General features: G+C 44.1%; 2 protein-coding genes and 1 non-coding gene across 3 annotated transcripts; 2 read left to right on the forward strand and 1 right to left on the reverse strand.

Moving 5' to 3' along the window:
- Positions 1–5,198: 5,198 nt before the first annotated feature.
- Positions 5,199–10,768, reverse strand: GDF7 (growth differentiation factor 7). The gene is made up of 2 exons (XM_032770047.2): positions 10,345–10,768; positions 5,199–6,121 (listed from the first exon to the last, which is right to left on the reverse strand). Exons 1-2 carry the CDS (start codon positions 10,766–10,768, stop codon positions 5,199–5,201), a joined length of 1,347 nt encoding a protein of 448 aa, XP_032625938.2.
- Positions 10,769–43,069: 32,301 nt separating this feature from the next.
- On the forward strand, positions 43,070–43,151 carry TRNAS-AGA (transfer RNA serine (anticodon AGA)). Its single transcript has one exon. It is a non-coding gene; the product is annotated as a tRNA-Ser (tRNA).
- Positions 43,152–43,215: 64 nt separating this feature from the next.
- Positions 43,216–121,098, forward strand: HS1BP3 (HCLS1 binding protein 3). Its single transcript, XM_032770046.2, has 7 exons — positions 43,216–43,357; positions 52,735–52,900; positions 68,052–68,259; positions 70,237–70,438; positions 100,548–100,705; positions 101,181–101,316; positions 119,533–121,098. Exons 1-7 carry the CDS (start codon positions 43,317–43,319, stop codon positions 119,762–119,764), a joined length of 1,143 nt encoding a protein of 380 aa, XP_032625937.1. The 5' UTR covers positions 43,216–43,316; the 3' UTR covers positions 119,765–121,098.
- The last annotated feature ends 16,996 nt before the right edge of the window (positions 121,099–138,094 follow it).

Consider the following 138,094-nt stretch of genomic DNA (forward strand, 5'->3'; position numbering starts at 1 on the left):
TTTAAATCCTGCATCTATAAAGCAGGCTTATGGAGAACAGTCACAAGGATCTGTGGCCTCATGTACTTGCAGATCTTACTGTAATTTGCAAGAATATGTATTTCACTCTCTCTTTACACCTCTATGTTGCAATAAGAGATATTCCTGTTGAGAATAGAAATAATTACCCTGTGCAAAATAGTCAGGTGCCAATCTAGATTAATGCCATTACCTGCGGTGAGATCACTCAGGCTTCACTCTGGTACAACAGAGAACCACCTCTAACCTGTTGAACAAAAAGATTAACTCTTTTCTTGCTCCATGCTTAGAACATGAGCATTTTTGCAGATCTCATCTTAATGAACAGATCAAGTCCTGGCATTCAGTGAGGAATACAACAATAAATTTCTTGTTACTAAAACACACTAAAAGCTCTTCTGACGCTGCAGAAAGTCAAGGGGAATTGGATTCTTTCTGAGCAGCAACACTTTCAATTAAAAAGATAAATGTGTTTTTGTTCCCCACTTTTTCTTGCCCAGTGATTGCTATTCCAGTGAACTTCTCCTTTTTGCAGGCAAAAAAGAGGGCAGAAAAGCTTCTTTTCTGAAGGATGTGCAGCTGTAGTTTTCTCTGTCTAAAACCAAATGCACCTACCTAACAGGCAGCCACAGACAGCAGATTGGAGACTGGTTCTAATATAAATGAACAAGGGATATCATCACAGCCTCTCTCACTGTGCCTTAAACTCACCCCCATTTCTTTAAATGTCGTGATCATGAAAGATGCCAGACATCTACAGACTAGGCAAAGTATTCACTACGGGCAAAACAATGCAGGTTTTCACTACACTGTCCTGCCAATGCATGTCAGTCTATTTTAGGGTATGTCTACACTGCACAGTAAGCCTGGGCTTTGATTCAGGTTTGAGCCCAAGCCTTCCTTTTGTTCATACCCAAATCAGTCCAGCTTGGGTCAGCAGAGCCCAAGTCCTACTGTGACTCAAGTCCAAGTCCTACCATTTTGCAGTGTGGACACAGGTCAAGCCACAGACCCGAGTCAGAGGGTCTGAGTAGTTCAGTACGGCTGTGAGACCTAAGTCCAGCAACTGTGAACTCAGGTTTATAATACAGTGTGGATGCTCAAGCATGGGCTTGGAAATACTAAGTCCTCAAGCCCAAGCCCCACAGACCCAGCCTTAGTGTGCAGTGTAGCCATATCCTTAGATTTTTCTACACTTGTTGCATACTTGTCTAACCTTGTTCTGGAGAGACCATCTCTAGTATTGAGAAGTGAGTTCAGGGCTTATTCCTTCCTTGCCAACAGGAAATGTCAATTAATGTCACTTGTGGCAGTGGCCTTTGGCAATACAGACCCTTGTCTGTTTAGAAATTGGTTAGAGGCTACCGACTTCTTTGACAAGGTAGCCATCAGCTGGCAATTACTTCCTGCATCTGTATATAGAGCTCAGCTAGGTTTGAACCAGCTTTGAACTGCCACCACTAATATTTTTGGAAAATAGAGAACTGGGAGTGGATGGGTTGGGGGGAGTGTTTGAGCAGTGGGAAAAAATATGGAGCAGCCAGTAGTGTTTGAAAAATTAGGCACCTAAAAGTCTCAGCAACATTGTAAATTACATAATATTTCCAGGACAAATTGCTTCAGAGAAGTTCATGTCAGCCTCCTTGTTTTTAATAACTTCTTCTAACTTTTATCGTTAATAACACTGAAACTGGAAACAAACCCCTGAACTCTCCAGCTGACCTTTACTGAAGCACTTGCTATGGCTTATCCTCATGAAATTCATGTCACCTGGCTAGCGTTATTTACAAGCCTCAAACCACCGAGAGACAGGTCCAGCTGAAAAAATCATGAAATCCAAAATAGAAAACACATACCACACACGACTGGCAAGGAGTCAAGTCTTCCTTTACACTGTTAACCTCTGTGTCTTGAAGTAATCCCAGTGTAAGAATATGCCAGATTTAGCACTTGTTTACATTTATTCTGATGTACAGAGCTGGTGTAAATCCAGAGTAGCCCCACTGAAGTCAATGGAGTTAAACTAGATTTACATGGAGCAGAATTTGCCCCCACTGAATCTTAGCTTTACAGACTTAAAGGCCCAGATCCTCAGGTGATGTAATGACAGATCTGTGCAAACTTATACCAGCTGAGGATCTAGCCTAGAGTCTGTTTTGTTATTATTAATAAAATATTGCCTGGTTTATTCTCTATAACTTAATTGTTTTCTAAGGACATTTGTTATAATTAGAACTGACCCCAAACCAACCTTGTAGATCCAAACTCTTCTGAACTTTGAAATAGTTTGGATCCCAACCTAGTTCTTTCAGGTTACTCCCTCTCTCTACAATAGCACAAATCAAATTGGATCCAAGCACCCCTGAGCTTTGGGAAAATTTGGCTTCAGATCTAGACCCAAACTTTGCCACTTAAACCCATACATAGTTACAAAATTGATTAACTCCTACTGCAAACTACTGTAGCTACTAGGCATTGCTATTAATTTGGCAATATTTTAACTAGTACTAGAAAACATATTGTATTTTCTCAAAAACCTATTAAATTGCCACCAAGATGTGCAAATAAGATTCTAATCTCAGCTAACAGATCTAAGAAATCCAGAATTTGTGGCCAACTGCTGCCCTCTTTTGCATAGATGTAATAGAGGCCAACCTCAGGTCCATGGTGTCAATTTCTGCCCTTTCATTGAGGCATGAGTATCTCAGACTTAAGACCATAAGTGCTATTCAGGTCCGGGTTGCTTACATTACTTTGGGGTAGTACAAAGTGCTTCTATTTAACTAGAGAGAGAGAGAGAGTAAGGGGGTGGAGAGGGGATTAGGCTGTGGTTTAGTCTTCTACAAACCTATATGTAGCCACAAGCAAACTGCTCACCTTTTATGGTCAGAGTGTAAATATTAGTGAATGTTTCACTCAAGTACTTTTTAGCCCCTGAGTGAGTATGTAAAAATGGGACTCAAACTGTTTATAAATCATTATAAAGGCATTGGCTGGGGGTGGGAGAGCCTAATTAAATGGTTGAATTTTCTCTGAAGAACTCCAGACTTTGTTTTAATTCTGTCAAAAAAATTAAAAACAGGTATTTTAAGTCTTTGGCCCTGATTGTGCACTCATGTTGGTGTCAATTAGAAGCAACTCATTAAAGTCAATGGAGTTTCATAGATTCATATATGTTAAGGAACCATTATGATAATCTAGTCAGAATTCCTGTATAAGAGACCAGAGAACATCGTGCACTAATATCTCCATCTAGCCCATACCTTGTGAGTTATAGCAGCTTTTTAGAAAGATATTCAGTCTTGATTTAAATACTTCAACCAATGTAGAAACCATCACTTCACTAGGTATTGTTCCAATGGTTAATTACGGTAAATTACCTTTACTATTAAAAATGTGCACCTTCTTTCTAGTCTGCATTTATCTAGCTTCAGCTTCCAAGCATTGGATCTCATTGTGCCTTTTTCTGCTAGTTTAAAGAGCCTTCTCCTTTGGGAAATCTCTTCCCCCAGCAGGTACTTGTAGCCCATGATGAAGTTACATCTTAACTTTCTCTTGAATGAACTATATAGATTGAGCTCTTACAGTGACAGACTTAAGGGAGGCTTTCCAAACCTTGAATCATTCTTGTAGCTTTTTTCTGAATCCTCTCCAATTTTTTCAACAAGTGTAATTTACACAAATGTAAAACCAGACTCAAACCCTGGGAATTTATCCTTAGCCCTACCATTGCCCTATAAAGTCAAGATGTGATTGAAGTTTAATGGGAGCTTTGCCTGCGAAAGGGCAGCAGGATGAGACCTGATGTCTAGTTTCTATCCCCTTAACCCAACAAGCAGGTTCTCAATAGTTAAAATTCTTCAGGGGCTCCTTGGCAATTTGTCATTTCTGTTCCTGATTATGCGTCCACTATTCATCACTTAATTGAGAATGAATAGTATAATGACAAAAAGGTGCTTACTGATGTGAGTATCTCCATTTAAACTGAAGAGACTGTGTAAATTTTGTCCCATTGCGGACAAATCATTTGCAAAGTTACATAGTTTGGAAATTGTTGCAATTTTAAGAGCTTATAGAAAGCATCTCAAGGCAGTCAATGTATATTTCTTTTACGTTGGTAACACTTGTGTCAGTTTCACCTCACCTGCACCATTGTTTGAATAGGTCCCTAAGAGGCATGGGCATGATTCACTTATCACTTACATCAACTTTACACCAGTTTAACTCCATTAAGTTACTCCTGATGTACACTGGAGTGAGAGCAAAGTACTACAAGCCTTTCCCCATTCTATAGCATCATATGACAGATACTTGGGACCAAAATCTGCTCTCATTTAAATGGGTGAAAATCCGGAGGAACTCCATCCACTTCCATGGAGTGACTCCTTATTATCATTTGTACAAGAGGCATTGTACATTGGTGGTCATACACTGCAGTGTGGGGGTTAAAATGATTGAAACCTAATAACAGAGTATATAGAAAAATGTTTCAAGGGTAAGAACTGGCGCTCCTTTTTCCCAAGGTAAATTTGTACAGCCATGGGACAAAATCTTAAAGAACGAGTTTAAATTCACACTGACTAATCAAAGCGGATCTTAGGGGGGCCCTGGCCCTAGAATTTTGGTACAATCTAGGGGAGGTAGGGGGGGCAAAACCTGTAGTTTGTGTCAACAGAGAAGTGTCAAAACCTAATGTCAACAAGCTACGTGAACAGACGCTGGGGCAGTTTTAAGACGGAAGGAAGAGAGCCAGTGAGCCTGTATTAATACCATAAAGGATTCTCCTCAGCTGACCTTCTAGACTGGGCGGGACAGCAAATATTTGGGTAAATATATTACAGCTTGATTGTAATTCCAGGAAAAACAGTCACGGATTTTTTTCCCCTTTTAAAGTGCCCATTTGTGTGATGTTTCAGCACAATATTTAGGATCAAGTTGGGATGCAACTATACTGTGTCTGGGGACAGCCAGCAGCACCCAGGCAATGATCCTGCTTCCAATGTCCCATCTTTTCCATGCACTTTAGATATTGTATGCAGAGTGTTAAGTAGCAGACCCAGGCTGCTTAGACACAGCAGACCGTGAGTCTCCAGGACTGTAATTCATCCTCCGTTACAGGTACACACACATATATATATATAATAGGACTGACTGCTGGGATAATGGGGCTGCAGAAATTGCTACCTGCAGCCACATGTTTCGACCACCATGTCCTCGTATTGTTTGTAAACCACGTTGTTTCCGGAGTCTATGTAGAGGATGCTGATGGGGCTGAGTTTGGAAGGCACGCAGCAGCTGGGAGGAGTGGACTCGGGGTCCATGGAGTTCATCAGCGTCTGGATGATGGCGTGGTTGGTAGGCTCCAGGTGGGACCTCAAGGGGAAATCGCAGATCCCCTCGCAGTGGTACGCCTCGTAATCCAGAGGGGCGATTATCCAGTCATCCCAGCCCAGCTCCTTGAAATTAACATGCAGGGTCTTCCTGCTGCACCGTGTCTTTGCCTTCTTGCCCTGCCCTCTCCCCCCAGCCCGGGCGGCGATTGTGGTCCTGCGCCTCCTCCTGAGTTTAGAGGGCGTTTCTTGGCCAGGATCGGGGGGCTCCAAGAACGGGGGGCTGCCCAGGGCTTTCACCTGATCCCTGATCTCCTTGAAGAGATTCTCTTTCCTCTTGCTGTGCGAAAAAGCCACCAGGAGGGCTCTCTCATGGGGCTGGGGCTGGGGCTTGCTGAAGCCCAGCTGCCCAGGGGGCAGAGGTCTCCCAGACTGATCCGACACGATCCTCAGCACGAAGCACAGCCGCTGGTCCGAGCCGAGTTTCTCTCTCCAGTCCCTCATGGCTTCCCACACGTCAAACACCTCCCAGCGGGGCGAGCCCGAGTCCAGAATGTCCGCAGCCCGGGAGTCCCACAGCCGGGGCGACAGGTCTGCGCCGGGGCAGGCGGAGAGCAGCAGATGGTGAAGGGCTCCCTCTCGGGACAGGGCTAAACTCCGGTTCGCGGGGGGCTTCCGGAGGATGCGGAGCTCAGCGCCCACCACCTCGTCCGTGTCCGGCAGGCTGGAGACATCGAAGAGGTACATCTGGCCGGCCTCTGCCGGGGAGTCATCTGGAAGAGAGAAAGCAAAGGCAAACTGAGGCAGGGCTAGGGAGGGAGAGAGATCCCGGATTACAGAGGCAGCGGGCGTTAGCTCCATCAAGGGCCTGCCAGGGAAATGGGGCAGGCAAACGACCCCTCGCTGCTGCAATAACCATCCTGGCTGGGCACGGGGTGGATGGAGCCGCCTGCTTTCAAAGAGGAGTTTGTATGTTCCTTCCTCGCGGCTCCTTTCCAGCGCGTCCGCGGTCGCGGAGTCCTTGCGCGAGGGTGGATTTTTTGAGAACGTGCTTAACAATCCACCGGGCTTCTCGGGTGCTGCAGTGCCCCCGGGGAGCCCCCGGCAGCCTTGCCTCGGGAGTGGGACACTGGCTGTGAAACGAGCAGGCTCTGCAATCCCATAAAAAGCCTGGAGCGAAAGCCACAATCTGTAATTCGATGCCCATTTAGCAGGTTCTCAAGGATTTAGTTTCTCTCTCCTCCCCCCCCCCATGCCAAGTTAAACATTTTGAAATCTGTCAGGGCAATTTAACTCATATCTAGCTAGCTAGAAAAAAAGGATATAACTTCAATTTTGTATGTGTGTGTGAATGGAATCCCTTGTGAGTCAGACTGAAACCCAAAGTCCTGTTCTGAGCCATAATTGATTATTTACTGGGAGTAATTAAAGGAGCTAGATGTGAAGAAAACAAAATTAAAAGGAAGGGAGAGAAAAAGGAGATGGTTGTGAACCCCTAAAACTTTCCCCCTCTCCCTCCAGATATCTGATCCTCACATGTTGCAACTTCTGAACCTCGCCTCACACAGCACAGCAGCCACTTGCTGGGGAAGTGAATATTGTCCCAGCAACGAGGCTAATTGTGTGAAGTATTTGCACATTTATATCTTCTCATAAACTGAGGACGACTGAGTCGAAAGCCATTGTCCGTGGTAGCGGACAGAAAATCTGAGTGTTGCTTTGATTCGCCATTGAAGAGGAGGAGAATCCCTGGTTCTTTACTCCAAAGAGGGAAATTAACCCATTTTGGTGCGTTCTCTGATATAGTATTTTTTTTCCTCATCGTCATTTTTAAAACAGATTTAAAATTCCTGCCAGAGGCAGATAAAGAGATCTCTTTGAAGAGTTCATCTGGTTTCGTTTTGCTCTGAAACTCCCAGATACTGTGCAGACTTTCCTCAGCATTAAGCGATTTGCGCTCACACAACTGCTGAGCTGCAGAAAAGTTTGCTCAATAAATATCAGATCGGAGGCTTAAGGGGTCTTTTGTTGCGAGTGATACGGGGACAGATTGTTCATTTAAGCACGATCGCTGAGTGTTTCAAAAGGTTGAGACAGCGGGTTTTAAGTAGAAATCCTGATTTCCGTTTAAAAGCTGATAGCGCGGAATAACCTATTGACATACGTATTTCAATAATAGTAATAACTGATTAATAATTAAGAACAGAACGGTGACATTTATTTTTAAGCAAAACCTCCCAATGAGTTAATCGAAACAGATACAAAACCAGGGATGTCTATTTATGCTTATTCAAGCGTCTTCTGGTCCTGTAGCTAGGGGAGCCTAAAATGCGTATTTTAGTTCATGTTAAATAATATTCAAGATCATATTAATATTATTATATTTTATTTATATAATAAATCAGATTGTGTCTTTTTTTTTCAAGCAGAACTCACGACAATAGCAACGGGAAATCAATGACACTATCTTGTCCAGTAATAAATCATAATAGATACACATCCTAATTACTATTTAACAGAAGCTAATGTGTACGTTTTAGGCTCCCTAAGGAGACTTGGCCACCTCAGAATATAGAGTTGTACAGTTTTGTGTCTGTATGTCAGAATATAACGTAAATAAAATAACCTGTATGTCAGAATAAAACAAGGCGTTTTAATTTGGCCATTGACTCTCCTCTTTTGGACAGATCCAGACTAACACGGCTATCCCTCTGATACTCTTTTGGACTGTAATTCGAGAGATTTAGTTGCTTTAATTTGACAGTTTTCATTTGACAGTCACCCTCCAGCAGATCTGTCTTCATTAGGGAAAATTACATGTGCTAGATACCAACTAAGTCCAGGCAGCAATTCCGGAGCTATCTTTAGAGGGTTTTTTTGTGTTGAGCGTTTTAACTTGCCACGATTTTTAATCTAATCTATCTAGTTAGCTAGCTATCCACAAACTTTCATCCCGATCTCAATCTATTTTTACAGCCCAGTTTGTCCGTTTCAAACTTCCCAGACCAGTCAAAACCGTAATTTCGTTACATCATAAATAAAAATTAAAGCGCGCTCATTTTTATTGGCAGGGGAAGGCGTTTAGCTGCCCGGCTCCGTGTTTATGGAGCCCACCCCAGAGCAATAGATTCGCGCGTAATATTCCGGGAGAAAAACTGTACAGCCGTTTGGGGCGAACAGAGATCATTTGACAACGCAGTCTAAGGCATTTAGCGACCAAATCTTCGGTGCAAACAGGGGGCTGCTCATTCGAGCCCGAAGCATCACCGATTGCAATCGGTTGTGACTTGTCGGTTTCAGTCCCCAGCCATGCTGGTGCTCTGCTAAGGAGGACCCAGGTTCTGCCCCGGCACCACCCCGACGCCACTGCCCAGGGCACGACGATCCAAACGGCTTGCCTTTCCAGCTTCAGTGAGTTACATTTGTCTCCATCTCAGCTGCGATGGCCGCAGCGGATATTAACACAAACCAGATGACAAATGCGCCAAACCCAGCAACCCAAAGGTCTGCTGAGGTCCCCGCCTTTCCGAGCTCGCCCCTGGAATCAGAGATGCCGGTAAGAATAAGAATAATTAATAATCAAGGGGAAAGAGCAAAAACCGGCCAGATACTCACCCACGGGCCAACTGGGCGCCCGCTGGAGAGAAAGGTGGCCAGACACCAGCACACTGGGGCTGCCTGAGCGCTAGCCCCAAGCGATGGCAAAGCGGGGCGAGTCGCTGCGGAAGGCGCTGAGAGGTCTGTGGCTGTGCACGGTGCTGGAGGAGGTGTCTCACCAGGGAAGGCCGTGGCTGGAGCTGGGTAGCAGGTCAGTCTTGGGGTGGGCTGGGAGGGGGGCAGCGTGCGCCTCCCTAGTTTCCTCCTTGGCTAACCACGGGCGAGTCTGGGAGACCCTGGGCACTTTTCCCGCACAGCCCGGAGGAGAGGAGACTGTGCCCTCTTTTACTCCCGTCCTCCCGCGGCCCCTCGCCTTCCTTCCAGAAGGGGAGCAGCAGGACAGACCCCCCCCCCCCGGGATCTTTGACGCCTCTCCTTTCTGCCTCCGCCTCTTTCTCCGACACACCTGCCTTCTCCAGCCCAGGAGCCGGCCATCCTGCAGCTTTCCCCCTCTCCTTCCCAGGCTGGCAGCTCGTCAGCGGCCCTCCAGTGTGCCCACCCCGCCACACCGCAGGGCCCCTTCCCTCTAGAAGCCATGTCCACTCGCCGGTTTACACTGATGATCTGGGAAAGTGGGGCAGTGGGTGGATGGGGGGAGAGGAGGGAGGATTGATTTTCTTTACACCCCCCACTGGTCCAGAGTATGCGGGTGGAGTGGAGGGCAATCGGTAGGACACAGGAAACCTTGAAAAAATCTTTTCATTTCAATAGCTGTTAAAATAGCCATACTGGTTATTCTGGGGGTTGTGTTTGAAACACCTTGCCCTGGAAATAAAGCATGAAAGGAAACAGATCTAGGCAGGCAGATACAGCTGTTAGACTAGGATGAGATAGATTGGGTTAGGATTAGGGTTACATAAAATCTATTAGATTAGGGTAAAGTAAATCATGATGCCATTAGATCGCTCGTATTAGGAGCATATATTTTGGGATTAGCGCGCGCTATTAGACTAGGATGAGAGATCTCAGGATTCGCTCGATCTGTTAGATTAAGAGCAGACAGCTCAGGAGAAGCTCCATCTATTAGATTAGGAACGGAGAGCTCGAGATTAGCTCCAGGTGTTAGATTAGGACTACAAGGTTCCGGATTAAATGATATGCGGATTAACCCGTTTCGCGGCCTGACACAGCCACGTCCCTTGCCCTCCCCTCTCCTGTGAGACCCCAGCTGTCCCACTGCGCACACCCCGAGTTTCATTCGCTTGCTTGGTGAGCAGAGGAGCGGCGCCGGGCCAGGGGAGCCCGCCCTGCTCCCTCCCTTCCCCAGGGACCCTGCCTCTCCCCGGGCCAAGCGCACAGGTGTCTGCGCGCCTGCTCCAGCTGTTCCTCCACGACTCACCTCCGGCCGCCAGGTCCGCGAAGCCCGTGACCGTATCGGCGCGGCTCCCGCCGCTGCTGGCGGCCGCCCCCGGCGGCTCGGGGGCGGCCAGGCTCCGGTAGAGGGACACCATGTACTGGTGGGGCACCACCGTGCCGTTCCGCAGAGCCCCTCCGCCGCGGCGTCCAGCCTCCTCCTGCCTCGGGAGCCTCCCCTGCGAGGCGGAGGCAGAGGCGGCTGCGAGTGGCCCTGGGCTGTCGGCTCCTGGCGAGCCCCTCACCGCAGCCGCCTCCAACCCGTCCCGGGGGCAGCAGGCGCTCAGCACCCACAGGCAAAGGGCCGCAGCCGCCCTCAGATCCATGCTGTCAGCGGGCTCCGCTCGGCGAGGAGAGCGTTGTGCAGGGGCTTTGATGGCTTTGGAAACTCCCCGGTTGCTTTTTAACATTGTGTTAATCAGCGAGTGAGAGCCTTAGCCCCTGCACAGCGCCCCCTGCCGAGCTCTCTGGGGTTAGCGCCCCCCCTCACACACACACCTTCCAGCTCTCCTACCGCCCACCCTGCTGCTCCACAGTATATTGGCAAACGCCAGAAGAGAGACCCAAACATTTAATCATTTATTTTTCTTTTCAAATTTCTTCCCTTCCCCCCCTCCTTTTCCTTTGGAATCCGTCGGAAATACCGCTACTCTGTTATGCCCCGGGCTAATGCCTTGTTTCCAGGTAGGCAATTTTTTTTTCACAGTTGGCATTAATCCTTAAAACTAGTCAGATACCGAAAATTCAGGAGAGAGGACTGTGAAATGAACAGAAATGTGAAGAAGGGGTTTCACCCAGGATCTGGAGAAAACCGTGTTACCCCAAAGGGTGACACGCATTAACCAAGGGTGGGAGAAAAATAGCATGTATTTGATTTATAAATAGTGGAGGAATTAATTTTAATCTGCTTTTAAAGTGGTTCTTATTTTTTCTTTTCTACTTTAAACCTGATTTTGGAAAAGACTATTTCTTTTAAAATAAGACAATATAACTGGAGATAGAACTGTTATAATAGCAGCAAACAGGCTGGGTGTTTAGAAGAGAGGTAGAAATGTCCTATTTAAAAACCCAGCCTATGAAAGAATAGGAAAGAAAGTGGCAGAAACTCTTGACAATAATGTTTTTTACAAATCGAAAAGTAGAGCAATGCGGTGTTCTAAATACAGAATTGCAACGCGGTGTAATTAATTTACGTTTATTTTTACTAATATTGGAGATCGTGTAGTTAAACAACAGGAAAAGGGGGTCATTAAAGAAGAATCTTGCCGTTTTCATTTAGCCTGAGACTTGAAACTATCCCAAATGCAAAGGAGAGGTTGTGATTATTTAAAGTAGAGATAGTTTATCTTCGTTCATAATTCTTTCTTGAAAGACAAAAATAAAGCAAAACAAAACTTAAGTCTGCCTGAGTGTGAATGTTTTCCCTTGTACCGAGGGTTTCCTTGGTAAAATTCAGATGTTTCCTTGGATCCTGATTAAAATAACAAACTGCGATATTTACTAGGATGTTATTTCAAGTTTTCTTCAGCAGCTTTCTGGTTATGTCTGTTGCGATTTCTCAACAAATACAAAAACAAGCGCTGCGATGATTTATTTAAGGAATGTAGGTGTTTAGCCAAACCAAACATTTTTCTCCCCCCAAACAATCATTTATCAAGAGCATTTGTCACTAAAGTATTTAGGAAAAAAATTACAGGTGGTTTGTCACTATATTAAAAGCAAATTTTTATGTCAGGCAGCTAGATTTGTTCTGTACTTACAAGTAGCATGATGCAACAGAAACAGTTCCAGTGACAACCTCCTGATGAAATTATAGTCCATGCTAAATAAAGTACAAAATCTCCTGAAAATGGGACTATTTATACACTACTCTGGTTCTGCATTGCTCTCTACATCGCTCGCTGTGTAATTCAGCAGCCACCGAGAATAATAGTCCAAAAGGGGGGAGGGGGGAGAGAGACTTGGTTAACTGTTTTTCTTCTCTGAGATACTTATAACGGGACTGCAGCCGTTTCAGAAGCGAAAGGTCACTTTAAAAAGCATCTGTCAACCTCTTTCATTGGTTGGCATAATCTCTCTGGGATTTGGGTCGAAAGCTTTGTGTCTTCCCCTCCCCCTGGGTTTGTCACACTTTGTCTGACTGTACTTTACAAAGTCAGGATAAACGGTTGATTTGGAAGTCAGGGGAAAGTCCCCCTCCCATCTCTCTCAAGGTCTCCAGCTCTGCGGACTTCTGTGGGGATGTGCCCGCCTGTTGCAATGCCAGGGTGCGCTTTGTCCAGACCAACAGAACAGAAATGCCTTAGAGCCGTACATAGTTTTGGTTCAGTGTTTCTGGGTCTGCCAAGAGAATTAACAGGGCTCTTCTATAACGTCAAGAGGATTGTGTGTCGGTGAGGGGAGAAGGTTATTTGTGGGGGGGAGGGCTCACAGCTAAAATATTGAGATGTATTAAAATCCTCCTAGCTCAGCTCGGGAAGGTGGCGCCGACATTTGCGGGCATTCACTGCGGTAGAACAATGTGCACATCATACACACCCGGGGGAACCCGTAGTTAAGTCACTGAGTAACTTCGGCGCATGTACTGTCCCCCCAGCATTAGGTTAGAGGCTGAGCTGAGCGATAGGTGTTTTGGACGACCCGGGGTGCCAGGGGAAGCTCGTTCATATCCAACCCCTCCTCGAAGTGCAACCCCCGGGTGCCTGCCGGCACCTAGCTTCGCACATGCTTTCCGCCTCCCAAGGTGTTTCATTATCCCAGCGCTTCTGGCTTTCGGTGAGACCCTCCCCCGCACCCCCGATTCCCGTGAGCTCGCTCGCCCGCCCGCCTTGCCTTGGCTGGGCAGCGGGGGGCGCAGCTCAGCCCCTCCGGCGTGCGGATCACACGCCTAACCCTCGCACAGAGAGAGCCTAGACGCCGAGGTCAGAGGGCCACGCAGGCAAATCGCGCTGTGTCGGAGTTTGGGGACCGGTGGTGGGGAGGTGAGACCCCCTAGGACGCCTTTCTAATACAAGGAAAGTAGGGATCACAGCTCCAGTCATTTAGTCTAAGGGATCTCCTGGGTCCAGAGACAATGCCTCTCCTCCAGGAGGCGGGGTCCTCCTCTCGCCTTCTGCCCCCTGGGCAGTCCTATGGGACCTACTTCCGGGGGGAGAAAGCTGCTCCTCGTCCTTTCAGCCCCACGGTGAGGGAGCGGGACTTACCACGTGTGGGAATTTAACGCTTTTGCTCCATTCATGCCAGTAACACCCCACCCACCTGCCCATTCAAGAGTTCCCACCGGCCGCCTGATGTAGCAAAGTTCTAAGGATCCACGTCAGAGGCTGTCTAATTGCTGGAAGGATTCACGTGAGAACTGCATGAGAACCCACCGTTTTTCGGAAAAGAGCCGCAGTATAAAACTCACACTCAGCCAAACCCAGTTACTGATGTTTCTAATCCGTTTGAAGTCTCAGGGTTAAAACAGAAACAATATTAACTTCACTCACTGCCATTGAGTAACTTGCCCTGGCAAGGTTTATTGAGAGATTTCACTGTTTATATTTGCCTAAGTTCATCATCTGCCTTGTTGTGTTGCTGCCACACTATTGTAACCAAAAAGCCCCAGACTTTAACCATCATAGTAAATAAAAACAACGGAAGCCAGATTTGTTCTTGGGGGAGGGAGCGATCTGAGCAACAGACAGATAGGGTTAGTTCCCCAGATGGCATAAATCTGCATAGCTGCAGAAGGGACCTATGTTGATACGCACCCGGCTGGAGATCTGACCCGAGAGTTTAATTCTCCACTCGCAACTGCAGTGCAAATCTGGAGTGGCTCCACTGCGTTCGACGGAACTGTACTGCTATAAAGCCAGTGAAAATAAGAATCAACACCCCCCCTCACACACACACACAAACACACAAATCCTGACTGCCCAAAGCTAAGGGATGCACATTATAAATTCAACATTCTGTTCCTCTCTATCAATTTGCATCTAGCAGAGGAGCAAAAGTGCAAAGTTTCCCATCTGTTCTGCATTGCAGAGTTGGCTAAATCCTTTTGGGCTTTCTTGAATTTCCATCAGCCCAGCCCAGTCCAGCTGCAGAACCTTCCAGAGCTGCAGTGGCCCAGAGGTTCCTGAAGCGCAGCCTCTCACCCTCTAGCTCTTTCCTGCTTCTTGGACAGATCTGCTTTCCTTCCTTTACTAGGAGTGCAAAAATTTTGCGCATAACTTCGTGCTGGCAGGTGGCCACCCCCACCAACCCCCTTCCAAAGCCCAAATTAACACACGGCAGCAGCAGAAATTGGAGAGGAAAGGCCACGGTTTTATTTTACAACTCAATTAGCGAGTTTATACAGAGAAAACACCCTTACAACCAGGAGAGATTTTATATCCATTGGCCCTTGCCAGCAAACAGATCTGTTCCAATAAAGAATAACATCCCTTTCCACTTGAGGGCACTCTCAGTTGCCAATCATACAAAGATCTGTCCCTTTCCTTACCCTTCACAGATGGAAGTTAAAGATAATGGGCCAAATCCTACCCTGATGCAAGCTAGAATGATTGCATCATTATTTAGCTTCAATATATGGCCACAATCTGGAGGGCGTAAACCAAGATGTTCTGAGGTATTGCCTCATGCTTAACAGGGTAACCCCTCCTCTCTTCATCAAGCTACCAAATGATTTAGCTGGAGTGAGGGTAAGGAATTCTTGTCCAGCCTGGATTTATTTTTATAAACATTATATGCAATTGATTCTCTTTCCTCTAACTGTCCTTGTTTCCCATAGATTTGGCCAATCTGCAGCCTCTCCCACCCAAACCCACGACCATTCCTCAGAGGAAACATCTCCTGTTCTGACCTCACTCTCACCTGTGCTGGCAACTCTCCAACTGATTGAACATGGGCTCCACCACTCCATTACAATCTCAGTGCACTCTCTAGCACCTCCACCTCACTTGATTGATTTGTTCTACTGAGCCTTCCTTTGCTGACTCAGCTCCCACAACCCTGTGTCTTGAGCCCCAAAATGCTACTCTGGTCCTTGCCTTTAATCAATTTGCCCCTATCAACACACATATTGCAGTGAAGCAGATGTTTGAGGCTGGAGCAGATGGCTGCTCCATTACTTAGTGCCTTAGGACTGGAGCCCAGAGGATGGAAAAGGCATCATCTCCCCTGTACAGGGTGGACAGGGCCGGTGCAACCATTTAGGCAAACTAGGCGGTTGCCTAGGGCGCCAAGATTTGGGGGCGCCAAAAAGTGGCGCCCTCAAAAAATTTTTTAAATGGTTGCAGCCGCTGCTGCTGGAGGGGCTGAGCTTCCAGCAGCAGCAGCTGCCTGCCGCCAACAGCCCAAAGTGTCCCCCGGGTCAGGTCACTGCCGGTCAGCGCCCCCCTGAGGTCAGTGCCACGCCGCCGCAGCCTGGCAGCCCAGGGCATCCCCCGCCCCCCCGGGGTCAGCGAGCCGCCGCCGTGACCAGCACCCAGGAGGGCGGCCCCCCCCACCTCCCGGGGGTGAGGGATCATGCCGCCTATGGCAGCCCGGCAAGCCCAGGGCGCCTCCCCCCCCCCGAGTCAGTAGAAGCGCGGCTCCAGTGGACCTGCCACAGGCATGCCTGCGGAAGCTCCGCCGGAGCCGCGAGACCCGCACGCGGGGCAGTGAAATGTCCCGGCGCCTAGGGCGCCAGAAACCCTAGCACCAGTCCTGAGGGTGGAGTATTATTTGCAGATCCCAGTAGGAGGGCTGCACTGATGGAAGAGCTGTCTCTAGAGGCTCTGTCCCAAGGGGAGAAAGCTTGGCTTTTGGTTAACCCCAGAAAAAGAGGTTTTTTGATGTGCCAACAGAGCCAAATAATAAAATCACCCTACCAGCCCAAGAAAGACCATCTCCCAAGGAGAGAAATTGAGGCACCAAGGCAATGCTGCAAGGCAGCAGCTGCACATCTGTCATTGGAGTGGTAAGCCACGTCCTCACAGCTCTATATCTCCCTCCATGCTGGAATTTCCTGCCCTTAGCAGCTATTAATGCAATAAACATAAACAGAATTGACACTACCCTTCAAACCTCATAAGCCAAGATGATTACCACCAGCTAAGCATCTACTTCCAAATTACTGCATGGACAGCCCTGCTGGCAGTGGAGCAGTGTCATCATTTTGTGCCTAAAATCTGCTAGTGCCTCTTTTCATCACTTGTTTCAACTAAAAGCTGAGCTGAGCTGCTCTCTTAGAAAAAAATGGACCTTCCAATTAGCTACTGATTACTAGATAAAAATAGGCTGGGGGCTGAACACCTTACTAGATTGCACAAGGCACCCTATTCCCTCTGTGAGCATGTTGAACTGATGAATAAGCACCAATAAAACATCACAAGTAAACTTCTTGGTGAAGGCTGCCAATTTACATATCCTTCGTTCACAGAACAATCAGAGTAAAGGCGTGTCTTCATGGGGAAAAAAATATTTTTACATCAAGATGGTGAACTCAAGGTAGCTGTCTCCCTAAGGCAGTGTCATTTGTACCTTGACGCAGCTAGTCAAGGTAACCTCAGGTTGGGGTTCAGCGTAAATTACACTGCCTCATCTCCATTGGGATTTTACAAAGATAGCTACTTTGAGTTCTCCATCTTGATATAAAGACTCATCTATTTTTTGCAATAAAGACCCTACGCTCCCCTGAGTTCACATCTCATATGTTACTGCAATGAGGTTTACATTAATATGCCTTGTCTCAAGGTATCCTTTGAAAACTAATAGGCCATTGGTCCTTAATATAATTGTAAAATACACGCGTTAACCTTATAAGTGATGTTATGAATTCTCTTTATACAATGAGAACACTTGTAAGGAGACAGTCTAGCCTATAGAGGTGATAAACTGGTCTCTCTTAGATAAAGGAATGTGGGTTTACCTCAATTTACAAATTAGTCATAAACAAAGCTATCAAGCAAACAAGCAGAGGATGTCTTGAGCCTGAACTCAAGAGACAGAACATTTACCTGGCTTCTGCACCCTAGAGAGACAAAGGAGGCCAAGGAAGCCTTCCTAACTTTGAGAACAAAGACAATTCTATGGGACTATAAGGGACAGAGAGAGGCTCCATCTTTATCTGTCACCTAAGAAAACAAGAGAGACCAGCACCTTGTACATCTGTGGAAGGTCCTGACTGAGCCAGCCAGCCATGCTGGACAAAGAATAATTGGTGAGATAAACCATCTTAAACAAAGACTGTATCTTGCTAGATTACGTTTTAGACGTGTGTTTTCACTTGTATTTCCTTGTAACCATCCCTACCTTTATTTGTTGTACAGTAACTCCTCACTTGAAGTCATCCCGGTTAAAGTTTTGTTACTACATTGCTGATCAATTAGGGAACATGCCCGTTTAAAGTTGTGCAGTGCTCCCTTATAATGTTGTTTGGCAGCCACTTGCTTTGTTCACTGCTTGCAGAAAGAGCAGCCCACTGGAGCTAGTGGAAAGGGTTGGAACTAGGGTAGACTGTCAGCTCCCACTATCAGTTCCCTGTGTGGCAGCGGCCCAGCAGGCTATCAATTGCCGGGCAGTTCAGCTGTCCCTCCCCACACTGCCGTGTGCTGCTCCTGCCCTCTGCCTTGGAGCTAATCCTGGGTGCCTCCTGCTTGCTGTACAGGAGGGTGCGGGAAAGGGTTGCTAATAGCAGGGTGTCCCCTTTCCCCCTCTCCTGTACCTTATCTCCACAGATAAGTGCTGAGGGGGATGACACAACAGGGCTCAGGACAGAGGGAGTGTGCCGGCAGCAGCTGCTGTCTCAACTTGCAGATCTACTTAAAAAGGCAGTGTACTTAGAGTGGGGTCAGCGCACGTAAAGGGGCAATGTGCTTCTCCCTCTTTCTCACACACACACAGTGTGTGTCTCTGTCTCTCTCTCTCTGCCATGTTGTCTCCTCTCCCTCCATTCGTGCTGCCTTGTAGAGTGTGAGTCTACATTAACAGCAATGTGTTACTCCTTGAGGGCTCAGCCAAGCTACTTCATCATTTAGCAGTAAGGCATTCCCTGGGAAATATCCCACACTCTTCCACCCTCTAACTTCACCACCTCAACCAAGCTTTCCAATCATCATTGCTGTGTACAGTATTAAATTGTTTGTTTAAAACTTATACTGTATGTATGTGTGTATATATATATATATATAAAATATAGTCTTTTGTCTGGTGAACAAAAATTCCCTGGAACCTAACTTCCTCTGTTTACATTAATTCTTGTGGGGAAATTGGATTCACTTAACAAGTAGCATTTTTCAGGAACATAACTGCAACATTAGGGGAGGAGTTACTGTGCTTACCACCATTTAACTCATGTCCTTTTGCTAATAAACTTGTTTCACTTTGAATCTAAACCAACTCAGTGCTGTGTTTGAGTGGAAGTAATCGTTAACTCCAGTTAATGTGGCAAGCTGCTGGACACGGGCTCTTTAAAGGAGTGAACAAACATTATTATTTATCTGAGTGGTCCAGGAGAGGGCTGGACACTTCAAGGAACACAGCTCTGGGGAAATTCGGGGCTGGGCGTGTGTTGGGGTCACTTGGCTAGTAGTAAGCAAGGCTTGAGGAGACCAGAACATGGCTGAGGTGTGACAAGCAGGTTGTTGGAGGCAGAATTGCTTATCACACAGACACTCAGTGTGTGCTTGTACATTGATAGTGAGCTACAGCAGCACAGCATCTCAAGGGACTTCAGGGTTACAGGAGTAGGGCTGACACAACCTCTCACTGGGCTGGGTTGTGCCCTCAAATGTGACAATAGACAGCAGAAAAAAATTTCAAAGGATTGCTATACCTCCTTCTAGAACATCTAAACATTACCCTACATCTTGCTCTGTTCTCCAGCCATCGTAGCTGGTTCTTGCAAACTTTCAACACTTTTCTGACTCAGGGGTTTGGTTGGGTTCTACCCCATTTAACTTGACAAAGAATGGCACTTATACTAACTGTGAAAAATAGCCACTAAAAAGGTGTGAGTAGTACCCCTAAGCTACTGTAGCTATAGAACAAAAGACTCATGGTTGTGGTTTGTTGGGATAGTACAAACCTTGTGAAAACCTATAAATCAAAAGAAATTGTAGAAGGTCCTTGGAATAAACTTTCTTTGTCTTAAGGACAACCTGGACCTGAGTCAGGACCATTATTCAGAGGCTGTTCTTCAACATCTGGCACCAGCAGCCTGAAGCAAGGTGAGTGGAAATAATGAGAGTTCATAATTTGACTGAGTGCCCATCTCATTTTAAAAGAAACACCTTCAGCTGATTGTTCTTTCACTAAACTGCCACCAAGCTGTCTGAACAGAAGATGCCCTGTCAGCATTTCACCTGTTTCTGTCCAAAATCACTATTTCCAAAACTATCAGAAATGACTCAAGGAACACGATATTATGAGGTTTGTCTAGACTACAATTTCTAGTCAGATCATAAGTAACACGATTGCAAATGTTAATATAGACCCTTGCAAATCTTTATTCACAAACATTTTTTTCCTTTTCATGGCTCACCCTAGGACTCAGCTATGGTAAGGTACAGATGTTGGGGAGTGTCTACATTATAATCATGTTAGTTAACTTGGGTTAACTAGAAATCAGATAACTCAAGTTATCATCCCCAAAAATCCTCCTTTCCTTAACAATTGTTGTTATACTTCAGCTCACTGTGCACTGTGGAAATGAGCACCAAAACATTAACACATGGATCTAAGGGAGGGAACAATCATTCTGCGTTGGCCAGAAGAAGCCGCTACTGTACTTTGCTGCAGCCCTCTAAACTGATTGGCAGCATCTGCCTTTCAAGGTATTGGCAAAATGATTTGTTCTAACATACAATGAAGCACAGAGGCACCATCAGAAAACTCACTCTAAGTTTAGCTCACGTATTGATGACTGCAGTCATTTCAAATATATCTTATTGGCCTTACATCCTTTTATAGGCAACTTAACCTTTTGAAGATTATTAACAAGAAACAAAGATAGAGCTCACCATTTCGAATGTAATTAAGTGTTCTGTAATGAAGTTCTAGCAGTTCTGAGGAATATATGAACCACCACCTGTGAAGCAGACCTATGCCTCTCCCAGCTTGGGAAAGCCAGGAAAGAATAACTGTGCCCACTCCTAATGGAAATTATCAACCCCTCTTCCAGGGAGGTTACCCTGACAACTCCATTGACAGCACAATAGTCTGCTCTATCCTCTAAAAGCTAATGTAACACAGAAAACTTATTCAGCTATCCTCCCATCTTCAACCTCTTGTTCCTAGACATAATCATTGGGAATGCAATGCAAACAAGCTCCAGCATGTGACACCTGCTGATGTCCTGGGTCCCTCACCAGCATCCTTCAGGCTGGGATAGAATTAACTCCTCATGGCAACTGACAGAGCACATAACTCAATGCTCATATTGGTTGGCCCCTTTGACACAGTCAGCCACAAGCTATTGCCGACTCATTTACGTTACTTAGCTGTAGCAGACAGCACAGCACTGCTCTGGCTCCACTAATTCCTTCTCTGGTATTTCAAAATCTGAGTTCCCATCCTCCAACCACCAATTTATCTCTTTCAGATACCCTAGCTCTCTGTCACAGAGGGGCTGGCCCCTTTATGAGGAGTTAAGACCCCATCTTCTTTTTCTTCTTGTGTTTTATGATGAAGCAGATTCACTTGCTGAGTGTACGATGCAGGCACTGGACACTGTAGATAATTCAAGTCTTTCACCTTTCCCAGTATTCTTAAAAAATTGTAAGTTGATTTTTTTATCGGGCCCCATTTACCTGGGACTTTTACTAGGTATTGCAGTGAAAATGTTTAAACTTTATTTTTTTCATATATACCCCCTTTCGATGGTATACATTGGCACCTCCCAGGAGATAATCTGCTGTTTCTTGGACTCTGCACATCTCATGTAATCCATCTTTATGTTTGTTTATTAGAAACAAATTACTATTTAAACCACACTGGCCAGCTAAAATTTTCAATACAGACACTTCATTCTTTCTGTCGGGGCCTTGCAGTGTATCAGCATTTTCAACTCAGGCATATTTCACTGAATCTTTCTCCTGTTGTTTCTTTTGCCCCTATTTCCTGCCATTCCTCTCTTAACTAATTTTTAATTAGATTTTAAAACTCCACTTTACTTAAAGGGATCTCTACATCAACGTGCTCATGTTTGACAGCATTTTTGCCATTTTGTCTGCCAGCTCATTGCCTGCCACCCCTCCATATGCTTGGATCCATGCTGTTCCGATGATTACACCCAATTGAGTTAATTCCGTTGGTAACAGTAATATTTCTTTCAGTGTATCATTGCTGCTTGCTGAAATGCAAGGCCTTATCTGCCTCCAATCAGCTTTTTTAAGGCGAATGAGCCCATTTCAGCCCACCGGTAAGTGACTAACTGCCTAGGTAGCTGGTTGGCAACCAATTGCTTAACAAGACCATGGACCTCCCAAAAGGCTACCAGAGTGCACTTGGAGAAATGTGTGCTGAGGGAGCAGAGCTCCCAGGGAAAGGGGCTTAGGGAGGGACCTTGCAGCAGGAGCCCCAGTCAGAGAGGAGCTGTGTAGTGCTACGGGAAGAGCTGAAGTCAATAGAAAGGCCCTGAAGAAGGCCTGGCTCTAGGGAAGGAATCAAGGCTGAGTGTGTGAGGCGGGTAAGGGCCTGGGCATGGGATTGATAGACTCAGGTGGGACTGATAAACACAGATGGAGCCTGCTTCCCTGCTAAGATGCCAGGACTGTCTTGTGTTTCTGGTGAACTTTATTAATAAGTCAGCTGCTCAGAAGGGGGTTCTGTTCAATACAAGAAAGCCTTGGTGAACTAACTGATGACCCACTTGGGCAAACTAAGGGAGTGCACAGCTGCAGCACCACAAGGGGGCACATAGGGATGAAATGTGCCTTTTAAACTCCTCTGCCATCCCGCCTTCTCATGGTCTCCAGTCCATCCACATCTGTGACTTCTCTGTAACTCTCAGTTCTCTCCTCCCAGCCTTCTCCATAGTCACCTCTGCTAAGCTAGTTGATGAATCCCTCCATTCCACTATCAAGCCCTTTTCCCCCTGCCTCAATGCAAAAACTGTCCCACTAACCCCCATCTCTGGCTCACTCCTAACATCCAGTTCCTATGCTCTTGCACTGCGTATCCCCTCCATTGGCCCTGCTGTGTTCCTTGCCAAAGAGCAGTGCTTTTCTGTTCTCATTCACTTCTATGCTCCCTGATCAGCAGTTTTCAGCCTCTAGGCTAGCAGTTCTCAGTCCCATTGTAATGGGGTCACCAGGGCTGGTGTTAGACTTGCTGGGGCCCAGGGCCAAAGCCCAAGCCCCAGCCTCACTGCCTGAGGCTGAAGCCCAAGCCTGAGGACTCTAGGCCTTGGTGGTGGGCTCAGGGTTACAGGCCCCCTGCCTGAGGCTGAAGCCTTTGGGCTATGGCTTTGCCCTCCCCCACTCAGGGTTGTGGGGCTTTGACTCTGACCCCCCTGCCCAGGGTGGTGGAGTTGGGTTGACACAGGCTTCGGTTCCCCCATCTTGGGATCATGTAGTAATTTTTGTTGTCAGAAAGGGGTCACGGTGCAATGAAGTTTGAGAACCCCTGAACTAGACAGATAATGTCATCACTTAGCTAGGCAAGTTTTTTCCATTGCTAAAGAAACTCTAACATCCCTGTCAACTTTCCCAAAGACCATTAACAAATAATTCCCACATTTGAGAGAGTTTTAATGGCAGCCACACAAAAAAAGAAAATCCTTTGATAAAGGGATTATTCTACTCATCATCTATATCATCATCCCACGCATGAAATGTAGCCAGTCTCAAAGAAAGACCAAGTCTCCATGCAACCTAGGGACTTGCCCTTAACTGTGAAAAATGAGTGATATTGACTTGAATGAAGCTATGAAAAGCTCACAGAACAAACAGAAAAGGACTGAGTGAAGTAGCAAACTTCCTTCTTTCTCAATGGGACATCTTTTGGGATTCCCTACAGGTCAGTATTTTAATATGGAGGGTCACTTTTTGGGGACTTTTGTTTTCCTGTGTTCTTTTCTGTCCTGACCTCTCATTTCCCTTTCCTAGTATCTTTATCCATGGGCAAACTCCATATTATCTATCTCATGTCCTGGGCCTCTGTCTGTTTCAAAGGGTGAGTTACAGGAGGGGATAAGGAAAGGGAAAAGATCGCTTCTTCACATAGGATGAGGAAATATCTCCCCTCAGCCCCCAAAGAAATAGCATCTGGAATATAATTAGACGAATGTTTGCCATTGCTGTAGGTTTCCTTTAGTGTAGCATAACCTTAGCTCATGCACAGGAAAATAGCACTGCCTGCTGGTCAATGAATTTATAGTGGTTAAATTCTTAAGGACAGGTATCAGAGGAGTAGAGGTGTTAATCTGGATCTGTAAAAGCAGCAGAGTCCTGTGGCACCTTATAGACCTGGGGTTGGCAACCTTTCAAAAGTGGTGTGCTGAATCTTCATTTATTCACTTTAATTTAAGGTTTTGCATGCCAGTAATAGATTTTAGCATTTTTAGAAGGTCTCTTTCTATAAGTCTATAATATATAACTAAACTATTGTTGTATGTAAAGTAAATAAGGTTTTTAAAATGTTTAAGAAGCTTCACTTAAAATTAAATTAAAATGCAGAGCCCCCCAGACAGGTGGCCAGGACCCGGGCAGCGTGAGTGCCGCTGAAAATTAGCTTATGTGCCGACTTTGGCATGCATACCATGGGTTGCCTACCCCTGTTATAGACTAACAGACCTATTGGAGCATGAGCTTTCGTAGGTGAATACCCACTTCGTCGGATGCATGTCACAAAGTGGGTATTCACCCAGGAAAGCTCATGCTCCAATGTGTCTGTTAGTCTATAAAGTGCCACAGGACTCTTTGCTGCTTTTAAGGACAGGTTATCTTCCTTCAGCGGCTTTGCAGATTCATGAATATGGAAGGTCCAAGAAGGATGCAAAGTATACTCTTGTTTACTGGCCTTATTTGTATTGTGAAACTGCTTAACCAGCCCTGTGGTATGTGCGAGAGATCGATCAGTGATTGGGTCATGAAATGATTATGCAGCAAAGATTGATCTTTAATGTGTCATGTTGGTACATTTTTTGCATTCTTGTCAGACTGTCAATAGGAGTTTTGAGTGTGCAAGGAATGAAGACCCAGGCCAATTTGATATAGCCAGTCTATATAGATATGGAGATAGAAAATGGGTCTGATCCTGCATTACACTCTATGGCAATGTAAAGGCTTCCTAAAGTGGATATAAATATAATTTACACCCACTTCAAGGCTCCGTTGCATTGTCAGAACCGTATAAAGTCACCTTAGTGTAAACCAGAATCAGGCTCTTTATCTCTCTTTCTGTCTCTATCTGGAGACGTAGCGTGTGTGAAATATTGATATGTAAAACAAGCCCAGTTCTGCATTCCTTGCATGTGCAGAGCTCCCATGCACAAGCCAATGGCTGATATATCTGGAGAGACAGATATATACTCATACATAGAGACATGTATTTCAGTATGTGATGCTTTATTAACAAAGACTGATCTCTCTCCTTTTAGAAATATATCCACTCACATACAAACACTTCTGGATATGGGATGCCACTGGGAGTGGCTGCAAGCTGAGGAGGTTGCCTGGCCAACAGTATGTAGAGGACACAGTTCCCACCTCTCGTGCCTGTGTGACACAAGTGGTGTATTTACTTTGCCCTCCCAGTATTTACCCACCTTACTCACAGGAATAGTCCCACTGGAGTCAATAGGATTACTTGTGTGGGTAAGGTCAGAAGCATTTGGCTCACAGTTACAAACTGGGAATTGCTAAGGTAATGAGGAGGGGAAACGAATACTCTAAACTGAACATTGGTCTATGCTAAAAAAGCACTTGCATTCTTTGGAAAAAAAATCTGATTGATAGCTCTTCAAGTCTGCAGTGTGTTGTGAGTTATTGTGGTTCCACTAATGCAAAGATCTAACAAACTAGGCGGGAAATAAAATAGTGCATTTAAAGTTCCACGCTCCATGCATGTTAGCCAAGTGAAACACCGAGAATAACTGATCTGATCAGTCCGTATATAAAACTCAATGATCTACTGGAAATTAGTTGCCACTGGAGGTCCCTTCCATCCCTACATTTCTATGATTTTAATTTGTTAACAAGTGCTTTACACTTCTTGGAGAAGGGATGTATACTGCCTCTATTAATGGTTCAGGCCCTAACACTGCAGTCCGGATTTAGACTCTCCTGTCTCTGGGTTTCCAGTTTTAATAATAACAACTGAAAGGAATAGTCGGACACCAAAGCCAATTAAAACTCTGACTGCAGGCCAGATTCAGCCCTGCTGGTTTAGGGAGGTGCAAACTGCAAGTGAATCTGACTCTGTGTCTCCTGGACTCTGCAGTAGGCAGTGTTTCCTTAAGAAAAGACCCCTTTACTCTATTCCTGTACAGTAACTCTCCACCTGGTATGAATTCAATCCAAACCAAAGTATTTTAATGCCATTTGCCAACACAAATGCTATAGTGTTGACCTAAAACAGGCCTTAGATTTCCAACATTCATCCATGCAAGTAAAATGGTATTCCATCCGTTCCTTTAGAAACTTATTCTAAAGGTTGAGCTTGAGTCTGAGATGCCCAGTGAGCAAGGGCGTGCGTCTTGGGGGAGAAAACCAGCTTGTGTGGCTGGATGCACATGGGTGAGGTTCAGAGAGTACTTTTCAGGATGCAGCGGTGATGTGTGCTGCTCCCAGGAGCTCAGTATTTGGCCCAACATGTTGAATACGAAACAAGGTACAAGAAGAGAGTTTTCCAGTAAATAATGTGACTTTTAGGAAAAGCAGCAAAGCCAAATATTTCACATTCGTAATGGCTCAGTCCAAAAATCTGTTCTGAAAAACAGTGGATCAGGCTTTGTTGCTTTCAAATCAGGACAGTTCTACATTAGTGAATAATTCAGTGGGACATCAGGGTTACTTATCAATAGGCTCCCTAGTTCTGAGCAGGGGTGGAAAGGAGGAGACATATCCCACTCTGGGACATTGGTTCAGTACTGATGTAAGGCTCAACTAGAGCTTTGCCAAGAGGCTTAAGCGAGGGACAGTGTATAACTGTGCTGCCTCAGGGCTGACTGGGAACTCTGAGAGTCATAGAGTTGCCCTCGTTGCTCCAGGAGAGAGTGGGGAACCTAGAAGTAATCAATCAACCTAGTATCTGCTACTGATTTCTTCCTCTCATGACCAGGGCTGGCTCGTGCATGGGCAGAGGCCTGTCTACCCTGCACCCACAGGAGTCACTACTGTTGCTCTCCCCCATGCTTCTCCCCACAGTAAAGGTGTAAGGGACTGTCTTATACAGCCCTTGTACAGGTGCATAAGCTGATTCACTGTTGCATTCTTACAGGGAAGATCACTTTCTGAACCACCAATTTCTCTCTGGGTCTTTCTTCGAGATCTCTCATCTAAAAGCAGATGAGGACCAATCCACCTTAATGTGCAAGATGGAGGTAGCCACCATGATTTTGTTTTCTATATACCTACACCTATAACAGCCTAGAAGGCTGCTGTCATTGTGGGGTGGGGGCAGAACAGTCCCAGCCTATTAGAGACCCAGGACAAACAATGTGCTGCCTTGTGAAGACTTGTTTTTGTTCTTTCTTCTTTTGTTGTTTCCGTAACCTCAAATAACATTGAGAATGAAGGTGTAAGTTTGCTCTTTGTGCGGGAAAAGCTTGCCACAACCTGACGAGATCAATGCCCAAGGGTGTCTGTGATGCCATATACATTTTATTGTCTTTGGTTGATCTCTTTCCCTCTAGAGAGACATGCACGGATGGATCTGTATTTGTTTCTGGGGATGCCACTGTGGGAGACCACAGTATGATGTGGGGTGCGTTGCCATTGGTACGTAGATGATATGTATTTCTACCTTTCCTCTCACAGTCCTGTATAATTGATGGGTAATTCTAGCCCTGGCTGGCAGGCTCTGTGAAATGAGATGATGATTGTGATCTAGTTCAAGTATCCACCCAGCACCACTATAATTAGAACACTTCAGAAAAGTAAGGCAAAATATTTTCCATTTTTGAAAATTTCCCCTCCCCTGCCTTCAAAATTTTGGGTTTTTTTCAGATTTCAATTTCAGTCAGCTCAAGAGTCAGTTAAAAGACAGAGGAGGAGGGGAGGATTCCTCCAAAATGTCATTGAAAATGTTCCTGATTTAAAAAAAAACCCCTCAACAAGTGAAAACTGGGGGTGAATTGCAACCCCAATCAGCATTAAATCACTCTTTGTTGGGTGGCGCAGCAGAGAAGTCCAGTGTTTGGTGGGCTCGGACTGTGCCTCTCACTCCTAGAGGTGCTCTCCCTGGAGCAGGCTAGGAGTGCACTTGTGTCATAACTATAAAGGGAAGGGAACAGCCCTCCTGTGTACAGTACTATAAAATCCCTCCTGGCCAGAGACACCAAAAGGTTAAGAAGCTCAGGTAACCTGGCTGACACCTGACCCAAAGGACCAATAAAGGATAAGATACTTTCAAATCTTGGTGAGGGGAAGGCTTTTGTTTGTGTGCTTTTTGTTTTGGAGTTGTTCGCTCTTGAGACTAAGAGAGACCGGACATCAATCCATGCTCTCCAAATCTTTCTGAACAAGTCTCTCATATTTCGAACTTGTAAGTAACAGCCAGGCAAGGCATGTTAGTTTTATCTTTGTTTCCTCAACTTGTAAATGTTCCTTTTGCTAGAAGATTTACCTGTTTGCTGTAATTTTGAACTTAAGGCTAGAGGGGGTTCCTCTGGGCTCTTTGAATCTGATTACCGTGTAAAGTTATTTCACATCCTGATTTTACAGAGATGATTTTTACCTTTCTTTAATTAAAAGCCTTCTTTTTAAGAATCTGATTGATTTTTCCTTGTTTTAAGATCCAAGGGGGTTGGATCTGGACTCACCAGGAATTGGTGGGGGGAAAGGAAGGGGAATGGTTAATTTATCCTTGTTTTAAGATCCAAGGGTTTGGATCGGTGTTCTCCAGGAAATTGGTGGAGAAGTCTCTCAAGGCTACCCAGGGAAGGGTTATAGTACTTGGGAGGGAGATATTCTGTGGGGGAGCTAAACAAAGTTTCCCAAATGACTCATGAATAATTTGGGTGGTAGCAGCAAAACCAGATCTAAGCTGGTAGTTAAGCTTAGAGGATCTCATGCAGGTCCCCACATCTGTACCCTAGAGTTCAGAGTGGGGAAGGAACCTTAACAACTTGTGGAGCTTCCACAGCTGCTGACTGTTCTTTCACCTTTCATTGAATTGAGGAATTCACCTTTCACTGCATTAGTTTAAAGAATTAATCACCTCAGGCCCATCGACTAGCCTTTTTCTTCACCTTTTATTTTTTCACAAAAAAAGTTCCATCAAACACAGCTGCTGTTGAAAGTAATATAAATAATTTGCTGCATTGTAAGAGCTGGCTTTATTAAACTAGGGCAAACCATGAAATGTGATATCTTCTACTTTGCTGGATACTATGAAATTTGTCCATGATTTACATAGGACCCCAAAGCTTAGCAGAGACATGGAGTTTTAATTCCAGAACTATAGCAGGGCAAGTGGCAGGTTTATCTTTCAACAGGGATTACTTAGGGTTTCCCCATGATTGTTCCTGACATGTCACTCATCATATTACAAGCTAATTGTCTGAAAGGGAAAAAATACCAGGGATAATGGAGAACGTGATATAATTCTCCTCTCTTCTCCCCTGAATAAATCTATCCTACGTTTAGAAGGTGTGTAGGTTAAAAGGCTGCCTTGACAGGCTATCAACAGCCTTACCACATCATATAACAACAGTGAACTCTAAATCTGCCAATTCAGCTACCTTTGAAACTCACAGAGAACCCCAATCCTAATATAAAATCTCCGACAGGTTCACATCTGGGTTCTGTAATTGTCATCTGAAAACAAACAGAGGTATAAATGATAGAGTGACTGGTCATCTCATTGGAATCCTATTACCCCAGCACAGCCTTTTCCAATAATTAAATAATATTGTATTTCTCTCAATATGATCTAGGCCTAAAAAATGTTTATGTTCAGCTTTTAAATTGTATTTTCATAGCCAATTTATTTTGTTTTTAAATATGCTCCTGTGTTCTTGGTTTTTTCGATTTTATTTACTATACCCTGAGTAGGGCTCTGATTTCTCCACATCCCACCATGATTATGAGCAGAGCTGTTTGCCAGGGATTTGAAATTTGGCGGACTATTCCCTCTGGGCTTATGAACTCACTGTTGTTCGCCTGTTAGTTTGGGGGAGATTAAAAGCAAACTTGAAAGCTGCCAAGAATCACACCCAGCTGCTGACGAACTCTGGAATTCCAACTGCTGTGAGCATGGTAACTAAGCAGAGCTATTCCCTGCATTGCAGAAGAGAGAGAAATGTAATGCTCGGAATGAGATCACCAGGTCAAAATCGTGCTCTGATGGCGTTTCTCCCCCTGCTGCCCCACACTGTCCGTCTGAGGAACAGAGGAGGATTAAGCAGTGGGGCTGCAGTCGTTTATACTGAACTGAGCAAACAGAATCGGCTGCAAATCACTGAATGCTTTTAAGGGACTTGGAGAGAGGTTTTTTTTCTCTTTTTACACACTTGCGTGGATTCAGTGCTTGTGTATGGCAGCAGGTTGACAGGCCTGGAGATTGCTGGCTGCTGGCAGGAATGGCAATAGCAGTTTCCATACAAGCTTCCCCCTTATGTACCTCAACTATCTGTTGAGGCAGGGATAATCACCACAGTCTATTTGGCCCTTGCTCCTCTGTGCTGGGTGCCACCAATGTGCTAATTATGATGCTTGGTGGCTTTTGTAATGCAGACACTGGCTCACCAAGCAGGCATCTGATGGTGACAGCTTCTGGCCTTGCTGGATTAGGACTGCAAAGTTTATAATTTACTGCCACTCCTTGGAGCCATCTGATACCCCACCCCCCAAGCTCTGTCACAATTTGAAAAGCTTTTCAAGTGTCCTTAGACAACCTGAATCTTGAGTTCAAGTAGAAAGGGAAAGACTAAGTGGGATCCTAGCCTGTTTGTGCCATTGTGGAAGGCAGAAGGCGTGTTATCCACGATTCCTCCATTGACTTCCTTCTCTTTGTGGTGACCTTTGCTGTGCCTCAGATTGGATGTTACTCTGTAGCTTGTGAACCTAGCTTCAAGTGCTGCTTGGAGAGTGGTGATGGTGAGGACGGCGATTATGTTAAATGCACCTTTAGATCTGGCTGCTGCTATTTCTGCAACGTGGGAGCTAGTGAGAGAGGAAGATCCCTCCCCACCAAACACCCTGGTCCACCTTCTTGTTTGTGAGGAGGGATGGTGAGAGAACTTGGCTGGGTTGCATTACATTTAAATGATTTTAGGTTAACTGCTCAGGGATAGATTGTAAACGTCAAGCAAGCACATAGTTCACTCCGCAGGCCAAACACAGCCAAATTGCTGTGTGATTTCTGCAGTGCAGAAAAACCAGAATCAGTCTTTGAATGTTAACTAAGGATGAGACTGAAGTCAGTGGAATTACTTCTGTGAGTAAATGCTCACTGACATGAGGGAGGGTTGCTCAACCTACTCCAAAAAGGTTAGCTGCAAGGATGACATTGAAATATCTTCAGTTCCTTCTAGAGTATGTGTCCCTCATATAGGCTGTATTTGGGTGCTCTCTAGTGGACAGTAAAAGTAATCAAGTGGAAAGCTCTGTTAATGTCCATTTTCTCTAAGCCAACTGATCCACTATCTTAGCTGCATTTTTAATGTCTGTACTGTTTACGTGCTGTTTAGGATGGCTAAATTCCAGCTGACCTGCATACAGCACATGGGGAGGATGACAGAGGGGCATAAAATTGCCTTTCATGTGAGCTTGACCTTCTTATACAATCTCCCTTCCCCCACCTCAAAAAAATCATTTCTCCTCTCCCAAATGAAATCAACCAACCAGTTTGTTTGTTTTTCTCTCTCTTGTCCCTATTGATGCCCTCCTGCAACGCCGACTGCTGCTTCTCTGAAACGGACCAGGCCGCCTCCTTCCACTCTGCTCCCTGTCTCCCTCTGGCCTGAAAAATGCCAGGTGCTCCCTCTGATCTGTCCTTCCCACTTCCTGCCAGGTGGGAGGTGGAGAGAAAGATGGGGGGAAATTGTAGAGCCCCCACCCCATTTTCCCTTTTGTCCCTTTTCAGAAGGTCCCAGGGTAAAATATTGTAACAGGTGAGTCAAAGTTTGTAAGTCCAAAATGTTGACAGAGTTGTAGTAATCGCCTAGATTTCCAAAAGTTCCTTGGTGTTACCTGGGGTAATTCTGGAGATCGCTGTCTGTCCAGTAGTCCACCCTGTTAGAATCCAAAACAGTTCAGAGATACAGGATCAATCCTTGGATCCATTTGTATAGATTCTTATACCATCTTTCCATGGAAATCAATCTGGCAGGTGTTTTTATTCACAGCATAGGCTCTTCCTTTGTTGATTAAATGCAAAGAGTCTGTGAATTTCCATTGTCAAAGACAGTGACCCATGCTTTGAAGTTAACATTCTTGTACATTTCCAAGGCTCCAATCTCCTGTGATGGGTAAACATAATGTAAACACAATGTGATGGCCAGAAACAATCTTTCTTTAGTTTTCATGAAGTTTACACATCCAGTACATTCACATCTTGACACTAACACACACTTTAATCTAGGGATATCTAAAAACCGGGTATACAAAATGTAATGCGATAGTAAACAACAGGTTATAGATAAGTGAAGACAATACCATTATTTCTTTGATATCCACACATAAATGAATTGGTCCACAGATACAGAACACTTAACATTTCTTTGATATTGATCCACAAGTGAATTAGTCTATGACTTTGATCTGAGCTGGCCTGTAAGCATTACACCTATGTCTCAGCTGGAAACTGACAGATACATAGCTGGAATTTCTCTGGCTCAGTTGCAGATTAATATTGATAAAATAGATGTTAGCATTTTAAAAAGTGTTTAGTTTCCACTGAGTGCCTGTGAGATGGTGCCTGCATTAATCTTGTCATATCTGTGTTTTTCAGTGTAATGTAGTGTTTGAGCAGTTGTTTTGTGAGCCTCTGCATGGCTGGTTTTACCATGAGGTGAACTGAGGTGACTGCCTCTGGTGCCAGACTGGGGGCAGGGGGGTGCCACGAATACCCAGAGTGTAGAAAATTGTGTCTGTTGCTGCTGCATATGTATTCTCTCTGCTCTAGATGCACGGAGATGGTGGAGTGCTATGCTGGAGGAAGGAGAGCAGAAGAGACATAACAAGCAGGCAGAAGAAAAGGTGAGGGAGTAATAGAAAGCAGCAGGAGCTGCAGGGAGAGAGAGGAGAAGGAACCTCTTGTGTACCTCTCTAGCACCCCTAGGAGCCTGGACTGATTAACACCAGCTTCTCAGGGAGCTTCCTGTTTCTTGCTGCTTCCCTGAACTCACTTGAGGAGAACAGGCAGTCAATGAAGTAGTAGGAGCTAGATATCTTCCCTCACTCAGGCCCTGCTATCAGCCTGCTTATTTGTCCCCTTCAATTGAGTGTTGAGAGCCACTATAGCTGGCACAGAACAACAGTCATGAGTGAAAGAAGAAAACGTCCCTCTGGGGCAGCATTCAGAAAAAGCAAGAAAGCAAAGGAAGCTTTTCTATCTAAGCAGGAAGGAGCTCTCCTGAGATACACAGACACAAAATGTTCACAGGACCTTCTGTCCCCAGTGGGAATGTGTAGTGGTCGAGGAGATGCCGTAATCCTTACCATTAGTCAGAGTGAAGGTGACCTGGCAGCATACTGCGGCATCCATATTCATCTCAAATGGATGTAACCAATGCACATTCCGAAAGAAAAGTGTAGATCAGAGAAGAGTGTGTGGAGGCCGCAACGAACACAGCTGCTGCTGAATTGTGTCCTTAAGTCTAGATCATCCAGGACGTGGACCACTTTGAAGCAGTGCCTGAGGGACTTCCTGTGTACTGCAATGGGCCCAGCAAAGTGAAAACTTCATGTCCCCTAAAACAAGAAAAAGATTTACCTAATATCCCAACATATTAACTGGCATAAAATCCCTAATGGTGCACAAGTAGAGGGCCATCTGGCCTTGATGTTACTCAAAAACCCAGATGCTGCAGTATGTTTTGTTGCAACTCTCCAGTCATAATGTTCCAAGCCACATTGGGTCTACAGGAACAATAGAGCTAGAAAATTCTGGCTAGAAATTCTGGCAATGCCAATGAGATGCGGCAGCAACATCCACCAGAGAGCATTCCCAATACGGAGAAAGAGCTTGAGATGAGACCTAAGGCTTAAGAGGTCACCAATAGATGATCCAGGCACAGAAGAAGATTGATCAGAGCTCTTTACTGCAAAATGTTCTGAAAAGGGCATTGCATTGTGAGAATGCTTGCTACCCAACCTAGTACTGTGTGGCCTTCCAGATCAGTGCATCGTGCCAGACAATGACACCATCCTAATACTGTGGAGCTTGATGGCTGAGTTTGATGCTGTACTCCAGAGCATCTAAAGAAGAGTCACCACCCAAGAAATGTACACACACTGCTACCTGGGAAAAAACATCAAATATGAGATCATAAGAGTTACGGCTAAGGAAGTCAAAACAGAAAGATTGTGGCCGATCTGAAGTCAGCAAAGATATTACTCCTGTATCTGGACATGCCACCTGACATCAGCCATACGGAACAAATGACTTTAATGGTGCATTTTGTAATCAACAACAAAACCTAGTGGAAAATATCTCTGCAATAGTGACTGTCAGTAGAGCATTTTCTAAAATATTGACATTGATGATACTACAGGAGTGGTATTACCATGTGCTTCTTAAAAAGCTGGAAGATACAGGAACTGCGATAGCTGACATGAGAGGTCAGGGCCTAACCAATAATGGTGGCAACATGAGAGAAAGAACAAAACAGATGAGTGCAGACAACGATCCAAGAGTTTAAACCCTCAAGCTTTTTTGTCCATGCAAAGTTCTCAATTCATGTGAACTTGGTGTCATGAGGCAGCATCAGCTCTGGGAGGCTGCCTGAATTTTTTAATGTAATTCAAAGATCCTATGTATTTTTCTTTGCATCAATTCATTTGATGCAAATTTTTGGAAGCAACATCAGAAACATCCTCTCTGACACTGAAACTAACTGAGTGTCACACGATTGGAAAGTCGAGTGATGCGATAAAGCCTATCAAAACACACAGAAAAAAAATAATTGGGAAGAATAGAATGATGCCATAGTTGCCATTACGGAGATAATGCTATGACAGGCAACTGTGCATGGATAACAGTGGCAGTAGGGAAATGGAATCACCAGAAACATACATAAATTCAATTTCTGTGTGGCTTAGTGTTGTGGCCTGACTTACTGTTTGAAACTAAATGTTGTATAGTCAAAGAGACTCCAAGGTGTTGACCTGGAAATATCTGGAACAATGGAACAATGGAACAAAGCAAGTCATACGCTATAGTCTTACCCGGTCCGATATGGATTTCCAATGTTTTGAAAGAGTGCACGAAGTGGCAGATGAACTTCACATGAAGCCATTTTCCTACCGCATGAGGAATACAAGAGTCACCGAAGAATAAGACATTTTGATTACGAGCATCGGGATAATCCGTAAGGGCCAAACCAACAATTCAAATTGAATTCTTAACGAGTGCTAGATTGTGCAAATACAGTCAGGCTGAAGAACATTTCTTGCAGCTCAAGGAACCCAGGAGCAGTATATTTGGGATGTTGTTGATATTCCAAAACTCCTCACTATACGCTGAAGAAGACCACAACCAGCAAATGCAGGGCAACTTAGAGACAGTGTGTTTGACACACTTGGATGACAATGCCTGATATTGATCGATGAATTTAGGTGATGAACTGAAAGCCCTTTCAAGATACAATTTCAGCAAGATCAACCTCCAAAGGCCTGTTCTGGATATATGTGCACAAATAAGATGACCACCCTCTTGCCAATGCTTTTGTTGCTCTGCGCATACTTCTAACACTTCCTGTAAACAGTTTGCAGTGGAGAATCAGCTCTCGAGCTGAAGTTAATAAACAACATCTACCTACAATGACACAGAGAGGCTGGTCGGCTGCCACCATCTCAATAGCTGGTGAATGGCATAAGGAAAGGCCAGTACTGCATGTGATTAAGAATGTAATTATTTTTGTTTTTTAAAGAAGCTCAGGCCAAACCTAAGGCCTACTAGCCCTGTTAAATAAACCAATGTGAAATGTTAATCTCTGGAGTGGGATTGATTATCCAAACGCCTCAATCAGGGGGAGAAACACTGAGCCCTGATATGAAAAAGATGTGTTGTCACGCTGCTTTATTGGAGTTCTAGTGTATTTGGTTTAGTTAATCAGGTGGGTATAAGAAAAACAAGCAGGAGAAGCAAAAAGAAATGGCTTGAAGGTTAGCATATCCCCGCAAACACTTAAGGGACATAAGAGACAACGCCAGGAAGGAAAGTCCTGGGAATGCCAGAACAACAAAAAGGACTAATTACAGTAACTCCTTGCTTAATCGTTGTGTTAGTGTTCCTAGGAACAAATGTGACTTTAAGTGAAACGTATGTTCCGACTCAAATTTCTCCATCAAGATTAATGTAAACAGAGGGGTTAGGTTCCAGTGGAAATTTTTTTCACCAAAACAAAGAAAACTATCACAGTAAAGCTTTAAACAAACAATTTAATACCGTTCACAGCTGTGAATAATTGTGAAGCTTAGGTTGAGAGATGATGAACGTTAGAGGAGGTGGAAGAAGTGGGATAATTTCCCAGGAATGCCTTGCTGCTAAATGATGAACTAGCACTCGGCTGAGCCCTCAAAGGTTAACATATTGTTGTTAATGTAGCCTCTCACACAAGGCAGCACAAACGCAAGGGAGGGGAGACAGCATAGCAGACAGAGACAGACACACACCTTGTATGTGTGGGAGAGAGAGAGATGCACACTGCCCCTTTAAGTAAGCTGACCCACTCTTAAGTGCATTGTCTTTTTAAGTGGATCAGGAAGTTGAGAGAGCAGCTGCTGCCCCAAGCTCTCTCTGTCTCTATTCATCCGTGTCCCCACCCTGCTCTATATGGAGAAGGGGTAAGCAGGGTGTAGGAGCAGGGGGAGGGTGACACCCTGACATTAGCTCCTCCCTCCCCCCCCCCAGGAGGCTCAGGGAGCAGCTCCAAGGCAGAGGGCAGGAGCAGCACATGGCAGTGGGGGGAGGGACAGCTGAACTGCCTGGCAATTGATAGCCTGCTGGGCAGCTGCTGCACAGTGAACTTAGGGAAGTGGGAGCTGATGGGGGAGCTTCTATTCCACCCTGGTAACAAGCCCCCACCAGCTAGCTCCAATAGGCTGCTCTTCCTGCAAGCAGTGGACAAAGCAGGTGGCTGCCAAACGACTTAGAAGAGAGCATTGCACAACTTTAAACGAGCATGTTCCCTATTGATCAGCAATGTAACAATGAAACAACGTTAACTAGGATGACTTTAAGTGAGGCGTTACTGTCGTTTCAAAAGGAACACTGTCTCTCTCAATGGGGGTAGTTGTTTAGGGACCAGACTAAGATGCAAGCACCTGCTGGGGTATATGAAGTGAGGCCTGTTTAGGTTACTACCAGGAAGACTGTAGGTAACGTGTAATACTGTTGTGCAAAAAGAAAAAAAAGGCAAATATCATTCTGGAATGTTTGTAAGCAAGACATGAGAAGTAATTCTTCCACTCTTCTCAGCACTGATAAGGCCTCAGATGGAGTACTGTGACCAGTTCTGAGCACTGCACTTTGAGAAAGATGCGGAGAAACTGGAGAATGTCCGAAGAAGAGCAACAAAAATGATCATAGGTCTGGAAAACATGACCTATGAGGAAAGATTGAAAAAATTGGTTTTGTTTAATCTGGAGAAGAGAAGACTGATGTGGGACAGGATAACATTATTCAGATATGTAAAAGGGTGCTATAAACAGGAGGATACTATGGGGTGCTGGAACAATTTTTATAGTGGGGGCACTGAGAGCGATTGAACCAAACTATAAACCTTGTATATAATGGAAACCACTTCAAGCCAGGCGGTGTGGCAGCACCCATACCTCCAGCACCAATAGGATGACACTTGGTTTTCTTTAACAACTGTGGATAGGACAAGAAGAAATTAGCTTAAATTGTGGCAAGGGAGATTTAGGTTAGACATGAGGAAAAACGTCTTAGCTATAAAGGTAGTAAAGCACTAGAACAAATTACCTGGAATCTCTGTCACTGGATGTTTTAAAGAACTGGTTAGTCAAACATCTGTCAGGGATGGTCTTGATAATATATATAGTTACCTCAGTGCAGGAGACTGGACTAGATGACCTATCAAGGTCCCTTCCAGTCCTACATTTCTAAAGCCATGTGTGTGGACTTGTTTTACAATTCTTGTTTCTCTAGATGCTTTACACTGATAAACAAACAATACCTGGTTTAAGAAGACGGTTTGGTTATTATATGCACCACTGGTCACAGACTCCCAAAGTGAAGAATCACAGTCAGACCTGCTGGGTAAGAACAGTTCATAACACAGGGTATTGTAACCCAGGGTCCAATTCAGGAGTGGGTGAAGCGCAGAATTCCACCTCAGAGAGGTAAAGGCACAAAGCCAAGAGGGGGTGCACCCACAAAGGTGCAACTACCCTGTACCCATGATGCTAATCTTCATATTTGTATAGAATCATAAACCTCAATTTAAAAAAACAGAAGCTGTGGGTGGATTTAGTGCTGGTGAAAGGTGTCAGATTGACAGGCAGTGGGAGGGAACAATGTCACTTGCAGGACAGCAGCCTGCTAACCTTTCCACATACATTGCTCTACCAGTATGTTTCCAACCTGACTGGTAGGGACTCAGCCTCTTGGGGCAGCAGGGAGATTTCAAGGCAGATCCACACTAAAAATGCTGCACTGGTACAGCTGCATGGATGCAGATGTGCTGCTGTAGGCTTAAATTAAGTCGCTCCTATGCTGACAGGAAAGCTTCTACCATTGAGGTGGTTAATCCACCTTCAGGAGAGCTGGTAGCTATGCTGACAGGAGAAGATCTCCTGTCAACATAGCATTATCTACACAGGATGTTAGGTCAGTATAACTATATTGTTCATGTGTGTGGATTTTTCACACCCCTGAGCAGGAGAGAGGTTTGGGGTGAGGTGGGGAATAGGAGGTGGGCACGGAGTTTGGGGTGTGCAGGGCTGAAATGGTGGGGAGAGGTGCCTCTCCCCTGGCCCCAGACCTGGAGCGGATGCGCTGGTGAGAGATGCTCTTCCCCAGCCCCAGGGCTGCTGCGGGGAGAGAGGGCTGGGGGGAGTCCTCTCTCCCCACCGCAGCCCCGGGGCAGCTACACCCTAAACACCTCATCTCCAGCCCCACCTCAGAGCCCACACCCCCAGATGGAGCCCTCACCCCGCCACACCCCAACCCTCTGCTCCAGTTCTGAGCCTCCTTCTGCACCCTCATCCCTGGCCCTACCCCAAGACCGCACCCCCATCTGGAGCCCTCACCCCTTAACTCCAACCCTCTGCCCCAGCCCTGAGCCTCCTCCCTCTCGCTAAACCCCTTGGCCCACCCTCATAACACATCACCTCCATACTGGTGCACATAACAAAATTCATTCTGCAGATGGATGGAAAAAAATAGAGGGAACATTGCCTGGGAACAGGGGCCGCTCTAGCTTTTTTGCAACCCCAAGCATGGACAGGGCCATCCTTAGGATTTATGGTGCCCTAGGCGGGATTATTATACTGGTGCCCCCGTGCCTGTCTTGCTCTTAGCAACACAAACATAAGCTTACAGTATTGGAAAACTTGCCACATGCATGTTATTAAAACCAGTTTAACTTAATTAAGCACGCTGTAATGCTGATGGACTAGCACTAAGAAGTAGCACTATAGAAAAAATTCTGATTTGACAGAATGATGCAAATAAATATAATTTTTTAAAATTTGTCAACATTTTATTGGAAATTATATGAAGAGGTATTGAAACAAGGATTTGTTTTTAATTAAAAGCAATCTTTCTGGCTTTTTTGGCTGCAAAATCAGTAATAATGTCATCGTATGACAAAGACAAAGTGATGTCTTGTTCAGATTGCAAGAATAGCAAGACCAGTCAAGTGTTCCTGACTCATTGTAGAGCGGAGATAGTTTTTAAAGAGCTTTAGTTTTGAGAAACTCCGTTCTCCTGATGCTACTGTTACAGGAATTGTCAGTAGAATACGAGTGGCAATGTACACATTAGGATATATGTCAACAAGTTTTCTGGTATGAATAAACTGTACAATGTCCATCATCTGATTTTGCATGTGGCAAACAACTTAATTCTTGTACAGTTCAAGTCCATTTAAATCAAAACATCAACGGGTGCTTCCAACAGGGTGCCAGCGGGGGCCTCTCAGTGCACCCGCGTTGAATTTAGTCCCCGTCAGCCCTGGCCAGTTGATGAGCATCTGCTGACAATGGGTGCTGAAATTCGGCAGCATTTTGGTGCTGCCTGCGTCCCCACTACCGCTCTGGATGACAACCGTTTGTGTCGCCAGCTGCAGCAGCGTCATCCAGGAGATGTTGCAACCAAAATGCCGCCATCAAATTTTCGGCAATTTCAGTGGATGCTTGGTCTGCCACCAGTGGTCCTTTAGTCTGGCACTCGCCATACAAAAAAAAGTTGGGGACAAACAGGTCCTCCAACATGGCGCCTGCAGGGGCCTCATGAAGTGCACGAAACCTGCCGTACTGGCCAGATGATGAGCATCTGCTGAAATGCCCGCTGAAATTCGGCAGCATTTTGGTGCTGAGCCTCTGGATGGACACCGTTTGCCAGCCAAAAGCAGCGTCATCCAGAGATTTGCACCATGCTGCCCAAATTTCGGCAGCATTTCAGTGATGCTTCAGTCCGCCACCAGGGTCCTTTGTCTGGCACTCCGCCAGGCGAAAAAGTTGGGGGACCACAGGCTAGGTTCTTGCACTTTGTCATTAGTTGCTCTTGTTTTCCTATTTCATTGAATTTAGTCCTGCTCAGCCCGCTATCGGCTGAGTGAATGGAAACCCCAGGCTGACAGCGGGTTGAGTGGCTCAGCTGGGGTCTCAGATACCCAGTCTGCTCAGGCCCACTGCCAGCCTGGGTTTCTTAGGGGTCTCCCAGGCCAGCAGTGGGTGCTGAGTGGGGCTGGCAGCCAGGACCCCAGGTGGCAATGAGGCAGCAGCCGGAACCCCAGAGCAGTGGCGGACTGAGCCGCTCAGCCCGCCACTGCTGCATGCCATCAAAAATCAGCTTGCGTGCCACCTTTGGCACATGTGCTGTAGGTTGCTGACCCCTGCTCTATACACTAGTAAGGAGATGAGCATATTACAGTTGTTGGAGGGCTCTATTTAGCAGTAACAGGGCTATAGGAAAGTCAGTCAACATTTTTTGTTTCTCTGATGAAAACTGGCCCACTCCCTTCCCCATACCAAAACTTGTCACAAATATTGTCAACAACTTAATTTTCTCTGTTTTGGCTAAGATATTGATTTTTTTAAAAAAAATTGAAATTGAATTCAGGATTGTTAGCAAGCATTTTTGGCAAACAAATTTGTTAAATGACAATCTAAATGGCAACACAGCACTGCTTTCATGCTTGGCTCACCCCCTAGCCTGCTGGTCCAACAGCTGCAGTAGAGGAGGAGATAGGTGGAAAACTGCAGGACCCCAAAATCCACCTCTTGGGGTGCAGAGTGGCAACAGCAGCAGCAAACCCTCAGGTCTGATCACACGCCAATGGCACCACTGCCAGCCCAACGGACCATGGTGAAGTTAGCACAGCATCTGACCTCAGGGACGGGGCACCCATGGAGCCACAGCAGCTCATCCTGCCCTGTGCAGCTCCCCCGGATGAGATGGATCACTACCAGCCTGGGGAGAGACACGCTCCCCAGCTAGGGTGACCAGATCCAGATGTCCTGATTTTATAGGGCCAGTCCCGATATTTGGGGCTTTGTCTTATATAGGCACCAATTACCCTCACCAAGGGTGAACAGACACCAAGTGTGAAAAATCAGGACGGGAGGTGGGGGGTGGGGGATAGGAACCTATATAAGAAAAAGGCCCCAAAATTGGGGCTGTCCCTATAAAAGTGGGACATCTGCTCACGCTACCCCAACCCCCTGTTCTGATTTTTCACATATGCTATCCCCAGCCCAGCCCTGTGCGACCATTCCAATCCTGGCTGCCTGCCAGGAAGTGAGTTACTTTCACTTTCATTCCTCAGCAGACAGCCAGACAACCCCCTCCCAGCACCTCATTCAACCCATCCCTGACAGAGGGGAGGGGGGAGAGAAGGGTGCTCCATGTGGGGGAGGGAGAAAAGGGGATGATCCGTGGGGCAGAGGGGAGAAGAATGGACGTTATGGTGGACAACAAAGGATAATGGTGCCAGAGCCACCAAGCCTGCCTCACTTCACGCAGGGGGAAAGAGTCACGCTCACAGGTGAGTTCCTTCCCCCACCCCTTGCCAGAGACCTCAGCAGCCAATCCCCTCCCTCAGACTGTGCTGCATTTGGCTCTCTCTAGGACCCAGCAGCCCTGCTCTTACATGCTCCACTGCTTCCCGTGATCATGGTATCTCCCCTGCCAGGTATGTCTGTCCGGGCTCCCGGCAGAGTGGTGCCCCCAGACCTAGTGGTGCCCTAAGCGGCTGCCTGTTCTGCTATGGCTAAGGACGGTCCTGAGCATGGAAGTCAGGCAGCCTTCAGCGGCTTGCCTGCAGGAGGTCCCAGGTCCCGCGGCTTCAGCTTACCCCCCGCCGAATTGCCCCTGAATCCATGGGACCGGTGGCCCTCCTGCAGGCGGACCGCTAAAGGCTGCCTGACTGCTGGCCTTGCAGGAACAAGCAGGACACCCCCTCCTCCGTGGCTTGCCACCCAGGCACGTGCTTGGATCGCTGGTGCCTGGAGCTGCCGCTGCCTGGGAATAGTTGCTTATATGTATAATAAGTGTGACTCCCATTTTTTTTTTTTTTTGGAGGGAGTGGGGAAGGATGTATGTGTGGTTGGTGTGTTTCTTTGAAAGTGAGACAGTAACTGCTTGATCCTGAAAACATTGACATCCATTACTAACTTTATTGCCTTGCCAGTACGTATGAGTTTGCAAAATCAGGCCTCAAGTTTTAATAACATATTTTTGGGTTTATTTCATTTCTACAGAAGAACAAAGACTCACGGTACAGTTTGTGTTTTCTGGAGTTCAGCTACTACTGGTGCCAAACAAAAGTGCATCTAGGTCAGGATCAAAGTGCTCCTTTTGTGCTGAACTGCAAATAGTTTCAACAGGGCTGAATCATCTGTGCTGGCAATACTCTGTAGCTCATCAGAGGGCAAAGGTGGGGGCATGAATCCTTAGGTGACAAATCTACTGAGAACAATTCTGATACATTTTAGTTAGTGGAGTCTTTTATTAAAGGTAATGACACTGAGTTACTAAGTTTTGTAAAGACATGCCGAGGCAACTAGTTAAAGTACAAAGCGAACAGATGAGCAGCCTAGTTCAGCTCGTGACATAGGACTACTGATAGTTATCCTATTGTCCACTAAATACTTCCAATATACCAAGAACAAACACACGAGAGAGGAATTTGTAGAGTAACCCTTTGCAAAGCCTTACGAGAAGCTGTAGTCGTGGCCGAGTGGTTAAGGCGATGGACTAGAAATCCATTGGGGTCTCCCCGCGCAGGTTCGAATCCTGCCGACTACGAGTTTCTTTTGGCTCGTTTATCCCGCCTGTAATTTAAGCGAACGCCCCGTGGGGCAGAGCAGCCGGAAAACAGGCCGGGGGAGCGGGGCCAGCCCCGCGCGGAGTCTCTGCGCCGCAGCCGGCTCCTAGCAGGGGAGCGGTCTCGGGGCGCTGCAGGGTGGCAGGATGCAGCAGGGCGCGGCGCCGGCCGTGCTGGTCACCAGCAGGTGAGGGGCCCGCGGGGCGGGGCACTGTCCCCGGGCCCCCAGCGGCTCAGGGCTTGGGGCAGCTGCCACTTCCTCTGCCGGGGCGCCTCGCTCCTACGGCCGCAGCCCCCGGTGGGACACCGCCCCGGTGGGCTGCGGCCTGCGCGGGTTGTGCTCCGGCCGCCTGGCTCCCACCCTGCCGGGGGCTGCAGCGCCCTCAGGCTGGAGCCTCCCCCAGGGCACCCTCAGCCGGGCGCCCCGCCGGAGCGCTGCCTGCAGCCACCTCCGGGTCAGGAGCTGCGGCCGCGGCGGAGCCTGGTGCCGCCTCTGTGCTGCCGCGATGGGGCCTCGGCCGGGCCTGGCTGCCGGCGCCTCTGGGCTTTGCGGGGAGCGGGGGCTGGGTTAGGCAGCCCTAGCAGGAATCGGCTGGAGCCCTTTCCACAGCCGCAAAGGGGGGAAGGAGAGCTGACCGCCTAGCAGGGCTGAATTACCTTCCTCCCCCTGAAAATCTACCAGGCCAGCTCCCTGCTCTTGAGGCTTTGTCTTTCCCAGAGAGAAGGGAGTGTTGTTAGGCCCTTTACTGGTGTCCAAAGTTATGGGACTGGCGACAAACTCTTGAGCATCAGAGGTTTCCGCGCTGAGACTTGGGTTTTGGGCTCTGCAAATGGGAAACCCAGAACTGTGGCAACAATCCATCATTTTCTGCACAGCAGGAGGGACTCTCTTTCATTAGCCTGCCTCTGAATAGCCGTACAGCCAGACGAAACTTTCTGCAAAAGTCTGTTATGATGCGGGATGGCAATGCCAGCGCTGCCTTCTTAATCAGTGTAAATTAATCCATTTTAATTTCTGTCCTGCTAGAAATTCTGGATGTGAGATTACAAGTGAAAAATGTGTGGTTTCTCTTCAAATGTTTGAGGTTCTCTGCTGCTGTAGAGTACTGTATAAATTCATCAACATTATTTATTTGTAAGCGTGGAGCTGGGAAGGGCACAGGCTGCTTTATGGTCGTCTTTGTGGCCCTAGGTAATGCACCTAAAACCATTCTACAAATGTGTGATTAGACAAATAATATTCTGAAAGTGAACATTGCTCACTCTTCAGTAAGAGCCTAATCCTGCCAGGTGCTGAGGGCATTTGGCTGCTTCTCAGTCAAGAGGATAATAATAATAATGAATAATATAAATCTAATTTCTTTTTATAAGAAAAGTTTAGAATTTGTAGAATGCAGCAAAAATTGCTGAGTCCCTAAAATTGTGGGATTGGCATGTTTGTTTGCATGCTTGTTGGAGAATGAGTATGTTTCAAGGTATGAGTATGTACAAAGTACAGTAGAAATACCATCTTTTTGTTCTGCGTTTGGACAGCACCTCCCACAATGTGATCCTGATCCATGGGCAGGTATCCTTGTTGCAATCATACAAATAATAAATAAATCTTGAAAATTATGTATAGGAAAAAATCTGCATGTGCTTTTGATAGTATCCATTATCAGATGTGCATAGACCAGCCTTCATCTTTATTTTTGTTTATATTCTACTGTAAGCTTGGTGATATTTAACTAGCCTGCATGCCTAGCAGCTTGAGCACTGGTCTGGGGGGAGGCCAGAGTTGTGTCAGTATGGAGAACATTATATGTGGTTATATCATATCCTACAAAGTCTGGGCAGGATAAAGTGGACGATATATTGGCGCATATAGACCCCTGATAAGTCTGTGTGGGGGACCAAGGTCTGGTGGCAGGCAGCTGCATCCTTTGTCCCATAACAAATGATGCCCCTGTTTACTGCTATGAGTAGTCCCACTGACGTCAATGGAATGACTCATGGTAAAGTTTGAGCATTTCTCTAATGTTGCAGGTTCAAGGCCTCGGATTGTAAACTCTTCTGGGCAGGGATCGTCTCTTACTCAGTGTAATCATAGAAGGATGATCATGGTGGGGCCCCTGGGTGCCACCAAAATTCAATTAATAGCAATACTGATAGATCCAAAATGTCCTACGGACATTCATTTTGAACGTAGGCAATTCAAAATCTCTAAAGTCGCTCCAGATAGTGCATCTTCCTGAATTTCCCTGCCAGTTTTTGTGGTTTTAGGACCATGATTTCCTAATTAAAAATAAACAAATAAATAAAATTCCCTCTCCTGTTACTGTGGGAGAGGTTTGCCCAAATAACAGGGAAACTGCAAGTGGGAAACAATGATGATGACACTGACCACATGCATAGTGCTGTCAAAGGCACAGAGTTAAAAACTGCAAACAAAAATACCATTTCCCTCTCTAAACTCTTTCAGTTGTAGTAATCCTAGCTGTTAAAAAGCCCAAAAATCAGTGTGAATTATTTTTTTTTTGAGTGGATAGCCCTTTAATTTCATAGCCTCTGGTTCAGTAACCCTTGTAGTTAAACTAGTGTTTTGAACCCAATACATCTGAAGTCAGTTGCTATCTTAATATACTAGAGTGTTGACAAGCTGCTAGATTTCATTCTAGATAAAAAAGTCGTTCCATGGACTGAGAAAGCTGGAATAATAGTGGATGGTTTGTTAGCACATTTTCCTTTTCTTATTGTTGGGGGTGGGGAGAGGGAGAACAGATTGCTTTATTAATCTGCAATATAGAGATGTGTCTAAGGATTTGTTACCAGAAACAGAACTTAGTCCAAACCACCAGCCTGCTGAAGTGTTGACTAATTCTTACTACTGCAATCTGAGTGAGTAAGCATTTGGGGAGAGTTATTTCTAACATAAATCTATATTTAAAACAAAACAGATTTTACTGTCAGGTGTCCCTTACTCAACATTGTTGGCTGCCGCTGCTGGAGAAGACACTCCAAATAACAGCCATAATTTATATGTGAGCGAAGCAATCTTTTGTGCAAACATCTAAGCAGTATGGGTAAAATTCTGTTTTCTGACATCAGGACAATCCTGGTTAAGTCAGTGCACCAGTGTAACTGAGAAGAGAATTTGGCTTGATTTTAAAATGAGTCTCTACCAGTGTTCAGAGAAAGAAAAGGGATTTTGGACAAGACAGAATACCACATAAAGCATATAACATTAGTTACCTAGGGTGAAATCCTGGCCTCAATGAAGTCAGTGGGGCTAGGATCATGTTTTTTCAACACAATCTGCAAAGACGGGAGGGTGAGAAATTGGGCTAGTGTGCTTGTTTGTTTTTTTATGATTTATAAAGAAACCTCTTTTTTTGTTTAAAAAAAATTCAACTTGTTTTTTACATTAGAAAATATGACTCGTCTTCTCAGGTAAACTCATCAGTATCTAAAGAACTAGTTCTATTATGACATCACATAAAAGCACACAGGGAAACCTGACAAGTTGAGAGGGGGAGGGATTTATGGTTAGATTATTTAAAACGATTTCCTTTCTGGGATTTTTTAAAGCACATTTAAAACTCTAATACCTAATGAACACTTGGCAGAAAGGTGGTCTTTGCTGAAGATTCCACGGCCTGCCTGTAACAATTGTGGCGTGAGAACATATAATAAACACCTCTGAGCCTCAAGAAATTCTGAAACAAATCCAGAGAAGACCAGATTTGTCATTCCTGTTATTTTTTAAAGGTAAAAACAAGCAGAAAAAAATTTAATTCAAAAGAAACTCAAATTTTTAACAACCCCCCCTCCCCTTTCATTTCACTTTTAAAAAACAGGCAGGGAAGGAAACACAGAGAGATGCATGTTCAAATAATATTTAATGCTATTGATTACAAAAATGCCACTTGATGACCAAATTCCTTTTTGGTAATAATGTAAAGCTAGAGTTACACCAACAGTTTCAGTGGAATTAGTGTAGATGTACACTGGTGAAACAGGAAAACATCACCATATCTGTGCATAGTGTTTTATTTTCCAGCCAGTGATAATACACTATCTGTTTTGTTGAACACAAAATTCTCTTTGGCCCTTATTCAATGTCTTGCTTTCTACCAGTGAACAAGGGATATAATGAGATGCAGGCATTCCCTCTTCAAAAATATGGTAGATAATTTGGGGTGGCTTCTTAGATATGGAACCAGATGGGAGATAATACTGTGGATCCTAAAATGGCAGAAAAAGAAAACAAGTTGGAGTGAGACTAAATGAGCATATTGATTGTGTTCTTGTCTAACTTTTTAAGCATTTTGGAAAATGTGTGTATGCTGAAGCATCTGCTAAATCATTTTAATTTCCTCTTGTGTGAAACATTACATTTGATCTTACTAAGTCAGGTGTCACTGCTCAGTAACGTTTGCTTGCTCTGTTGGAATTTACCATTTGCAAACAGTTTCATCTTTGTCTCTTTTAACAAATATAGTTATAGGTGCATTATCTGAGTCCTGTACACAACCTTAAATTAAGAACATTTTGACACTAAAATGTTAATTTTTTTATATTAAACTTTCTTAATTTATTTTGGCAAACTGAGATAAAGCTGTTCATGGTCTCATTAAGGTAGCTTTCTTTTGCCTATGACATGATCCCTTGTTCATTAACTTTTAGGACAGTGGGTAATCTTTCACTGTACGCTCTTATCTGAAATATCATTACTGCTGCCATCTGGGTCTTTGCCTGCTTAGCATTTACTTGGTAAAATACTTCTCTGTATAATATCTGTGCTTTCCTTTCTTTTTTTAAAGTTGCATTGGAAACTAATCATGCATTTCTAGCATCAACTTTGGATGGTATTGCTGGTTTCTGTACAGCACTTTGGTATAACTGAAAAGTGTTATCGAAATGTATTTCAAATGTAGGGCCAGATCCTCAGCTGATGTAAATTGGAATATCTCTATGGCAGTCAAGTTTGCTACAGCAATTTACACCAGCTGAGGATGTGCTCCATGTATTTTTTTTATGCATTGTGCATACACTTAGTGATACAGCACATACACATCTAGCCATTCTTTTTCTCCCTTCTGAATTACAGTGACTTACTTAGGGCTTGTTTAGATTTAAAAAACTACAGTAGCACAGCTTAAGCACTTCAGTGTAGACACTCACTGAAGCAGTGGTCCTCACACTTTTTCCATTGTGCCCCCCCATACACACACCTATAACGGAACCTGTCGGCCCCCATTCTCCCAAGCTGCAGCTGGGAGCAGGGCTAGAGCCGCAGCCAGGGCCGGAGCTGTGGCTGGGGCCGGAGCTTAGGGCAGAGCGGGACTGAGTGGTTCTCCCTCCCTGGCCTTTGTGGAGGCTGGCCCAGGCCCCGCTGTCCTCCCCCCCCACCCAATGTTTCTCTGCACCCTGCTAGGGAGGTGCATGCCCCACAATTCGGGGACCACTGCACTATAGCGATGGGAGGGATTCTCCCATTGACATAGTTAAGCCACCTCGCCAAGAGGCGGCAGCTAGGTCAACAGAAGAATTCTTCCATCGACCTAGCACTGTCTACACTAGGGGTTAGGCTGGCTTAACTGTGTCGCTTGGGCTTTGTGGATTTTTCACACTTCTGAGCAACGTAGCTGGGTTGACTTAACTTTTGAGTGTAACCTGGCCTTAGAATTATTGCATGTTGACCTACATGTAGGTCCAGCTTTTCTGGGGCTATCCAAGCAGCCGGAACATAGCGCCCTGGTGTATACTCTGGAATTTGTAATGTTTAGGAAAATACAGTACTGTACTGCACTATTTAGTATACTACTTTTCCCCCCAAACCTCCCTCCATAAATCCTTAACCATACTCCACAACAAAACAATAAAGAAGGATCTCGAGAGCACTATCATATTCACATTAGAGAAAGGAAGCTCTTTGGGTAGGGCACTTATCTAGGGCTCAGGACATCCAAATTCAATTCCCTTCGCTGCCACAGACTTCATGTGTGACCTGGGCATGTCACTTAGTCTCTCTGTGCCCCCCTAAGGATAAAATGGGGAGAATACCTCCTAGGGGTGTTGGGAGGGTATAGACTGAGAGGCATGCAGATACTACGTTAATGGGGCCATATAAGTACCTAAAGTAAATAACTGTCTGTTACTTAATCTGTCTAAAATATCTTACACTTGCCTTTCATCCTAATGGCTAGGAGATCAAAGTACAAATTGGTATTGACCTACGACTGAAAGGTAGACAAATCTGAGGTAGCAACTGTTTAACTAAGCATGGCAACAATGTACAATGATTAGAACAGGAAGATGAACAATAGTCTTACTGGAAAGTGAATTGGAACATCTTTATGTCAGGTGCATGCCTGGTATCCTCACTGCTCCTATTTGCATTTGAAATGGTGCCGTGGTATCTCAAGATGGTCACTGTGGTTCCATTTGGAAGGCGAGTTTCTTTTACCTGGGAATAAACAACTTATATTAATAATATCTAGCATCAGCCCAGCTGAAGTTTGAATCAGTTTCTGATTAGCTGGTAGTTCTCAATGCTCTTCTTCATCTCAACTGCCTAGTTCACTTCATGAGCTACTGCACGATTCCAGTGATCTCAAGAAACCTCTGAAGCACGTAAATCGATCAGTGTAATAAGAGGGAGGGGGACACTTGGAAAGAAGCAAAAAGAACTATGAAATGTGACCTGTTTCCAAACATGTGGCTGTACTGGATAGCAATACTTAAAACAGAGGCCAAGTTTGCAAATCTCAGGCACAGCTGTTGTTTTAAAACCTACCAAGCAATGTGTAATCCAGTTCTTCTGCAGGCCCAAGCTTGATCAAAACACTAACTTGTCAGTAGGTCTGGCTTTATGATTTGTGGACCCCATGTAAAGACAGGGCCCCAAGCTGTCAGAAAGGGAATGGGCTGGCTGACGAACTGCACAGTTGAGGCTTTGTCTTCATTGCCAAAAGGGAGGTGTGTGTGTGTGTGTCTGGTCTACACTAGAAAATTAAATCAGCTCAGTGTGAAGAATCCACGTAACCACATCCAAGCCAACCTAACCCTTGATGTAGACAGTGCTAGGCTGATGGAAGAATTTTTCTGTTGACCTAATTACTGCCTTTTAGAGAGTGAATGAAATACAGTGAGGGGAAAATCCTTCCCATCACTGGAGTGAGTGTCTACACTGAAGTGGTACCATGGTGCAGCTGCACAGTTTAAAGTGTAGACATAGCCCGTATGTGTGTTTTTACAGTGAGATAGCTATTGTGCAATAGTTATGTCACTGAAAAATCTTAGTAGAGACAAGGCACAAGTTTGACTGCCAGGCAGCTAGGTGAGGTCAGCGCTGTACTCCCCACCCATGGTTGACCTTCCCTAGTTGCCATGGTAAAACTACAGTGGTTTGCCTCCATAGCTGATGCACGTTAGTTATCCCATGATAATAACACACCTTTTTTTATCTGTAAAGACAAAACCTTAGAATCTGATTCTCTCTTTGGCTCTCAAGCACATGTTCACATTGTGTCTCAGGCTGTCCCTCCTTTCAGGCAGATGCCTGTTTTTCCTGTCCATGTTCCTTATTCCCTCCTTACTCAGGCAGAACTCTCAGGTGAAATCCTGGTCCCTTGAAGTTAGTGGTAAAGCTCCCATCGACTTCAGTGAGGCCAGGATTTAACTTGCAGCTGTTACTGTGGACTTTGCCTGAGTACAGAGTGTTGCACAGGTCTTGTGAATTTGAGCCAGATGCAGCTCTGCTTATACCTCGAGGTGTAAAATCCAGGGCTCCTATTCTTCTGCCCCAGAATATGAGTAACTTTCAGTGTAGTTGTAGAATAAATATAAAATTAGAGAATGAAAGTTAGCTCAAGTTTGGTTAAAGGAATATGCGTTATAAAGAAAGGCCGTGAAAGTAATGAGTTATAAGGCAAGAAGGAATGAAGTAGGGAGGATGTCTGGTTCAAAGAATCAATAATGAAAAAAGGGGAAATTTCTAAAAAGAAGGGCTCTGACTGATAGGGGTCACTGCAGTGGCTTTAAATAAGACAAAGAGAATTTGTTGTAAAAAGAGCCAACCTGGGCTTTCCCACCCCACATACCAGTGTTATCTAAGAACTGTTGGTGAGCAAGAATGAGGGGAAGAGAGAAGGAGGGAAGGGCTAAGGGAGAAACACTGTTGTAAATCTTACCTGGATTCAGACCGGAAATAAAAGTGAACTGTCTCAAATTGGTTTTTAGCTGAAGTCAGTAATTGGCAATGACATCACCTGTTTGTTAAGGGGTATAAAAAGTAAACTCTTAAAGGGTTAATTACTACCACCTGCTTGACCGTGCTGGGTCTAAATACCGCTGGGCTTAGCCCTTTTGCAAGTATCTTGATCAAATTCTTATAAATGTTTTGCTACTGTTTGGATGCAGTAAATTGCATATTATTTTTTGCTTATTATTTGGGCATTTTAGGCATGTTTAGAGCAATTGGCCTTTGGATTCAATAAAGGAATTTATGGTTAAATTAGTGTCATGATAATATCCTGCATAAATAATAAATAATTTCAACAGTAATCAATGAAAGTTATGTGTATACCAGAGAGGAGGATCAGGCCTGTAGATCCACTCCTGTAATTCACCGTGGCAACAACCTTTGCAGCAATAATAATTTTGGTTGCTTTGGCCCCCGTGGTGTTTGTAAAGAAAAAGTGTTCTAAGATATCTGAGGGTTCAAAACCGGCAATGATACTTTAGCCAAAGAGGCTGAGGCTGATGGTCCTTTCTCCATCTCATCTGTGGTTGGGGCATGCAAAAGATGAGCAAATGGCAGGTAGTTCATTTGTGCACATTTAGGCAATGTGGCCGTGAAAATCAGTAGACCTGTTTGTAGTGATTTGAATGCTATGCAAAGTGGTTTTGCTTTGGTTAATAGGAGTTGCTGTTCCTTGCAAAGGGTGCATACATTTTAAATAAGAAACAGAGCAATACAGGGTACAATAGAAGGAATTTCTCAGCAGAATAGAGGATGATTAACCTTTTTACAGATAACCTCAAATAGTATAAAATGGTAATTTACATTTAATATATATTTAAATGGGACTTAGGTTTTTCTGAAATGGGAGTTAGGTGCTGACCTGCATCTTTACGCACCTAAATACCTTTGAAAATATGACCCTTAGGCTAAAATCCTGTGGACGTTCGCAACATATTGGAGAAGTTTATTTTGGCTGCAGCAAATTTAAAGTTTGCGATTAAAAATGAATGCAAAATACTTTTCAGTCTTGATGCTGAGTTGTATAGGTTTTGCAGTGTATCTTGTTAAGCATAGTATAATCAGTGCTACTTTAAATACTTATACATCACATAAGCAACATTTGTTATTTCTTTCATAGCATAGTTGATGGTGTTATATTTTCACTAAATAGCAATGATTTAAAGACCAAATTTATTTTCAGCTCCAAAGCCTATTAAAATGGGAGTCTTTTCATTGAATTCAGTGGACCTTTGATCAAGTGTTCTTTGAGGCAGTCAGTAAAGGTGTTTGTGTCAGTGCTGTCTATATTTGAACCGACTTTTTGTTTTTGTTCATAGGCAAGTTCAGAATGCTCACACAGGGATAGATTTGTCAGTGCCAAGGTACCAGGAAATCCGTGGGAAGATGATGTCCGGCCATGTGGAATATCACATTGTAGCTGTTACCCGACTGGCTGCATTCAAATCAGCAAAGCACAAACCTGAAGATGTAGTTCAGTTTATGGTAAGTAGTTAATCAATGCTGTGTTTGATAAAGAAATCTTTTGTTTTTTTTCCCTCTCTACTAGTGTTCATTATTCTTATATTGTAACATTACATGTTTGATCATATTCATAATCTTCAATATGACAGTACAGTCTAGGCTGTTACAGAAGTAGCAAAACTTTGCAATACTTTACTAGATACACTGAAGGGTAGGGATAGGATACAGAGGGACCTAGACAAATTAGAGGATTGGGCCAAACAAAATCTAATGAGATTCAACAAGGACAAGTGCAGAATCCTGCACTTAAGACAGAAGAATCCCATGCACTGCTACAGACTAGGGACCGAATGAGTAGGCAGCAGTTCTGCAGAAAAGGACCTAGGGGTTACAGTGGACAAGAAGCTGAATATGAGTCAACAGTGTGCCCTTGTATTCAGAGGCTAACAGCATTCTTGGGCTTATAAGTATGGGCATTGCCAGCAGTTTAGGATGTGATTATTCCCCTCTATTTGGCATTGGTGAGGCCTTATCTGAGTACGGTGTCCAGTTTTGGGCCCCACACTACAAAAAGAACGTGGAAAAATTGGAGAGTCCAGTGGAGGCAACAAAAATGATTAGGGGGGCTGGACACACCTGACTTAATTGAGGAGAGCTGAGGACTGGGATTTGTAGTCTGCAGAAGAGAGAATGAGGGGGGATTTGATAGCTGCTTTCAGCTACTTGAAAGGGGGTTCCAAGGAGGATGGATCTAGACTGTTCTCAGTGGTAGCAGATGACAGAACAAGAAGTAATGGTCTCAAGTTGCAGTGGGGAAGGTTTAGGTTGGATATTAGGAAAAGCTTTTTCACTAGGAAAGTGGTAAAGAACTGGAATGGGTTACCTGGGGAGGTGGTGGACTATCCTTCCTTAGAGGTTTTAAAGGTCAGGCTTGACAAAACCCTGGCTGGCATGATTTAGTTGGGGACTGGTCCTGCTTTGAGCAGGGGGTTGGACTAGATGACCTCCTGAGGTCCCTTCCAACACCTGATAGTCTATGATTCTATGATCTATAGTTGTGCTTTTCAGCCAAACATTTCAAAGCACTTTACAAAAGTAGATGAATATTATCTCCACATAAGTCATGGAGCACAGAGATTTCCTATCCTATCTTCAACATCTTCTGAGGCTACCTGTGCTCCTCAAGCTGTTCTTGCTAAGTAATAATGTGATTTCTTGAATTTAATATGTACTCTACAGTGAGATTGGTCTAATTACCTGTTTATTGTTAGTCATCCTGGCATTTCACCCTTCCTGGGGAAGTCATAAAGTAAACCTGATTTATAGGAATGGAATTTTATCCTATCAAATATGTTTTCCTCAGTTGTCCCTGACTTTGTTGGAAAATAGTTTGAGCATGTGGAAGTAATTTTAAACCTGGGGTTTGTAGGTTGGTAGGATATATGCGTCACATTGGTTTACTGTTGTTATTTGTATTACCATAGCACCTTGGACTTAATCGTAGACTAGGACTCCATTGTGCTACGTACTGTACAAACACAGAACAAAAAGATGGTCCCTGCCCCACGGAGCTGACAATCTAAGTATAGGATAGGCAGAGAAGTAAAATGAAACATTACGGGTCAGCATGACAGGCAGTGGTCTCGGCACACCAGCAGTCTAACCATTGTCAAGTTTTTTTGTAGACATCGTGGCAAAGAAGAGTTTTGAGAAGGTTTTGAAGAAGGATAATGAGGTGGCTTTGTGCATGTTTGTGGGGAGCGCCTCTCAAACATCTGACCAGAGGGAAGGCGGAGAGAGTTGTAGGAGGGGATGGGGGAAAACGAGGCGAGCCAAAGGGCAGGAGAAGGTCACATGTATATTGTCAGTTTTCTCTTGACAGAAAATGTTAAGATCCTGTGAGAGGGAGAAGTAGAGGCTGGAGGAGGGAAGGGTTTGAGAAGTGAGTCAAAGGTGTGAACAGCAGCTGGGATTGCAGGTGTGATATTCAGTTGAGGTGGAGAAGTGGAGTTGCTTAGCTCAGAAGATGGCAGAACTGAAAGAGACAAATGAATTAGTCATGGAGGAAGTCATCTGGTTTCAGGATTTCTGCCAGAGATGCTCTGTAGCGCAAGAGCAGGAGCAGAGGAAACAGATGTTGGGTTGGCAGGGAAAACCTTGTGTAACACTGACAGACCCTGGTTGTCAGCGGGCAGGATCGAACCTGGGATCTCTGGAGCTAAACGCATGAGCCCCTACTTCTATGATGAGATAACTGGCTCTGTGGTTATGGGGAAAGCAATGGACATGACATATCTGGATTTTAGCAAAGCTTTTGATACGGTCTCCCACAGTGTTCTCGCCAGCAAGTTAAAAAAAAGTATGGATTGGATGAGTGGACTATAAGGTGGATAGAAAGCTGGCTAGATTGTTGGGTTCAACAAGTAGCGATCAACAGGTCGATGTCTAGTTGGCAGCTAGTATCAAGTGGAGTACCCCAGGAGTTGGTCCTGGAGCTGGTTTTGTTCAACATATTCATTAATGATCTGGATGATGGGATGGATTTCACCCTCTGCAAGTTCGCAGATGACACTAGGCTGAGCGGAGAGGTAGCTATGCTAGAGGGTAGGGATAGGGTCCAGAGTGATCTAGACAGATTGGAGGATTGGGTCAAAAAAAATCTGATGAGGTTCAACAAGGACAAGTGCAGAATCTTGCACTTCTGACAAAAGAATCCCATGCACTGCTACAGGCTGGGGACTGACTGGCTAAGCAGCAGTTCTGCAGAAAGTGACCTGGGGATTACAGTGGATGAGGAGGTAGGTTTGACTCAGCAGTATGCCCTTGTTGCCTAGAAGGCTAATGGCATATTGGGCTGCATTAGTAGGAGCATTGCCAGCGGATTGAGGGAAGTGATTATTCCCCTCTATTCAGCACTGGTGAGGTCACATCTGGAGTATTGCATCTATCTTTGGGCTCCCCACTACAGAAAGGATGTGGACAAATTGGAAAGTCCAATGAAGGACAACAAAATTGATCAGGGGGTTGGGGCACATGATTTACGAGGAGAGGCTGAGGGAACTTGTTTAATCTGCAGAAGAGAAAAGTGAGGGGGGATTTAATAGCAGCCTTAAACTACCTGAAGTGGGGTTCCAAAGAGGATGGAGCTCGGCTGTTCTCAGTGGTGGCAGATGACAGAACAAGGAGCAATGGTTTCAGTTTGCAGCGGGAGAGTTCTAGGTTGGATTTTAGGAAACACTATTTCATTAGGAGGGTGGTGAAGCACTGGAATGGGTTACCTAGGGAGGTGGTGCAATCTCCATCCTTAGAAGTTTTTAAAGTCTAGCTTGACAAAGCCCTGCCTGGAATGATTTCTTTGGGATTGGGCCTGCTTTGAGCAGGGGGTTGGACTACATTGACCTCCTGAGGCCTCTTTCAATCCTAATCTTCTGTAATTCTATGATTCTACTGCATGAGCTAAAAGTCATATAACTGTTAGCAAAGGCTGTAGAGCAGACTCATTAATCTCTCTCTCTAAGTGGTCTTGGTGCCATTAAAGGGGACAGAACACCATACCCAGGAGGTGTGTGGGTTACACTTGCAATGGGAGAGAGAGAGAAAAGACTCAAGGGTGGAGGAGAGTGAAGCATGGAGAGAATCAATAACAATATCAGTGGAAGAGACTAGGGAGGGCTGAGAGCAAATGAGAAGTCATCAACACTGATAGACTGGAAGGCACAGAAAGGCTGAGTGGCAGGGCGTGAGGGAAGAGGCTGATGGGAGATGTTGAAAGAGATTAGGTGATGGTCAGAGAGGTGAACCTTAGCAAAAGAGGACAGAGACTGGTAAAGACTATGTTGAGTGAAGAGCCCTTTTTGTGAGTGAGAGAGCTGAACAAGAACTACAGGTCAAATTAAGAGGGGTGGGCGAGGAAACATACAGCTAGGGGGTTGGATGGCTCATCAGCATGGGGTTGAAGTCACCAAGGATGAGTATGGGAGATTGTGAGGAGAGGGAGAGAGAGAGAGAGCAAGGAATCAAAATCAGAGAAGAAGGCTGATGGGGAGGAGTTGGGCAATGGTAGATGACAATGACATGGAGGGGAGGAGGAACAGTGAGAAAGGGGAATAGGGAAGTTTGGAAGCAGCAGGAACAGGAGAGGAGAAGCCCTACTTTCCCACCACCATCTGATGTAAAGTGGGGCCTGTGAGAAAAGAAGAGGCCTCTATAAGAGAGTGCAGCTGCAGTGTCAGAAGGAAGGATGCAGGTCTCTGTGAGAACCAGGAGCTGGAGGAAGGGAAATATGAAGAGATAGTGGATGGTTGTGATTTTTTTTTTTAGCGATGGAATGGGCAAAGGGGTGGAGGTGGCAGTGGCATGCGTAACAGAGATGTCAGTTTTCCGTCATATCCTTGGGAGATCATATTGAATTAAATATAAGTATCTTTGGCGTCCATTGTAGTAAATGAATGTCTTATGTATTATTGTGGGCCAAGATTGTATGTAACCTCTCAAAGGGAGAGATGTGAGACCTGAGGTTCTATATGGAATAATGTGCCAGACAAGAATGGACTTTTGGAACAAAAATTAAGTGTTTTTCCTGGGGAATATCTAGGGGGAGATGAATGCAAATTCCCCTCCTCTGATTATGCAAAACCCCAGCCTTTTGAAGCTACATTATGGGGAGGAGGCTGTTATCTTCTGATCACAGCTCCATGAGGGCAAGATCAAAGGCCTAAGCTACATAAATGAAAGACTGAACTATTCATGGTAGTTCTGGTTCTGAATCTGAGACAGTTATGAACTTATCACCCAGTTGTGGATTTTGAAGGAAAGATATCTACCAGAGCCCAAGGCAGGAGTTGGGATGACCTCTGATAAGCTTTTTAGCATGTGTGTAGGTTCTTTTATTGTTTTTAATATGTTTTCTCGGTAATGCTTTCACCTTAACAATAAATGTGCTTGCTTAGAAAGAACTCTAACTGCAGGAAGTACACTGCTTTGAAGAGAAAGCAAAGCGCAGACATTGGCCTGTTTAGACAGTCTGGCTTGCTGGGAATATCACATTGTAGGCAGGGAACTGTGCAGCCTTGTAAAACCTATGGTTGAGAGGGAGAGATACGCGGGTCTCTGATCAAGATAGGAGCAGTCAGCCTAGAGTGGGTCCTTCAGAGGACCACAGAGGGATTGGTGCAGATGCCCTGAACTGTAACAGTGGGATAACAGCTTTTTATTGACTTGTTCTACAAGATATATTGTGTGCGTATGATCAAAACTAGTTTAACAAGGAAGACCTATTTCACTTACAAATGTGAAATACTCTAGCCCGACCATTTCTTTGATTTGAACAGTATAGTTTTACCTATTAACCTACAGTTTGCATGTGTTTGCATAGCATTTGGTATCAGTAAATTTAAAATCCAATGTTCATATTGAGTATCAGCACGAGCAGTTCGCTTCCAAGATGAGTCTTCAAATCAGAGTTTGGTGAATCTAAAGTTATTTAAACACTTCCGTTTGTAAAGCACTCCAGATTGTAGTGTGGGCTGTAGATAAGCATTAACCTTGGGGTCACACTTGCTAAACTAAAGAAAAACTCGGCTATGTTTTCTTTTAAAGTTTGGAATGTTCTCGGTATATAGAAACAATGGAGTTGCTTTATTTTTAAAACTGAATCATAGCTGCTATTGAGAAGGTAAAGCTTAATTATTGCACACAAACTGCCATTTTCTGTGGCGGAGTTACACCGGCTTCTCTTATCTCAAATGCGTTTCTACTGCTCACTCCTTGTCTTTCCAGAAGTAAGTCCTCCACTGCCCACTCTCTTTTTAGAACACACCCAGCCATTGACGTTTTGTGTTATGTATCAGCTTAATACTCAGTATAATTACTTATTGGTTCGCAATTTAATTTGCTGATGAAGTTTATTAAATGCTAAAATAACCCTGCCCTTACTGTCTTGTTCTCTTACACACAAAATGCAGCTTTATTATGTATGCATCACACACACTAATACAGGGCTCAGCAACCTTTCAGAAGCGGTGGCCGAGTCTTCATTCATTCACTCTAATTTAAGGTTTTGCGAGCCAATCATACATTTTAATGGTTTTAGACAGTCTCTTTCTATAACTAAACTATTGTGGTATGTAAAGTAAATAAGGTTTTAAAAATATTTAAGAAGCTTAATTTAAAATTAAATTAAAATGCAGAGCCCCCCTGGACCAATGGTCAGGACCCAGGCAGTGTGAATGCCACTGAAAATCAGCTCACGTGCCACCTTTGGCACGCATGCCCCTGCACTAATCGTTCTCTGTCTCTCTCTCTGTATGTATATTTTATCTGTGCATGCATGCAAATTTTGGCCTAAAATCTCCTTGTGACTTGATATCCCATCTGTGAATGGGGGATATTTCCCCACTTTAGAGAGATGTTGTGAAGATAAATTCATCGTTTGTGGAGCACTCAAATACTAGGTGATAAATGCAGCTGAAATGCCCATGGGGTATGTGACGATGTGGTTCTGGCAGGACCCAACTGAGAGTGCCAATTCAGGACAAATCACTTAAAACAGCGCAGTTACAGCCCAAGGCTGGGGTTTTTCCACCTTTAAGGCAAACCAAACCAGCCACACAAAGAGGACTTTGGTCTCACCCCACTGGCTAACCACAAGTCACACAAGCAATTCCCTTAGACACTCCAGTTTCCCAGTATCACCACCAGTGCCACTCGTCTTGGGGATGAATAGTTATGAAAACCAACACCCCAATAAAGAAAAAAAGGGTTTTCTCGATCCCAAAGAATCAAGCCCTAGACCCAGGTCAATATACAAATCAGATCTTACCCACAAATCAGGCTGTTGCCAGTCCTTTAGAATCTAAAATCTAAAGGTTTATTCATAAAAGGAAAAAGATATAGATGAGAGTTACTGTTGGTTAAATGGAATCAATTACATACAGTAATGGCAAAGTTCTTGATTCATGCTTGTAGCAGTGATGGAGTAAACTGCAGGTTCAAATCAAGTCTCTGGAATACATCCACAGCTGGGATGGGTCATTCAGTCCTTTGTGTAGAGCTTCTTTGTAACAAAGTCCCTCCAGAGATATGACGCAGGATTGAACACAAGATGGAGATCAGGCATCAGCCTTTTATAGTCTTTTCCAGGTGTAAGAACACCTCTTTGTTCAATGGAGTCTGGAGTCACATGGGCAAGTCCCTGCATAATTTGCTGAGTTACCAGGCGTATCTGCCTTCTCTCAGCGGGTCAATTGTATAACTGATGGCCCTTAATAGGCCATCAAGCAGGCTAGGCAGAGCTAACACCAACTTGTCTTGGCTATCACTCAGAAGCAGAGCATAAGTCTGAAGTACAGACAGTATAGAGCCAATATTCCTAACTTAAACTAAAAAATGACACATGCACACAGACAGCATAATCATAACCAACAACCCATAACCTGGTCTTAGACCCCTCATATGACCCCCTTTACATAAGATTTGGTGCCACTACAGGACCTTGGTTGCAACCATGTTCTATATGGTCCCAGATTATATTAATAATGTCACAGAGTAATAAAACAATTCCACACTCACTGCAGCAGTTGGTTGGTGTGCAGTAAATAAGACGTGGGGCCACATGTTGCTGAAAAGAAATATTGAGCCTATTCCTATTTGCACTTAATGAGGCAGGGTGGAAAATATAGCATATGATAATACCGAGGCACAAGATTGCAGAGAGAACCTTAATTATATCTTAACTTCTTCTCTTTTGAGTGCTTGATTTTGCAAACTGGGATTGAAATCTCTGTAAAAAGCGATTATTTGTTTGTTTTCTCTTGTGTCCTTTCAAAGCCTGCAGTTGTTTCAATTCAAAGGCCACAATCCCAGGCGTCCATTTTCCTGTGGTATGAAGAAGTGCTTTTTAAAAATGGAAAACACAGTTCAAATGTGCATACTATAAAATACTATAAAATGAAGAGTAGTACTCAGAAAGCTGTCAGGCAGTGGGTTAAGGATACACCATGTCTTCTGCTCACTGAAATCCTTGTGAACTAAAACCACAAGAGCATGAGTTTGGGACAAGGGCTTTGTTGTGGTGTGTGCTTGTCCTATAGTGCCCTCTGCTGACCTAATGAGGCCCTGCAGGCACTCCCTGCTCCAGGGCCCTTTAACAACTCCACACAGCCCAAAGGGGGATGCAAGACAAAATTCCCCTGACTGGGGTACTACTTTATTAAAGCCAAATAACCTTGAAATAAGGTCTCTCCCTGTGGGATCGGGCTGCCCAGCCCTCCTCCTTCTTGGGGCTTGTAGTTTCAGTCCTGGGCTCTCTGGCCAGAAGTCTCTCCCTTTTGGGCTCAGGGTTGCACAGCCCCCCTCCTGGTGGCCTGTGGTCTCTGGAAGTTCCTCTGTTTTGGAGAGGTGGTTTTTCTGAGAACACTTCCCTGAAACTGAGCCCTGAAGGCCTTTTATCAGGCCCAAATGCACCTTATTCAATTAACTGCCTACACGGGCTCTTTAAATTAGCTTGTCACAGTAGCGGGGAACGGGGGGGGGGTGGTACTTAACTTCACATACATCTTGATGACTTCACTGGGATTCCTCATGTGTATCAGTTGTAGGGTTGGAGCCAAAGTTTCAGTCTCCACTTTGAACTTCCGGGCAGTTTTCTTACTCTTCCAACTATTTCAGCATGCTTTTATTCCTGATACATTTATTTATATGTTTCTAGCAACAAAATCCTTCCTCCTAAAGTGCATGCTGTCTTTTCAAAATGAATGTTGTAAATAGGACCTCTGTCATGCAAATACGTTTAAGCCAATTATTCTCAGATGGTGTAAACTGGCATCTGCGAAAGGATACTACTCGCATGAATAAAGTTAAGCACGTGTATAAGTGTTTGCAGAATCGGGGCCTAGAAGAATCATAGGTAATAGGAGAAAATCATTTGAACCACATATTACAGATTAATAATATTGATTTTTATTTATTTGCTAGAATAAAAAAAGATATTTTAGATATTAGACTATTCCAGCAGAGGGCACTTAAGCACTGTCTCAGATTATTTTGCATGGTGTAGTAACATGCAGACTTTCAGGTAGCAAATTAATATGCTTGTGATAGAGTATTTAGTACATTCTGTGTGCTGTATTGCACTTATGGTTGGTTGTTGTGGGAAGTCCAGGGGATTTTCAGTGGTTTAATTAGTAATAGTGTACAAGGGTGCACATTTTCTTTAAATTCAATAGTGTAATTAAACACAAATTGAGATTTATGAAAAATATGTACGTTTGGTTTGCATTGGAAGATTAACATTGTCTGGGGTGAAGAGAAAAAAAAGTAATATTTAAGTTGTTTTTTTGTCTCATCCCAGTGCTCAGTTTTGAATTTGAGTATAATATTTGGGCGGGGGGTAGTTCTATGAATTAGCAAGTTAATTTATTAAACTAATATGAAAGAGCAGCTACTTATTACAATTAATTCTACATTTGACATATTGTGCACATCATTGAAGAGTAATATCTGTTCTTTTGGAGAAGAAACAAGGAAACTTCTGTCCCTACTCTGGCTATGTCTACACTGCAGAGCCTATGTCACAGTCCCCAGTGTAGATGCAACATATGCCAACAGAAGGAGGAGTTCTGCCGGTAAAGTGTAACCCTTCTACCAAGGGCCTTAGGCAGCAACAAGGGACGGGTCCTTATTTTAGGGGATTCTCTGCAGTTTCTTAATTTTTGGCTCGAACGTCCACCAAGTGATCACTACCTATAACCATTCTGAGTCTCTTTGCTAGGCAAATCTGTACCCGCTTGCAAGCACAGATGTTTAAACAAATAAACTTCATTGCGGGGCAGGGTATGTGGGAGGGGAGGGTGTGGAGGGAAAAAGGGAAAGGTCAGATTGACTGGGACAAATATTTACAATTTCACATCTTCCATCACCGTTTACCCCAGGGTTCATAGGTCACAGTCACAGACAGTTGGACCCTGAATGACTGATGCAGTTTGTTCTGCCTTCCAGCCTCCCACTCCCAGTTTGTGGTTCCCCAGCTTCCACCCTTACAGTCTGTGATTCCAAGAGTTCAGGAAAATCAGAATCCCTGTTTTGTAGGCAGCTCTGGGGCTCCACCACCCCTCCCGCTTTATTGATTTCAGCACCTAGGACAGGCAGATCTCACAGATTGTTGCTACAAATTCCTCTGCTCTCACTTTAGTGCACTCTGTTGCTCTCACTCTGTTGCTAGAAGCTGTGACCTGTGGGTGAAACCAACTGCTGCTTTTCTTTGCCTACTGGGTGCTATGGCTGGGCCCAACTCCAACTTTGCTTTGTCTGCTTCTCAGATGACCAGAACTGCGGCTGGGCTCTGGCCTCTGCTTGCCACTGGTAGGAACCTTTGGTGAGCTCTGCTCATGTAAGGTAATGACAGGTCTTAGCACAGCAATTTCAGTTACAAGGGTTTCAGTGGTTTTAAGAATCCATCAGAGTTCCTACCACCTAACAAGGTGTTCCCAGCACAACAAGTCCAGCCTTTGTACTTCTATCCCCTGGGTCTGTCTGTCCCTGGCCTCTTACCCTACCCCAGCAAACATTAGTTTAATCAGGGTGATTCCTACCCAGTCATTGTCCAGGCTTTGTGCAGGTGGGGTCCCAACAGGGCAATCTGAAAAATTATGGGCCCCAGGTACAAAACTTGGGTCAAATTATACCCTTGTCTCCCCAAACTACCTGTTTGTATGTAAATGAGATACTGTCTCAATTGACACCCCTTGCTGTCCAGCAGATGAGGTATTGCCTCACTCAGTCGTCTTCTTTTTCTGGCTGAAGTAAATGTAGAGCAACAACTATAGTTTTACATTAAGATAGTTAAGCCAGATAATGGTGTCTGTAGTAGCAGAGTGTATTGCTGTGATGCCTCCTTCGTATTTGTGGGTATTGAGTTGTTGTATATTCCATGGTCTGTTCTGTGTGACCACAGTTACATGCTGGAGAGTCTTTAATTTTCCATTTGTGCAGCAAGTATCCATATCTGCCATGGTTTGTGTGGATATGGTTTAGGGTTACCCAAGAGTTTCATGGGAGACCGAAGCCGGGGATCTTCCGCACCGGGTCTTTCACGAGGTGTTTATTTGTGACATCTTGGGAACTTCATTCGGCTTTCCAGGTGTCATCAGGGTTGAAGTTGCATTGTTGAAGGTTAAATGCATGGGTCCAAAAGGGCTTATGTGACTTCAAGAGGTGGTGAGGGATATTGTTAAGGTCCCAGTGGATGAGAAGACATTAATTTTCCATGATCCATTGGAATTCTCAAAGGGTTGTGGCACTGCGGTGAATGATTGGGGGAGCAATGTGCGACAGCACTAGCAGCAATGGTGTTGAGTCTACCTGAGGTTTCCAGTGATGCACTACATTGCAGTGTTCAGGTGGACATTAACAAGCTGAGTATGGCTACTTTTGGTCAATAATGGTTCACACTACTCAGCTACGGAGTACAAAGGGCCATCGCTGATGTCCATGACACTGATGCTCCTCAGCATGGCCTTGCCGGTTTCTTGACCAGGTTGACCTTTAGTCTTCGTCACTCAGTGAGCTCCCCTTGCTCTCCAGCAGATGGCATCAGAGAGCTCACACAATTACCTCCCTTCTGTCATAGGTTTCAGGCCATAGAGTTTACAATAGGAACACCACCTCCCCAAGCAGCTGATAGGCACCCTCCTCTGTTGGCGTAGCTGCATCTACTCTGGGTTTTTTGTCAGCATAGCAGATGTCAGCTACAGGGTGCGGTTTTCTACATACCCTCTGACTGACATAACTTTGCCAGTATAAATTTTAAGTGTAGACCAGGCCTCTCTCTCACACTCACATGATTTTGGAAGGGATTCTGGTACGAAACCCTCTCCTGTATGCTTGTGGCACTTACAGGGTGACCAGACACCAAGTGTGAAAAATCAGGACAGGGGTGAGGGGTAATAGGAGCCTATAAAGAAAAAGACCCCAAGATTGGGACATCTGATCACCCTAGGCACTTAGCTAAGGATTAATGTGTAGTGATTCCAGAATACCAGTGTGGTCATTCCTTCTTCTTTTCACTTCTCTGTTGATGCTGTTTATTGCCCTTATATAAATTGATAGTACGCCCACATCTTGAGTACTGCATACAGATGTGGTCGCCTCATCTCAAAAAAAGATATACTGGCACTAGAAAAGGTTCAGAGAAGGGCACCTAAAATGATTAGACATTTGGAGAGGGTCCCATATGAGGAGAGATTAAAGAGGCTAGGACTTTTCAGCTTGGAAAAGAGGAGACTAAGGGGGGATATGATAGAGGTATATAAAATCATGAGTGATGTGGAGAAAGTGGATAAGGAAAAGTTAATTACTTATTCCCATAATATAAGAACTAGGGGTCACCAAATGAAATTAATAGGTAGCAGGTTTAAAACAAATAAAAGGAAGTTCTTCTTCACACAGCGCACAGTCAACTTGTGGAACTCCTTACCTGAGGAGGTTGTGAAGGCTGGGACTATAACAGCGTTTAAAAGAGAACTGGATAAATTCATGGAGGTTAAGTCCATTAATGGCTATTAGCCACGGTGGGTAAATAATGGTGTCCTTACCCTCTGTCTGCAAGAGGGTGGAGATGGATGGCAGGAGAGAGATGACTTATGTTATGTTCTTATGTTTATCGAAAGGAGTATCCATATATTCTTAGTACCTCTACTACCTGGGTGCTCATGTGCATTTAGATCCCATCTACAGACCTGTCCCTGCAGTGCTCATAGGAAGTGAGTCTAAAATCCTAGTCAATCACTTCTCCGGGCTTCCTGGTGTATTCTGTCAACTCTTCTTGTCTTATTTAGATTACATGTTCTTTGGGGTAGGACTAGTAGGGTTTAATTATTCAGCACGAAGCACATTTTTGAGCACTATTTAAATAATAATATAAAACTTTTTAAACTCACCATCCTGCTGGATGATTGTTCCAAGCTTCAGCATAATATTAACCTGAGGTTGTTATTACACAAGTGTCCTTGGTAAATCTCAGTTTTGGTTCCTTTCTGCTTCTGTGTTTCGGTTCTGCGGACTTTCTTTTATCCTGGTGCCAGTTACAAATGTTTCATTCTCCTTCCTGTACCCTGAGGCATGGAGTCTGATTCTCCTCTCATTTATTCCAATGAAAATTGAGAGTCAGTCCTTTGAAGTCATTGGAGTTACATGGGTGTAGAACTAATAATAAATTGCAGGCGAATGAGGTGCAAAGGGGTTGGACTGCAGAGGAGGAGCTGGTGAATAATTGCTAGACAAGTACAGCATTACTTTTTTTACTTACTTCAAACTCTCTAATTGCATCTATTTGCATCGATTCATGGTTTATTTTTTTTTTAAGGCCAAATGGGGCCATTATAATCGTCTACTCTGGCCTCCTGCATAACCATTTACCCATTCATTCCTGCATCAAGCCCATAATTTCTCTTTGAATTAGAGTATATATTTTAGAAAGACATCTTGTCTTGAATTAAACACGTCAAATGATGAAGAATCCATCAGATCACTAGGTAAGTTGTTCCAGTCATTAATTACCACCACTGTAAAAATATATGCCATATTTCTAGTCCAACTTCCAAGCATTGGTTCTTGTGATGCCTTTTCTGCTAAACTGAAGAGCCCTCTACCATCTGAGATCTTCTCCCTATGTAGGTACTTAAGAGACTCATAGATTCTAAGGCCAAAATGGACCATGGTGATCATCTAGTCTGACCTCCTTTGTAGCACAGGCCATAGAACTTCCCTCAAATAATTCCTAGAGCAGATTTTTTAGAAAAACATCCTGTCTTGATTTAAAAATTGTCAGTGATGGAGAATCCACCACGACCCTTGGTAAATTGTTCCAATGGTCAGTTACTCCCACTGTTAAAAAATTACATCTTATTTTCAGTCAGAATTTGTCTGGCTTCAACTTCCAGTCATTGCATCATGTTTAAACCTTTCTTTGCTAGATTGAGGAGCCCATTATTAAATATTTGTTCCTCATGTAGATACTTACAGACTGTAATCAAGGGACTCCTTAATCTTCTGTTTTGTTATGCTAAATAGATTGAGCTCTTTGAGTCTGTCACTATAAGACATGTTTTCTAATCCTTTTATTGTTCTTGTGGCTCTTCTTTGAACTCTCTCTAATTTATCAACATCCTTCTTGAATTGTGAGCACCAGAACTGGGCACAGTGTTCCAGCAGCAGTGGTCACATCAGTGCCAAATATAGATGTAAAGTAACCTCTCTGCTTCAACTTGGTGATTCCTACTTATGTATTCCAGGATTGCATTAGACATTTTGTCCATAGCGTCGTACTGGGAGCTCATGTTCAGTTGATGACCCCCAAATCTTTTTTCAGAGTCATTGCTTCCCAGTAGAGGTAATGACAAGTCCTGAGGTTCTGTGCTGGTTATCAGGTACATTAGCAAATGCGGCAGACATTCAGGCACCAACAGCGCAGAGCAGCTACCTGCCAAATCTGCCTTAAAGATGGGCGGCTCTAGGAATTCTGCCACCCCAAGCACAGCTTGCCTGCGGATGGTCTGCTGGTCCCGTGGCTTCGGCGGACCCTCCTGTGGAAGATCTGCCAAAGTCGCGGGACCAGTGGACCCTCCGCAGGCAAGCCGCTGAGTGCAGCCTGCCTGCTGCCCTCGCAGCATCGGCAGAGCGCCCCCCCCCCCCGGCTTGCCGCCCCAAGCACGTGCTTGGCATGCTGGGGCCTGGAGCCGCCCCTGCTTAAAGAGAAGCAGCAAACTGGGAATAAGATCCTGCAGCTTTTTCCATTAAAATACTAGCTTAGAGAGGTTCCTACTTCCTGACCTTTCTCAGGGAAGGCAGCAAAGAATCGGTTTGTAGCTGAATGTTAGGGGCCAGTACTTTCAAAGAAGAATATCTCGAGTTCTGATTTTCGATGTGTGCAACTAGCTGATGCCCAGGCTGTCTGACTGAATACTGTGCTGGATTTTTATTTCATTACAGTAGGGGATCACAGTAATGCTATGTGGTGAACTACAAAGATGACAAGCTGACACCAGGCCAGATGGAAAGCTTTTTGGTACTGCATATTTTACACTGAGGCATCCAGGAGAAATGTTTCATGGAGCAGAACTCCCTACATGTTTGCGATCTGTTCATAAACTAATCCAACATGCATATTACATTACAGGTCTCTAAGAAGTACAGTGAGATTGACGAGTTTTACCAAAAGCTGATTGCCCACTACCCACAGGCATCTCTTCCACCATTACCCAGGAAAGCTCTGTTTGTCGGGGAATCTGATATCCGAGAACGAAGAGTGGTATTCAATGACATCATGAGGCTCATCGCCAAAGATTTGGAACTAGCAACAAGTCCTGAATTACTGGAATTCTTAGGTAACTAAAATAATTACATTGCGCGCACACAATACACACACACACACAAACCTTTTAAAACGATATTAAGTCAAGCACTCAAAAGTTAGGAAATACTAGAATTAAGGTCTGCTGTGGAACCTTAATTCAGCCCTCCTTGTGCGTATGCATTATGGTACAATCTTTAATGACATGATCACATGCTATTTTTTCCTTGCCTCATTGCACAGGATGGACCTGCTCTGGAGATGAATGAGGGCTGTGTATCGAAGGAAGCTATTGTCTATAGATCTTGCTTTATTTGTTGCTGATGTTGGAAGATGTGTAGTGGAAGAAGCAGGGGACTGCAGGAAAAGAAAGGATGGTCTCATGATTCAGGCAGTTGAATGCTGCCCTGGAGAATTGGATTTTGCTTCTGCCCCTGCCGCAGGTTTCCTGTGTGATCTGGGCAAGCCACTTAAAGCAGTCTTTTCACAAGTGGTCACTAATTGTGTGCTCATTTTCTGGATGCCTGACTTGAGATACTGGGGTCTGATTTGCAGAAATGCAGAGCACTCACAGCTGCAACTGAAGTCAATGGGAGCTGTGCCATGAACATATAAAGTGCTGTATAATGCTCTGAAAAACCAAGTCCTAGGCATCTCAGCTTGGGCATCCAATATTAGTGAATGCCTTTGACTCTGATCTCTCTGTGTCTCAGTTCCCCATCTGTAAACGGAGGATAATACACCCACTTTCCTCGCAGAGGTGTGGTGAAAATCAATTAATTAATGTTTTTGAAGCACATGGATTCTACAGCGATAAATGCCATAGAAAAGCCCATGAGGAAATTAATAATTCTATCTTCATGGTAGGATTTGAACAGTGTGCAGTAAATAAGGTCTGGGAATACACACTGAACAATGAGGAGGAAAGACAATATTGAATAGCTGCTCACTAAATGAATGAAGCAAAGGATCTTGTGGAAAAAATAGGATGTGACCAAATAATTAAAGCCTGTATCATAATGCATACTCATAAGGAGTTGCATAGGTAATCTTAATTCTGGCATTTGACATTGCAACCTTAATAATCTTATAACACAGTATTTTTGTGTGTAATTTTCTAGGTTTTTTTAAAATGCAAACTGGCATCAGATTGACACCCATTTGGATTATCAGAAGAGTTGGAACCTTTACATCCACTGCACAGACATCTGCCACTTGAGCTAATAGAGTAACTGATAGCAGTAGCAGGCCCTTATCCTCTGTGTGGACCAGCACTAGAGGGGTATGCAACACTTTGCCAGAGGCATTCACAGATATTTTCTGGCAGCAGAGGAATGATGGGACTTGGGAAGCTTGTGCTGTGTATGTCAGCGTCTCTGCGTATCCGTGTGCTCTCATTGGTACATCTTGAAGTAAATTAATTACCATATTATATATAACAAATTCCCACAAAGTTTTAAAGCTGCGTCTGAGTAGCCTATTGTGAAAATGCAATAAATAAAATAATAAATAAATAAAATCAACCATTATACCGTTTCTCCCACGTGCTCCCAGAGATGTCTTGCGTATCCCCAGAGGTATGTGTACCAGAGTTTGGGAACCTGTGTTCTAGTGGGCACAGTCTCTTCTACCCATTTTAGATTTTTATTTTGTGTGCGCGAATTGAAGAATTGCACCACATACTTATCTCAACTTCATTCTTCATGCAGTCCAGGATTGTACTTTTAGTTTTCACTCTCTGATGGGGTTTGACCTGAGAGCATCCCAGATACGTTAAGTCAGTATCAAATATTTCAGATCTAGAGGTGCATAATGGCATGTTAGTGGATAGAGAGAACTAACTCTGCAATCCAGATGGCTGGATATAGTTCACAATAGCTGATTGTAAAGGTAGAAACACATTCTCCAAGCCTAACTATTGGGAACAAGTGGAAGAAATTGACAAAAAAAAAGTATGGCTGTGAGTTTAAATTGGCATGCTCAATTCTTCACGCGTTATTGTTTTTTGCAGGGACAAAATCTACTAGTGTCATTGACTTGAAAGGTAAAAATGTTCCTGAGGAGGAAGAGGATGAAGAAAATGAAGAGTTAGATTTCTTCAAAGACGAGAGAACATCCGACATAATCCCTCCATTTGGGTTAGTAAAAGATCAAGATGCCAAAAAAGAGGAGGAAGAGGAGGAAGAAGATGTAGATCCTCTTGGCATAATCAGGTATGACTATTTGCTCTGTTTATGCCATTTTACGTAGAGTATATGGGCCAGGTTTCACTTACTCTATTGAAGTGGGAGTTGCAACAGTATAAACCCAATGTGGAAGCATTTTATTATGGTGTCCACGTGTGGGCTTTCCCGTTCTTCTTCCTGACTCCGAAGAGTTCATATGCGCCTGAGCATAAGCAACAGTGTCTGGAGACTCTGAATAATTAAATCAAGACCTACTTAGGTAAACAAACCTAGATACCTACTTATCTTGTAATTCTAAGGCAATTATTTTCTTCATTTAAATCTGAAATCCCTCACTAATTCACAAAACCACTTCTAAATTGCAACAGAAACCCAGCGGCTAAATTGGCTTACCTCTCTCGCCAGGATTGTCAGCAGTGCCCAAATTGAGATAATTTAAAGGATCTTGATATTCAGAAAATGCTAAGCACCCTCCTCTGAAAATCAGGCTCTTTTAAGGTGCGTCAAGTCAGACACCCAAAATCACCAGTTACTTCTGAAAATCTCGGCTTAGGACTTTAAATACGGATCTGAACTGGTTCCTCCCTAGGGTGATGACATGGTATGGACCTTTCCTTTTACTTCTCCCACTTAAATCTGAAAGTGATTTAACCTAAGGTCATTCCCAGGCCTGGGTCTCCCACTCTGCAGTCGGGCCAAGCAGAAATGTTTAATTCTGGAAGCATGTTTTAGAGCTCATTGCCACTATTAAAACAAGTTGTAATTACTAACTTTCAGGCATTGTTCTTTTTACTTAGTGTATTTCATTCCTTGCTTGTCATTAGAATATTTTAACTGTTATTTAGCAATTGAACAGATTCTTTGCCAAGTATCCAAATTATTTCTTGTTTTTTCTTAAAGATGGATTTTTAAAAAATGGTTAAATTACTGTTTACAGTGAGACTCTAGGTATAGCAATACTTCCCAAAAAATGATCATCAGCTGGTGAACTTACAAAAGAAGCTGTCCTTTTTAGGATAGGAAAATGATCTTTTGAGTTAGAAAATATATTGTTGGATTTCCCAGTTATACCAAAGATAAGCTGCAAAGAATTCACAGTGCCAAAGCAAACAAAAAGTTTGCTTTTCTGTTCTGCGGTGGTTTGACATGCATCTAAATGTCTTGAGTCTTTGGATCTCTTTAATGTATTGAGAGATGACCAGATCTGGCACTTAATCCCCGTTTAGCTTCCTGTTCAACACTTCCTAAGTAACATTCTTGCTGAAATCAGTAGAGTTTTGTCGAAGTAAGAGCAAATAAGGCACTTAAAAATATGTACTCAGCTACAGTGGGAATCTCTGTATTGTCGATGAATTTTTTTTAAAATCAAATGCTTTGAACAGTAAACTCAAGTTTAACAGGTGGCTGTTCTGGCATCCAGCTAATCTTGTTCTTTTTCTTTTAAAATGTTGTGCACAAAGCACCAGTATTAAGGGTATTACAAAAGCCAGAAATTTAAAGTTGAAATGATCCACCTGAATCTGATCTTATGCTGCTGCTGCACTGGTGTAACTCCACCAGCTTCAGAGGAACTAACTCCCATTTGACACCAAGGAAATGGAGATCAGAACCAGGTCTCATGTCTTGAGTAGCTCCTTTTGTTTCTGCACTACTGATTTTGTGCTGTAGATCTTTATTTATTATTTATTTGTATTACTGTGGTACTTAGAAGCCCAGGACCCCATTGTGAGAAGCGCTGTACAAAAACATAAATTAGTGCTTAAGCCTGGCTTCAGGCACTCTGCCATAATTAAATTTCACAGTAACATCTCAAGTAAAATGGCCTGGTTTTTACCACTATAAAATATATAAATACCAGCCAGTTACTTCCCTCCCCCACAGAAATAACATCTGTACATGTTGATAGCCTGTAGATACACCTTTTACAATCTTCCACTGTTCTGAGTCTCCTGTGAATGAACTATGTAAGGTCCAGAAAGAAAATGCAGTCCCTGAGATGAAGGCAGGTCTTTAGCCTTAACTCTGGAGTTTTCTGCCTTTTGTCGGTTGTAATGTTTTATCTGCACATGTGAATGTAAAGGCCCAGTTGGCTCTGGAGCAGTTATGATCTATAGTGTAAATATACAAGTTACTTTTTCAGAGGTGGATTTTGTAAACTTCCTAGATAACACTGGCTTCTTCATATATTAGGGGAAATTATCATAGAATCATAGAACTGGAAGGGACCTTGAAAACTGTTATCATGTCCCCTCTCAGTCTTCTCTTCTCCATACTAAACAAACACAGTTTTTTCAATCTTCACTCTTAGGTCATGTTTTCTAGATCTTTAATCATTTTTATTGCTCTTCTCTGGACTTTCTCCAATGTGTCCACATCTTCCCTGAAATGTGGCACACAGAACTAGACACAATACTCCAGCTGAGGCCTAATCAGCGCGGAGTAGAGTGGAAGAATTACGTCTCGTATCTTGCTTACAACACTCCTGCTAATACATCCCAGAATGATGTTTGCTTTTTTTTGCAACAGTGTTACACTGTTGGCTCATATTTAGCTTGTGATTCACTATGACCTCCCAAATCCCTTTTTGCAGTATTTCTTCCTAGGCAGTCATTTCCCATTTTGTATGTGTGCAACTGATTGTTCCTTCCTAAGTGGAGTACTTTGCATTTGTTCTTATTGAATTTCATCCTATTTACTTTCAGACCATTACTCCTGTTACGGTCCAGATCATTTTGAATTTTAATCCTATCCATCCTCCAAAGCACTTGCAACCCCTCCCAGCTTGGTATCGTCCACAAACTTTAAAAGTGTACTCTCTATATCATTATCTAAATCATTGAGGAAGATATTGAACGGAACCGGACCCAGAACTGATCTCTGCGGGACCCCACTCATTTTGCCCTTCCAGCATGACTGTGAACCACTGTTAACTACTCTCTGGGAACAATTTTCTAACCAGTTATGCATCCACTTTATGGTAGCTCCATCTAGATTGCATTTCCCTAGTTCGTTTATGAGAAAGTCATGCAAGACAGTGTCAAAAACCTTACCAAAGTCAAGATATACCACATCTACTGCTTCCCCTCATCTGCAAGGCTTGTTACCCTGTCAAAGAAAGCTGTCAGGTTGGTTTGACATGATATGTTCTTGACAAAACCATGCTGACTGTTATTTATCACCTTATCTTCTAAATGTTTGCAAATTGATTGCTTAATTATTTGCTCCATTATCTTTTTGGGTAAAGAAGTTAAACTAACTGGTCTGTAATTCCCCAGATTGTCCTTATTTCTCATTTTATAGATAGGCACTATATTTGCCCTTTTCCAGTTTTCTAGAATTTCTCCCGTCTTCCATGACTTTTCAAAGATAATTGCTAATCACATCTTGTTTTTTATTTATTGTATAGAACAGAGGCTTGAGTACCATAAACTCTGTCAATATACCTGCCACGAAGGAGCAGGAAAAGCCTAGGTTACAAGCAAGCAGCTCAAACCATCTTAAAGGTGTTAAACTGTGTCTAGACCTAAGAAACACTCCCCCTTGCATTCTCCCCCTTCTTCCTCGCCTCATGAGTTCAGTTGTATTTGGCCCTATGTTAGCAGTTTGTTATGGGTCTTTGGTAGGGTGACCATATTTTCCCAAAGGGAAAATCGGACACCCCCAGGCTGGCCTAAGCCCTCCCTGAGATCACCCAGCCCCAATGCTCTTGGCCTGGCTCGAGCCATCTTGCTGCCTGCGTGGGAACCGCCCCCATCTGATCCCCCCTACTTACGCATCTGTGACTCCCCAACCTGGTCTGAGCACCCAACTGCCTGCCTGCGATCCCTCTGTGATCCTCTCCATCCCCCTGAGGCTGGTTTGACCCCCCCTTCTCCCCTGTGCATGAGGCTGCTCCTCCAAGCCCCCCCACCACATGCAGGGCTGGTGGTCCGAGCCCCGCCCGTCACCTGCCTGCAGGGCTGGTGGTTCGAGCCACTCCTCCCCACTCTCCCCGCATTGCTTGCTTGCGTGTGGGGCTGCCTGAGGACCCCTTGTCCCCCTGTATGTGGGGCAGGCTGACCAGCCCGATCCGCTCTTCTTAACTTTCCCTCCAGTGCAGGGCTGGCATTGTCATGATCCCCTGTTCCTCCACTCCCCACTAGGGCTCCCACGCCCGAGGTGAAACGGCTCACAGCCTGCTCCCACTGCCCCCTCTGCCCGGGGGAGCAGGGAGCACAGCAGGTGCATGGAGGAGGGAGGGCACGCCCGGCCCTGGCTTCTCCCCCATGCAAGGTGGGAGCTGATGGCAGCACAGCAGGTGCAGCAGCAGGAACAGGGGGAGTGGTGGAGTCTGGGCTGCTCTTGGCCGTGTTGTCACTGCCCATCCCTGGCACTGCTGCTGGAGAAGGCTGCAAGTGAGATTCCGTCATAGGCGTGAGCTGGCGAGAGCAAAGGGTGGTGGCAGGGCCGCTTGCTGCCCCCCACTGCTTGCTCCGTGCTGCGATCCCAGAAAATACAGGACAATTTGCCCATATTTAACAAAAAGTCAGGATATCTGGAAGAATGCTTAAATACGGGACTGTCCCATTAAAAACAGGACATCTGGTCATCCTAGTCTTTGGGCCGTGGATAACAATGTATATGATCTCTCCTCTGAATCCAGTTGAACTCTCCCACATCAGCAATGACCCTGCTGCTCTGTCCCATTCCCTTCTGCCAGAGCACTATCATTAGAAATGGGGGCCAAGGCAACAAGGAAAGGGGAAGGCCCGTGTTACAAGGTGGTTTTTTAAATGTACTTTTGAACAAGAAAAACAAGCAAAGGAGAACTTCATTCAAATGTTGTATTTGCCTAGCATCCAGTTGTAGGGCAGTATGTACATCCAGGCACACAGCTGTGAAGCGTTTAGAGTTCTAAACAGGCAGATCTTTATTTGCTGTCAGTTGCTGAGTCACCAGTGAAGGTCGCAAACCATGCTTGGACATCACTGCTGCCAAGTGACACAAATATTTGTGCTGTTTCCAATCCGTTGCTTTCGGAACTGCAACTTACAAACCCCATTAAACAACTCTTCCGTTCCTTCTGTCCATTCAGTCATCTTGTGAAACATTTTAGGGCAACAACCTGAAGAGATTTTCAGATTGGGGACAGTGGCTTGGTGCCATAGCTGTTTTTTTTTTTAAACTGTGGCGTGTGTATTGCTGATCCAGAGAGGGGCTGAGCCGCTCCTCTTTAAGCCAGCTTCCTTTGGCTTTATTTGGAGCCTCAGTTCTCAGCCTCATGGGATCAGTTCTAAAAAATCTTTGATTAAATGGTTTTTTGGATAGGCTCCTCTGCTGTTTTTAAACATCTGGCATAGCATTTCTGTTCCCTTTCAAGCCTAGTAGATAAGAGCACAAGAGAGGTGCTGTCATTCTTCTAGGAATTTTATTGCTGTAGTTTATCTGTATGTCTGTTGATACAGATTGTTCTGTATTTTAACTGTGTTCATTTCTTGGATACCCCCTTGATTCAGATCCCGTCATGGGCTTCGCCTTTCCTTCTGCATCAAAACTGAGGACCTTAAAGGCTTTACACAGCCTGACTCCCACCTGTTTCATCACCTTCTGTTCCTTGTTTGTCTTTCTTTGCTACATAACTTTTTGCCCCCATTATGGATTCCTCCCACTGTTTGTTTCCCTGTCGCCTCCTAGGCCTGGATCCCACTCCCTGACACGGGCTGTCATTCTTGTACATCATCCCTGCTTTAATACACTTTGTCCTGGAGACCGATAAATCCTCTGGGGGAGGATAGTGTAGATATTATAGAAGTATCTAAGTTGGAGTTTGTTGCAATAGATATCTCTGCTTTTGAAAAGATTGCCATGAGATCTTCAGTGGATCTTATTCCTTGTTTTTAATATTTGAAACAATAAAATTTGCCACAAGTTTCTGTGTATATAAGGGTGGGGGGTGGGAAGATTATTTAAAAACAAACAAGCAAATACTGCTTAAGAGCAAAACAGAATTGAACTAATAAGCCACATGCTAAACTCCATGGCACCCTCACTCCACTTCTGGTACTGCTTTGTCACTCAATAATTGCTGCAAGAGTCAGAAAGGGATTTTTCCTGTCCAAGCAGAGCATGATGTAATTGATGTGGAGTGCTATACAGGGGGACTGGATGGCTCAGGGAGTGGGTCATGGGTTAAAGATAGGGCCCTACCAAATTTACATCTGTGAAAAATGCATCATAGACTATGAAATCTGGTTCCCTCCCATGAAAGCGGGTCTTTTGTGTGCTTTTACTCTGTACTCTACAGATTTCACAAGGGAGAGCAGTGTTTCTCAAATAAGGAGTGCTCACCCAAAAGTGAGTTGTAGGGGGCATGGGGTCGCAAGGTTATTTTAGGGGCGGGCTGGTATTACCATCCTTACTTCTGTGCTGTCTTCAGAGCTGGGGGCTGGAGAATGGTAGCTGCTGACAGAGGGTCCAGCTCTACAGGCTGCTGTGCAGAAGTAAAGGTGGCAATCCCATGCCCTGCCATCCTTACTTCTGTGCTCCTGCTGGCAGCGGCTCTGCCTTCAGAGCTAGGCACCGCTCTCAAGCTGCCTAGCTCTGAAGGCAATGCTGCCGCCAGCAGCAGTGCAGAAGTAAGGGTAGTAGTACACCCCACAATAACCTTGCGACCCTGCCCCCACAACTCCTTTTTGAGTCAGGACCTCTACAATTACAACACCGTGACTTTTTAGATTTAAATAGCTGAAATCACGACATTAACAATTTTAAAAATCCTATGACTGTGAAATTGACCAAAGGGACCCTGAATTTGGTAGGGCCCTAGTTATAGAAACCTTCCTCTGTGGGTCCTCTCAATCAGAAGAACCAATCATCTTCTGTAACTCATGCTCCGTGTAATGGTTTCTTCCTCAGTATAAATATGCTCCCTGAAGGTCACAGCTCAAGTCTGGTTAGGCATTTGGGTTTGAATTTGGGAGTTCCTGACCCACTCCCATGTTCCATCCACTGCTGCTCATTCAGGATATCAAATTTGGCAGCCAAATGCAAAAAGAAAAATAGTGAATAGGCATTCTGAACTGGATGCCAGAGCTCTCAAATTGGCATTGAGGTGCTAACCATGTAGCAAAATGTCTGCTCTGTGATAATTTAGGAACCTAAAATTGGTCTCTATGTATTCCTTTTTTTCAGATATAATTAATGGATTTCTTATTCCTGGGACAAATTTCAGTTTTTCCTATGTCAGGGAGGGACCAATATCGGAGAAAGCTTTTAGCGAGGGCACATTCTGCTGTGCATCTCTTGATCTATTGTGAAATTTCTGGTTATAAAAGATCCTCTGGTCATTATTTCCCAGGCTCTGGGGAGAATTGCTGTTGTACTCTTAAGCAGTTGCCATATTTTAGCACAGCGGTATGTGCATTTCATAGATTATTCCAAATTTCAGAGTTATTCCAAATTTATGTATATAATTAAAGTTTGTAAAGCATTTCAAGATCCTTTGGGAAGGAATTTAAGTACATTATTATTGTTTCATTTTCCTTCTGATTAGACCCCAGAATATATTTGTTAGTGCTTATAAATAGGTTATATAAACAGCAAAATTACTTTCTCATCCCAGAGGATTACAAAGAGCTATGCAAATTTAAACGGCACTCTGTATAGCATGATCTCGTCATCCAGAATAAAAATGCAGCTACTTCTGAGGTAAAACTCAGTGATTGTTTACTACTTTATAGCACCACCACATTGCAGCCTAGAAAAATAAGTGGAGAATACCTTATCCAAGGGAAATGCTGGGAGAATTGTAGGTAAATGTAATAGAAGTGGAATTTGCTGCAGTAGGTACTTCTTGCTTTGGAAAAAATTGCCATGAGATCTTCAGTGGATCCTATTCCTTGTTTGTAATATTTTAATATATAAAACAATAAAATTTGCCACCCACTTTGTGTATAGAAGAATTGCAGAGAACCAAATAACACCAGTTAATAAAACTGCAATAATATTGCTATTAATTTGAACAAACTGTTAAATAATTTCTATAATCTTTTTGGCAAACGTCTCTGTTGTTGTTTCCCCTCATTTCTATAGTTCTTTTTCTTATTTAACAGTAGTATAGAGAGTCACCTGTAGCCATGTAGAACAAAACATAACATGAAAGTCAAGTAGAAACTATAGAAAACAGCCTTGCAAGCATAGAGGACAAGTCTTAGGCTAAGTGATGTAAACATGTAGAAAGCAGCAGATTCCTTAAAAGCTATGCAGGGTAATTTCACAGCTAAACAAAATCCAAAGTCCCTTTATACTCCAGCTTTGTTATGAGAGCCAAGCATGATATAATTGGGCAGCTTTTAGACATGCTTTGTCTCATGGGCTTTAGCATAATGGGTTGACTCAAGGCCTCAATTAGAATTTAAAAAAAAGCATTATCTCATTGATTAGCCTGATGTCTGTATTGAGCCACAGGAAATGTTTAATCAATAGATCTAGGGAACTGCTTTGTAGCTGAGACAAATTGCTAATAAGGGGATGAATTTCAGTTACCTGTTTTCTATTTAATGAGTTTAAATGAATCATTTGCTTTGAAAGAAGCCTGTTTGTGGGAGTGAATGTTCCTTCAGTTTAAATCCCTGTGGCAAATCTTGTATCCCCATCCCTCTGAACAATTAAGTGCCCAACCCAACAGACTCAAAGTTGGTTCTATGGTCTCCATTGGTTGGTTCTATGTGACGCTGTTGCAAAAAATTCTGGGATGTATTAACAGGTGTGTTTGAGCAAGACACGAGAAGTCATTCTTCCGCTCTACTCTGCAGTGGTTAGGCCTCAACTGGAGTATTGTGTCCAGTTCTGGGCACCGCATTTCAAGAAAGAGGGAGAATGAGAAGGTCCAGAGAAGAGCACAGAATGATTAAAAGGTCTTGAGACATGACCTATGAAGGAGGCTGAAAGACATGGGTTTGGTTAGTCTGAAAAGCAGACAAACTGGAGGGACATGATAGCAGGTTTTCAGTATTAAAGGGTTCATAATAGAGAGAGAAACTTGTCACTAGCCTCTAAGGATAGAACAAGAAGCAATGGGCTTAAACTGCAGCAAGGGAGGTTTAGGTTGGACATTAGGAAAAAGTTCCTAACTGTCAGGGTGGTTAAACAGTGGAATAAATTGCCTAGGGAGGTTGTGAAATCTCCATCTCTGGAGATATTTAAGAGTAGGTTGGATAAATGTCTATCTGGGATGGTCTAGACGGTATTTGGTCCTGCCACAAGGGCAGGGGACTGGACTCGATGACCTCTCGAGGTCCATTCATCCTAGAATCTCTTAATTCTGTCCCAACATACCTGCCACAAAGATATTTACCCTATTTTTAAGGACCAAAGAATTGGCCATTGCAAAATGATTTTTGTGAGCAAACCATAAAACATGTCCAGAAGTGCCGTTAATTGTCTGGTATAACTATATAGTTATTAGCTGGTGCAAATTAAAGCAGTCTAGGATCAGATTCTCCTGTGGTAATTGGATTGATCTGTAGTCTGGTAACACACTGTGAAACTTTTCCCATCTAGACTGCCAGCTCAAGGAGGAAGAATGGCCTTGTAAAAGTATAGAGTTTAAAGTACAGAACTGGGAATTGGCAAATCTAGGTTCTGCTCTTGGATCTGGCACAGGGTGATCTTGGGTAAGTCATTTAACAGCTGTATGCCTTGGTTTCCCAATGGGAAAACAGATGTTAATACTTACTTTGTAGGTGGGTTTGTGAGCTGAATTCAGCTCTGCCAAAAGCTTTGAGATCCTGTAATGGAAGGCACTCTAGAAATGCAAAATCCAGGCTGTTATTAACGAAGATGAAGGACATTGAAGTTCATGGGAATCTTTTCATTAACTTCAGTGGGTTTTTGGAACAACCTCCAAATGCTTGTTCATGTTGAGAGGAATATCTAAAACGAACGGCCAGCCTCTGTCCAGATCCTAGTAGACGGGAGTGACTGTCATTGAAAACTACTGCTGCCATGACTAACATCCCCCTGGCAGTCTCAGGAGAGAGGACAAGGACTGATCATGTGTGAAGCAAGTTCAGGGTTGAGGAGGCTTGCCTAGCAGCAGGCTATGCTAGATGACCTCCTGTGACAGGACAGGACTCACCTCTGCGGCGCCTCCTGCTGGCTGTCCTGGGGATTAGCTATGTAGACCAGTGCACCCTCTTCTGGTGATGTCTCACCGCCATTGCTTCTGCTCCAGAGACCCATGTCACTCCCACGACCGCAGCATCCTGTTCAGGACACAGCCCTCTGGCTGTGCCACACTCTGTATTCCCTCCCCGTTTCAGGGGACAGTATCGCAGGCCCTCAGTCCAGCCACTTCCTCAGTGGCAAGTAGGAATTGGGACCCAGGCCTGCCCACTACTCCAGGTCCTGGCCCAGGGACCTGGCAGATGGCCATTGCTTGCAGAGCCCTCTCCAACTACTCAGTAGATTTCCCTGGGCCACTTCCCCGCAGCCTCAGCACTATCTTTGGCCTTGCCTCAGGGCCTCAGCCTGCAAACGTCTGCAGCCCACCAGGAGCTGCCTTTAGCTCCTTGGGTCTCTGCCTGCAGCACTGCTCTGTCCAGGGTGCTTGCTACCTTCAGCCTGTAAGGGAGCTAGTCCACCTCCCTCCTCAAGCTCCAGGGAGTGACTGAAACTGCTCTGATCTGCAGCCCTTCTTATATGGGGCAGCCCAGCCCTGATTGGCTGCTCCTCGCAGCCCCTCTTGGATTGGCTGCCTCCTGTGCAGCCTCCCAAGGGCTCTATTAACCCCTTAGAGCTCAGTGTATGGCAGGTGCCCCATCACACCTTCCAATAGTTCAAGATGTTTCATGGACACTAAAAGGAAAAATAAGTACATAAATGAAAAAAGTCCCCAGGTGGAATTTTAAGACTTTTATTCTAACACTTGATTAACTATAGGCTGGGAACGTAGTGTTTGGTACGACTTAAGACAAGAAGCAGTGGACTAAGTGCACAGATTGAAATCATTTGCTAAAATCCGTCACATAAATAACTAAATTCTTGAAACAACAGTCCATTTATTTGAATCTGTACTAGGTTTGCTACCTCCAGTGCTGCTTTCCCTCACAACTCTGCTGTTAGCCAAACATGGTAGCTAAACTAGTTGGAGCAGCCAAGCAAAGAGATGATTTCCAAACTGATTCTGTGCTCTTCTTTGTTGACACTGCAAATATTTTTTACTGGAATAGTGTTTACTTAGAAGAGTCTTGAAAGCTTCCTTGAACACACAGCACTGCCTCTTGACCTCACAATAACTTTGCAAGATTATCTCAATCCATTTGCTAAAGAGGTCTTGTTTTTCAGTTCTGTGACAGGTTTGCTGCTTGGCTATACTTTTTGCATGAGCCAGACCTGAGTGTAATGAGCTTGTCATAGAAGTTCTTGTTTGAGTACCATTTGAAAATGAGGTTTAAGCTCCTAAATCAGTTAGGCATTGTAATGCTGAGCACAAGTAAGACCTAGATACCTTTTAAGAATCTAGGCCTTGAGGTCTAAATCCAGCTCCCACTGAGTCTTTCCATTTATTTCAAGGGCAATTAGATTTGACCCTCTATTGTTATTATTTATTACTTGTATTCCACTAATACTTAGAGGCCCCACTGTGCTAGGCTCTGTACAAATATTATAAACAAGCAGTCCCTTCCCAAAAAAGTTTATGAATTAAGTAGAGAGAACGGGTAGTCCAGTGTGTGCTGGGGGCACTAACCTGAGACTCTGGAGAACTGGTTTTAGAGCTGGATGGAGAAAGATATTTCCATTTCCTGGAGGATTTTGCTATTTTATATTTATAAAAAAAAAATTAAATTCTCTGCAACAGGGGATGGATGTGGGGTCCCCGACTTGAGGGCAATCTGCTGCAGACTTAGGCTCCTCAGCCTGGGCTGCTGAGAAGCGAGGCAAGCAAGCTAGCAGGAAACCAGCCAGCTTCCCATAAGAACCTTGGCTGGCTTCTAGAGAAACTTTATCTGAATCAAACCATCGCTGTTGAATGTTTTGATTTCAATAGGCCATTCCACTGAAAAACTGCGTAGTAAGTATTTTTCCAACCAGTTCTAACTGGTTTCAATTCTCTGCTCTGTCACAGACTTCCTTTGTGACAGTGGGCAAGTCACTGAGCCCCTCTGTACCTCAGTTCTTGTCATGGGGTGTGCACTCCACACAAGGCCTAAAGGGGTTCAGGTGGTTAGGTGGGCCAATTAATTGCCTAGGCTGCACCTGGAGGAGTAGCCACGGGGCAAGGACTAATTGCAGATGAGGCTTATCTGCACAGGAAGAGGAGGGGCCTGTATAAAGCCCTGCGGCTGAGGGCAGATGGGAGCTGCAGAGAGTAAGGCTGTGGTCACTTTCAGGGTTAGAGAGAAGGCAAGGCAGGAAATAGCCCAGTGATACAGCAGTAAAGTTCAGGACCGTGCAGACCTTGGCTGCTTGTTGTAGGGTCTCTGGACTGGAACCCAGTGTAAAGAGTGGGCCTGGGTTCCCCTGCCAGGCACTGCCAAAGTAGCACCATTAATGGTGTGGAGTGAATGAGAAGACTGCCTAGGTCAGTGAGCCCCAAGACACTTTGGTATCCCAGAAAGGAAGGACTACAGTGACTTGGCCAGAGAGCCAAGCCACAGAGCGGGTGAAGTCGAGCCCCGAGAGAGTGAGACACAGAGAGAGTGACAGAGTCCAACTGCAAGAAGGGGCATCGGCCTGGCAGAGCTCATCCCAAGACATGACCAGAAGGAGGTGCTACAGCTATGAGTAGGGCACCCTGTGACAATTCCCCATGCGTAAAATGGGAACAGCACGTTCCCACCTCCCAGGGATGCTCTGAGGATAAATACATCAAAGGCTGAGGCACTCAGATGCTACGATAATGGGGTCAGATGAGGAGGTAGGATAGATAGAAGTGGTAATTATTTATATTTATGTGAGAAAGTTTGAATTTTGTTTAGAAACACTTCAGCTTACGGATCTGGATATGGAAATGTTGTTGATTTTTAGCAGAAGTTCATATAATTTACCTGAATTAATGACATGGCAAGAATAACGACTAAAGCAAAAACTAAATGATGTGTTTGTTTTTTACATCTTTGCTCTTTTTGTCATCAGTATTTATTCCAGATAAGGTTGGTTCATTACATCAGGGTGGAATAATCATGTACTTTCTTTGCTGCACAGTGCCTTTCGTCCAAAGGATTGCCAGGCATTTTATCAACATTAGTTAATTTATAGCACCGCTGTGAGTAACAGTAGACAAACACTATTGGGCCAGATTCTCCACTGTTGTAAATTTGCATTGGTTGGTGTGACGATGTGGTTCTGGCTGGACCTGACTGAGAGTGCCAGTTCAGGACAAATTGTTTAAACAGGGCAGTTACTGCCCTAGGCTGTGGTTTTTCCACCTCTTAAGGCAAACCAAACCAGCCAGACAAAGAGGACTTTGGTTTCACCCCACTGGCTAACCACAAGTCACATCAACAATTTCCAGACACTCCAGTCTCCCATGGTGTCAAGTACTCAGTACGGGGTAGCCGTTGTTTAGTCTTATACTGAAAAGCCGCAAAGAATCCTTGTGCACCTTATAGACTAACAGACGTTTGGAGCATGAGCTTTCGGTGGGTGAATACGTCAGATTAGCATCAGTGGAAATTTCCAGGAGCAGGTATTATCTATGCCAAGCAAGCTAGGATAATGAGTGTTAGTTCAATCAGGGGGATCAAGGCCCCTGTTCTAGCAGGGAGGTGTGAAAACCAAGGGAGGAGAACTGGTTTTGTGTTGCAAGCCATTCACAGTCTTGTTTATCCTGAGCTGATGATATCAAATGTTGTAGATGAACTGAAGTTCAGCAGTTTCTTTGAGTCTGGTCCTGAAGTTTTTTTGCTGCAGAGTGGCCAACTAAGAGTCTGCTATAGTGTGGCCAGGGAGGCTGAAATGCTCTCCTACAGGTTTTTGTAATATTATAAATTCCTAATATCTGATTGGTCCATTATCCTTTTCCGTAGAGACTGTCCAGTTTGGGCCGATGTACATAGCAGCAGGACATGCTGGCATATGATGGCGTATATTATATTGGTGGACGTGCAGGTGAATGAACTGGTGACGGTGTGGCTGATCTGGTAGGTCCTGTGATGGTGTTGCTCGTGTAGATTAGTGGCGAGTGGCATGAGGTTGTTGCATGGATTGGTTCCTGAGCAAGAGTTACTATGGTACGGTGTGCATGACTAGTGAAAATATGTTCCGGGTTGGCAGGTTTGTCTGTGGCGAGGACTGGCCTGCCACTCAAGGCCTGTGAAGTGTGGGATCATTGTCCAGGATGGGTTGTAGATCCCTGATGAATGACAATGTAACAAAAACCTGTAGGAGAACACTTCAAACGTCCTTGGCCACACTATAGCAGATCTTAAGGTGGCCATTCTGCAGCAAAAAAACTTCAGGACCAGACTTCAAAGAGAAACTGCTGAGCTTCATGTTCATCTGCAACATTTGACACCATCAGCTCAGGATTAAACAAAGACTGTGAATGGCTTGCCAACTACAAAACCAGTTTCTGCTCTCGTTGGTTTTCACACCAACTGCTAGAAGAGGGCCTCATACCTTCCATGATTGAACTATACCTCATTATCTCTAGCTGCTGCTTACATTATATACCGCCCCTGGAATATTCTACTACATGCATCTGACGAAGTGGGTATTCACCCACGAAAGCTCATGCTCCAAAATGTCATGTTAGTCTATAAGGTGCCCCAGGATACCTTTCTGCTTCCCGTCTCCCAGTATCACCACCAATGCCACTTGTCCTGGGGATGAATGGTTATGAAACCAACACCGCCAATAAAAGAACGGTCTCTCGATCCCAAAGAATCAAGCCTCAGACCAGGTCAATATACAAATCAGAATCTACCCACAAATCACACTATGCCAGTCCTTTAGAATCTAAAATCTAAAGGTTTATTCATAAAAGGAAAAGATAGAGAGAGAGCTAGAATTGGTTAAATGGAATCATTAACATATCAGTAATGGCAAGTTCTTAGTTCAGGCTTTGTAGCAGTGGTGGAATAAACTGCAGGTTCAAATCAAGCTCTGGAGCATCCCTCCTTTGTTCAGCATTCAGTTTGTAGCAAAGTCCCCAGAGGTAAGAGAGGAGGATTGAAGACAACATGAGATGAGCATCAGCCTTATATAGGTTTTTTCCAGTTGTAAGAACCTCTTTGTCCTTACTGTGGAAAACTACAGCAAAATGGAGTCTGGAGCACATGGGCAAGTCCCTGCATCTTGTGAATACAGGCGTATCTGCCTTCTCTCAATGGGTCAGTTGTATAGCTGACTGGTCTAATGGGCCATCAAGCAAAGCTAGCAGAGCTAACCCCCCAACTTTCTGGGGTGTCACCCAGAAGCACAGCACAAATTTGAAATAAGACAGTATGAGCCAATATTATAACTTCAACTAAAAAATGGCACGTACATATAGACAGCATAATCATAACCAGCAACCCATAACCTGGTCTTAGACACCTTATATGACCCCCTTTACAGAAGATTTGGTGCCACTACAGGACCTTGGTTGCAACAATGTTCTATATGGTCCCAGAATATATCAATAACATCACAGCTGGGCAGCAAGTTACACCAGCTGAGGATCTGGCCCATTATCTCAGTTTTGCAGGTGAGTAAACTGAGGCACTGAAAGGTCAAACTACTTGCCCAAGGTCACACACTGAGTCAGAAACAAGGAGCTTTTCCTGAGCAGGCCCACACACAGCCGCAGGCCTCTTTCCACCTCACTCCCCAATGGAGAGATTGCTTGGGATTCAAATGCTTGAGGTTTGTATCTGTGGGTCCATGAAAACCTATTTGTGCTCCCTGTCTCACACACGTGCTCCCTGTTGCATCTACACCCTTCCCCACCCTCTCCAAATCCTTATCCGCAAATGAAGGAAAGGGGGAGGAGAGAGCCTGCAGTGAGAGACCATCGCACACCATCAGTTAGCTATGTGTGAATAAGGGGAAAATCCTATAATAAATCATATAGCTGTATCAGACGCATGTTGTATAAAACAATAATTCTCTGGGCATATGGAACCATAGAGGCCTTGCTGATCTGATCTGTCTCCAGCCTCTGCAAAGTGCAGCTGGAATAGTAAGTGTTACTGCACATTATCTGATCCTGCGGAGGTTATTGTCGATAGAAAATATGTTTAGAAATTGTGTTGTAGGAACTGTGCCATGAAAAACAGGCATAGCATAAAATACAACCTACAGCTGTTCCTTTCTGACGCGTTAAACAAAACTCTGTGTGGGCTCTGTTGGAGCTAAGATGGAAATTTTTTGCTTTTTCCCTTCCCAGAGTGTGACTTCTTCCTATCCAGATTTATTATTTGATTATACAGTAGGAATTGATCTATAGGGAGGACAATAAATCTATTCTGACTTTGAGAGGTTAATTATGAACTATAGCGTGGATATTCATTTTTCTTTTTGAAAGCAGTGATGATTACTATATATGCCCTTTTTAACCATGGTTTTGATCTTTTCACATTAAACTGAAACTCCTGTCTGGGACTTAATGGCTCTCAGCCATCAGGAAAGGGATGTGGAGCCCAGTATGTTAACATTGTGTGTTTCAGGCTAGCCCAGGCCCAGTGACAGATATTCATTACAAAGCACCGTAGCTGGTTACACACTTAGCAGAAGAGAGGCCAAGGAGATGCTGAAGCAGACTTACTCCTAAAGTGGTCCATTTTGGTTTGCACTGAGAAGGCTGGTGGAGCAGTATGGGAAGTTTGTACTGTCTGTGCCAATGAGGTATCTGTTCAATGAATGAATAAGACAGTCTCTGGGTCTGTCCTTTGAGTGTTTTACAACCATTCTAAATTAACTTTAAAAATACTAGTCTGCTTTGGAAAGCACCAATAATATATTGCAGCTGGAACACACAACACACCTGGGAGGTAGGTCATGCTATTGTTATTGTAGAGGTGAGTAACAGTCACCAAGATAGTGACCTGTCCAAGGTCTCACAAGAGTCCATGGTGGAGCTGGGAGTCTGAAGACTAGACAGGCATTTTGAGACTGTTGCGTTATGCTCTGTCAAGGGGGCTGAAGATTGGGTTCAGACTTCAGATGCACTTAGGCTTGAGTTCAACAAAACGCTTAACTCTAAGCATATGCTTAAGTGCTTTGCTGAACAGGGATGAACTTAAATACATATTTAAAAGCCTTAATGCTGGTGAAGACTGGGCCCTCTTGTACATGTCATTCACTTTGTAATAAAAGTTGCTATTTGCAGCACTCTGTCATCAGTACTAACCCTTCAGTGGAGGCAATGATGGTGCCTCACTCATTACCTGGAGAAAATGTGGGCACAGTGGCCAAGTGGAGAGAGGAAGCAAGGAGGCTAGTCTAGTAGCTTCAGTCCTGGCTGGAGAATGGAGTACTGCCATAACCCATTACATTGTGGAGCACTGACATTTGGGTCTCATTCTTGGGGCTTGTCTACACAGGGTATTGATGGGGAAATTAGTGTGAAATAGCTAGGATGTGAATTTAAAGCACAGTGGCTATTCCAACCAAGTTTCCATGTGGACACTCATTCCACACTTAGTGCCTTTGTGCAGTTTAGGTTGAATTATTTAAAGGCCTGATCTTGCCAGGTGCAGAGGGCAATCAGAATTTCATCAAATAGGGTCCTATGACTCTATCTAGCAGCCAATTATCCAACGATTGTGATTCCATATACAAACCTCATGTGCCCATGTCCTGAAATTATTTACATGCAAAATGCAAAGGTTTGTGGGTTGAGAAGTCAGACACTTAGTGTCGGGGTCATGAATATATGAATCTAATTCTAAAAGCAATGAGTCAGTGAGTTGTTGACTATTTCAGTCTTTTCCTATGCCAAGAAAGGAAAATGATAAGCTGTCCTCCCTACATGGGCAGAGTTAAGGAGGGTGGATGCCAGGCTTGAGAATTGTCGATTTATCTCTCTATTTCCTCAGTTTTGAACATGTGAGGGAGACTTTTTTCCCTCTAACATGAACTGGTGCATCTATACATGCAATCTTAATGAAATCTTGTGTGTGAGAAATAGAATTTTATTCTTGCATTTGTTTCATTCATGACGTTAGGGGCCCACATACAAATTATTTCTAGGATCTATTGCACAGATATTAATTTTTTTAAGTCCTCACTTTTGAAAAGCTATTAAATACACATTACAAAAGCGGCTTGTTCAGATGATCTCTTGGCTCGCAGGGAGCCAGTAGTCGGTGACCAACCACCAGTGTGTGCTATTCTGTCTATATTCACACCATCACTTAGCTCCTACAGTGTTTCGGTGTGTCTTGCTTTATTTTGTTTCCTGCAGAGCTGTCAAGGTTTTTTCCCCCACTTTGAACTTTAGGGTACAAAAAGTGGGGACCTGCATGAACACTTTTAAGCTTAATTACTAGCTTAAATCTGGTACGCTGCCACCAGCCAGAAGTAGTGTTTGGCACACTTTCTGATCCCACAAAAACCTTCCCTGGGGAACCCAGACCCAAACCCCTTGGGTCTTAAAACAAGGAGAAATTAACCATCCCCCTCGTTTTCCCCCCAGACTTTCCCCTCCCTGGGTTGCCTTGAGAGGCTTCTCACCGATCCAAACTCCTTGGATCTTAAAACAAGGAAAAATCAATCAGGTTCTTAAAAAGAAATCTTTTAATTAAAGAAAGGAAAAGGTAAATCTATCTCTTTAAAATTAGGAATGGAAAATCTTTACAGGGTACTCGATTCATATAGTCTAGAGGAACCCACCCCCAGGCTTAAGATTCAAAGTTACGCAAACAGAGGTAAAAACCTTCCAGCAAAAAGACACATTTACAAGTTAAGAAAACAAAACATACGACTAATCCGCTTGCCTGGCGATAAGATTTGGAGAACTGGAATGATGTCCCGTCCCCTCTCAGTCCCGAGAGCGAACAACGAACAACACAAAAAGCACAAACAAAGACTTCCCTCCACCAAGATTTGAAAGTATCTTGTTCCCCTATTGGTCCTCTGGTCAGGTGTCAGCCAGGTTTACTGAGCTTCTTAAGCCTTTACAGGTAGAATAGACATTAACCCTTAACCATCTGTTTATGACAAGAGCCATTTCTGGGTTTTGGCAATTGGTTCATTTTATCTAGTGGCACACCAGGCAAAACAATAAAGAAGAAAATTGACCCATCTGAAGAGTATGTAGTTGAGGCGAGGGCAGGGAAGACCTGTCTAAGCCAGGTGCTTCCTGGGGCCATATCATCAACTTGTCAAGGTATTATACCTTTTGAATGGTGTAATTTTGTCCACATATGCTACCTAGCTGTTGCTGGAATTTGCCCACTGCCTTGGTAACCAGCATTTGTTTTGCTTATAACAAGGTACTGAGATGCGGTGTAACCGAGGAAGTTTTAGACTGGAGCATCCCTTGTACTTTGCCAGAGGTCTCTCTCAGGACGGGAATGGGACTGTGTATATACCAGTCCCAGAGGAGTGAATATCTTGAGACCAGACATGCCAGACTCACACAAAAAACGCAGAAATTGGGCTTGTTTTTGGCTTAATTGGCTTGTGAGTGGCTTGTTGGCTAGTTTTTGGCTTGTAGCTTGTTGCTTGTTGTAGCTTGTTGCTTCTTTTTTTTTTTATCAGCTCCCAACAAGCAGGTGCAAGGGGGGACAAGCAGGGGAAATGGGGGGGCAAGCAGGGGCAAGGGGGGGAGAGATCAAGGGTGCACAGTGGGCCCACCACAGTCCCAGACTGCATGCCCGGGGGATCTAGTCACATAGAGTGTTGGAGTTCTTAAGAATTGGCTTGTTTGGGCCTTGTTTTGAAATGGGATTAGCTTTATTTTTGGCATATTTTGAAAGTCGAGGTGCTTATTTACCACGTGAAACTGGGCAACTGTGCTTGAAACATAATTTTCCAAGGAACCTCGAAAGTGAGGGTTGGGGCGGGGGGAGTAGAAGGAAACAGACGCTTTTCTTCTAGACTTCTCTGTTGACTTTGTACACACAAAATCGGAGATCTGCCCATGCACCTGGTTCTCATGTCTGCTCAGCATTTGGATGCAGTAGTGATGGAGCACGCTTCACAGTGAATTCAGTTGAGGTGGCAGCACAGTGGGAATTTTGTCTCTTATGCCAATGAGCACAGCGAGTAATGGAGTGGCTGACTGGCATGTGCAGCAGGATCCACTGTGGACTGCCAGGAGAAGTGCACTGGATGATTAGACAGCATGAAATTAAACCCCTGCAAAGCAGTTTCTAAATGATTAAGTGCTACTCTTCCATAAGAATAGCATCCTGTATTTAGGGCTTGATGTTCAGAGATGTTGGATTCCTGCAGCTCCTATTGCTTTCACTTAGAATTGTAGGTATTCAGCACATCTGAAAATCAAGCCCTGGGTTAATTTCACATTCAAATAAATTCCTTGATTGAGTGGTTCTGAAAAATTATTCAAATATGACTCTAAACTAGAAACAACTGTTATCAGTTTTTCTCTATTTCATTGTTCAAGGAACGGGTCACTAACACCAGAAATGATTGCTGTTTGCATTCATCACTGTTAATTTTTAGAAGCTGTAGTAATCCTACTCACTGATATTCAAGGTTTCATTAAATTTGATATCGTAAATGCACACATGTGGAGACCTCTGAATTTCAGATTTTCCCAACCACAATCACTTTTTCCAACAGAGATATGTGACGTACAAAGTGAAATCTAAAGAGGTGCCACACAAAGCCAAGTGAGAGAGAGATTGCTGTATGTTTAGATTAATATATTACTATAAGCTGTTTATTTGTGGAACCTTGCTCTCTCTTTTTGTGTCTGCTGCTCTGAACCTCTCTGGTACACAGTGAATACATGTTTTATTAGGTAAGGTGTTTTACATTCTCTCCATATCAACTTAATTGACATAGTTCATAAAGCTGCTCAGGACATTTAAAAGAGGAGAACATAAAGTGTAAGGTTGGTTGGATTTCATTACCTTAGTCACTCCTGTTTCCTTGTATATTATTTTTTTTCATGGTTAGCTATGTATACAGCATGTGCACAGTGCTTTGCACATGTGAGATGCAGTCCTTGCTCAAGAGTTTACTGTCTAAAGGCCTACACCTTGGACAGTTATTGATGGATGTTAATTAATGGATCTGTGTTTGAAATTAAAACATTTGTGAATAACTCCTGTGCAGAGTTGGGCCTACAGCTGGCTGGGATTTTTTTTTTTTTTGATGAAACAGGTTTTCATCAGAAAATGCCAGCTCATTGAAAATGAAACTTTTTGCAGGAAACAGTCTGTTTTGTTGAAGCTTTCATCTGGAAGGTTTCTCAGATCCAGGGTGGAATTTTTGATCAGAGAGAGACAGAGACCCCAGAAAACCAATAGCTAAGTGTTAAGGCACTCATCTGGGATATGGGGAATCCAAGGTCAGGTCTCTACTCTGCCTTATTCAGAGGAGGGACTTGAACCAGCTGCAGAGGAGCACCAAGAAGGTTACACCTGAGTGGCTTTGGCCACAATAGCATCCCTGCTGCCCAGAGAAGGTGACCGAGAGCTTTTGTTCTCCCTTCTTCATAAGGCAAGAACGAGGGTTTGGACATATTCAGTATACTATGTCAGACTGTATGTCAGTTACTTTTATCAACCAAATTTGTAATCTCATTAAAAAACAATATCATGTTTGTCTGACAAGACTTATTTTCCATAAAACCATGCTGATTGGTATTAATTATGGGACCATCCTTTTAATTCTTTACTGATTGCATCCCTTATCAGCCTTTCCATGATTTTATCCAGGATTGATATCAAGCTAACCAGTCTAAAGATAGCCATGTTGTCCCATTTAACCTTGTTACATATTGGCACAATATTAGCTTTTTAAAAAATGATTCCTCTGGAACTTACCCAGAATTCAAAACATTGTTAAAATATCAACATCAGTGGTTCAGAGGGTGTCTCGGCCAATACTTTTAAAACTCCTGGATACAGTTTATCCAGCCCTACAGATTTGAAAAATTTTAACTATAGCAGCTGCTGTTTTAATATCAATCCTAGTTACAGTTACAATAGAAAGTATTTCATTATCCCTGTATGCTGTGAATGTGTCATCCTGATATATTTTGAAATGTTTAGCTTGTTAGCCTTAACTTTTAAAACCTTGTTTTAGCTATTCCAAACTTCTGGATTGGTCTAGGAGATCCAGAAAGATGAGAACATTTCATACCTGGCAATTTTCTTCCTTTGAGATCTCATATACCAGTCCAGATTCCTTCCCTGTGTAAATTAGTGCCTGTGTAGATTAAAATCAGAGTTTTCATGAAACTATTCATATTTATGGTTAAAGATATTGGTTATTGTATATCAACAAAAATAGTTTCACTACAGTCTGTTGGAGGTCTGCTTTCAAATGACATAGGAGTGTAGCATCATTAAAAGCTAAGGGCCAGATTTTCTGAAGAGCTCAGTATCCAATAGTTTCCATTCAGAACAATAGAAACTCCTGGGTGCTGAGTATTTCAAAAAATCTGGCCATGTATTTAGGTTCCTAAATGGGAGCTGAACACTTGTAAAACTTGCCCTTAATGATTTTTCCCCAGCTGTTGGTTGGTTGGAACTATATAATCCAAGAGCAGCCTGGTCCGCAGATCTCAGAGAAGGAAATTTTCCCTATTTGATAATTTTCTCACTTAAAATTGTTTTCAAAATGAGGGAACTTTTCTACCTTTTTATAACTTCTTCTCTTGCTTTTTGAGACCCTGAAAGCATTTCAATCACTATTAACTGATTTTTCTGCCCTGCTGTCTGCAGGAAAAGGCTGATGACTCTTTGAGGTGAACTTTCCCTACAGTAAGCGCTTGTCAACATTGCTTAGTGCTGAGCAGTCACTCTGGGTGAGCTAGCTGGCTTAGATTTCCCATTTGGCACCCCTCCTCCTAGGCAGATGAGAATGACCCTTTTGTCTTGTCTGTTATCATACAGCTTCGGAAAGTGAACACTGTTGGAATAGAGAGAGAGCAGCAGCAGACATTTTGTTTTCCGTGTGAACCAATGTGCAGAGGCTTTTTGTTTTATAGCAGTGGTTTAAACTGAAGAAGTGTTAGTATAGTACCACTTCACCTGTTGAAGCCTGTTTTCTAAATGGAGATTGAGATGCAGGTTTATATTAATTAGCATTTTCCTTCAAATTATGAATTCGAGTGCTAGTCCTAACATGTTAATGTAATTCTTTCATATATTACTGGAACTTTTTGTTTCCTGCCTGTATTTTGGGAAAAATCATCACCCAGATCTTCAAACTGTGTTAACAATCCAGGTCTGTTTGTTCACTAATTTGCAATTGTGTGTGCAGTCTCAGTAATTGTATTCACAAACATACATGCATGCGGGTTTGAAAATCTGGTCCTATGGGTTAGGAGTGGCCATAATACAGTTCTTGAAGTCACTTGTGTGAGTTCCCAAGGAGCTATATCATGATCCTGTTGTGAGCTCCTTAGGTCTCAGGCCTGTTATCTTTCTAAGTGCTGAGACCAGGAATTTAGGCTGTAATTCACTATGATCATCTCAACAAGTCTGCCTTCAGTTCAGCATCTGCTGTCTTGTTTTCTCAGGGACAATGACAGGCTTAACCAGTGACCAGTCAGCCAGCTTTCTAAAATTGTGTTGGGCCCAACATATCAGTGGCACCAAACCCTGTAGTCCCATCTCCCTGCACAAGACCCCTTTCAGGATCCAAGAATCCTACTGGATGTACCTCATCCGGTGCACTAAATGCCCCAGTAACAATTGTGTGAGTGAACAAGACGATCACTATGCTATTGCATGAGCTCACACAAAAAATTGATAAAAGATGAAAAAAACACTGTCACCTGTGGGTGACCACTTTTCACAAAGCGCTCACTCTTTATCTGACCTATCAGTCTCTATCCTCAAAGGAAACCTGCACAACACCTTCTAAAGATGAGCCTTGCAGCCTAAATTCATAATGTTGCGAGACACTAAAAATCATTGGCTGAATAGACACACTGGATTTGTGGCTTAAGACAGCAATCTGTAACCCACTAACTCTCTCCCCCCAGTTCCCTCCTCCTTTGACTGAAGGTGTTAATGGGCCACTTCTGTTCCACCTTGTATTAGCTGTGATCCTGTGAGCACATTTCTCAGACCTGAAAAAGAGTTTTGTTTAAGCTCGAAAGGTTGAGGCTACATCTACACTAGAGCACTTCCTGCACTGATAGTGCTGTCTACACTGTCACTTAGGTTGATGTATCTTATGTCACTCCGGGGTGTGGATTATTCACACTTCTGAGTTATACTGAAGTAACCTGTAGACAAAAGTCTGTCTCTCCCAACAGAAATTGCTCCAATAAAAGATAATACCTCACCCACCTTGTCTCTGTAAACTGCAGATGGAAATAATAGTGCCCATAAAAATGGATTTAAAATTTGGCCCTTAATGCTTACACAGATGAGTTTTATGTACAGGGTTTTATACAACAAAAAGTTTTTAATATTGTTGAGTCTTTTTTGAAGTTCATAATCTTCAAAATGCCTTCGCCTGATCTCTGAGAACGTTCAGTGGCCTAATTAATATTACACTTATGGAACAAAATAGGGGTGGAATTGGTAAGGTCAGAACTTTAATAAGGGTATGTAGAAATTATTCTGAAAACCTATTAAATTGAACATCAAGTGTCTTAGCTTCCCTAAGGTTTTTTTGGAACCACCTTATAGCAGAGGTAACATTTTGTGTTCAATCCCATAGAATGTTCCCATGAAACTATAGCATGCTTCAGTGCTCCAGGACTCTTTCCAAATGAATGTCAGTTTTCTAAGGACCAGTGACCAGTGAGTGGCAAGGCTGATACCAGCTCTATTAGCATTGGAACCTGTAGGCAACTGAAAGAGGTGCAGAGAGCCAAAGTGCAAGTATTTGCTCAGCCTTTGTGCACAGAGGTCATCACACAGCATGAAAAAATACAGTGCTCAGCATTTCCGCCTGAACTGGGAGCACTGCTGTGTAGGGAGAAGTGGATGTGTGATAGGACAGGACCGAGCATAGGGGCGTAAGTGCTTCCCAAGAAATGTAAACGATATGGGTTAGAGCCATTTTTAGAAGTGTCCATTAATCCTACCGCCAATCTGATGCAGTGTTCAAATAACCTTCAGGTACCAGATACCAAGGTGATGAGTGTAAATGTAGATAGATGAGCTGTGTGAAGGAGAAATTAATAACTGAGGCTACCCTAGGATCCAGACATAGAAATGCTTCTGAAGGCTCCCAAGGATGAAAGAGCCAGCCCAAAAGTGTGTGTGTAGGGGCAGGCCAAGCGCCCCATCTCTTCCACCCAAGGCCCTGCCCATGGCCTTGCTGCAAGCTGGAGGAGGTGAGGGAGTTCAGAGCAGCCCCTGGCCGTTTCCTCATCCTACAGGCCCCCTGCCCAGGGCAAGTGGAGGTTTCACAGCGCAACTTCCCACTGCTGCCTGCGTGGCTCTTACCATGGACGGGCTGTGGCCACCCCAGCCAGAGCCTGGACCAGGTAAGAGCCACGGGGAGCTGTGGATCCTCGTGCTCTGGGCAGAGGGAGGGGGCAGAGACATTGCCTGGCTGGGGGAGGGCTCAGAGGGAAGAGGAAGGGTGGAGCACCTGCTGAACCAGGCCGTCTACTTTCAAAAAGTGGGAGGGCCATGGCCTCCTGGGCCCTCCTATTCCGGTGCCCTGAAGGTTTCCATGGCACTTTGCTCTCCCAGCCAGCTGCTTCATTCCTCATGATACATGCTGGGTACAATGCTGCTTTTAACCACTCTCTGTTCGCCTCAGCTGACCTCACTCGTTGGGTCATGAGTGACAGAGCCATCTTACTGGCAACTCCTTGTTCTGCACTCTTGTAAGACTGAGCCCTGGATTTGTAGTGGTGCATCATTTATACACTGATGTTTTCCCCCTCAAAATAATCTTATTGCTATTGCAGTGGGTGGCATGAAACCGGCCAGCTAAATACAAAACTGTGGGAATCTTTTCTGGTTTAGATTCTGCTCTCAAGAAATCCACGTTGCTGGTAAACATGAATCGCATGGCAGTACAATTCTGGTGTCCTTAGAAGGGTAGTAAGGGGAAGCAGATCCATCATGAAGAAATAGCCTTTTCTTGTTCATCCTGGTAACGTTTAGGAAATGTGGCAAGTCACTTTCTGTGCTCTCAGTCCTGGGCCTTGCAGCTGTCCAGTGATGTATTCTAGCAAGACTAAAAATGACCAAGTGTAACTGGGATAGTTTCGATTGCTAGACTAAACAGAGGATTATCAGCAAGTCTTTGCAGTTCAGTTCATTTTCTTTAATACACTATTCAGTGTGACAGTGTTATTCTGGCTCTTCTCCCTTACCCTTCAATTTCCCGCCACTACAATGCTCTTAAATGCCAACACTCTCAGAGCCAGATCATGAAGCCCTTCCTCATCTGCTGACTTCCAAAGGGACAGTTTGCGTGAGTACCTGCTTTCCATTGGCGGTAAGGGGTTCGCAATCTCAACCTTGGAATGTTACAGCTGGGATTTCCTAAGGAGCTGAAGGGAGTTAGGTGCCCAAATCCCAATGATATTTTGGCATCTAAATCCCTTAGGTTCTGTTGAGAATTCCAGCCTGCATGTTCAGAGGTTGTAAGGTGCTAAGACCCATCAACTTCCATTGACTTTATCTGAGAGAGTTCAAATGGCATTCCATTTCCACTGACTTTAGTGCACTTGATGCCTTGGAGGAGTTGCTTTCCCCAGCTTCCAAGTCAAACTTCTTTTAAAGAAAAGCAGCAATAAACTATTCCTCCCATGCCAGTGATGGCTTGGGCACAAATATGGAGTGAATGGAACTCTGCTGATTTACACCAGCTGAGGATCTGGCCCAGAAAAGGTGTGTACCATCTAATTTGTTCAGGAGGAAATAATCATTTTCTGGAAGCTTCCTAATGATCCTCTTATCCCCTGGAGGGGCTCTCTTCAGATCAGAAGTAAGACACATTGATGAGGCAGTGTTTGGACGCGCTGTGCAGTACCTGTTTTGAGGCTACAAAAATCTTCACTCTCTGCAGCTGTTAAGCCAGTACTTAATAACTGAGCACTAAAATCTACTTTTAAAATAGGAAAATACCAGCACAAATGCACAAGAAGTGCAAAAAGAAAAAGAAAACATAACATCCAACTGGCTAAGGAAATTTCTCTCTGTAGCAATGCACCTGATTTTTCGTTTTCACTCCTGCTGTAATATTTGAAGATCACTTATATGGAGATTTAAGGTATATTTTACTTTTGTGCCATGTAAGCATGTCATAAACAGATAGCTAAGGGTTAATGTCTCTTTCACCTGTAAAGGGTTAACAAACAGGGAACTAAACGCCTGACCAGAGGACCAATCAGGAGACAAGATACTTTCAACCCTGTGTGGAGGGAAGTTTTGGGTGTGGGTCCTTTGTTCTCTGTGTGTGTCTTTTCTCGGGGGTATGAGAGGGACCAGACATTACTACAGGGTCTCTAAAGTTCTGTTCAAATAGTAAGTAGAACAGGTGATTTAGGCTTTTTAATTGTTTATTTTACTCTATTTGCACATGTGGATCTGGCTGGTTAACTTTTATATGTGTAGTTGCTGGGAATATTTTGATTTGTATTGGTACTGGAGGAAGGGTTTCTTCCTTTGACCCTGTAATTATTTACATCTTGCAAGTTACAGAGATATTCTTTACTTTTTCCTTTCTTTATTAAAAGATTTTCATTTAGAGAACCTGATTGATCTTCCTTATTCCCTGGTTTAGTGGGTGTAAACACCAGGACTGGTGGGGGAGGAGGGAAGGGGGAGAGAGAGACTAATTTCTCTCTGTGCCAGGATTACTGTCTCTCTCAGGGAAAGTCTGGGGGGTGGGGAGGGGGAAGGGGGAATGGTTTATTTCTCCTTGTTTTAAGAATCCAAGGGATTTGGGTTCTTGGGGTCCCCAGGGAAGGTTGGGGAGGTCAGAGTGCCCCAAAACACTATATTTTTGGGTGGTGGCAGGCTATCAGATCTAAGCTGGTAATTAAGCTTAGTAGTTTCATGCAGGTACCCAAATTTTGGACGCTAAGGTTCAGATTTGGGAAATATACCTTATGACAAAGCAATTGCAGGGTAAAGAAGAGCTGCCTCCAGAAATCTGCCCCGGGATGTTTTAATGTTAGAATTTAAAATGTGCATCTCTCCAGTGTTTGCCTTCTTAAAATCATAACGGAACAAGTTGCTTGGCAATAATAGCTGAAATGGGACTAGGTAATTGAATGAGGTAGATGGATGAGTGGTTGCATCTAGTCAAATAAAGGGAAAAACTGAGGCTGAGGGGCATGAAAGAAAGGATTACGGAAACCATGCTGCAGAACTATGCAGCTTTTACTATACATACCATCAGCCTGGATCAGGCAGAGAAGTGGCTGGATAGAAATTTACACATGAACTCCACTATCTACTCACCTATGTCCTAAGGGTGACCATGGTGTTAGAAGGTTTGCGTATTTGGAGAAAAAAGGGCTCTTTGTAACTTGGGAGAGAGAAGTTAACAGATCTGGCCCTCAGTCTTGAGTACCTATATGGCCCCCAGCTCTGTAGTGTCTGAGCACCTCAGTCTTTGATGTATTTATCCTCAACACTGCTGTGAGGTAGGAAAGTGCTATTATCTCCATTTTACAGATGGGGAGCTGACGCACAGAGAGATTAAGTGTCTTGCCCATGGTCACACAGGAAGTTTGAGGCTGAACAGGGTATTGAGTCCAGGTCTCTAGCTAACACTAACCACAGGAAGTCCCCTGCCCCAAACCACTGTAGCAGCTGAGCACCAAAACACAGACTGAATTTGTTGCCATTTTGAATTGTTTAGCAAGCTGTTTAGCAATTGCTTCCTTGTCATTTCCCATCAGTGTGGCACATTTCCAAAACATTCAGTGATTAAGCATTACATATTGATCTTGTGTAGTCATTTAAAGTGCATCTTATGCTGTTGCTAAGAGACAAAACAACATCAGGAACATGCCATTCACCAGGGCTTATGTTCTGTTGATAATAAACTCTTATGAAAAGTAACCAGACTCCGCTTATCCTCTGTGTGTGGCCGTAATCCGGTGAGTATTTTACTGGCCTGTTTAACATGACTGGAATGCACTTGTAATCTCTTTGACTTTATTGCCTTGTTTTTTTGATGGCAATAGCATTTTAAATGCTGCTAATTGGTTTTACTATAGACTGAAACCTGACCTTGTACTGGGTAAAGAAGAGCAGATCTTTTAGTGCAAAAAGTGCCTGTTGGAGGTGCAGCACTGGTACCTCGCGAGGACGTGGCTGTTACACTTGTAGGTCCAAATATCAGGAGATTCTGTGCAAATTGCTAGATGCCCTAATGAACAGGCATTCCCTTGTTTTGAATTAAATTCTCTCATCCAAAGATTTCCTCTTAGTCTCCCGTTTTGTCTGGCTCCCCACATTCCGACTTCTCTCTTGAATTTTCCCCTTTGTTACCTCAGGCTGCACTGCTGTAATGTGTAGTACCTAACTGTGGAGGCCGCCTTAAAGCTCCAGCTAATACAGAGCATGGCTGCCCATCTTCTGAGTAGGTCAGTGGGTTGTGAGTATGTCACAGTTGTGCTTTTCGCTCTGTTGTGGATGTCTCTAAATGTTTGAGTGAGATTGCTACAGACACTAAAAGGATGTGGGCTCATGGGCCTGCCTGTCCCTCAGCTAAAGGTGGTGCAGATCCTGGAGAAGCCCACAATGTTGTATGCCCACTTATGGGAGTGAGTTTGCAGTGATAAAGTATCTGCTACCTTCTCTTCACCCATGAGGTACCCAGTGGCCAAATGGGTCCAGACCATTCTGTGGCTATCAAGCCATTCCCTTCCTCTCCCCTCTATTTCAATGGTGCTGATCTGTATTTAGGAGTCTGCCATTCTTATTCCCAAATGAATGAAAAGTCCTGAAAAGGAGGAGAAAATTGCAACTAAATGTGATAATATTGTAGTTTTTAATATACATCTTGCTTCCATTTCCGGCTAAATTCCTTGATCTTGTAATGTAAGAAATGTCAGCTGAATTTTTTTTCTTGTTTCATGTACTATTAGATCTAAAAAACCTAAGAAGCCTGCACCTCCTGCAGCCAAGGAAGACAAGCCCAAGTTAACCATTTTCGATGAGGAAGTAGATCCTGAGGAAGGATTATTTGGCCCAGTAAAAGATTTTTCATCTTCCAGTTCCAAGAAGAACTCATCAGCCAAAGAGAGTAAATATGTTCCATTTTCCATTACGTACAGTTAGGTTGTGGTCCCTAAAGCTTCTATAAGGGTCTTGTATTTAAAATGGAATGGTGCAGCGCATGAAACTTGGGTTTTGACGTAAGAATGTTGGGCCAGACCTTCAGCTGTAGATTAGCTAGAAGTGGAAATAAACATGGCTTGCAGTTGCAATAGCCTTACACTGTTGGACTTTAGATTCTCAGTTGTTATGGATCTGTAGCTGTTGTCTAGCTTACGTTGATGAGTGAGTAGAGCCAGTAGCTTCTGCTAGTGCAACGTATCAAGAATGTATTTCCTAGCACTTTGTGGATTTTTACTTTGGACGTGGAAGACTTTCTGTAAAAATTAATTTTCTGTAGGACGTTTCCTTTCAGCTGTACAACTTGTTTCCCCTGCTAACAGTCATGGTGGTGGTGTTGTAGTTGAAGCTTGACTAAACCTTTCTGATGATTCAATCTTTAGGTCTGAAATTATTTGAGGACCCAGACCTCGGTGGGACTGTTAAACTAGGCGACTCTCTACTGCTGCCAACGGCCTGTGAGAACAAGGACTATACTCTAAGTATGAGCCTCAAAGAGGACACAGAGGAGCTATTGAGGTATTCCTCTAAAATGGGTCCTGTGGTAATGATGTCCACTAGGCATTCTTGAGCAGGAAGCAATTTAGATACCAAGGCCACAAACTCCAGGGCAAAGCTTAAAATACATTCTGTGCTGAAAGTGGATTGACATTCATACTAACCAAGACAAGGGCAGACATTTGTTTAAAAGTTTGAAAATCAAACACAAAACGTCTTTATTAAAGCTTAACAATAATGGGCACTGACAAATGGTAGCACCTTTATTTTTTCAAGGTGCTTTACAAATAATCCTCAGGAGAGTAGATGGGTAGGTCAGCTCTCCATTTTCCAAATGTGGAAGTGAAGGCAGAGGAGTATATTGTCCAAGGGAAAGATGAACTCTGTTTCAGAACTGAGATTAGAATTTAGGTGATCAGTGCTTGGATGCTGTGCTCAAGCCACTAGACTCGGCTGCCTTTTTATTTAAACAATGTCTCTTATGACATGTATTTATATTTTAATCAGAACTATGCAAGATCTGATTATCAGGAGGCTCTGAGGTAGGAGGAAGCATTCATGAACATCCCCTCCCTCTATCTAAAGTACTTAATGTGGCCCCAGGTACCATAGTATCTGGGTGCCTCTCAATTTAATGTATTTATCCTTGCAATACTCCTATTGAGGCAGTTTTGCTGCTCCATTCATTCCCACATTATAAATAGGGAATTAAGGCTCAGAGAAAATAAGCTCCCACGGGAAGTGTGTGGCAGTGCAAGGAGTTGAATGTGGGTCTCCCGAGTCCCAGGCTGGCCCGCTAACTGCGGGATCACCTATTTGCTCATGCTATCAATTGCTATCCAGTTTTTTAGTATCCTACTTTAGTAACCAGTCCAGAATAGAGACAAAATATTTTGATGTGTGGTCTTAATTCCTTGGAGCTGGTAGTTTTGCAGCCTCTGTTGTTTATACAAAATGCCTTAGTACTAACGTATCACGGCACAAATACCTGGCTTAGTTTATGCAGAGGTTAAGTTAGGTTATATGCCATCTCCTCTTACACTTTGGGGGCACATCTGATATTTACACAACATGATGTGACAAGACATAACTCAGTTTACTGAGGTGGCATGTTGGGAGTGAACACACACATTCACAGCTTTTCATGTCTGCTTTATCCTGTGCTGCTAATCTAGGCATAAAACGCTTGACCCAAATTGTTCATATAACTAGAACAAAAGTGTAATTTAGTGTAATTCCTCCATTAGCCATGAAAGCAGTGGAAAGAGCCTGACCATTTGTCATATTAATGCATGTCAAATTATGCAGGCTTCCCTGCTCAGTCACAGTGAAAGAGACCCCTGAAGCTCGCTGTTTGACTGGCAGACCATACCATTCTATAGATTTGGTGTTGAAGAAGATAGCAACAGTCGATCAATTGCTAGAGCTGGTGACAATGAAAAAAGAGGTAGAAGATACTAATTCTTTAAGTTATGACTGATTTTTTTCCCTGAATTGTCACAGTGCCAGTATCAATGCCTTCAGTAGCTGGCAATGCCAACATTCAGTTGGAAACGAGTAGGGGAAGCCCAGCAGAAAATCAAGTGTGTGACCCAACTGGAAAATGACACGGGACTCATTCTTGCTCTAGAGACAAATCTTATCCCTGGTAGGGATGTAGAAAGATAGTGCCCTCCGGACATAGCAGAGAGCAGGTAAACTGAACTGAGAGAAATAGCAGGAGTAAGGAAGAGCTATTGGAGGATGAGAAATAATGAAGGATGGAAATTAGCAGAAGACCCGAAAAATATAGAACATGGGGAGAAAGAAATGTCTGATTATGGACATGATGGGAAGCAAAATAGAACAGGAATGATGTGAGGTGCCAGGTGCGCTCCTGCTGGGTTAACCTAGTGGAATTCTTCTTTTCACCCCAATGAGAATATATCTGTGAAACCAGAAGCCTTGCAGCTTAACTTTTACACACAGTCACTGATTCTGGGTACCTCAATTTTTGATGCCGAACTAGTGACACTTGTGGCCTGATTTCCAGAAGCACAGATTATCTGCAGCTCCCATTGCATTCCACTGCACCTCATGGCACTTCTGAAAATCCAGCCCCAAGTTGTCTCAAGTTGGGCGCCCAAAACTGGGGCCCCTAACAGCAGTGGGATCTTTGTCGTTGTTGGCAAAGTTTGTGTTAGTGTTCGAGGAACTGATATCTGTGTAAGGATCTAATGAAGGGTCAAATACTGAATTATTTAAACAGCAAAGTCCAGAGACCGCTCAGTGCACAAGTGATTTTAAACTTAATCCCTATCCCATTAGTTCCAGAATTCCGATCAGCCCATCCAGATACATCAACAAGCATTGCATCCTAGCTTGCTGGTGCTTGCATACTAGGGTAGGGACAGAGGAGGCCAGACAGGGATCTTAATATGTCTCTCTCCAAATCCATGGGGGACATAAAATATTTTTTAAAGGGATCTTCCTGAGCCTTCCCCCAAATCATTGTGCCCCAGTGGGGATAGGGAAGTCTCTGTGACATTACAACCCAGAGCATCACTTTGGAAAAAGAAACTCCACGGGATGGGATATGAAATAGTGGGAAGTACGATGGAGAAGGAAAGAGGAGGAGAGGTTAAAAACCACATGAGATGAACAGCTCTTTTATCCTTGTTGTTTAGTACATGCAGCACACAAAATACACTTAATACTGATCTGCAAGTCACCTTTGAAAAAGACATAGTTGTCTCATCATATTATATATACGTGAAGCCCTTTTGAAAACCCATTTCAGAGAGCTTAAATGCAGGGCCTAAAACCATCTACCAGTGCCCCTTGAAATGAAAAATGGAGCAGAGGAAGCCTGAAATCAAGTCAGCACCATAACCTAAGTGAAGTCCTGAAGTCAAGATCCTTGCAAATAGCTGCCTTAGATCAAACAGATGCATTTAGTGTTAGATAGTATGATTAAGGGATATACTGTACTAAGCATAAGCATAAGTGAAGTATGACTGTATTCTAAAACCTGTGAATACAAACAAAATGTCCTGATTTCCCCCCTCTAGTAGTAACCACTAACTGAGATTATGTGGAGGAGAGCTCACACGTGCATGTCCAGTGGTAGAGTACACAAGACCTTGCTAGTACATGCCCACTTATCTGAGATTAGCTTTTAGTCCTAAAGTGACTTGTTGTACAGTCTTGGGCTGTGTTCTCTTGTGGACACCAAGAGATTTATCCACATAACTTTCCCATGAATCAAGAGAACAGCAGATCCCTTGTTTTATGCTTTATTACATTAGGTGAGTAAACCCAATCCCCTCTGTATATGTATGTAGCTAAATGGACTCCACTGGGAAACCCCCTTTGAGGTTTCTACTACCTCCAGATGCTATTCCACAAGGATTATGTGTCATAGTCGGATTATTGTTAATATGGAAAATGATTATGATTTAAAGAGATTAATAGCTCCCATCCCACTGGGGACTTTGGTCCCAGAAGGCAGCTGCTACTTTCTCCTCCTGTGTAGCAGTAGCTCCTAATAAAAGTAGATTGGCTCCTCTTCCTCCTTCCACTCACTTTCACAGGCCTCTAACATAGGGGTGGGAAAAATTTTTGGCCCAAGGGCCACATCTGGGAATAGAAATTGTATGGTGAGCCATGGATGCTCACAAAACTGGAGTTGGGTGCGGGAGGGGGTGAGGGCTCTCTGGTTGGGGGTGCAGGCTCTAGGGTGGGGCCAGAAATGAGGAGTTCAGGGTGCAAGAGGGGGCTCCAGGCTGGGGAGTGGGGTGCAGGGAGGGAATGAAGGCTCTGGCTGCGGGTGCGAGCTTTGGGGTGGGGATGAGGATAAGGAGTTTGAGGAGTAGGAGGGTGCTCTGGGCTGGGATCAAGGGTTTGGAGAGTGTAAGGGGGATCAGGCCAGGAGGTTGGTGCATGGGGAGAAGCTCAGGGGTGCAGGCTCCTGCGGCACTCATCTCAAGTGGCTCCTGGAAGCAGCGGCTATGTCCCTCCTCTGGCTCTTATGTGGATCTGCGGCCAGGTGGCTCTGCACACTGCCCCATCTGCAGGTGCTGCCCCTGCAGCTCCCATTGGCCTGAGATCCCAGCCAATAGGAGCTGCGGGAGCAGTGCTTGGGGTGGGGGCAGCATGCAGAGCGGAGCCCCCTGGCTGATCCGGAGCGGGGCCATGCCGCTGCTTCCGGGAGCCACATGGAGTGGCCCCTGAACCTGCTCCCCGGCCTGAGCACTGGAGCGGGGCAAGCTCCAGAACCTACTCCCCAGCGGGAGCTTGAGGGCCAGATTAAAACAAGTGGCGGGCCGGATCAACTGTAGTTTGCCCACCCCTGATTGAGATAATTTTCCACACACCACAAGGCTTTTGCTTTGCCACAAAATCCCCCTGTCCACTCCAACACAGCTCCTCCCTACCATGCGTATTGGTTGCTCTTATTAAAGGATCTCCTCTGAGGTCAGCTTTCCTGGACTCAACAAGTGTGTGTGGTGGTGGTGGGGAATCTTGATGAGATACCTTCCCCTGGGTTCTGGCATTGTGGCTTCATTCACCCTTTCCTGCCTTCTGGGGCTTCCAAGTGCGCTGGAGGCCTGAAATCTCATAATCTCAGGGTCCTGCAGGGCAACACACTCTCAGTAGCCCCAGAATGTATAGGAGGCTATGGCAAATGAAATTCAGTGTTGAGAAATGCAAAGTAATGGACATTGGAAAACATAATCCCAACTATGCATATAAAATGGTGGGATCTAAATTAGCTGTTACTACTCAGAGATCTTGGAGTCATTGTGGATAGTTGTCTGAAAACATCCACTCAATGTAACACTGCAGTCAAAAAAGCTAACTGAATGTTGGGAATCATTAAGAAAGGGATAGATAATAAGACAGAAAATATCATATTGTCTCTATATTAAGGCTGTCAATTAATCGCAGTTAAATCATGTGATTAACTCAAAAAAAATTTATCACGATTAATCACACTGTTAAACAATAGAATATCAATTGAAATGTATTGAATATTTTTGGATGTTTTTCTACATTTTCAAATATATTAATTTCTATTACAACACAATACAAAGTGTACAGTGCTCACTTTGTTGTTTTTATTACAAATATTTGCACTGTAAAAATGATTAACAAAACAAATAGTATATTTCAGTTCACCTCATACAAGTACTGTAGTGCAATCTCTTTATCAGGAGAGTGCAATTTACAAATGTTGATTTTGTTACATAACTGCTCTCAAAAACAAAACAGTGTAAAACTTTAGAGTCTACAAGTGCACTCAGTCCTATTTCTTGTTCAGCCAATCGCTAAGACAAACAAGTTTGTTTACATTTACAGGAGATGCTGCTGCCTGGTTCATATTTACAATGTCACCAGAAAGTGAGAACAGGCATTTGCATGGCACTTTTGTAGATGGCACTGCAAGGTATTTACATGCCAGATATGCTAAACATTTGTATGCCCCTTCATGCTTTAGCCACCATTCCAGAGGATATGCTTCCATGCTGATCATGCTTGTTAAAAAATAATGCATTAATTAAATTTGTGACTGAATTCCTTTGGGAAGAACTGTATGTCTTCAGCTTTGTTTTACCTGCATTCTGCCATATATTTCACGTTATAGCAGTCTCAGATGATGACCCAGCACATATTCATTTTAAGAACACTCTCACTGCAGATTTGACAAAACGCAAATAAGATACCAATGTGAGATTTCTAAAAATAGCTACAGCACTCGACCCAAGGTTTAAGAATCTTAAGTGCCTTCCAAAATCTGAGAGGGACGAGGTGTGGAGCATGCTTTCAGAAGTCTTAAAAGAGCAACACTCAGATGCGGAAAGTACAGACCCTGAACCACCACAAAAGAAAATCAATTTTCTCCTGGTGGCATCTGACTCAGATGATGAAAATGAACATGCATCGGTCAGCTCTGCTTTGGATTGTTATTGAGCAGAACCCATCATCAACATGGACACATGTCCTCTGGAATGGTTATTGAAGATGAAGGGACATATGAATCTTTAGCGCATCTGGCACGTAAATATCTTGCGATGCCAGCTACAACAGTGCCATGCAAACGCCTGTTCTCACTTTCAGATGACACTGTAAACAGGGAGCGGGCAACATTATCTGCTGCAAATAGTGACCAAGTTTGTTTATCTGAGCGATAATTCTACATTTGTAAGTTCAGTGTTCATGATGAGGTGATTGCACTACAGTACTTGTATGAGATGAATTGAAAAATACTATTTCTTTTGTTTTTTACTGTGAAAATATTTGTAATAAAAATAAATATAAAGTGAGCATTGTACACTTTGTATTCTGTGTTGTAGTAATTGAAATCAATATATTTGAAAATGTAGAAAAACATCCAAAAATATTTAAATAAATGGTATTCCATTATTGTTTAACAATTGCAATTAATTTTTTTAATCGCTTGACAGCCCTAATCTATATAAATCCATGGTAAGCCCATATCTTGAATACTGTATGCAGATGTGGTCGCCCCATCTCAAAAAAGATATATTGGAATTGGAAAAGGTACAGAAAAGATCTGCAAAATGATTAGAGTTATGGAACAGCTTCCATATGAGGAGAGTGTAATAAAACTGGGACTTTTCAGCTTGGAAAATTAACAACTAAAGAGGGATATAATAGAGATCTATAAAATCATGACTGGAATGGAGAAAGTACATAAGGAAATGTTATTTACTCTTTCGCATAATACAAGAACTAGGGTTCACCAAATGAAATTAATAAGCAGAAGGTTTAAAACAAACAAAAGGAAGGATTTTTTCACACAAACGCACAATCAGCCTGTAGCACTCCTTGCCAGAGGATGTTGTGAAGGTCAAAACTATAACAGGGTTCAAAAAAGAGCTAGATAAATTCATGGAGGATAGATCCATCAATGGCTATTAGCCAGGAGGGGCAGGGATGGTGTCTCCAGCCTCTGTTTGCCAGAAGCTGGGAGTGGGTGACAGGGGATGGATTACCTCGTGATTACCTGTTCTGTTCATTCCCTCTGAAGCACTTGGCATTGGCCACTGTTGGAAGATGGGATACTGGGCTAGATGGTCTGACCTAGTATGGCCACTCTTATGAAAATGAATGCAACTGCACTGCAAGGGGTAACAGGGTGTAGCATGCCCATGGCTCATCCCTCTCCAGCATGAGGGCAGAGGGGAGGAGCCCAGGCTACCGTGGACGATCCTACCTGGTGATACAAGATTGCTGATTTGTGGGTGCAGATGGGTTGGATGGAATTTACTGAACCCAGATTCTTAGTATTAGGTTTGAGGATGGTCCTAAGTCCAGTTGCTGCTTATAATACCCAGCACCTACAGTTTTCATCTGGCTATCCATAGTTCTGATACTTGGCACTAGGGCTCTTTCTATTTCATATTAAAATTCACGAGATTATTTTAATGTTTCCTTTTGGTCCTAGTCTCTGCTTTAATGTCAGTCTAATAACTCTTCATCTGATTTAGTGCTCCATCTGATGCAAGTAATAGTAGGCTTGCACGCCAAGCCATTTGTGTTGCTAAAACTTTCAAGCTATAGTATCTCAGGTTCCATTTGTTTCATGCATCAGCCTAGTGACTCATTCTGCAGATGTGCAAATTCATGCACCGGGCAAAGCGTGGCGTAGTCTTAATGCAATCAACTTCCTACACCCCATTAATCTAAATTGTGACTATCCAGTGTGACGAATAACATTTTTGTTGTGGGGGAGGGAACTCAGTATGTTTTCCTGAGAACTTTGTGTTGGGACTGTAGCCTGAAGAGCTGCAAGACTGAAATGTTATGTAGACACATCCTACATCAGTGGAAGGGGTTTTTCAATCAATGTAGGTAATCCACCTCTCAGAGCTAGGTTGACAGAAGAATTCTTCCATTGGCCTAGCTGCATCTACAATGGAGGTTAGGTCGACCTAACTAGGTTGCACAAGATGCAAAATTTTTCACTGCCCTGAGGAATGTAGCTAGGTCAATCTAATAGTTAGCCATAGACCAGGCTGTAGATGGGGCAAGATGGACAGTCTGTTCTCATGGAACTTCTAGCACAATTTCGAGCTCAAAAAGATTCCCATTATCTCTGGCTAAAGCATGCAGCTCTTTGTTGCTTATCTGATCCAAGTGGGAACGTTTGCGATTCTTTCACCACTAACATCATTTTGTATTATTTATTAATCATGTTTATTACAGTAGTGTCCAGGGACCAACCAAGAGTGGGTCCCACTGCACTAGGCACTGTACAGATATAGGAGATGGTCTCTGCCCTGAAGAGCTTGCAGTCTAAATAGACAAGACAGACGCTGGGTAGAGGAAAAGGCTTATAAATTAATGGAGATATCCTACCTCCTAGAATTGGAAGGGACCCTGAAGGTCATTGAGTCCAGCCCCCTGCCTTCACTAGTAGGACCAAGTACTGATTTTGTCCCAGATCCCTAAGTGACCCCCTCAAGGATTGAACTCACAGGCCTGGGTTTAGCAGGCTAATGCTCAAACCACTGAGCTATCCCTCTATAACATATGAACAGACTGGTCTATGTGATGGCGGCATTACCTGTTTCTCTACATAAAATCTTTTTCCCTTTCAGAATCCACATCTCGACCTTAACTTCACACAGCTGAATTTGTTATAAGCCTTTTATTTTTAATAGGAGATACTTTTTTTATGCCAGGAAAAAAAAAATGCTATTTTCCATTACTACTTAGAATCTGCACTGTAGTTGAATCAGCACATTATTATGACAAGAATTTCAAATACTACAGTGCTCCTTTTCCGAGAGAAGTCAGACTTTGGGAGAAGACTTCAGTAGGTGGATATCTGTGCCCTATAATCTTTTAAACAAATGTTTTCATGTGAGAAGAGCTCTGTGCTGTTGCTAGGTTTCATTTTTTCCCCAGCTGGAAGTTAAATGTGATAGTTATACATGGTATAGTTACTTGCCAAGAAATGTAAGTCCTTGGTTCCACCTTGACCTAAGGCATTTCATGTTGTTGTTAACTATGTCTTTCATGATCAAGCAACAAAGCATCAGACATCCTGACTTGCACAACAGCACTGAAAGTGGCTTGTGAGACAAAGATCGCACATTGGGTACTATGTGCTCTGTAAAAGATCTCTAGCTAACCCATGTCTTTCAAAATCTAGGACTATCAGTTCATAGACCTGTTTGAAACTGAACTGTTCTCCAGTATCAGGTTCTGGGTTTTTTTTTAAATTATTATTTCTATTAAGCAACATTTTGAGGCCATATATTGTTTGGTGTTTTAGGACTGTGCAATAAACATTTTAGCTGCTATGACTAAAGGTAACTAAGATTTTAAAGTGCAACTCCAGATTTCTGAAAATCACAATAACCAACCAGGTTAATGGCCAATGGCATGCGTATCCCTGCCTTCTAGGAGACAGAATGTCTGACCTTGACAAATGCTACACCTTATGGAGAGCAAGGTGAGTAATAGCTTTCATTGGACCAACTGTTGGTGAAATGGACAAGCTTTTGAACTACAAAGGAGGACCTACATAAGGTAACCAGACATCCCCTTTTTAAGCCTTCTTCCAGGTGTTTCAACTTTTAGTTAAATAAGGGCAAATTGTCCTGTATTTGCTGGGATCGCAGCACAGAGCCAGCAGAGGGGGCCAGCAGGCAGCTATGCTCCCCCCTTCGCTCTCTCCAGCGCACGCTAGCGCCGGACTCTCCCTTGCTGCCTCCTCCAGTGGCAGCAGTGCTAGGGATGAGCAGTGAGAGTGTGCCCAGGAGCAGCCCAGACTCCGCTGCTCCCCCCCCGTTCCTGTTGCTGCTCCTGTCCCACCGCCCCCCTTCCCTACTGGGCAGCACTCCCGCTGTGCCGCCATCAGCTCCCGCCTTGCACGGGTGCAAAGCCAGAGCACAGTGTCCACCCCCTCCACCTGGGGCCTGGGGCAGCCTGTGAACAAGGGGGTCCCCGCTTACCTGTGGTGGGAGAATCCCTGCTCTCCCGGGTGGAGGAGCTCTGCTGGCCCCATGGCAGGGAGAGCAAACTGTGAGCAGCATGTCACCTCGCAGCTGACCCCCTCACACGTGGAACCCCTAGTGGGGCGCAGAGGAGCATGTGGCGAGGGCAATGCCAACACTAGCCCTGCACTGGAGGGAGGGCTGCAGAGAGCAGTCCAGGCAGGCCGGCCTGACCCATGTGCAGGGGGACCTCAGGCAGCTTCATGCGCGGGTGTGCAGTGGGGGGCTTGGACCACCAGCCCTGCAGGTGGGCAGCAGGGGAGGTTTGGCCCACCAGCCATGTGGCCGTGCGTGCAGTGAGGGTAGCGGGGGGGCGGGGAGCTTGGACCAGGTGTGGTAGGGGGGTTGCAGGCTGGCGGTGCGGTGGGTTGTCGCAGGCAGGTAGTGGGGTGACTTTGGTCGGCCCCAAGCACCAGTGGGCGGGAGACAGGGAGGGCTCAGGGAGGCCCAAGCGTGGGAGGACTGAGGGACCTCAAGGAGGGCTTGGGCTAGCCCAGGAGTGTCCCATTTTCCCTTGGGGAAAATATGGTCACCCTTGACCTACAGGACTTGAAGGGGAACTCTGTGAAGCTCGACAGCTTGTCTGTTTCACCAGCAGAATGTCCAATGCATCTCTCACATCCTGGGACCAACTCGGCTACAACAACACTGAAAGCACCTAGTCGAGCCTTTACATTTGTGGTTTGAGGTCCTGGAATCTATACCTGATCTCTCTGTGTGCATTGTGTAAGGCCAGAGCTTTGTCACTCTAGGCTGCTGATTCACTCAGTATTTGTGCAGTGGGGGAGGAAGGGATAGAATTATTACTTATTACATAGTGTACCAGAGAACAAGGATCTGTCCTGGGGATATGTGGCAGCAGTTTGGTCTCTGGTTCAATATCACACGGGAATTTTTCAACTAACTCTAATACAAACATGATTAAGGGCTGACGTGACAAATTCTGGAGGGGATATTAAGGTGAAAACCCAGAGCCAAGTGCTTGGCTTGGGTAGCCGGGCTGGGTGTTTGGAAGGTGCATGGGAGAGGGAGGAGAACCCCACCATCAACATCAGGCACAAAATGCCTGTGCAACCACTCCGTAGAGGCTCCTATCAAACATAATCCCCATGGGCTGTCTAGCCTCACCCAGATCCATTCTTCATCCCCTACCCCTCACCTATGCTTTGCCATGCAGCAAGATTATATGGAGCAAGATGTCACACCATAGAGGGGATCTCCTTCCACTCCCTCCCTATTCATCCTTCCTCTTGCACAGCAGAACCCCACTTGAGCCATGAAGGCAGAGGAAAGGGTCTGAATATAACCCTAATGGGTAAAATTTATCCCTGGAACAACTCTGACTTCAGTGAAATTACATCAAGGATGTGTAGAGCTTTACTGAAGGACGACAGAGGGCAGTGGTGTAGCTTGGGGACATGGTTACTGACTAGAAGTATCTGAAGGAATTGTTTAGGGTATCCAAAGGATTAAGGTGTGATGAGGTGAAATTAACAACAACAACAAAAAAATAGGCCAAGGATCAGGAAATGTTTCCTCACACTCATAGCCTTTTAGCCTAGGCAGTAGTCTTCCAGGTGACAGGCTAGAGGCTTAGTCCCATGAGAGATTTTTAAGATCAGACTTGACAAAGCACCAGAGGGCGCCCTGTATGGAACAGTCCTGCCCTGAGCACTAGGGCACTGATGCTCTTAAACTCATTCGTAACTCTAACAAATGGGATTACTCACATGCTTAAAGTTCAGCACGTGCTAAAGTGCTTGGCTGGATCACACCCGAAAAGGTCTGTTCCATCTCTGTAATTGTTCTACCCTGAGTTGAACTGAAAGGGATTTTATTTAAAAAAAAAAAAAAGAAAGAAATAAAATAGTAAAAAAAAAAACACTGCACGTCTCAGTAACCTTGCCTAGCGTCACAGATCCTTCTATCCCCTCTGGTATTCAGGGGTATTTACTTCAGATTATAAAATCTGTGGTTTTGAAACAACTTGGCAGAAACTTGTAAGTTCATAGCCAATTGCCTGGACATTTGTTCATACTGTCTGAACTCTGTTAAGCTAAGTATTGACTAGACCATGGCAGTGGTGAACACTGATGCCAGCTTAATTAATTTTTCAATATCATGCCATCTATGTAGCGTCTGGGAATCCCAGTTTATGCCATCAACTGGGTAGCCTAGGAGTGAGAGAGACCAAGGCCTGGTCTACACTATGCGTTTAAATCGATTTAAAGAGCGTTAAATCGATTTAACGCTGTACCCGTCCACACTACAACGCCCTTTATATCGCTATAAAGGGCTCTTTAAATTGATTTCTGTACTCCTCCCTGACGAGAGGAGTAGCGCTAAATTCGATATTAACATATCGGATTATGGTTAGTGTGGACGGAAATCGACGTTATTGGCCTCCGGCCGGTATCCCACAGTGCACCAACTGATGCTTGGACAGCAATCTGAACTCGGATGGACGCGGGCAAGGTAAACAGGAAAAGTCCTGCGAACTTTTGAATTACATTTCGTGTTGCCCAGCGTTGGAGTCTCTGATTCAGCCAACGGTTGCGATGCAGTCCCAAATACCAAAAAGAGCTCCAGCATGGACGTACGGGAGAGATAGGATACTGATCGTTTAATGGGAAGACAATCTGTTGTATCAGAGCTCCGTTACAGAAGAACGAAATGCCAAAGCGTTTGAAAAAATGTCCAAGGCCTACAAACAGCGCTGCCATGACAAGTGTAAACGGAAAGCCAAAGAATCAAATTGACGTCTCATCGGAGGAGGGAGGGGGTACTGAGGATCCCAAGCTATCTCACAGTCCACAGCAGTCCTCTGAAAAGTTATGTCATTCTTAGCTGAGGCTCCCAGTGTCTGTAGGTTCAAACACCGTGTCCTGGCATGTTCGGGAATAGCTCATCAGTTTCTTTCGCCCCCTCCCACCACGTGAAATGAAAGGGAAAGAAATATTTCTTGACTTCTTTCATGCACCCCTATGTGTACTGAAGCTGCTGGTAGACGCGATGCTGCTGCAGTGAAGAAGCAGTATCCGCTCTCTCTCCTCCGGTTAGACTGGTGCAATAGGATGGTAATGGTCCTCATGAACCCCTGAGTGCTCCAATGCTTTTTTAACTGAATATGGGGGCCCGCTGGGTAAGAACAGGAATGATTCCTGGTCCACTCCCAGTAGATAGACAGAAGGCTATAACCGTCTTATCATAGCAACTGGGGGCTGAGCTTCAAATCAGTCCCCTCCCTTTCCTGTGTAAAGAAAATTCTGGACTGTCTATAGCAGGCAGCATCGCTGTGCTCCTCCTCCCCACACACCACTTAAATGTCTGCTGGACTATATCGCGCGGGAGGGCTGCTCCCCCTCACTTGTATGTCACTATCATGTTTCTTATTCTGATTCTTATGTTACATCATACAACAAATGGGCAGGACACCTAGCCACGGTAGCCCAGGAGGGTTGGGCGGAGAAGGGAAGCAACAGGTGGGGTTTGTTGCAGGGGCACCCCTGTGAAATCCTGCAACGGAGCAGCAGTGCTATCTGAACACTGGTCATCTAATACACTTGCCCCTTATCTAGCAGTGACTGACTACTATTTTTAGAAAACCATAAGGGAGGGATTGACCGTCGGGGAGTCATCCCAATGTTTGGCTTTTGCGTTGCGCCCCAGCCGATTTCAGCCCAGGGGCACTCATGATAGCAGCGAAGTACAGAAGGAGGAAGAGATAACCGTCATTTCATTGCAGTTACTCTTGGCAGTAGGACGGACAGACACAACTGTAACCATCTCTGCTGTTATGCAAAAGCGCAAGTGGAAATGCTGCCTGTGTAGCACTGGAGTAATCGCCTCTCCCTGTCCGCGGCATCCAGTCACATCAGTGCCGGAAAAAAAAAAACGCCTGAATGGGCTCCATGGTTGCCTGTGCTATGGCGTCCTGCAGGGCAATCCAGGGGGAAACGGCGCGAAGGATGTCATCAGCTGATGTTTCCCGAGGGAAGGAATGATCTGAACGAAGTTTTACCCAGAACCCACCTGCGACAATAATGATTCAACCCAGAATTCAAAGGCGGGGGCAGACTGCGGGAAATATGGATAGCTAAACGGAAAGAGCTACCCACAATGCAACGCTTCAGAAATCGACGTTAGCCTCGGACCATGGACGCACAACGCTGAATTACTGTGCCTAGTGTGGCCGCATAAAATCGAATTTATAGTATCAGTTTTATAAAACCGATTTTAGCTAATTCGATATTATCCCGTAGTGTAGACGTGGCCCAAGGTGAATCTTTGGTCCCTCTGATTCAGTGCAGATGAAAAAGTTGCAAATGTCTTCTTTTAAATTTTCTTTTCAAAAGCTTTTTATATTTGTTATTTGAAACTATTTCTGATATAAAAGAAAAAAAAGTTTTTGCATGCTTTAATAATTTGCCTTCTGAGATACTGGGCGGCTACAAATGACTGAGCATATTTGCTATGTTAATAATTCAAACGATACTTTGCATCTTGAGCACAGGCACAGCTAGGGAGTGGGAAAGGCAGCTGGCTGGAGACCTGGCTCGAGCTAATGAAACTGAGGTGAAACTGGCTTCACTAATTTGCCTGGGACAGTAGGGGAAAATTTTCAGAATCACTTCAGTGACTTAGAATCTGAAGTCCCATTGCCTTTCAGTGAGGCTTAGAATGCCAAGTGCTGGCCCCGATATTTTAAGGCATTTAGGCATTGCTGTGCTCAGTGTGGCAATGCCTTACTGATTTAGGAGCCTAAATCCGATTCACCATGAATGGCATTTTGGCTCCCAAGTACCTAAGACACGTCTGAAAATGAGATTTAGGCTCCTAAATTAGTTAGGCATTGTGACGCTGAGCACGGGTAATGCCTAAATACTTTAAAAAATCGAGTATGTCGCTCTTGAAAATGGAATTTAGGCACCTAAATCACTTAGATGGTTTTGAAAATTTTACCTTAAGACTTTTGATCAATACAAGGACATCTGCTCACTCTATGCTCATATGTCTCCTGCAGTCAGAGGAAATAGATAGTAGAGGATACACTTCCCAGTTTTAGTACATGCTCCAGAGGATAGTGAAAAACCCCAAGATCACTTTGAGATATTCCTGGAAGTCAAGTCCTTGTCTGCGCTGAAGTTAGCAATCAGCTCTATCCTGTGTATGTGAGCAACACTCAACACTGCTAGTTAAATATCTTATCCCACTTCTACCCTCATTATTACAGATAAACAACTCTGTATTTGTCAATCTGGATGACAGCCCAAACCCTTCTTGTTTGCACATGCAGTATATTAAGGTGTGTTGTTTTGATTTAACACAGGAAAATATAATCCAGTGCCTAAGGGAAAATAATTGGCGCAAGCCTTGATGTACCATAGTCTTTCCCTGTCATTTACATCTTTGTGGTTATATATTTCTGGTTCATTTGTTCCATTGTAATGTGTGAACACAGGGCCTCTTTTTCCTTATGGGCTAAGAATATTAATGCAGAAAATGTATTATTTAATTGTGGCCAGCTTCAGAATTTAATTCAGTCAAAATGAAAGAGAATTGTCATTGTGCGAAGGGCTACCTCTAGGAATGGGACTCACCCTGGGGCTAGCAGGCAGATTATTACAGAAAACACATGTGGACGTTGAGAAATGGGATAAGAGGAGACCCATCCTTTGTAAATTTTACAGGAAATTTGCTGATTAATTTTTTAAAAAGTTAGAAGGGATAGAGTTTTTTTCCATTTTTATAATCTAAGATGAAGATAGTAAAACCCAGGCCATGATAAATATTAGTTGTTGGTTGATTCTGTGGTATTGCCCACAATGTGCTAGGTGTTTTTCAGACAGACCAGATGATATAGTTCAGGAGTGGCCAACCTGAGCCTGAGAAGGAGCCAGAATTTACCAATGTACATTGCCAATGAGCCACAGTAATACGTCAGCAGCCCCCCATCCACTCCCTAGCCCCCAGCGCCTCCTGCCTGCCGGCAGCCCCCAACAATCAGCGCCTACTCTCCCCTCCCGCTGCAATCAACTGTTTCATATGCGCAGGAGGCTAAGGGGAGGAGGAGAGAGGGCACAACAGGCTCAGGGGAAGGGGCAGGGGCTTTGGGGGAAGGGGTGGAGTGGGGGCAGAGTTCGGGGCAGAGCAGGGGGCTGAGCAGTGAGCATCCCACAGTGCATTGGAAAGTTAGCATCTGTAGCTCCAGCCTCAGAGTTAGTGCCTAGGTAAGGAGCCTCACATTAACCTCTGAAGAACCGCATGCGGCTCCGGAGCCACAGCTTGGTCACCCCTGATATAGTTCTTGACCTGAAGCTCACAATCTGAGGCCCCGGTCTGCACACAACAATGTATGAGTTTGACTGAAGGATGGGCAAGCAGACAACGTGGAGGAAAGGGGAACAGTACCTCCATAGGGTGCTTTTGAACTGGTGGGTCACTGGTGGAGTTGAGCAAAATTTTTCAAACTAATAGTTTATTTGACTAAAACTGTAGGTTTGGTTGACCTGAAACTAGTCACAAATTGGACATGAATATTTTCAGTTATTCACAAAACAACCAGAAGTGGAGGTGGTGCTGCTTCACTCTTCCCCCCACATATAGCCTTTATCTCATTGGTTAGGGCACCCACAGTGGATGTTGGAGACCCATGTTGAGACCCAGAATGAACTTTTTTGACTAATCAAAATGTGTATTAATTTCAGATTTGATTGAACCCAAACTAATTTTTTTGGAACCATCACTACTAAAAATCATTTGCCCAGCTTTAGCTGCAACTCCTACTGGGACATGGAAGGCAATCAATGGAGCCAGGATTTCACCCAGTATACCCCAAAGCCACCGCTAATGCAACAGGAGCAGATATGTGGTGGGGAAAATATGAACAAATAATAAATAACATTACAGAGAGCCAAAATACTTTGTAACTGATCTGAGATAAGGCCCAAATCCAAGTCTCTAGTCCCTACCCAACCAGCACAGAATGTGAAGAGGGATACAATTAAAAGGAACTTTGCCCACCCTAGATAGTAAAGTGGCTGCAGAGCTGCTCCACTAAACCCATTTCAGCCACCGAGGCCACAGCATTAGCGGGAGGACCAGAGAATCCACACAGAAGAGAAGAGTCTGGGTTTGCCCCTTCCCCTATCCCCATATTCACTTGCTCTGTGCATATTGCTCTTGGGGAGCCATTGCTGCTGCAGAGAGGGGTGCACCCTCTCAATCTAGCACTACCTGATGCATGGCAGAACTTCCCCCATCCTGTTGCCAATGGGGAGGTGCTTTCCAGCTGCAGCTTTCAGAATGATCAAAGATGGGATTTTTCAAAGTGTACAGCACTGACCCTGCTCCCATGTTTTACCATTGACTTCAACGACAGTAGAGTTAGACCAGTGCAGAGTGCTTTATCCCACCCTGAAATCTCACACTAATACCTACATCTTTCAATCCCACCAAACAATATAAATGCCCTTAATTTATTTTAATTTTTCCTTGTATGTTTTGATGTTGTTTGAATATTATTTGATTAGAAAGTTGGGAAAAGTTATCCTAAAAAAGTATAGTCCACACAGACCAAAGGAGCCTTCTGTTTCACAGGAGCATGTGTGAACAAGCCATTCTGTGGTTAACTTTATCCAGGTCAGCATTAGCAGCTAGACTTGTAGTTCATCTTGTTCATCCGAGAAGCAGAGCTGGGCAGGAAAGTGTTCGCCTGTCCCATGAAAAATGTTGAGATTTCAAAAAAATTTTCCCATTTCAAATTGAGGCAAAAAATCAATCTCAAACTTCTGTGAACAGGAAAAAAAAATTCAGTGTGGGTCAATGGAAAGGTTTTGTTTCAGTTTCAATTTTTTTAACTTTTTCTTTACGTTAACTTGCATTTCTAAATAAAAAGTCATTTCAAATTAAAAAAAATGGAACTTTTCATTTAGTGTCTCATTTTACCATTTTCTATGATAATTTCAGAGTTTCCAGAATTTTCAGAATGGGAAATTGGTTGAAATCAACCCTTTCCCATGAAGTTATTGGGGATTGGTCCTGCTTTGAGCAGGGGGTTGGACTGGTTGATCTCCTGAGGTCCCTTCCAACCCTAATAATCTATGATTCTAAGTTTCAGTTTCAGTGAATTGGCATTTTCTGAGGAAAAATATTTTTGGTCAAAAATTCCCGATCAGTTCCAATGAGGAGTCACATGTGCATTTGTGTTTTTATTTTCTTTCCTTAGGGTTGAAGAGGATTTAGAGAGGCTCTGGAGAGTGAGTTCCAAGCCAAAACCCAGGCTGCCACGTAAACCGGCATTGCTTAAGAAGCCATTAATCCCCACTAAGAACAATGTTAGTCCAGCCCCTCCAGCAAAGCCGAAAGAGGACAAGATTCAAACCATGGATGAGGTAGACATTCTCCAGTACATTCAGGACAATGAATCTATCAGCAACCAAGACATGAGTCTCTTTTGAGTTTATTTCTTTTTTGTCTCCAAGGCTGCCTTATCCAAGCGCCATTGACCTCGTATGTAAGGGAGGTAGGAGTTAGCTTGCATCCTTCATTGTCACTACATTTGTCAACCTGTCATGATTAGGAGAGCAGCAAGTCTGATTATTTCACAAGCTCTAAGTGGTAAAGAGTTTATGTTTCTACACAGTGCTATTATGGTCTAATGTTGCCTTATATTTTCAGGGTTTTTTTTTAAGAGGTGTAGAAAATATACAACACTATAGATTCTGTGTACTACAGTCATGTCAAATTATTGTAACATTAATATAGCAGAGCTTTGGGTAACTGATTACTAGACAAAAAGGGCTAGAGCAAACAGCATAGGCTACAAGCATGAATACAGTCTAGTGGGGCCCCCTTCACACCATTAGCTGAATAAGAGACTGTATGTTTCAGTTAACTGAAAATGTGATCCTTTTTCTCTTGTCCATCCTTGTAGCAACCTGCCCTCCCTTGCTGTCATTTCAATGAGATGCAGCCAGTTAATGCTTCTGTGGATACACTAAAATCAGCCTCCTTTGTAGTTCAGAGAGAGGTTAAAATCCCAGTTCCTGACCGTTCTTCCTCTATTCAGGCACTCATTGAGTCCCAGAGAAAGTTGTCCCTACCCCAGTATAGATAAAGCCATATAGTGTCGATGTCTTGTCAGACACAAATTCCAGCTCAATAGTGAAACAGGGCTAGACACTGCACATCTGCGTACAGATTTTCCGACTACAGCTAGTCAGCACAGGAACAAGGTGAAGAGTTAGCAAATGATTGGAGATGTATTTCAGGCCATCTATAGATACACAGACACTGAAAGGTGTAGGAAGTTTGGATCTTTTTCCATCTAAACTTCAGGGCTTGGACCCATCTCTATAAAGACATGGGATTGGAATGATGCGAAATGGAGGTCCCTTCGGTATCTGTTTAATTTTTCTAGCCAGGCAAGAGCAACTTCGGGGTGATAAAAGACATTTTTTAAAAAAATCTGAATATTTTGGTAAAATTTTAGTGCCTGTGAAAAGTAAGTAATTAACCCAGCACCTCAAGGTCTCCAGCAGTGAAATGCTAGTATATTTAAGCCATGTCACACCCCTCAAATCTGCCTTTTTAATGCGTAACATAATAAAAAGCCAATAAAGCACTTTAACATATATTTTTTAATAATGACCATGTTCTCTATTCATAATTTTCTCTTTATTGCAAAAGATAATGTATTCAGTAATTTGTTTATGGAAACAAAAAAATCAATATTAGATTTGAACCGTGCAAAATAAGATTCACTATAATAAAATGACTTGCTAACCAGTAAGTACTGTTCTTTATTATATCCTGATGAGAGTTGAAAGTTGGGTTCTAATTACCTAAGCTGTGATGAATGGTCAATTTTTATTCCCTTATGAGTGCAGTAAAATATGTATTGTGACAAAGTTCCTCCTCTACCTTGGTGGGTCCTGCGCTTATTGGCGGATTTGTTCACCTCAGTGATCTTCCCTTCTTGTGGGCTTGTGGTATATGTTTGTGGGCTTGTGGTATATGTTGTTTGTTGTGGTATGTTTGTGGTATGTGGGCTTGTGGTATATGTTTGTTTGTTGCTTCTTTATGCAGTATAAAGATGGCCTGAAATATTTTTCCAAAAAAAGCTTTATTTTAATGCTTTTCTCTTGTATTAAAAAGTCAGGAAGACTCTATNTGCCATTTGGTTACCAGGGTACTAGGGATTTGTTTAGCCTGGGGCTAACATACCTGTTTCTCGGTACTTTACTGTAGCCATCTGGCCTTGCCCCATCACAGTGTATAAATAAAATATTGAAGCCTGGTTCAGATAAAGCTTACTGATGGATACAGAAGTCTATCTATGGTTCTTATATGGCTTCCATTAGTTTCTGAGCAAAGTATTTAATTAGCCTCCACAAACTTCTTTTCCTTGCCTGTAGATTATAGTGATCTCAGCCCAAGAAGCCCTGGAATGCGATTCCTTTGGAGGATATACTCAGCTAAGACATAATATTGACTTGGTGTACAACAGAATGCAGTAAGACGAGGGTGGAATGGATTTTATTAACATGATTGAGCTGCCTGTGAATGATTTTGTGACTGTACTCGTCTAGGCACGTGTGTATGTATAATTCTCTGTTGAATTCTCTGGAAATTTTGTTTAGTGACAATTGTGAATCCTTTTGACTAGTGGCTTTTCAGGGTTTGGTGACTTCTGGCTATGTAGAGTTGGCAACAAACTAAAAAAAAAAGAAAAAGAAAAAAGAAAAAGCAATCAGTTGTGGCCTAACTCTGCTCCCTCTAAAATTAACAGTTAAAGTCCCTTTGACTTCAGTGGAAGAAGAGTTAAGCCAATGTGGAGCATTTTTGAAAATGCCACCCTATGGCTTCCTATAATTGTATTAGAAGCTACCCTTAAAGTTACTTGCCTGGAGGGGTGAATAACTAATCACAGATTTCCCAAGTATTTCTTCACTGTTGCAAGAAAAGTCATTGTCTTAGAGCTATTTAGGAATAAATTCCAGTAGAATAACCCCTAAATAGAATTTCTGCAATCAAAGAAAGTCCTTTTTCAACAGGATGCTCAAGGATCCTGGAGTCAGGTTTTTCAGGAAGACTTGGTATTCTCTAGCTTTTCAGTAATAAAAACAATACACGAGAGTGGCATAACCATGCCTCCTGTTAAGAAGCACAAGGGTAGCTGATGTGTCCGTTCACTAAAGTGATGGTGGACAAGCAATTGTTTAGATGGTAGCATGCTCAGTCTAATGAGTAGTGAAACCAAATCTGGACAATACCTGAAACCTACAACCATTTCAACACGTGGTGGTAAAAATCTAGGGCTAGATCATCAGCTAGCATAAATCAGCAAAGCCCCATAGAAGTCATTGATGCTATGCTACTTTATGGCCCCTGAAGATCTGCCTCCTACTTTCTTTCTGTGAAAAATGTGTCTAGAAAAATCTAATTTTTAGAATCTCATGTAGATCATTAGCAGCTTTGTGGTTGCCAGTCAATCTGACTTGATCTAAACAGATGGGATGTGACTAGTCTGATAATCTTGGGTCTATGATAATGGGTGAAATCTGATGACAAGATGTAATTGAAAACGTATGCCTGCCTGATATATGTAGGCTGTTACATTGATCCCAAATGGCTCTTTATCAGGGAAAAATCCAGAAAAGGGACAGGAAATTCCCAAGAGGCAGACATTTTAGATCCTGTATTAAAACAGAACAGAAGCATGCTCACAGGACCACAAGGAAACTGGTAGGACCATGAGGAAACTTGTCAGTCTTGCAACAGTTCCCCAGGTTCTCATACTGTATATTATTTCATCAAACTATATGATGAGATAATTACAATGATACTGACCCATTTCTTTACAGTGTGCTAATTGCAGGATTGACTTAGCCTTTCAGACGTTTACCATGCAACAGCTATGCCTGTCAGGGCTTCACACAGTAATTATATTGAATGAAATCTATACCATTTGTATTTAACACTGCTCCTTCATCCATTTCTATTTTCTGTGCTTTTCCACTTTCGCTTTAACCCGGGAATAGCCTGTCAGGGTTTTTATAATGACACCAAATGAAGTGTGTGGATTTGTATTTAACGCTGTGACTTTTGCTCTATTCTATTTCTAGCTAATTACTAGCTTTCTGAAAGAAGTGCATGTTTCATGAGTCACCCACCTTCTGAGGTGAGAGACAGTAAAAAATGTGAGTGTAGTAGAAAAAGTCAATGTTTTCCTCTCCTGGGAAGACCTGTATTTTAATACTACTTCTTTGGAATTCTACCGCAACTACTAATAGAGAACCCCAAAGGGTCTCAGACATAGAAGCGCTAACAACACCCCTATGAAGCAGGTAACTATTTTTATTACTATAATTTGTGTTACAGTAGCACCAGTTAATAGTGGGATCTCATTGCATTAGGCACTCTACAAACACAGAGCTGAGAAAGCAAAAGAACTCAAGAATTCATAATCTATATCAGGGGCCGGCCGCAGCCAGCACATCCCTCTCCCGTGCCTCTTCCCACTGCCCCCCATTGGCCTGGGATGGTGAACCGCGCCCAGTGGGAGCCGCAGTCCGCTAAACCTGCTGATGCGGGAGGTAAACAAACTGGCCCAGCCCGCCAGGGTGCTTACCCTGGCGAGCTGTGTGCCAGAGGTTGCTGACCCCGATCTAAATTGACAAGACAGGATGGAAGAAAAGAAAGTATCATCTCCATTTTACAGATGGCGTACTGAGGCATAAAGAAACATATGTCTACGGTCACATGGGAAATCTGTGGCATAGCTGGAAAGTGAACCTATATGGCCTGAGTCCCAAGTCATACAGTTAAACGAGAACTTTTAGCTAGTAAAAAACACAGATCCTTTGAGGTGACCTGAAAATGAAAAACAAATGGGCTTGTGGTATATTTTTAGAGTGTTTGTTTGTTTGTTGCTTCTTTATGCAGTATAAAGATGGCCTGAAATATTTTTCCAAAAAAAGCTTTATTTTAATGCTTTTCTCTTGTATTAAAAAGTCAGGAAGACTCTATAATCACTAGACAACCAGTAAAATGATGACAGCACAACTGACAAAAGTGATAGATGAACAATTGGAGATAGAGTAGGACTTTTATACATACTGTTGTATTTTGTTTCTGGTAAAACCTATTTAATTCCAAAATGTATAATGAACAGTTGGGAGAAAAGATGTCTTTCTTAAAAATTCAATACTCCTAACCCTTTAATAAGGGTGTAGGAACTCCCAATACACATCGCTGGCATCTCCAAGAAATCTTCTGCAAAGCTAAGGAAGACCACATTTGAGATGCCTGAAACTTTTTAAAGTAAAACACTGGCCAGAAAAGAATAAACTTTTAAAACCAGTACATTTTGTGACAGCCACATACCTAAAATAGAAGTGTTTTCAAGTACTGCAATGTAGTACTTGGATTATATTTGCTCCCTCCAGACTGAAAACAACACACTTGCATTCTACAATAGTGTTGACCCTTATGAATGCAATCTGTGAACACAGTTCAGACCGAAGAAATGTTTACTAACAAGCCATTATTCAAGAATATGAGCACCCACTTCAGAACCAGAGAGAGAGAGCAATGCTAATGACTTAAAGCAGACGGATGGTAAATTGACTTAGGTGGTTCTAATTAGCCACTGTATTTTTTTTTCTATTTCACCTCATTTTTTATTAGGGGAGGGGCTTGTGTGGAGAGTGAGAATTAAGGTTTTGAAATCCAAATCCCTGGTTTAATATGAGATATGAATTGAGCTCGTTCAAATCATCTGATGCTCCCTGCTACTTCTGCTTTATAGACTAGAGATCGCAAGCAGTTCCAAGTAAATCAGTGGCACATTTCTGCACTTTAATGACTTCAGTGGGAGCATGATTATTATTATTAGGTAGCGCTGCCTCTAGTTAAGGTTGCCCAGCAATTTCCGCTATAAGACCCTGTGTTTGGTTCCCTGTAACTTCAGCCATTCTCAGTACTTTGAACAATCAAGTCCTAGGTGTCTCAAATTGGGCACCATAAAGGTGGATACTTTGACCTTAATGTCTCTGTGCCTCAGTTCCCCAGCTGTAAAACAGGGCTGGTAGTACTTCCTCACCCTCCGAGGAGTGTTGTGAGAATCAGTTAAGGTTTTTGAAGCACTCAGCTGTAACTAGAGTGATAAGCATCATAAAAGAGCCCATGAGGAAATTAATAATGTCTTCAGAGCAGGGTTTGAATAGTGTGTAGTAAGAAAGGTATAGGGTCACCCATTGAACAATGAGGAGAAAGCACCTTGAGGGCATTGCTCTTTGTCTGTACGTAATATGATAAAGTGAAAATTGCATTGAATCTCAGAGAATGTTCTAGACATCAATGGGGAGATGCCTATTGATTTTGATGGAAGCTGGAAAAAAACAGATTTCCACTAACATCACGATTTGGTCACGCAGGATACCAGGGACAAGGCAGTGATCCCAAGGTTAGAGTTTAGAATGGGGGGTAGGTTAGGGTTAACGGACCCCTCACCCAACTCTGTCTGGCCCCCACTCTGGTCAGAATCCTATTGATTTTGGTGAAAATTGGGAATGGGAAAATCTGATTTGAATGAAAAATCAAGTGTTTCACCAAAATCAATATGGATCTCGCCAGAGTCCCAGCTGTGGTGGGGGCAAAGGCCCAGCAGGGTGTACAGCTTGGTCTACATAAGCAACAAAATGTGCAACCCACTCGTTCTGTATCCTCACAACCTCCCCATGAGGTTGGGAATTGCTAGTGTATCTGTTTTAGAGATGGGGACCTGAGGCACAGGAAGACCTGTGATGTGCCTAAGGTCACACACAAAGTCTGTGGCAGAGCAGGGACTGGAATGCAGGTCTCCTGAGGGCCAGGCAGACACACTAACCACTGGACCATCCTTTCTCATGGGCAGACCCATGCGGAGTAACTGCAGTAGATGCCTTTGCTCTGATTGTCTTGCTTTTCGCGGTCTTCATTAGAAGTGTTCTTTGGCCATTGTAGGCTTTGGTACGTCATTTACTCTGCTTAGGACAATGGTAGAAAAGGAAATCATGAAATCACAGTTTTTGCCTCTGCTTCCAGGTGCCTATTTTGTTTGTTTTATCCTTGCTGTGCAGCTTGGATGACAACTGGGATCTTATTGATGAGTGTGGCAAGTCGCACAGTTTGAAACAGCAGTCTCTGAATGGAAAGCACTCATATGATGGTAATAGGTTTCTGGTGTTGGGTAAATCTGTAGTGGGGCACCAGTATAACCATGTTTTAGTAAATAATGGTTCACATTTATATCCAGACTCCAAGAATCCTGAGGAATTTTACAAACATCAGTCAAACTTCCCAACCCTCTGGGCTATGAGATTAAATATGATTGTGCCCATTGTACAGATGGATAAATAGAAGGCTTGTGAGGCTGGAGGACCAGATGCCAGCTCTTGCCAAGGCTTTAGGCCTCAGCCAAGCACTAACAAATTCGTTGCTGGAAAGCAGTCTGTTTCACCGGTGTGGTTAAGATGGGTATTGGACTTATAACAATGTAGTTAGTGTTTATACTTTATGAAGGGCTTGTAAGTTGCTGCCTCCATTGCAGTGGCATAGCTAGGAGAGGAAATTTGGGAAGCCCCCGACTTTCGGATGGACGGGCAATGACAGACTGAGCTAGCTCAGCTTCTCCCCTGACACCACACCCTCTTCCTAGCCCTAGTGCCTCCAGAGACAGGACTTCCCCTGCTGAGCTGGGCACATGCATTCCTCACCTTGGGTAGTCGCCGCCAGCAGCTCCTTCTCCACCGGGCTCAGCTCACCTCTCCTGGGGGGAGTCGTGGTGCCTCCTCCTCGCCCTGTGCTCGCAGGGGCCAGATATGGCACTGCGCATTATTGAACTCGCAGGGACTGGCGCAGCACCTCCCACGTGCCTGCTACCCCCATCCCCACAGAGCAGCTGGCAGTGAGGGCCCAACCATTCCCCCTCCAGTGTTGTGGGGAGATGCAGCAAGCATCCCTCACTGCACATGAAGTTAATTTCTCAGCACAAGTGGTCCACATTGCATGCTGCGTGGGGGAGGACCCAGGCCCCAATCTCCGTTCGTGGGGTGGTGGTTCCCATCACCTCCTTTCCAATCCTCCTCCCCCCACGCGTTAGTAGGCGGATGGTATGGCTGGGCAGAACAGCTGGGGCACTAATGTGTCTCTGCAGCGCTGTCCTTTGTCACTTCATTGTGTTTGGCTGCTGCGTGCCAGCATGTGCTCCTGTGGCCGGGCAGCCCCGAGAGATAAGGGTGGTGGGGACCATCTGGCCTGCGGCTCAGATAATGACAAGGCAGAGCTGCTAGAACGTACTTTTCTGAAGAGTGGGTGCATAGGTCTGTCCTGAATTTCAGGTGCCCAAGTGATGCTCCAGGCCACTGTGGCAGTACTGCATCCCTGCTCAGATTTGGGTAGGCCTGAATGCTAAGTGGGTGGGCTGTGTCTCAAGCAGGCCTACCTGTGGCTATGTCCGTGATTCATTGATCGCACTTGCAATATCTTTATCACATGCTCTAAGATAATACTTAAGTTTTTGTTTTGTGACTGTAAAAACTGTTTGCTCCAAAACTGTGACCCAAATTAGGGATTGTCTCCTGCCCATCAAGAAGGCCTATCAAAACTGAATGGGCCATTGTGGGACATCACAATACAAAGACTTTGTAAATTGCTCCTTCACACCCATGAAGAGGCTACATGCGAAAGGGCTCATCCCATCAGCTTGAATTCTGGAAGAAGGAAACAAAAATAGTTGACAAGAAAATTTTTCATCTCTTCTGCTGTTTGGATTTTCACAGGGCTGGAGCTACAAAACAGAAGCAAAGGTTCCCAGGTCAATCTGAACTAGCCCTAAAAGACATAGAGGGTACGTCTATACTACCCGCTGGATTGGTGGGTAGTGTTTGATGTATTTGGGATCGATTTATTGCGTCTCATCTGGACACAATAAATCGATCTGCTAATCGACACCCACACTCCACCTCGGCAGGTCAACGGGGGATTCATGGCAGTCAACTCGCTGCCGTGAGGACGGCCAGGTAAGTCGAACTAAGATACTTCGACTTCATCTACCCAATAGTGTCGCTGAAGTTGCGTATCTTAGTTCGAACCCCTCCCCCTCAGGGTAGACCAGCCCTAAGAGCTGACAGATTACTACAACTCTGTCACCTTTAAAACCATTGACCGTAACTAATTTGTGTATATGTTTGCCACACTTTAATCTTTAATTCTCTCATTTCTTTTTCCTGGTGTATAAATCTTTGGTTAGTTTATTACAGGATTGGTTCCAAGCATTGTTTTTGGTGAGAGTTCTAAGGTACCTTGACCTGGGGTAAGTGGCTGGTCTCTTGGGACCGGAAGCATTCTGAATATTTTATGATCTTTGAGGTATAGCAACCAGCTATCACTAAGTCCAGCTTGCCTGGGTGGCAAGATAGATTGAAATGCCCAAGAGGGCTGTTTGTAACTCCATGGTAAAATGGTTATAGTCCTTTGGGAGTTCACGCTAGTTACTACATTGGAGAAATATAATTATAGAAAACACAACCCAGGCCATTTGGGGTCTGTGTCCTGCCTCTTGACAATCTGCCCTGAAGGTGGCACTCACCGTTGTGAACCACTCCAGACAGTGTGACACAGGGCCGCCCGGGGGGGGGGGCAAGTGGGGCAATTTGCCCCGGGCCCCGCAGCCTGAAGGGGCCCCGGCCAGCGCCGGCTGTCTCTGGGAAGCAGCAGCTGTTGCTGCTGCTAGGCAACCAGAGACGCTGGCTCTGCCTCTGGTCAGGCGACTGAATGCAGGTCAGGAGCGGGGGAGAGAGGCTGCAAGCCGTAGCCTTTCTTCTCCCGTCCCCTCCCCCCAGCACTGAGCACTCACTCACCTGAAAGGACGAGTACTCCGAGGCTCTAGTCCGGTGTGAAACAGGAATAATCCTTCTGCCCAAGTGACCTCACTCACTCACCTGAAGGGCTGCTGGGACGACTGTTCCAAACGTGTTGATCGTTTGACCCTGTGATTCCCCTAGGTTTGGGTTAATACTGGCTAAGCTGGTGGTTGTAGCTGTGACCTGATTTTTCAGGGTGAATTGCTGTTTGAGGGTGAGTTGAGTGTCCTGCGTGGGTCGTGTTCAGATACTAAAGTTGTACTTAGAAGTGTAGACCAAGGAGAAAAGAAGCTCCCAAGTCTGCAGATAATGGCATGTGAGACGAGACTTTTCCCCCCCTCCCTATCTCCCTGCAGAGGGGAAACTGAGAGGACGCTGAACTATTCCCCTTTCCAAATTATGGTTGAGGCGAAACGGAAGGGGGACTGGGGCTCTATCCAAACCAGTTCCCTTGCCCACAACTGGTTTTCGCATGCCACCAGCTGCGTCAAGACCGCTGTAGGGGCTCAAAATTCCATTGAAACTCTATGGCTCCTTCATTAGTGCCCTGCACAATAATATAGAGAGTCCCGGCTTGCGGAGCGGGGGGCAGTGGGTCGCAAACAACGAGGTGAAATTAGCAGTAGGGTGCAGGTTTGTTGAGAATTGACTGTTCTTATGTGCTCTGAATACTGTGTTCGTGCCTTAGTGCCCTTGGCAGCGTTCTTAAGTACTACGTGGCTGGAAATAAGGTGTGTGATCAATTGCTAGCAGAGCAAACAGGCCAGTGCATAATCCCTAGGCAGCTCGTCTCCTACGCAACTGATGGCCTTGGGCCCTCCAATCTTGCAACAGATGCCAACTGAAGGTTGTGGCAGACAAGAGATTGGTGACCTCTTGGCCTGGGAACAGGAACTGAGCAGAGAGAGAGGGGCTGTAAGGGTGTTCTCTCTGGAGGCCTCGGCCTCGGAGGACACAAGGAGTGAAGTGCAGACATGAGGGTCGTGCTCACTGCCCCCCCAGAAATGGACCCAGGCTGTGGCCGAGGGTCGCGTTTCGCTAGTTATCTACAAGCTCTGTTCTAGCCCCTGTTCCTGCATGACATAAACCTCTGTTTACTGGCAGGCTAAAAGATGTCAACGTGTGACTGCACAGTGCGGGTTTGCAGAATCCCTGTGGCTTCCCCAGGACCCCCAGCCTGGGATGGGCTCGCTGTGGGAAGCACACGAGGGGGAGAGGAATGCTGAATGCTTCCAGAGAGACCCAGGAGGGCTAAGAGTGTCAGTAGCTTCTTGGCCCGATGAACAGTCTGTGCTGCTACGCAAGGAGGCACGAGGAGGCCTCCCAGATCAGCCTGAGCTGGCCTATTAGTGGCGTGGGGGAGAGCAGTGCCGACCCGAGCATCGTCCCGGGGACTCCCGTGACGGGGTCCACTGAACATCCCAACTGATGCAGCAACACACGAATCACTAGCATGCATGGGACACCCCAGGAAGTGGAACAGCCGCCAGATGCGTAGGAATAATGTGATGGGTCACCACTAATCTGCTCTGCAGTCCTGGCACGTGAGGCATGGACTAGGCTGGTGGTGGAGGACTGTGGGTCTTTAGCAGTATTAGGAATTTCAGCTAGTCGTCTCGATCCAAGTTGCTCTAAAGTTCGTTTCACACTAGCGACTGGCTATCAATTGCTCTAGAGGGGGGGCCCGAAGGCCTATGTGGAGTAGCTTATTAGTTGGCTCATGTACAGAGGGGGGAACAAGCTAATTGATTCATCAGACCCGCGCCTCTTCTAGTGCCTCGAGATACAGGACTGAGCGCACAACGCTAGCACCACACACAGATTTACCACAGAGCTCCACGTTATTCAGTCTCCGATTCATACAGCCGCGCTATAGGAGGGCAAAAGCTACATGGATTGCTTAGCAGGGGGTATAATCTGGCGCCCCAGTCTGGCTTACTGCGACAGAGGGTTTGAGCTGTCGAGGTGCCGCAACCGCTTGATCGACGCTCTATACAACAACTACTGCGCGCCCAAGATGCTCTCACAATGTCACGTAGCTCTACCTCATATATATTTCTAATATCCAAGTAGAGGTATTACACGTGTGTGTCTTTATGCAATTGTAATATACAAAGTGGCACCGGATAAAGATCTAACGAGCATACAGGCCCTTAGCCAATGGTATGAAAATAAATTTCGTCTATATATTACCAATTTATGATTGAGTAGACCAGATTTTATAACGACCATATCTAATATGTTGGGAAGGCCCTCATCCTTAGTTATCATCTTGGTGAGTACCGACAGGTTTCTGAAGCCTGGGTTAAGCATGTAAGCCAGGAGCTCAAGGTTATGTAATTATTCAGCTACTAAAGTCTATGAGAGATACAGTGAACGAGACTAAGGTAGTCAGCTAAATGCAAGATTTATCGGAATCAGCTCACTGAGTACAACCTGCAGCTGATTGATGCTCGGTGTGATGCATGCTCACTAGGAGGTATGTGACACGCGCCAACTGCTTCAAGAACTTTTTGCTCTTGAGAGAATGGCAGAGCTACAATGAGGATGAGAGCCCCACATGGGATAGACACATTTGTTTGGAACTAGGGTGTATATTGCTCGGGCGGCGGGGGGTGCCCATAAGCGGCAAGTCGGGTAACATTAGGGCCGAGCGTGTGGAGCGAATGACAGGTGGTCAAAGATCGCATGAGCAGTGACCAGCAGGGGTGCTAGGGGCAGGCCAGAGGACGTTACTGGCAGGGGTGGAGGGACAAAGGTGAAGAGGAGTGAAGTTGTAGGTGGCTGGACTGTACTCAGCGAGGGAGCGCACGACAAGTTCAGGGGAGAACCGTCTTTAGAGGCTCATGGAAAAGGGGTGTGATGGTGGGGCCGAGTGGGGTGGGGGGTCCTATTTAGTGCTGCGAGTCTGGTCGACACCACTATTGGGCCAGGTTTCAGAGTAAGCACTGGGTTGTCCCTGTATCTCTGACATAAAATAGATCGCATAGGAGTCTTGGTTGCTCGTTATGCTCCAACCATAAAAGAACTTGGGGGTTTTTGGAAGATTTCTATGTTGTTTAAAGAGACACTTATAATCTCTACTTTCTGAGTCCTGTCAGACGTGGCGGTGAGCATGTGCATTGTATGTATAAACATGGGGGAGGGGCAATGTGTTTTAAAACTATCGACCTACAAATACGATGCTCGCTTATCATGTTTAATTAAATAATATTTCTGTAGCGCAGGAGTTGGTGAACTGTGTCCCACAGGCCAGATTCTGGCCTATTGCTTAATTTCATCCAGCCTGCAAGAGTGGTTTCGGGGCTTGCCTGCTCCACCCTGCCGGTGCTCGCTGAGGAAGCAGGTTGGGGCATGCCCCCTTTGCCCTAGTGGTTAATCTGTGCCCTTGGACTAGGGCGAGTGAGAGACGGCCCAGTGGCAGCAGAGGAATACTCAGAGGGTAGTTTGCCTTTCCCTTGGGGGAGCTAGGCCTGGTGTGGGGTCGGTGTGACAGGACCACTGCGCTCGGAGAGTCAGCGTCGTCTTCTTGGAGCTGGATGTGTGGCCAAATTGGCTGGACTGCTGGTCCATCACCTCTCTGCAAGGCTTTCTGACGAGGGGGCTCAGGGGGAGGTGGCCTCAGTTTCTCCTGTTCTTCCCCGACCATCAGTCGCCCATCCCACCTGAAGTTGGTGGTACACACACCCTATAGTTTATCTGTTTTGGAGCAGGGAAGGACAGTCCCTTGTCAGTTCTGAGTGAGTATGGGCTTCCCTACATGTGAGCTCCACCACACTTCCATGGGTATATTCATCTAGACCATTGATTCATCTGGTCTCCCCAGTAGAGGAAAGTTCGTTATTTATAACAACATGAGCGAGATAGAAGTTAGGTGCCGCAGGGCGGGAGAATTAGTCAGAGGGAGAGCCCATGCAAAAACAGATCGACGGGGATGTTTGATGTGGTGGCACTAATGGATCTTAGCAGTGGGAGAGGAAAATCGGTTGCTCCGCGCTCCCTGCATTCTACTCACCTGGGAGCACGATCTATGAGCCAGAAAGGCGAGGAGAGGAGGTCAGTCCTAAGCGGTCATATCAGGAGCTCTAAAGAAATGCAGTCATACCTCTCTAGCGAGTATTAAATTTTATTGTGGCTCCTGTGACTGATCGTTCTTTATTTCTTTCATTTTCTGTTTGTTTTATTTTATGAAACTTACATATTATTAAGTAAATCTACGGGTTCCAAGTAGGTCTGCTTGGGATAGGAAAACAAAGTGTCCCAACACGGCATTGCTTATGGTTCTCAATCTACTCAGTGTGGGCAGTCAGTTTAAATGAGAAACCATTTGTCTCCTAATTCATTGACTGTAGCCACTTTTCTTGTCACATTTTGTAGTATCAAGTATCTTGCATTTTGTGCAACATAATAAATGTCTGGTGCTACAACTATGATAAAAGTTCTATTAGGGAGTGTCGACAATGTATGATTCAGAGTCGAGTAGTCTCCTATTACATATGGAGTATTATTTTATATCTCTGCGCTCATTGTCTCTGTTCTGTCGCCGTACATACAGACAAGGATAATATATCACTAACTTGAGGATTAACCAACTCTATCACCACATGAGGTAAGTGAGTGTGCGAAATGACTCATTAACCTCACTACATTTGAAACTTAATTGTGACATATGAATCATAATGAAAGTCACGTTTGACTGTATACAAGGACCTTTCTACTAAATGGGTTGTCTAGTCTCATTCCCCTAGTGTATGAGTGAGGATATGTATTAAGATGATATTATATTTTTTTTAAGCACAAAAAGATGTTAAGGCAGGATACGGCATGACCTCATCATCTGTGCCAACTTGGGACTAAGGCGGTTATTGTGCTGAATTATCTCTTAATATTCTTCTGCAAATAATGTTGGACTTGTCTACAGGCAGATTGATTAACAATTATTTCTGACTATACAGATCCGCTTCTTCATTGGGGGCCCGTAGAGATCATTGCAAGTAACACATTAGCACATTAACTAGAACTGTCCAAGCACAATAGACATCACTGGTCCAATATCCAATCTGAAGTCTGCATGTTCTGAAGGAGAGCTGAATAGAAGAAACTAATCTGGCTGCTGAGACATGGCTGAACGACATGGCTGATTCCATGTCCATGAATTGCCAAACTAAAAGTTGTCCGCACATCACAAACATTACTTCACTTAACTCTCAGTATTACTAGAAGGAAATCCCAACAAAGAAGCCAGCGGCTGTCCCAGTGAATCGAGGGGTGGGAAATCTCTAGCCTCTGCTTCTGAAATGGCCAAGATGAAAATGTTCCAACAACCTGAAGCCTTCTATGTTTACGAGTGGTTCAGGGAGTTCCTACAGCACACCCCTACACTCCGAACCAAACAATTTCCCAAAACACCCCTCACCGCCAGTGTTGTGAATTAATTATGTGCAATGTTTCCTAATTTAGTGTTGTTTGGAAATTTGAATTGAAATTGAAACATTAATACATACTTTAAAGTCATATAAAGTGTATGACTAAATACATGTAGCTGAAACAAGGTATAAATAGAGATTTGAAAAGTATGAACATAGACTAGCTTCCTTATACATCTTTGTGTATGCGAGAAGTACTAGACATTCATGTTTCGGTGTACGTTGGCCAAGTTAATGATTTGTAAGCAAGTCAAATGGCTCTCCCTGAAGCGATGATGAGCTGAAGGACTGGGGAAAGGCTTCAGACCAGATTTTATTTTACATTCACACCTAATCTACCTAGGTATCGCAGCAAACAGATCTGTGTTGCCCAAGTGATGAGATTTTGGCTGGTTGGGTTACAAATCAACTTGAATGCCAGGGTGAGGGAGGTGGGTAACTGAAGATGTTTTGTTCTTATTGTACATGTAAAGGCAGATAGAACTGTAATTAGCCTGTGCTGAATGAGAACATCAAGAGAGAGGGTGGGAGACATGGTTATTGCTTGCTGGTCTGCCCATGATCAAAGGTGTACTTATTTGATCCTGCCCCTTTCCACTGTTTTAAAGACAGAGCCCTGATTCAGCGCTCCATAGATAGTCTTTTGTTTCGTTAAGTGACCACCTGAACTCACGATAATCAGGTCTAAGATGGCAGGACTGCCGAGAGGGGGGGCAAGTGGGGCAATTTGCCCCAGGCCCCACAGGGGCCTCCTATAGTATTGCAACTTTTTTTACGGAAGAGGCCCCCGAAACTGCTTTGCCCCAGGCCCCCTGAATCCTCTGGGCAGCCCTGGTGTGACAGGGCTCATTCCCTCATACAGAAAGTCAGTGGCTGAGCTGGACAGAGGCTTGGAAATCGTGAGGCTATATGTTCGCTAATCTGAATAATAACACTCTCTCCCAGCCATTTTTGATGCGACATATGAGGTTCACGTTAGGTTGGAGGACTTGGCTGCAGACATTCCTATCACATGCATATGGCGAATCTTAAGCATTATCCCAGCCGAGTAATTTTGCCTACAGCTGGCAGTAATGTTGTTTCCTTAAGGCTGCCATGTGGCTGTAACGTGAGAAGGATAAACATTGCTAGTAGCTTTAATGGGTTGTACACAAACTGTTACAGGTTGTGGAGGCATTTGCTGGAACTCTGCCAATACAATAGTGTTGAGCCTGTTCTGTGCATGTGCCTGGAGTCATTTCCAGACACTGACTATCCAGCCAAAAATATATTGACAGCAGGTACAGGAGGGATTTCTTTCTTGTCTAGCCATTCAGACAAAAGAATGGTGTGTCATTAGCTTGTCATGGATGAAGTGCAATGCTGTCTCTCAGACTGAGGGAAGAGATTGTGTCATCTCCTATATGAAATCCCCTCCAAATATAGCTCCCTCTCTATCTGCTGCTTGCTCATCTTCATAGCAAAAACTTGTTAAAAGGTCTGAGGTCCTCCAAAAGCTTCTTGCAAAATGGGCCTTTGTAAGTCATCCAGGAGCAAAAGGGGAAAAACGTAGAGCTGGGTGGGAAATGGTTTTTCTATCCTGGGAAAATGATCAGTATTATAAAAATGTTTGAGTCCCTAAAAGGGACAAAAAGTTGAAATCTTGATAATTTAGTGAACCAAAACTCAAAAAAAAATTCAGTTTGGGTCGATCTCAGTGTTTCAAGTTTGATTTTGATCTTTTTAAAAAAATACAGTAAACTAACTTACATTTGGAAATGAAAAGTCATTTCAAACAGAAAAAACAGAACTTTTTTTTTTCAAAAATGTTGAAACTATTTCAAAACTTTGTTCAGAATGTTTCCAAAATGGGAAATCTGTCACCCTTTCCTGCAAAATGTTTTGGTTTTGATGAATCAAAAACATGTTGTTGAAAAATTCCCGACCACCTCTAGAAAAAATGTCATTGTACCCAGCAGTGAGTATTGCCTGAAGCATCCCTGGAGGAGATGGATTAGATTGTCTCCTATGGGGGATTTCCCCAGTAGGGGACTGTATGCTACAATATTAGACTCTCAGAGCCTGATGGTCAGTTACCACCAACATCCCTGTATGCCACTCTGGCAGCATAAAGGAACCTTTAAAAGCAGCCTTCTAAGGCTATCCCCCCTACACAGCAGTCTCCCAGCCAGCACACGTCTAGCATGAAGGCTCTGTGCCAGCTCTGCTCTCAGCCCAGGTGCATAGCTGGAGGGCATCCTTAGGAAAGAAGGGTTAGAGCAGTCCCTGTGCCAGAAGATTGCATAAAACCACCTCTACTCCTATACCTCCATTCTGCACCACGCTCGAGAACGGAGGAACGACTGAGAATGTGGCCCTCAAAACTAATCTCTCCGTTCGGGGTAGGGTATCTCATTCCATGAAGAAAGAGTGTTTTGCCCCAAAACTCTGAAAACTGCTAGGAAGTGAACATACATTCTCTGGTTGTTGAATATTTACAGCCAAGCATACATTAGCTGCAGGGTTAGGTGGGTGAGGAACTTAGCATCACAAACACTAGGGATACATTTGATCTTGTGTTTGTTATAGGCATTTTGTTAATTAACCATACATCAATTATAACATTTCTGTGTTAGGATGACACCGGCTATACAAGAAATACCAGGAGAAAGGGTGGTTGGCAGCCACTCAGTGGAGGCTGTGCAGAGATTACGTGAAAGGGAAAGGAGACAATACAATGTAATAGCCAGAAGGTGTCACTCTGCAGTTTTTAAAATGCACATTAAGATTAGCGTCATTGGATCTGCTGATGGGCAAATTCTTAGAAAGGGGCTCTCATTTTTATCGAGAGCTGTTTGTACTAGGTTCAATTTGTCTTGGTCTTTTAAAGAAAAATCATAAGTGTTGGCATTTGAGAAGAACAATATCTTTAACTCCATTGCTTGACATTCGATTGAGTTAGAGTATTTTGGAAGCCCTGAATGGTGAATTCTTTAATGATAAGAGGGACTGCACCATCTAATGAGTACAGCTGGTGTCTGTGATTCCATGGGATGCTCCCTCTTTTGTTTGCACTACCATAGATGAACACGTCCAAAAATAAAAATGATTGATCCTTTGTGTAAACTCCATAATAGAGACCTCCCTCTATGACTTCATTTCTTAAAATGATAGCTCCTTTTTGCTGAATTTACAATAAATAGCACTCAATGTCAGCACCTGATGGCAGAATAATACCAGCACTTTTCATCAGTAGACCGCAAAGCACTTTACAAAGGAGTTAAGTATCATTATACCCATTTACAGACCTTGACAGTAGCTTTCTTGCTTTCTGCCACTTCCATCCATTTGGCTCCAATCTCCCCCGCCTCGGTGAGATTTTTGGGTTTTCCATCTTGTATGTACCGTGTTATGTCCTCAGGAACACCATCCAAGAACTGCTCCATTTGTATGAGGAGGTGCAGTTCGTCAATGG

This window comes from Chelonoidis abingdonii, chromosome 3 (assembly GCF_003597395.2).
Source record: "Chelonoidis abingdonii isolate Lonesome George chromosome 3, CheloAbing_2.0, whole genome shotgun sequence".
Lineage (NCBI taxonomy): Eukaryota > Metazoa > Chordata > Testudines > Testudinidae > Chelonoidis > Chelonoidis abingdonii.

What these genes read in the sequence shown, in the direction of transcription:
- GDF7 (XM_032770047.2), bottom strand. Translation starts at nt 10,768, where the DNA reads ATGTTAAAAAGCAACCGGGGAGTTTCCAAAGCCATCAAAGCCCCTGCA. An exon ending in CGCGGACCTGGCGGCCGGAG is followed by an intron (nt 6,122 to 10,344) that starts GTGAGTCGTGGA and finishes TCTCTCTTCCAG; the next exon opens with ATGACTCCCCGGCAGAGGCC.
- HS1BP3 (XM_032770046.2), top strand. Translation starts at nt 43,317, where the DNA reads ATGCAGCAGGGCGCGGCGCCGGCCGTGCTGGTCACCAGCAG. An exon ending in GCCGTGCTGGTCACCAGCAG is followed by an intron (nt 43,358 to 52,734) that starts GTGAGGGGCCCG and finishes TTTTGTTCATAG; the next exon opens with GCAAGTTCAGAATGCTCACA. An exon ending in TGAATTACTGGAATTCTTAG is followed by an intron (nt 68,260 to 70,236) that starts GTAACTAAAATA and finishes TGTTTTTTGCAG; the next exon opens with GGACAAAATCTACTAGTGTC.